This window comes from Salminus brasiliensis, chromosome 12, assembly GCF_030463535.1.
Source record: "Salminus brasiliensis chromosome 12, fSalBra1.hap2, whole genome shotgun sequence".
Lineage (NCBI taxonomy): Eukaryota > Metazoa > Chordata > Actinopteri > Characiformes > Bryconidae > Salminus > Salminus brasiliensis.
The window spans coordinates 22903723-23020124 of record NC_132889.1 but is presented as its reverse complement, the minus strand read 5'-3'; the positions used below and the strand labels follow the sequence as shown (position 1 = coordinate 23020124).

At 39.3% G+C, this 116402-nt stretch overlaps 6 protein-coding genes across 15 annotated transcripts; 3 read left to right on the top strand and 3 right to left on the bottom strand.

Annotated features, from left to right (window-relative positions):
* The first annotated feature begins 8652 nt into the window (after positions 1-8652).
* syce2 (synaptonemal complex central element protein 2) lies at positions 8653-11168 on the top strand. The gene is made up of 5 exons (XM_072694040.1): positions 8653-8717; positions 9062-9148; positions 9245-9333; positions 9471-9666; positions 10977-11168. Exons 2-5 carry the CDS (start codon positions 9065-9067, stop codon positions 11166-11168), a joined length of 561 nt encoding a protein of 186 aa, XP_072550141.1. The 5' UTR covers positions 8653-8717; positions 9062-9064.
* Positions 11169-12392: 1224 nt separating this feature from the next.
* LOC140574259 (glutaryl-CoA dehydrogenase, mitochondrial-like) lies at positions 12393-21080 on the bottom strand. The gene is made up of 12 exons (XM_072694039.1): positions 20999-21080; positions 20189-20313; positions 18605-18640; positions 18300-18440; positions 18101-18163; positions 17588-17758; positions 16661-16790; positions 15218-15434; positions 14628-14731; positions 14274-14399; positions 13408-13568; positions 12393-12983 (listed from the first exon to the last, which is right to left on the bottom strand). The coding sequence occupies exons 2-12, from the start codon at positions 20289-20291 to the stop codon at positions 12910-12912; spliced, it is 1326 nt and encodes a 441-aa protein (XP_072550140.1). The 5' UTR covers positions 20292-20313; positions 20999-21080; the 3' UTR covers positions 12393-12909.
* Positions 21081-21642: 562 nt separating this feature from the next.
* On the bottom strand, positions 21643-31047 carry LOC140574373 (serine/threonine-protein kinase/endoribonuclease ire-1-like). 5 transcript variants are annotated; one of them, XM_072694177.1, is made up of 9 exons: positions 30936-31047; positions 29792-29823; positions 28701-28970; positions 27537-28115; positions 27244-27419; positions 26249-26475; positions 24568-24697; positions 23848-23942; positions 21643-23751 (listed from the first exon to the last, which is right to left on the bottom strand). In XM_072694177.1, the coding sequence occupies exons 2-9, from the start codon at positions 29802-29804 to the stop codon at positions 23652-23654; spliced, it is 1590 nt and encodes a 529-aa protein (XP_072550278.1). In that variant the 5' UTR covers positions 29805-29823; positions 30936-31047; the 3' UTR covers positions 21643-23651. The 5 variants fall into 5 exon arrangements, 4 of the variants coding, with proteins under 4 accessions (XP_072550278.1, XP_072550279.1, XP_072550281.1 ...); XM_072694178.1 differs by having other exon boundaries at positions 29792-29820; XM_072694180.1 differs by lacking the exon at positions 30936-31047 and adding an exon at positions 29917-30866.
* Positions 31048-31835: 788 nt separating this feature from the next.
* Positions 31836-42819, bottom strand: LOC140574454 (apoptosis-associated speck-like protein containing a CARD). 2 transcript variants are annotated; one of them, XM_072694289.1, is made up of 5 exons: positions 42608-42819; positions 38857-39104; positions 35727-35752; positions 35332-35597; positions 31836-31973 (listed from the first exon to the last, which is right to left on the bottom strand). In XM_072694289.1, the coding sequence occupies exons 3-5, from the start codon at positions 35734-35736 to the stop codon at positions 31968-31970; spliced, it is 282 nt and encodes a 93-aa protein (XP_072550390.1). In that variant the 5' UTR covers positions 35737-35752; positions 38857-39104; positions 42608-42819; the 3' UTR covers positions 31836-31967. The 2 variants fall into 2 exon arrangements, with proteins under 2 accessions (XP_072550390.1, XP_072550391.1); XM_072694290.1 differs by lacking the exon at positions 42608-42819 and having other exon boundaries at positions 38857-39158.
* A 330-nt stretch (positions 42820-43149) lies between these two features.
* LOC140573523 (choline transporter-like protein 2) lies at positions 43150-89443 on the top strand. Of its 4 annotated transcripts, none has more exons than XM_072692925.1 (22): positions 43150-43289; positions 62268-62316; positions 62404-62477; positions 64472-64556; positions 65817-65901; positions 66666-66776; positions 66906-66966; positions 67144-67267; positions 68817-68900; positions 69094-69206; positions 69557-69688; positions 71950-72049; positions 72864-72956; positions 74492-74582; positions 75178-75440; positions 76883-76977; positions 78642-78745; positions 78856-78929; positions 79237-79307; positions 81802-81887; positions 82944-83028; positions 84638-86995. In XM_072692925.1, exons 1-22 carry the CDS (start codon positions 43259-43261, stop codon positions 84802-84804), a joined length of 2178 nt encoding a protein of 725 aa, XP_072549026.1. In that variant the 5' UTR covers positions 43150-43258; the 3' UTR covers positions 84805-86995. The 4 variants fall into 4 exon arrangements, with proteins under 4 accessions (XP_072549026.1, XP_072549027.1, XP_072549028.1 ...); XM_072692926.1 differs by lacking the exon at positions 43150-43289 and adding an exon at positions 49528-49605; XM_072692927.1 differs by lacking the exons at positions 43150-43289; positions 84638-86995 and adding exons at positions 53395-53520; positions 87936-89443.
* Positions 89444-93378: 3935 nt separating this feature from the next.
* On the top strand, positions 93379-114411 carry LOC140573930 (ral guanine nucleotide dissociation stimulator-like 1). 2 transcript variants are annotated; one of them, XM_072693560.1, is made up of 17 exons: positions 93379-93701; positions 100395-100684; positions 102141-102185; positions 103613-103782; positions 104374-104525; positions 104641-104871; positions 105348-105451; positions 105637-105721; positions 107465-107536; positions 108050-108136; positions 109143-109175; positions 109569-109690; positions 111079-111177; positions 111332-111455; positions 112619-112876; positions 113435-113549; positions 113779-114411. In XM_072693560.1, the coding sequence occupies exons 1-17, from the start codon at positions 93678-93680 to the stop codon at positions 113922-113924; spliced, it is 2157 nt and encodes a 718-aa protein (XP_072549661.1). In that variant the 5' UTR covers positions 93379-93677; the 3' UTR covers positions 113925-114411. The 2 variants fall into 2 exon arrangements, with proteins under 2 accessions (XP_072549661.1, XP_072549660.1); XM_072693559.1 differs by lacking the exon at positions 93379-93701 and adding an exon at positions 98863-99506.
* Positions 114412-116402: the final 1991 nt, after the last annotated feature.

Here is a 116402-nt window from a genome sequence, read left to right as displayed (position 1 = left end):
TCATAATGCCCCACTTCCAAAAGCGTTTGAGAAGAGGCTCCAGCTTTAGCACTTTGATTTAGCTGTGAAAAAAAAAGCCATTTTTAGACCATTCTATTTTCCTGATGGATTTTCCCTGTGTGGAGCTGGGGCAGGCCTAATCAGAAGCCCCCCTGGAGATTATCCTGTCAACTGGTAGAAAATACACCCTGGACGCAGACCCCTGCTCTCTGATTGTCTCAATGCATTAAAACCCCAGCCAGGTTGTGTATGTTGTCTCGATATCATTTACTTACATTTTGGAGAAATACTGTAAACCTCTTCCAAAAATACTGTATTTTTTGGAGGTTTGTATTTAGGAAATTTAGGACATGCTTTCATCTTACTAGTTCACCACTGAAGGAGAATCCCATTGATTTAAAAAAAATATATTGATGGATTATGGATTAAGATACCCTAATATTGTAAAAGATCTTATATAATATTTTATATATGGAAAACAGGAGTACATTATAGAATAAATATGACATGTTTTGTCAGATTAGTACATCAGGACATCAGGCTCTATTGTTTCTTTACTAAATGTGTCTCCTGTGTTTCCCCTAAATTCCCCCAAAATATATTGCTATTTAAAGCATTTATTTGCAGAAATGACAACTGCGCAAAAACAACTGCTCAAATAATGCAAAAAAAAAAAGATTATAATAATTATAATGCAAAGAAGTTATTATTTAGTTTTAAACAACACAGTACTGATATTTGAACTTTGAGAGCATTCAAAAATCACTATGGTGAAATAACCTTGACTGCCAATCACAGCTTTCATGTCTTGGCAGGCTCTCCACTAGTGTTTCACATTGCTTTCGGGTGACTTTATGCCATTTATAGTCTGCAAATTCGGGTAACTCTTTGAACTCTTTGTTCGGGTAACTGCTTTGTTAAGTGGTCTCTTAATTTTTTTCCATAGCGGTATATACATATATATATATATATATATATACCTAATTTAACAAGTATGGGAACATAAAACTCCACTGTTCCTTTAGTAAGCCAATAATAAACAGATGAATGTGTCTGGGTCTTGCTCTATGCGGATGGTATTGTATTGCTCAGTAAGAGACACTGAGACTGCAGACATACTGTACGTTACGGTTGTGTGGTTTTCATTTTTTTTTAAGACATTTGCCACTGACTTTGACATTGCTGCATTTCTCATTCCGTGAAATCACTTTCCAGTCTGGTCCATCTTTTGGACCAACCCTCTTTAAACTTTTTTAGAGTTTAACCCTCATGCCTAGCTCTAAGTTCTGTGAAAGCACCAAGAGTGCCAGCATTAAATTGACATACAATATGAAATGTAGTATAATCGGAAATGCAATGCTTTCATCTAAAATGATGCACTGTTATATATAGCGCATGCTTCGTACACAGCAGATGTTGTGGACATTGATGAAACTGCCATTCTGTCGGACTTTATGTGTGTCAGCAGTGAAGGGAATCTCAGGTTTTGTCTATTCGAACATTACCCGTCCCAACAGCATCCTGTCCTTCTCCCTTTCAGCTGTTTTCTATTTTGGATTTTGCGCTGAAACGTGGCCTCTAGCTTGACATTGAGTGCAATGCAGTTTAATGCAAATCTAATGGCCAGGTTGTCCGTGCTTGCAGCAGGCATCCAGTGAATGAACTGATTTACACAGGCGGGTAATAACTAGTCACATTTACCGAGGTTAGGTCAACCAAGTTGTCCAATGAAAAACATGTATCTCCAAAATGGTGACTTTACAGGAGAATGCAAAAATGCATTCTCTCTTAACTTTGAATGGAAGTCAATATAAAATAAAAGTCAGTGCATTTCTATTGGTCTATTCATCCAGAGTTACTTTGTTGCAGAGCAGCTACAACCATGGAGCCAGTAAAAAAAACAAAAAAACAAAAAAAAAACAAAAACGCACAAACAAATCTAAAAAAAATCTAATAAATGGAGATACATGGTTTTCATTGGACAACAGCGATATACCAATTCCAGTTTGGGTTTGCTGTTTAGGTTCATTCTGTCATGCTGTGCAGCATCTGTACTGCTTTGCTCTTCTTCTGACCTTAAAGGTTTATCTTTTTTTTTTAAGATCAAAAGGAGAGGAGAACGAGAACACGGCCAAACACATATCATGTACATAACGCACCACATAAATAATATTTTGTGTAGTTAAACTCATTAAAGCAGAACGTGCTTTACCTGTGAATTTTGACAGCAATCTTAAATATGTCTCCAGATTAATTCTAATGAAATATACGTTATTTTATATCACAGTAGTGTGAGTTGTGTGTATAAATGACGTCCAAATTACTTTCACTCTCACTGCCGTAATATAGTGTAGTCTTTTGGGCATGTAACCAACTCACAGTAAGAGCTAGCCTGGATAAAAACACCCTCCACAAGGTGGGGTTAGTTGTAAACGTTTTCCACATATTTCTCCCACATACATTCAAAAACATTCACAAGTATATATATATATATATATATATATATATATATATATATATACACACACACACACATACACACTGCTTTTACCATATGAAAAAATGTGTTTAGGGAAATGTGTTTAGGAAAATTAACATTTGTGTTGTATTACATTAACCATAAACAACATTTCCCCTAAATTCCCCCCAAAATATATTGCTATTTAGAGCATTTATTTGCAGAAATGACAACTGTGCAAAAACAACTGCTTAAATAATGCAAAAAAAAAAGATTATAATAATTATAATGCAAAGAAGTTATTATTTAATTTTAAACAACACAGTACTGATATTTGAACTTTGAGAGCATTCAGAAATCACTATGGTGAAATAACCTTGACTTTCTTGGCTTAACCTTGGCTTTCATGTCTTGGCAGGCTCTCCACTAGTGTTTCACATTGCTATATATATATAGTCTGCAAATTCAGGTAACTCAGCGTTGTTAAGTGGTTAATTTTTTTTCCATAGCGGTATATATATATATATATATACCTAATTTAAGAAGTATGGGGACATAGAACTCCACTGTTCCTTTAGTAAGCCAATAATAAACAGATGAATGTGTCTGTGTCTTGCTCTATGCAGATGGTATTGTATTGCTCAGTAAGAGACACTGAGACTGCAGACATACTGTATGTTACGGCTGTGTGGTTTTCATTTTTTTTGAAGACATTTGCCACAGACTTTGACATTGCTGCATTTCTCATTCCGTGAAATCATTTTCCTATCAGTCTATATATATATATATATATATATATATATATATATATATATACAGTGCATCCGGAAAGTATTCACAGCGCTTCACTTTTTCCACATTTTGTTAGGTTACAGCCTTATTCCAAATTGTATTAAATTAATCTCTTTCCTCAAAATTCTACACAAAATACCCCATTATGACCATGTGAAAAAAGTTTTCTTGAGAGTTCTGAAAATTTATTAAAATTAAAAAACAAAGAAATCATATTTACATAAGTATTCACAGCCTTTGCTTAATACTTTGTAGAACCACCCTTGGCAGCAACTACAGCCTCAAGTCTTTTTGAATATGATGCCACAAGCTTGGCACACCTCTCTTTAGGCAGTTTTGCCCATTCTTCTTTGCAGTACCTCTGAAGCTCCATCAGGTTGGATGGGAGACGTCTGTGCACAGCCATTTTCAGATCTCTCCAGAGATGTTCAATCGGATTCAAGTCTGGGCTCTGGCTGGGCCACTCCAGGACATTCACAGAGTGGTCCTGAAGCCACTCCTTTGAGATCTTGGCTGTGTGCTTCGGATCGTTGTCCTGCTGAAAAATGAACCGTCGCCCCAGTCTGAGGTCAAGAGCGCTATGGAGTAGGTTTTCATCCAGGATGTCTCTGTACATTGCTGCATTCATCTTTCCCTCTATCCTGACTAGTCTGGCAGTTCCTGCTGCTGCCACCACCATGCTTGACTGTAGGGATGGTATTGGCCTCGTGATGAGCAGTGCCTGGTTTCCTCCAAACATGACGCCTGGCATTCACACCAAAGAGTTCAATCTTTGTCTCATCAGACCAGAGAATTTTGTTTCTCATGGTCTGAGAGTCCTTCAGGTGCCTTTTGGCAAATTCCAGACGGGCTGCCTTGTGCCTTTTACTAAGGAGTGGCTTTCGCCTGGCCACTCTGCCATACAGGCCTGATTGGTGGATTGCTGCAGAGATGGTTGTCCTTCTGCAAGGTTCTCCTCTCTCCACGGAGGAACGCTGGAGCTCTGACAGAGTGACCATCGGGTTCTTGGTCACCTCCCTGACCAAGGCCCTTCTCCCCCGATCGCTCAATTTAGATGGCCGGCCAGCTCTAGGAAGAGTCCTGGTGGTTCCAAACTTCTTCCATTTACGGATGATGGAGGCCACTGTGCTCATTGGGACCTTCAAAGCAGCAGAAATTTTTCTGTATCCTTCCCCAGATTTGTGCCTCAAGACTATTTTGTCTCGGAGGTCTACAGACAATTCCTTTGACTTCATGCTTGGTGTTTGCGCTCTGACATGCAGTCAACTGTGGGACCTTATATAGACAGGTGTGTGCCTTTCCAAATCATGTCCAATCAACTGGATTTACCACAGGGGGACTCCATTTAAGCTGTAGAAACATCTCAAGGATGATCAGTGGAAACAGGATGCACCTGAGCTCAATTTTGAGCTTCATGGCGAAGGCTGTGAATACTTACGTAAATGTGATTTCTTAGTTTTTTATTTTTAATAAATTTTCAGAACTCTCAAGAAAACTTTTTTCACATGGTCATAATGGGGTATTTTGTGTAGAATTTTAAGGAAAGAGATTAATTTAATACAATTTGGAATAAGGCTGTAACCTAACAAAATGTGGAAAAAGTGAAGCGCTGTGAATACTTTCCGGATGCACTGTATATATATATATATACACTGTATATATATATATATACAGTCATGCCCGAAAGTAGTCATACCCTTGGCAAAGTTTGACTTAAATTTACTTTTATTTAACCAGAAGTTATATTTTTGCCTTGAAACAACACAGGCATCTCCCAGGAGATAACACGATGATGTACAAGAGGCATCATTGTGGGAAAAAGTATTTCTCAGCTTTTATACACATTTGAACAAAAAGTGGCATGTCCAAAATTATTCATACCCTTTGAAAACTGTCACAGTATATGGGAAAATCCAAAGTTCTATACCATTCCAAATAGTCCAAGCTGTTTTAAAGCATCCTAATTACCCTGATTCATTGGGAACAGCTGTTTTAATCAACTCAACAGGAGAAAAACAGCAGCTCTCTGCAGTTGGTTTGTGGACAGTCATGGCTAAGACAAAGGAGCTCAATAAGGACCTGCGGCTGTGCATTGTGGCCGCTCACAAGTCAGGAAAGGGCTATAAAGCCATATCAAAATGTTTTCAAGTTCCAGTGGCTACAGTGCAAAGTATTATTAAAAAATACAAGAAGTTCCGCACTGTGGAAAATCTCAGAAGATGTGGTCGGAAGCCAAAAGTGACACCTGTGCTGGCCAGGAGAATAGTGAGAGAGGTGAAGAAAAATCCAAGGATCACCACCAAGGCCATCCTGGTGAATCTGGACTCTGCTGGTGGCGACATCTCAAGGCAGACAGTTCAACGGACACTGCACACTGCTGGGTTCCACGGACGCAGGCCAAGGAGGACACCACTTCTCCAGAAAAGGCACACAAAAGCCCGCTTGACCTTTGCAAATGCTCATCTGGACAAAGAAGAAGACTTCTGGTGTTCTGTTTTATGGTCAGATGAAACAAAAATTTAATTGTTTGGCCACAATGATGTGTGCACCATTTGGCGTAAAAAAGGAGAAGCCTTCAACCCTAAGAACACCATCCCCACTGTCAAACATGGTGGTGGGAACCTAATGTTTTGGGGGTGTTTTTCAGCCAATGGACCAGGGAACTTGATCGCAGTAAATGGCACCATGAAAAAAGAGCAATACATCAAGATTCTCAACAACAACATCAGGCAGTCTGCAGAGAAACTTGGCCTTGGGAACCGGTGGACATTTCAGCACGACAACGACCCAAAACACACAGCCAAAGTGGTGAAGAAATGGTTAGCAGACAAAAACATTAATGTTTTGCAGTGGCCCAGCCAGAGTCCTGACTTGAATCCAATTGAGAATCTGTGGAGGGAGCTAAAGATCAGGGTGATGGCAAGGAGACCCTCGAACCTCAAAGAGTTGGAGCTCATCACTAAAGATGAATGGGCAAAAATACCAGTGGAGACATGCAAAAAGCTGGTCAGCAATTACAGGAAGCGTTTGATTGCTGTAATAGCCAATAAAGGCTTTTCTATTAATTATTGAGAAGGGTATGAATAATTTTGGACATGCCACTTTTTGTTCAAATGTGTATAAAAGCTGAGAAATACTTTTTCCCACAGTGATGCCTCTTGTACATCATCGTGTTATCTCCTGGGAGATGCCTGTGTCATTTCCAGGCAAAAATATAATTTCTGGTTAAATAAAAGTAAATTTAAGTCAAACTTTGACAGGGGTATGAATACTTTTGGGCATGACTGTATATATATATATATATATATATATATATATATATATATCTATGGTGCCATTGTTGGTGAGAGGTCAATGGACACTGGCCAGACTGGTCCTAGGTAAAAGAAAGGCTATGGTAATGTGATAACCACTCAGTTCAGTTGCGGTGTGCAGAAACTCATCTCAAAATGCAGAGAACACATAGAACCTTAAGGTAGATGGGCTACAACAGTAGAAGGTTGGTGGAACGTTTCAGGTTCCACTTCTGTTAGTCACCAGTCATCAGATCTGAACCCAGTAGACAGCTTTGGGATGTGGTAAAACAGGAGATGAGATGCATGAAAGTACTCCTGAAAATCTGCAGGAACTGCGAAATGGAACCGTCAACATGGATCCCAAAGGAATGATTCCAACATATTTTGGAACCCATGCTGTAAAAAACAAAGGCTGATATGAGAGCAACTATACCTACATATATCCCACCTAGTATTAGTATAGCATTCCTAATAAATTGGTGAGCACACTGTATCGATTTAACTGTGTTTAAAACAGATGATCAGCATTATGCAAGAATTGGCATTTCTTGCTCCAGTGCTCCTCCTACAGTTGGTGAGTGTAATTTGCATTTTGAGGACATGCTTTACACATGCATTTATGGACAAGCTTAGAAATACAGAACCGTCACTGAAAGAAAAAGAAGCATGTAGACTGATGCGGCAGATATACATAGTTCTCGCAAGCATGGTCATACTTGCTTCACCAAAGTTTCACCAAAGTGCAGAGACCAGCGTGGCAATGATAGAGAAGCTATTCTCTCCATCACAGGTCAGTACAGCATGACAATAATTTTGAAGCTGTTAGTTTAAGGTAAACGTGCCACATGCCGTTGCTTTAAGCAGTTAAGTAAATACAACAACACATATCTCAATATGGAATTACCCAAGTCTGGTCATTTATGGCTAGGAAACATAAATGAGGCTGGTTCACTAGTCTCAGTCAATCCATCTGTTAATAAACACCAGTATATTTTAATCTGTTAGAATTTTAAAGAGAGGAAAAGGGAGTAAAAAGAGCAGACACATATAAAAACATTTCCTCTTAAAATGTCATTTTCCTCCCCCTCACCCCTCAGGTGACTTTTTCTTTCATTGCTCTACAGTTTGCCCTAAACTGCCCGAACAGCAGAGAGGATAATCTGCGTGTCTCTTGCACAATCACTATCTCATTGTTATTACCTCTGTCCATTAATATGCCCACGGCCAAGTACAAGGCTTTATCCATTTAGGGATTACTGGGTGCTGTACTCCACAAATGCCCATCAGGGGCAGCAGTACATTTAATGTGGGGTCAACTTTCCCTCTGGGTATGTCCCTGTTTTGGGATGGGGGGGGGGGGGGGGGATGTGGTTTTTAAGTGTTTTTAAAATACCCAGGTAAGCATCTTACAGTGATTATGTAATACAATATGCATTGTAGTGATGCTGGTCAGTAACCTCATGTCCCCTTTAGGAATGAACCTGACAGCGCACTAGTTAGTTAACCTAGCTGTTAAAGTCAACCGGATATGAAAATGGGCCTTTTTCTTTTTACCTTGCGATGCTCCTGATCAATAAGCACAAGCCTTTTTGTCCACAATGACTGGTCTATATATACACCTGCATCTGACCAATGGTCAAACAGCTGATTGAGGGCAGACAATATTTTAGCTAGGTGACCAGGCCATGTTTGTGACTTGTCCTGTAACTAAATGCTAGAAATCACAGACAAAGGACGTACTAGTTAATTTATTAATTTTTTTAAAATAGCCACCTACATAAGTCACCAGTCATTGGCAAGCCAGGTGTACCAGGTGTGCTGTAAACTACTACTACTAGCTAAGCCTGCCAGGTTGTGCTGGGCACTCATCCAGGACAACCAGGCGTACACCAACATCTAACACTTGTGAATCAACTTTCACAGAGGCAACTTTAACCAAGATACAGTTTTATAAAATGACTCTATCATCCCCTTCCCCAAAAATGTCCGGCACGATGCACGATGGTTCACGACTAAATACGAATCACTTCCTCTAATTAAGAATGGGAGTCGATTCTTTTTAGTGATTCGGTCGCCCGACTCGATTCATTCTCGAACGTCGTTTGTACTGTTGTCCGTCGCGCGCGGATTTGGAGGCCGTTGGAAATGTTAGCCTAACTGGAACCGAGAAGGTTTGCGCTAGCTAGTGCTAGTTAGCTAAATAGCTACTGTACTAGAATTATGTCAAATTCAAGCTTAAACATGATATTATTTTTTTTATATAAATGAATGGCTGACTCGGTTAGGATTTGGGCCAGTTTTGTTGTGTAGAGTTAGCTAGCTAGCTAACGTTAACCGTTAACCGCTAACGCTAACTGGTTCGCTAGCTAAGGGTTGGTTAGCTAGCTAGCCAGATTTTAACGTAACCAAACCTGCCTAAAACACTGGTTTAGCTGCCTCTACTTCATTTAAAAGTTATAATAATAATAATAATAACAACAACATGGATTACATGATGTAGCTTATGGTCTTACAGGTCATGGCTCAGCACTTCTTTGGGCATCCTGGCTCCACTACCTTTCAGTCGACACCTAAAGCTGCTCCTCACCGTGTTCCCGTAAAGGTAGCACTAGCTAGCTGTGCAGTCTCAAGAAACATTTAAAAACTTCGAGAGAATTCAAATAAAACGCATGTTTAACGCACATGTTTCATGTTTTAGGCTGCAGAAGAGGGGCAGAGTATAGAATATGAATCGGCAGGTGAAACGCTGTCTTTTGTGACCCTGGATGATAGCCACGAGCAGCACAGGTGAGTGAAACTGTTGGAAAGCTGAGCCAGATCTTAAAGTGCTTTGGTACCCTGATTAAAGAGAAGGATAAAGTCAGTGATCATATCTAATATTCATGTCTCTCTCTTTCTCTCTCCATCTCTTCTGTTTGTTGAAGCGAGGATTCAGGCATCAACGTGTCAAGTAGAAGTTCACCTGTAAACCTTCCTGTGGATGATGGTGTCTCCAGCCCTGTTAACTCAAGAATAGATGAGATTGGGAAGAAAGCACAAGACCTTATTGAAAGGATCAACCAGAGCAGGGCCATGGACCAGACAATCTTGAACAGCTTTGAGGAAAAGCTCATGCAGAAGGTACTGTTCATAGTCTAAAACCACACATTTGAACACCATTTGCTCTGTAGTAATGCAACTTAATTTCATATGGACATCATTTTCTTGATCTCTTTCTTGCAACTGACATCAAGCTTTTAGGTAAGTGGGACTCACACACAAGCACTAATAGTAGTGAGTCTGCAGAACTCTGCTTTAGCCTCTCGCGAGAGCTTACAGTCAGTGAATGCTTTGTTAAGAAGTTTAGTTGGCCCTGAACCTGCTGCTTTTAATCACCTTTGTAATTAGTCTGTGGAAATAGAGGAAGCGGATGATTTGTTCTTAGAAGACAAATCCTAGAAAATCCAACTGTTCTAAAACAGTTGACTGTGCTGGGAGTCTGGTTGCAGCTTTGGCAGGGTCTCTGTGTCTTGTTACTGGATACTTTGCTGTCAGGCTTTGGCAGATATCCTAAAGAAGGACAAAACCATAATCAGGACAAGAGGAAAAAGTACTGGAAATTGGGTGTAGATGCAGAATGTATGCAAAACCATACTTTTGAGATGTTATGATACCTACTTTCTGTAAGTAGGATTGTCCATGTGCATGTTGTTCACTCTGAACCAGCAGCTGGTTAAATTGCATGCTGGAGGCAGTGACCTAGCACATGGATGGTTATCTTGACCATCCACATAATGCTTTATCATAGGGAAATAAGTATGTTTCTGCATTTGGAAATTTGGACCATCAAGATTGGAAAGGTATTCACTCAGGGCAGGGGTGAGAAACTCCAGTCAGGTTTTTAAATAGTTTTTAATTTTTTCTTCATAAACACACCTGATTTAACTCAGCAGTTAGTTAACAGGTTTAGCTTGAACTGTGCTGGACTCCAGCCCCTCAGTTCCCCACCCCTGACTCAGGGCCTGGCAGTTTTACTTTCCACGAAAAGAAAAATCATACTACGAAAAAATGGAAAGGAATACTTTGTAAAGGAGGGATGCAGAACATCCATTCACTTTTGATAAATGATATGAGATTGAATATTTCAGGAATAATTATTTAATTGATTTTATTTTATATAACATTCATATTCATATTGCTTTGGATTGACCAAGATTATTATTATAAGCAGGTACACTCAATTTAAGATGCAGTTGAAAATGCTCTTAAAGAAAAAAACAGATTGGGGGGGGGGGGGGGGGTAATCTTTAATCAGTTTCTGATAAATTAGACCCTGGGTGAGTTGCCGTGGGGTTGAATTAGGATTATATGTTGACAATCAAATTATAATCAACGTGACTTTTTGCCCATTGGTTTCTAACGTCATCTCTATATTGTGTGTGTTTGTGCAGGTGAGTGAGATGTGTCAGCAGATGAAAGAGCAAATGTTTGAGTATTATGACAAGCACAGTCGGGGGATGGAGGCTAGGCTCACTGAACTCTCAGAAGTGTTGGAGCGTAGCACTCAGCTTACCATGGAGCTGCATGGAGCCAGCCAGACACTGGCAGCCATTAACAAAGGTCTACAGCAAACTGGCCAATAGGTATATACAAAAATACAAAAAATACACAGTGCGTAAAACATCCACAGCACCACTGAAAGCCACAAGAGGCTAATCTATGCTGAAATAATATAGAAATTGCTTTAATTGTTACTAAGGTAGAACCACACTGTACTCATTTTATGTATCTAGCATATCTATCCAGTGATAAGTTGGCTTGCAAAAAAACACTGCAGCTTTGTATTTGTTTTTGTTAAAAAAACAAAAAGGTAGGCTTGCTAGCCCAGAAGACGAGGTGGTGTCAGAAAATATAATTAAAATGTTTAAAACTGAAAACTGACAGTGTGCCAGGCAGATTCTTCAGTAGAGTAACTGATTGATTCATTTAAAACATTGTTAACAAAGTACCAAGAGTCACAGAGGCCTGGGAGGATGTATTAATATACATTGAGTTTTATTTTTGATTTATTAAAGTTATCTATTTAAAGATCTATTCATTTTGTTTTGAGTACACTCTTAAAAAGGTTTAAGGGTTCTACGTAGAACCATGACAAAGTTCTTCGCCCAGTTAAATGGCTCTTTGCACTGGTGGAAAAGGTCTTTAGATGGTTCTACATAAAGGTTTTTTTAAGGTCATTGAGTAGTACTTTTAACCTAATTCTGTTCAGTTGGTGTCATAAATCCTACGACATAATAAGCTGTTTATTAACTAAAGACACACAGACCATCAGAAAACGAGGACAGGATAATATCGAAATGTTGAAAATATTGAAAAGCAGTGGTCCATGAGGTAATTGCAGCTTTTTCTTTTACTTTTCATGGTAACATGCACACAATCCTCTTCCCCCGCAACTAGGATAAGTGTTGAAAGACAATGGACCAATATGTCCATTATAGAAGAGCTTAGAGAAAGTTCAAACGTATTACTGTGCATTATTCTAATTGCTAACTATTTCAAAAGACTATTTTTACATGTATTCTATTAATTCTAAGAAATCTGTGATCACTTATTAGAACTGTTTTAACAACATAAAGTAGACATTGTGCCTTGACCTCAGTTGTGCACTAAACTCTGATTCTTTTAAGGCAGTAGAGTAGAAGCAGTTACATTAATTTCCTTCTTACCATGCGTGACGTAAAATACAACTGGTACATAGCAATGCTGCTCATGTAAAAAATATTAATTCAGAGATAAAATCAACTCTGTTTTACACTTAGCAACATATTACTGCACAAGAGTAAAAGTAATGACAGGTCTATAGCATGTCCAAAATAAACATTACACTCAGTTTATTTACCTGCAGTAAATTAGTCAGACACTAGCATAACATGCTTGTTTGAGCTGATTAGGCTTCACTTTGGCTCAACACACTCTTAGATTTTGACCTTTACTTTAATACTTTGCTACTTTTTATTGTGCCCCACAATGACACTGTTCTATCTCTCTCACTCTTCTTTTAATGTACATCACTCTATATACAAAAGCCAAAACTACAGTCCAAGGGATGTCCATGTTCAGAATAGAAAAATAATTCTCTGCTTTTAGGTAAAGGCCTACTTTACATGATTACATTTAATAAAGTGACAAACTGAATAAAGACTTGCAATAGCCAGAGATTTTCTCTTTAAACATAATGTAATATCTGCACTATTAAGATTTTAAACCATTGGGATCATAGGAACGCACAACAGCTACCACAGACCAGAGTAGGACCAAAGAAAAAGCCTGCAGCATTCAATGTAGTACAAGTTCTGTCCTGTTGAGTGCAGCAGTAGCACAGGCTTATTTCTCCACGGTAAAGGCCTGCAGTCCTGTGATGGCTCTGCCCAGGATTAGGGCATGGATATCATGGGTACCTGCAAGAGAAAAGAAAAACAATGTAGTATAAAAACTAAAGGATCATAAAAGGATGCCATATTTTAATTATATAGGATGTATAGCTTCTATAGTCTGGAAATCCAAAATAGAATAGTCACAAAATCACATCAAATGACTGCAAAATGCAAGTTTATAACACAGACTTATAAATTAAGTATTTAACATTAGTATAGTTCAGCATATATATTGTATGTTGTTTGTGCATAGCACCTCTTAAATGTTAATCACTGCAATGGACTGCCTCTCATAGCTCTTTGGCTTTGTTAGTTACATTTAATAGGAAATGCAAAATAAACATTGATTCACAAACCATAACTACAAGCTTTACTGACCCCTTGTGGTCATTAAGTAACTGATGTCCCACACATATATTTTTATGTTGTACATCAACATCATTCTCACCTTCGTAAGTGTTCACAGATTCCAGGTTCATAACGTGGCGGATTATGTGGTACTCATCGGCAATCCCATTGCCTCCGAGCATATCTCGGGCCTGCCTTGCAATGTCCAGGGCCTTCCCACAGCTATTTCTCTTAAGCAGGGAGATCATCTCTGGAGCTGCTCTGGAGGGAGCCAAGCAGGATACAAATAAATGCTTTTTTACAGGCCGAAAATACAAGCTCCAACATAAATCACAGACTAGAGGTACTGCTTTCTAACACAGACTGCTTTCTGATCTGTTCAAATCTGTTAACTCGAACGTCGAACCCTACAACCCTCGCTATTCTTTACAAATCCTTGCTGCATCTTACCTGTCATGCATTTTGCAGCACTAAGTTGAATCTAAGGATCCAGAAGAAAGAAAACAATATAAAATTCTATTTTATATAAAAATGAATGGCTATATATATATATATATATATATATATATATATATATATATATATAAACATGATTTTAATATAAAAAAACACAAAGCTAACCATTAGATTTATTATAATATTATTGTTATTTACTTACATTTGTGCTGTGTATGCTATTAATAAGTCAAAGTAATTAAACTAAACTAATTTACGGTTCCTTTCTCTCTCGTTCCACATTGTTTATCAAAAGCTTTTTGTTGTTGGTCTGGAACTGAACAATTCTAACTTGCTCACACTGAATATGGTAGGAAAAGCCCTGAAAAGAAGTACATCCAAGTACATTTTGTACAAAAAAATTGGTAGAAAAAGTGTTGAAGGTAATGCTTGATCAACCCTTTAAAAATTATTTTCGCGCTTAGGCGCTTTTGGAAAACCGAGCCCCGAATAGTCAGATAGGTGACATACTTCTTTTGATCGATAAGTCTGCCAAGCTGCAGGCAGGACTGAAGACCAAGGGTGATCTCGGTCAACATGTCAGCCATTTTCTTCTGCATTAGCTGATTCCTGGCCAGTGGCACCCCAAACTGGATCCTTGTGAAGACAAAAGACGAACAATGATGAACAACTGATGAATGAGACATACACACATGCTTCTATACATGTTTCTCCCCTTAGGGAAGGCTGTTTTACCTATTATGAAGCACTGTAGTATATATTTGTTTCACAGTTAATGTTTCCTAAACCAGACATTCATGCTTATGTTTGGTCATAAATGTTTTAGATTGGCTTACAATAGATAGACTGCAGTAGTGGTCTCACCTGTCCAGCGTGTACTGGCGAGCCGTGTGGAAGCAGAACTCTGCCGCTCCCAGCGCTCCCCAAGCTATACCATAGCGAGCATTATTTAGGCAGCCAAATGGACCCTGAAGATCAGAAACCAACAGGGATTTAAGTGACTTTACAAACTGTGTAGTGATTAACTATGAAACTGTATCCAGGATTTTTTAATACAGTAATATTTAGATGTGATTTGAGTTATGGAAATCGACCATATATAATTCAGAAGTTGTGTTGGAGTGCCATAGTCCTCTGCTCTCAGTTCCTGCAACTATATTTTTACACTACAAAATATTTAAAACCTTCGCTTTCTAATACAATTGCAGTGTAGTGTCCTCTCAAATAAAACAATGTTCTGCACAAAACACCAGATTTTAATTCATATGCCTGAGTTTTTAAAAACTATAAAACTGCACTTGTTTTTAAAAGTACAATCAAAGACATTTGGAAAATGTTTTCCCTGACATAGGTTAAGAGAACCCAGTTTCCCCATTGCTCTTGAACAAGTACCACATGGAAATCCTTAATATAAGATATGGCTTCGGTCAACAGCACTCCAAGCGCTTTCTTACCCCCAGGCCGGACACGTTGGGCAGCAGGTTCTCCTCTGGCACCTCCACGTCATCCATGACAATCATGCCAGTTGCAGAAGCCCTCAGGGAGAACTTTCCCTCGATCTTGGGAGTGCTGAGACCCTTCATGCCCCTCTCAAGAATGAAACCACGCACCTTGCCATCATCACACTTGGCCCAGACCACACAGATATCGGCCGCAGGGGAGTTTGTGATCCTGAGGAGGAAGAACAGTTTGCATAGTTTAGAAGGGAAAAAAAACAATGCAGTACCACTCATCATGACGGATGACTCACTGCCACTTGTGCCCAGAACACAAGAGAAACAATGACACCAGAAAGTTTGAGAATAGTGCCCTCATGTGGGCAAAAGCTCCAAATGACAGAATGTTTAACATGACTTCATTCACCTTCAGCAGTCGTAAATTGAGCAAACTGTTCCCCATAGCAAATGCCGTTCACCTCTTTTGTTTGTTACCTTTTAATTTTGGACCCAAATGTCTTGCCTGTGGCCATAATCGGCCATAACTTGTTGAAACTTGTGTAGGTAATACAAATTTCCACATTAAATTTTGGGAAAGTCAACTAATATAATAAATGGGTGGTTAGGGTAACACTGTTGTCTGTAATGTATCTGCAAAGTACTTGGCAGTCATATGAACCGTTGTCTATTTAAAAGCACCCTGAGTGAAGAAGAAATAAGAATCTACAGTCTTAACGGCTGCAGAGTCACAAAATCACCACTGCAGGTTACTGTAGGTTATTCTAAAGGGTTAGAAAGAGAGAGAATCCCCTGCACATAAGTGTGTTACAATACACATCAGCTAACTTTTTGTCTTTTGTGTTAACCAATAACTAGAGCTTTTAAAAACGAAAACAAAACTAAAAGTACCCATTAAAATTAAGGCAGCGTCAGCAGGATGGGAGGGGCGTGTTCTTTGGTTTGCAGCTATGCAGAAGTGCATCTTTTATTATTTTTAACTAAAAAATACTGTAACACAAAAATCCTGTATGGCCATTTTTCACTTTTTGACATAATGTGAATCTGGCACTTCACTGGATCTTCACTTTTTGTCAAAATTTCATGGCAAATGGACCAATAGAATACTTTTTACATTGGCGTCCATTGAAAGCTAAGAAGGGAGTTTTTTCTCTTGGAAAGTTGCAAAAAAGACGCCCTATCGCCTTTAATCCTATCGCCACTGCTGTGAACTCAGGAGTGTTTTCCTAGAACAGGCCATTTCACATCAAACCTCTCTGTTCAAATGACTCATTTTAGATTTCATTTTTTACCATTTAACAGTGCAGGAAAATCTGTGAAATTCCCCTGCTGTCAACAAAACTGTGTTATGTGTTATGCCACTGTATGACTGATGAAGCATGAACACACATTCCTGCTCTAGTTAATGGGCTTTTAAGTTTTCAGTGTTTACATCAAACTCACCATGTCTTTGAGCCAGTGATGGTGAAGGTGCGGCTGGACGGGTTGAACCTAGCTCTGGTCTCCATGCTGCCCGGGTCGCTGCCATGGTTGGGCTCGGTCAGGCCGAAACATCCCAGAATCTCTCCTCGTGCTGCCGGACACAGTCAGATCAAATACACCACAGGGGCAGAGCAAAACAAAACAACAACTCTTTTAGGCTAAGAATCCTATCAGCATGTGCCAATTATGTGCTTATTATGTTTAACCGATCATTTTACAGAAAAAACACCTATTTTAAAATGTATTAGTGTACACTAATAAAAGTGCAGTGCAGATGTTTTAAAAGCATTGATAAGATAAGATAATCCTTTATTAGTCCCACAGTGGGGAAATTCTCATGCATGCAGCTGTATTACATAGGACCATTTTATTCAATAAGGCCTCAGGTTATCACAGTATTTCTAGTAAAGAATGGACGTCTATGGGAGTTTATCCTGCTTTTGTTGGCGTAACTGTTTCTACTGTCCAGTGAAGGCTTTCCACTAGATTTTGGAGCATTGCTGTAAGGATTTGATTGCCTTCAGCGACAAGGTCATTAGTGAGGCCAGGATGTTGCATGATCACCACCCCAACTCATCCCAAAAGCATTGGTTTGATCACAATAACTCCAGAGAGCACAGTTCCACTAATGGTTGGCTCACGCCTGGTATTAGGCATATCTGCTCCAGAGGGTCCTATTCTATTGGCAATAATTCGCTACAGAGACTAGACAAGCTGTGTGTGTACATTTGCACATCTGTATCAGCAGTGGGTGCAACTTAAAGTGGCTGAATGCATTCATTAGAAGGGTTGGCCACACTCAGAGCCACCAGAGTGTGGTTAACTACGGTAAGGTAGGACGTCAGGGGGAATTATTCCAATCAGTATTTGGTGTATTTGCAGTGTTACCCAGTCTAGGGAGGTATTTCTCCTTCTGTTGCTCTGTTCCGTAAGCGTTGATGGGGTGCATGACGAGAGAGGACTGTACACTCATTACTGAACGATAACCACTGTCTACTCGTTCCACCTCGCGCGCTATTAGCCCGTATGCCACGTAACTCGTACCGGCACAGCCATAGCCTACAGCAGAGCGAGGGGAAAAAAGAAGCAAGAGGGGGAAAAAAGCAAGCAGAATAGTAAGGTAATACTACAAGAAGACAAAAGCCAATACAATGTAATAAAACTGTAATAACAGATTTCAACAACTGGCCAGGTTTTGCTATTTGTCCTGCACACTCTTTAGAGGTAACTGTCACTAAACAAGGAAGGTAAGGTTGCACATTGCGAAGAGTAAACCTCAGGCAGACCTTTAGTCCCACAAAAAGAGAACAGAGTCCACTTCTCATACCACTCAATCATCTGGGTCACTCATGCACATACTTTATTATTTGAAACCGTGCTTTTGTTTGACAGTTAAAATACCTTTAATGGTTGGGCCCAAAACACCCATCTCACCCATCTCGTTCACAATCTCTCTGTGGAAAACTGGAAAACATAAAGACAATTCATATTAAATAAATACAGCCGAAACCAGTACAACTGTAACTGCAATCAATACAGACCAGTGATATAATTATAATGAGGCACTTTCAATGGATCTCAAACAAAGCCCTGCAAGCACCTTCATTTCTGTTGGCCATCAGGATGCGAGGCATGAGTTTCTCCTGGCAGTACGTGCGGAAGGAGTCTCGGATCATGACCTCCTCTTCCGTTAGCAGGCCCTCCAGGTCAAGAGCATCACGCCAGTTAAACTGCACTTTAGCTGAAGGATTATATATAGAATTTTGGTCATAAACAAATGATGGTAATCAACCGAGTAATCAGTCACAGTGTAAGAAATTTACAATGTAGAATATCAGTAAAACTGCACCGGTCTTCTGTAATTGTATGCATATATAGAAAATACACTGTAAAATATTAACTCACGTGCTTTGACTTGCTTCTTCTCACCCTTCACTGCCTCTGAATGGCCCAAAATATAACATACAGCAAGCAAAAAAAATACTTAGCATTTGCGGTATTGTATGAAAGTAGAATGATACTTCATTACAGAAACATAATTTCACATGATTAAACTTACGCTCTTTTGTGAATAATACCCATGAATCATAGTGATGACATCAACATAGTTTTACTCATAATCATTTATTATAATTACAATAAAAGTGTGGTTCAACAAGAGTCTGTATATGTATCATAGTTAATATACAGAGCTTAACTTGAAACGAAAAAATTGTTCTTTACATTAAATTTAAATGTTCCAAAATGACCTGCAATTACATCTGTTTACATTCACTTCCACTGAAAGAAGAGTTTGACTTGACCACGATTATTTATAAATATCTATTTTAATACTTTTAATGAAAACAGAGCCCATGGAAAAAAAAAAAGATTCCTTCATTTGAATGATTTCATATTGCATCTTTTGCATTGGCCATTGCTTCCAATTATTTCATTAAACGGCACAATCATTGTTGGGAGAGTAAACAACTGATGAACACATCTTTTTAAAAGCTATAAAGAATAACCAAGGACGTTTCTAAAGGACACACCATTCATAATCCACCAAAAAGGGGAAGAACATCAGTTCAGAAATGTGTAACAGTGATTTTGGAACACATTTCCAAGCCGAAAGCAGGAATAATGTTGAACGATCAAATACTCATTCGCTATGTCCACTATGAAGGTGAAAATCTGTCCTTGGTGTAACGTCATAAGAGAAGAATGAGTTAACTTCCAAATGAAAGTGAAAATAATATATTACTTGTATGCAGTAACCTGTATGCAGGTTCATACTCAGATTCCTTGCCCTTAAACAACGTACATTAAAGTACAGCTGGGCAATATAATGATTTTTTATCGTATTGAGATAAATTAGGTAATTGCTTCATCACAAACAGTGTAATTAGACTGGTTTAATTAGATAAAGTGCAGCACATTCTGAATAAAATAACTGTACCCAGAACGGGAGAGTATCCGAATAGCAGTTTTAATAATCAGTCCCTATCGTAAAAAATGTCTTTCAATATCGTGATATGGTATTTGTACCATGTCGCCCTGCCCTACGTTAAAGTTTCATAGCAGTTAATGAATAGCTTATAGTTTATAGCAGCTATTGAATAATGAAGACAAGCCAAGAGATCAAGGGGTTTAAAGCATGTTTTAACTGAGGGTGCATTTAACCAATGGCCTGTATACTGATCACTATTGCTATAATCACAGATTGTAATGAAAGCTCAAAATTTGGAGGAACACGAGTCTGCTAATACTTGATTCATTACAGTAATGACATACGATAAATAATGAAAAGTCCCCACAGCTGTTTATACTTCATTATTGAAACCAATAACTATCATTCGGTGTTGAAAATGCAGATCAGTTCCATAAATAAGCATTTATTAGGAATATTAACACACATGATCCTAACATGACCATAACAAATGCATTTTCTATTCGTCAGATTTGTCTGATTTGAATGCGAATGTGAAATCAGGAAAATGGGAACCTCACCCTGCTGAGCAGGAGCCGCAGTGCCCTGAGCTCTGACAGCTGAAGTGACCACACATCTCTGAGGCTTCACGAGGAAACGAGACACGGCGCTTCTTAAAGCCATGCTGAGCAGATCACCTCTGAAACTGAAACACAAGTTACCTTAAAGGCACAAAAGAGGCCACAGACACTCTTAATTAGTATTAATAGAGACAGCTGATTAGGTTAGGTGCGACGGACGATCTGGAGCTGTCCTTAAAGGTGACACTTGTTGGGTAACCCTCACATGCTGTCAGCAGGCAAACCGGTCTTGCATAACACATAGGAACAGGACAGCAGTGAAACTCAGCGTTTTAACAGACTCTAGCTGGGGTCACTGACCCACACCGACACATTAAGCCACAGTTTGGTGTCTAGCTTTGCTAGCTCACACCCGTATGCTTTACAGACCAAAGCTTGACGAGTTCACGTCTTTTCTACCAGTAGACTAAACTGACACTCACTGCAGAACATCGGTATTTAACGTACACACAGTAAACAACGACATTTTTGGACAGTGGGCACATTTTTTAGACATTCTTGCAGACAAACTCGTAGAACTGTAGCTAGCTAGATATGCTAGCCAAGTTTCTCCAACATGCTCTAGTCAGCTACGTGCCTCCTACCGTCAGCTGCACAGGTCGCTCGTATGACACCTATGCTAGCTAGCTAGCCAGGCTAAGTCTAGCTAGCTAATTGTAGCTAACTAACTAGCTAACTCGACCGCGCAGCAGCAGCACCGACACGCTGATAATGCCCTGCACACACATCTAATAAGATCTGTAGACTCACTTCAGGGTAGTTCACCTCCAATAGAAGAGACAGCGCAGCAGTCCCAGCTCCCAGAAACTAGCCCGACGTCCACACTCTAGCGTCAGCACGTCGGTTACGTCAGACCGGGTTGTGTTGAGAGAGGAAGATTTTCAAAATAAAATTATATTATATTATAAGAGCGTATTTTATAGCCTTACATAATGTAAAATAGAGCAACTTACGTCTAATTTTATTCTTTAAATATATTATTAATATGTATTTCTGTTGTGTAGATATATTGGCCTGTCGTGGTGATGTAAGGTGTTGGTGGTGTTGTGCACAGTTGTGCTATTTGCGCTGCGGGAGGGGCGGGGTTTAGGGTGTGCCAGAGAGAGCCAATCCGGTAACACTGCACATGACGTCACGGCCGACTATTTTCGGTCCCTGTCACAGTCCAGCTAGTGTCCAATTTCACAATTTCTTCTATACCTTTACCCTCATGTTATGTTCAACTGATTAATTTTTAATTGTGAAATATTTTTTGAATTTTAATTAAAAAAAAAAGCCAAATAATTCGAGCTAAACGATATATGTGTACCCTTTGTAGCTTCTATTCAATGTTGTGTATGCCATATATAACAGTGTATGTGTAATACAGATTTTTACTATTGTATATTTGCACAATTATTCTTTATTTGCTTAATAAAAGATAAAAAAAAAAGTTGCATGTAAAAAGGTTACAGGATAATGTACATGAAATGTGTCATTTTCCTTCCATTCTTTTCCATTCAAATTCAATTTCAATAAGAAAAATGCCAGACTCAAGTTTGCTTACTGTATTGATGATGTATTAACATCATCAAACAAACAAACAAGCAAACAAAAGTATTTTGAATGCAAATGTCCAAAGATTAAACACCTATTTGAAATGCCCTTTGGATGAGACTAAGCAGATCCTGAATTAAATAATTCAGTGCTTCCAAAATTCAGACTGGAAGAGACTGGAAAAGAAACCATCCAATGTTATTTTCTAAACATTTGTATTGCAACATTCAAAAAGAATAAAAAACCCTCCACCCTGAATGACGTAGGAAGTACAGGCACACTGCTTCACAGGCATACTGTTCTGTGTGAGTGCTTTCATTTTACAGATGGCAAAACTGAACTGCATTGCACTGTTGGCCTAAAGCAGCCCATTTGGCCCAAACACTGAATTATCCTAACATCAATATACACACTGTATAGCATGATAGTCATAGCATTAGGCTATACAGACATATTTATCCCAGAACCCATAAAAAACCTAAATACTTGATCTGACTATTTTACTAATTTGACTATATAACAATGGTCCATGACACAAAGTGCAACATCTTACTGGTGCTTATGGTGCAAAAAGTCACTAGTGCTGCCAAAAGACTAGCTGCTATTTTCTTACATAAGCACATTTGAAAAGGGGTTGATGATGGTATGGTAATAAATTATGATTGTCCTAGCCAGGCAGATATTCGTCTTGTTGGCTACAGATCGATGATGATAAACAGATACTGGGTGTCTTAAAACATCTTCAAGATAGCAACACCTATCTCTGTGCAACCTCAGTAACATGGAGCTTATAACTGTTTGTGCCACCTCCTCCCCACTGCTCCTCTTACCCAGTGATTGCAAAAGGCAATAAATGCCTGAAACGTTATATCACTATGGCATAACGCTGCATGAAAGAACTAAGCAACAGTCTCTTCACATCCATGACAATAGTACCAGTAAGAAGAACAATTACAACATTAAAAAATATAAGAAATTCAATTTTAAAATATTCTCTTCTAGGCAACCTGCAAAAGTTTTTTTTTTTTTTTGCCATATATCCACTTAAAAGACAAAATTCTAATCCAGTGACACTAAATCTTTGTACAGTCTACAAATTCTGATATTGGGAACAAAACTACAATGTTGCCACATTATTATAAACATTACATTAGCTATCAATGTGACACAGTCTGACAATGTAATATGTAACTGAAAATGATCTAATTGCATAACTAATTGACAGCAGTTTTACAAGGACATTATCATAAGCATACTGCACTCAGAAGGCTATAACTGGCCAGTTGGTAGAACATGAAAAATAAATGTAAGTAAAAAAAAGGTAACCCACGTACTGTATGACACTCATTTTCATGCCGCCCAATAAAGGAAGACGCAATATGTTCTTAACAAAAATAAAGAAAAACATGAATAATCAACAAAATACAAATATATATAATGACTTTTTAACAATGATCAAAGACATGCTTAAAATGCCCTTAACAGACCCACCAGGATTGTTCTGGATTCAATTCTGGAGTAAAATGCTTGATTTTAACATTCCTCAAAAATGTTAATTGTGTTTTAATGTAGTAATTTATGAAAATGAAGAGTTTAACATTTCCGTACACTCATTTATATCTTGCAGCTAATCTACTTTGCATTAGTCAAATAATCTAAATCTCTAAAATAAGATCGAACAACCTCCTGAACCTTTGTGAAAGCAAAACTCGCTGTTTTCGTCCAGGAAGACCAGAGATTTGATGTCGGATGTCCCAAAAGGATTGCAAATTTAAGAGCTAAAATGTAGGCTTTTAACTGAATTTCATGGTGAATGTCAATAGTTTATAAAAACAAGAGAAGGGGGAGGGGGTATCTTTGGGTATCCTTAGGCTTCCCAACCCATCTCCTTTGTCAGCTTGAGGGCACTGATGAAAAAGTCTGGGAACAGATCTTTAAACATGTTCTTCTCATAAAAAAATTGTTTGCTGTGGAACAAAGTAACATGAATCACAAATGAGTCATGGTTGGTTATAAAACAAAACAAACAAGAATATTTATTTCCTAGAAATGTTAAAACTTACTTGTGCACCAGTGAGTTACGCAGATAACGTAGCAGGCCAAGTAAATTGTCTGGAAGGTTTTTGTCAATTGATGCCATCCGTGGATCTTTGGGCATCTGTCCAAAAAGAATGAGAGATGATCACAAATAATACAGGCTTTAAATCAGCACACACATTCACGCTAATGTGTGTTTCCATAAAAAAACAGATATTACACAAATGCTGCATCCCAAGAACCTCAATTGGCTCTTTTCTAGATGTCTCCTGTTCTGAGAATCACTTTATGTTATTATTTCTCTTTAAAGAATGATGAATATGATGGATGACCAAATAAATACGCCACTGGAAATTTATTTTTGGTAATTTATTATATAAAAAACATTTTTACATCTCCAAAACCACCACACAAACATAACAGCATTTAGTGCTAAACATGTGACGTTCGTTCCTGCTGCGTCATCAGTTACTCTAAAAATCTTACCATAAATGTTTTTTCACATTTTTCCATTAATAGAAAAAATGCCCAAATAAGAAGAATATCTGCAAATGACAATCTGAGAAATAAATAAATAATAAATAAATAATAGATCCAAGTTAACACAGATGGCAGCTCTGCGTATGCATCACACTAGGCCTGTAGTCAAGATCAAGTCAAGACTGAAACCTCTAAGAGATTAAGCCTATATAATTAAAATTGAGGTCAAGCTCCTTATATGATAGTGAAAATTGGTCTTAACTCACTTGGGATTGCCATCCAGAAAATGATCTTCCTTCAGTGTATTTAGCCACAGCCCGACAAAGGTTTTCATCTGCTTCCCTGAACTTCTGAACAGCTTTCTCATCCCCAGCTTTCCTTAGAAACATGTCTCTCCTATGAGGAAACAACCAACATTTTACTACAACATTCACTGCAAGTACAAAGTCTGCAAGCATGTATTTATAAATCTATACAGTGTCAACATCTATTTTAATAAGTTCCATAGACAAGACCAAATGCATTAACTGTTCATCTATACAGCAAATAGTGAAGGAGCTGTAGCGTACTGTATGCATCATGAGGTCTGACTGAAGCTCTCCCTTCGGCTGCTTCGAGCCTCTGTCCCCATGCAGAAAAGCAGTAAAGGTCACATGACAGACACAGAACCCCAGAGGATCTTGCAGAGAAAGCTGAAGATGAGAGTTAAAAGCAAAGGACAGATATAGATATAGAGGCTAGCATTAAAGTAACACAGGTTGTGTGTATCTGCCAGGTCAGAGAGTGTTACTGCAAGCCAGCATGCAAGTCTGTTTGAAACTGTAAAGCCTAATTTTACCAGGACCGATGAAGCCATATTGGTAAAGCAGGAAAGTTTAGTGCTCTTATAAAAGACATGAAATAATAAAGAAATGTCTCAGTCATTGCTCGGGCTGTCCCTGCCTCTGCCATCACTACTCATGGTAGCCTAGTAGAATGTGGGGGTAGATGTCTGGCTAATTGAGACATGGGTATTACATATTTGGATTTAAACAATGTGTCAGAAATATCCACACAGTAATGTCTATTTTATTGATCATTTATTATTTGTCATGCTTCCCAAGCACCCCAGATGTTTTGTTGCCCTTGTCCGTCACTGTTTAAAGTATTGAGGAACATTTGGAGGTTCTTCAATTTGAAACTGGGAGGAACCACTTTAGGTCCTTTGAGGAACCTTCAAGAAAAGTTTTTTTTTTAAGAAAACAAAGGTTCCTTTAAGGTCCCTAAAAGCACCTTAAGCGGGTCCTTCACAGTTTGAAACTGAAGAACCCCTAAATGTTCCTCAGGAAAATTAACTTACAATAATGCACAGGACACTCCAGATCATGAACAGGACATTCCAACTTACTTACTGTGGGTTTAGCTTAAACATGCATTTACTTTGCATGCTGTTCAATAATTTTTTTAGTAAATATTCCAACTTTAAGCCTGGATTTTCTGGAATAGCAGGCACACATATTAATGGCATTTTTGTAATTGACTCTTTGGGTCATGGTGAAGGTATTATTTGCACATATTGCATGTATTTAATTATATATTATCTCCATCTTTTATTACTGTATCAAATGTCCATATGTTTAAATTCATTAAAAAACAACTTGAAAAAGTCTTAACAGTAACCAGCCCTGTTTAAAATAAATTATGTCTCATTGGTAGTATCTAAAACTGATTCTTAAAATAAGATTAAAAGATTGATCAATTAAAAAATTGAAAAAATTATCAATCATCCACAGTCAGAAACAACCACAACAGTGTGATGACAAATATCAGACTTCATACAGCTTCTTGACACTACCAATTTTTGAGTATCTACTATTCTGAACAGTCAATTTCACAGTTCTGCATCTTTAATCATCAACTTTTCAATTTGACACTTTTGTCTTTTCGTAGTTCTGTTTTTGATCCTACCTTTTATCGTTCCAGAAATAAGGATGACTCAAGGCCTCTTCAATGGTCAGCCGCTGATTAGGTTCCCTCTGAATCATCCCCTCGATAAGATCCTTTGCTTCCACATCCTGTAGAACGTTCTGATGCAGAGAATACTTCCCCATCACAATATTTGCTAGTACAAGGGCACTCCTGCCAAAGGGATGAAACCCATCTGAGAGGATGTAATGTACCAACATTCCAGCCACCTGCAACCATAAGCACACATTTTCACCCAATAATTGCTGCACTTTCCCATCACATACCACTGCTACTGAACAAAGAATACAAATTATGTTCACTGGAGTCCCAACAAAACAATCTCTTATTAGAAGTCAGGGTGTTTGGTGTCATGATTAGAATGAAAACCTACAAGGGATGCCATTATTTTAACAGTAATCTGACTATCGGACTATACAGTCATTTACTTTCTTGTTATTATTAAACTATAGTCTTGTTATTCAGTGTCTTACAGTTTTTTCTTTATTGCTTTGGCAGTGATTCATGAACAGTGATATCTGACCATCATAGGCATGAAGCCGCATTGATGTAAATACCATAGAAACAGGACTAAGTATTTGAAGGAAATTTCAAGTGAAACGCACAACAAACAAGACTTTCAATTCGGAAAGTTCGGAGAGCCTCACCAATCTCGAGTTCACATCAACTGTAATAAAAGCAGTAGTATTCTATAGGTTACTAGGACTTCTATTTGTGTCTCATTAAATCAGTCCTACACACAGTACTGTCCAACATCTATCTGTGGGCATGTTTCAGTGGTGTTTGTATGTGCAAAATACAAATATACTGTATAATACAGTATAATATTGTTAACTGGAATCTCTAACAATGCTAACCTGGGACAATGTTAATAATGCTAACATGGGACACAAAAAATTGTTCTCATTACATAAAGGATGTTAAAAAAACCCTGACTTGCAAGTCACACCTGTATAAAGGAATATGAATGGACAAACCTGTATATCTGTGCTCTTTTTATATCTACACTTTCCATCATTCTCGTTTTCATCAGCTAAAATCTCTGCTGCCTCCCAGCCTGGAGTACCAGCTTTTGAGGTGTACTTGGTGCTGGCACCACTGTTTAGTCGGCGGCTTAAGCCGAAGTCCGCCAGTCGTGCATTTCCTTCCACATCTATCAAAAGTAAAGAATTAAAGACCAATTATGCTTATGTTTACCGATATCACATTCGCAGCACTCAGTGCTGTACATTTGAAAATAAAGGAATCTCACAAAGCAAAAAGATAATACCCAGCAGAACATTTCCGGGTTTTATATCTCTGTGGAGCACGTTGGCATTGTGGAGGACCTGCAATCCAAGAAGAACGTCCTTTGCCACTTTCCTTAAAGCCTTCGTTTTCACCTCTTCCCCTTTCTGACGAAGGCACTCCATATAGTTGTCCAAATCATATTCACAGAGTTGGAGAGCAAGGTAATTAAATTCTCCTTCCTCAACAAAATCGACATATTTGACTATGTAGCAGCTCGCAAGCTTCGGGTCTCGTAAAATGGACTTCTCATTTTTTAGTTCTTCATTGTCAGACTTGATCATTCGTTTAATGGCTACTTCAGTACCATCTGCTTTTATTCCAATGTATACTTTGGTACCTTCACATCCATCTCCTATTTTGTATTTCTCATTTGTGCACAGGAACAGTTTCCCATTCCCCACGCTCTGCAAAGCAGAATCTTTAAGCAGATCCTTTAATTGTTTCTCCCATCTCTGGCTGATTTTATGCCACTGTTGTTTAAGTGTCTCAACCTCCATGTTTTCTCCATCTCCTCCATCAAGAGTGTCAGAGTAAGAGTGCTGAGTTTCATGTGACATGTCTGCGAGTCATTCATAAAGAGGAACAATGAGAACATTGGCACACACTGAAACTGTAATATAGTATAGTATAGTAATATGTATTATAGTAGGGGAGAGTGCAGCAAAACGTAACACATTTATTTAACAGATTCAAGAACATTCTGATTAGGCTTGGGCGGCATAATGGTAAAACCGTATACTGCCATACTTAAACATGTTGGTGGTATTTCAAAATGAGGACAGTATTTGTATCATGTCTTAGTATAAGCTCTTCTTCACTAATCATATGTATTTTGATCCAGATATTTATATGTATTTAGGTTGGAAAACTCATCCAGTTCAAACAACACTGAATTATACTGAATTCATCCAGTTTGAGTTGATTCACAAGCCCCTTCCTTTGAAACTGCTAAGAGGTAAGTTGTAACTTTTGTGTTCTTGCCACTTTTTGAAGTGGAAATGTTGAATTGGTAGCAGAGATGTACAGGCTGCTTGTATTAGATTGTATTAAATTGTATTGTAATGTAATTGTATTAAAAAAGAAAAAAACGTGTTAGGTTGTGCCCTACTGTCCCCTAAGCTATATATTTTTTTTAACATCTGACCTTCATTTGTGAATCCGCTCTCCAGCTCATCAACAAGATATTTCTCATGTTTCTTTAGAACATGGTAAAAGGCAGATTTCACTGAATCTCCTCCACGGCTCAAAAACTTATAGAGCATTCTCATTTGGTTCTGGGAGGGCTTTTCTGCAAAAATTATTGAATATGCCTCTCGACTTATGATTCCCTGAGACAGCAGCTCATCAGCCAGAGGCATTACTAAAGAAACACGCTGTATGATCTCAGCACTTTTGGCATCCACAAAAGAAGCATCTGAGGAATTATAGGAAATATCAATAACAGATTAATATAAGACAACGAGAAAATATCACAAGACAGTGTTAACATGCCATTAAGAGTTACATCCTTTAAAACCTATGTTCTGTGTTGTTTACTTTCTAAAACATGCTGGCTTAATCTTCCAGTGCTGTTGGGTAGTTTTACTGGGTTATTTCCCTCTCAGTTACGCCGAGTTTGGGTTAGTAGCATTAACCAGCACTTGGGTTAGACTACCTAATGCTCATCCTCATCCTCATCCACTGTCACTACCCTGCTGAAAAATCCAGCTTGAGACCAGCTTTTGCTGGTAGATGGCTTCTGGCTTGGTGATGCTGCTCATGCAGGTTAACCAGTGTGGTCATGCTGGTCAACCAACATGGGCAAGCTTGCTCAAACCGGCTGTCTAGTTCTGCTAGACGGATCATTTGCTTGTAGAGCCATGAGCTGAGCCGGCCAGGCTGATTGTGTGTTCAGCAGGGTAGTTAGCTAGCTTTCTGTGCACACATAAATGTACATTTTTAAGGGCAGAGGATGACAAAGAGGAGTCACAGATTTAGAGTGAATGCTTTACATTAATTTGAATAAGTTACTGGTCATGAGGACCCTGAAATGATCGCTGCTGATTGTTGTTGCTTTGTTTAATTCCCTGTAGCTAACATGGCTAGGTAGCTAGCTATATAACAACACTGAAAATTGCATAAATTAATAAAACAACAATAAAAACAACAACATTCATAGCACTGGGCTGCCAAATAACAGTTCTTAGAGTGTAATAAAGCTTTATTCCCATCTGAATTTATGAATAGCGTACTTACAATAACGGTTCATCTTTTTTCTTCAGCTGCTGCTGTAAAAAAAGCAAAACAAAAGGTCAGGATCAGGATCAGCTAAATGATGCTTATTAGATATCATAACGTGGCACATCACTCAACACTGTCACCTGTGCAGGGGCAGTGGTGGCTCAGCGGTTAGAGCGCCGGGCTATCGATAACAGGGCTCGGCAAGCTGCCACTGTTGGGCCCTTGAGCAAGGCCCTTTACCCTCTCTGCTCCCCGGGCGCTGGAGTTGGCTGCCCACCGCTCTGGGTGTGTGTGTGTACTCACTGCCCCTAGTTCACTAGTGTGTGTGTGTGTGTGTGTGTGTGTTCACTACCACAGATGGGTCAAATGCAGAGGACACATTTCGCTGTACAGTGTCAAAAGGGTCCAATACGTGCACCTTTACCTTTTATCAGGAGGTGCCTGAGGTGCCAACACGCTGAGGACCTCGAAGTAGGCTGTGTGTTATTAATGTCCCTGAGGGTAAAAACTAAACACTAGCTAGCTAACTAACGCGTTTTTTTAATATTAAGCACAAGAAAGTAATTTAATAAGCTGGTAACTAGCTAGAGAGTGGTGAATATCGAGGTTAGCATCATTTCAGTGAAGGCTAATAGTAGTCGGACAGTTTGAGGGACTCGATAAAGCGGCTAGCTGAATCTGGGGTGAACTAGCCAGCACTAGATAGATAGATAGATAGCTAGCGCTAGCTTGTCAGTGATCACGTCCTTATCAACAGTTTATCCGGTAGCACAAAAACAGCACACGTTCAGATAGATAGCTAAATAGTTTTGCTACCATATCAATGACAGGCGACATAAAAAACCACAGTCAGCACATTCGCCAGCTATATTTGTAACGGGTTTAGAGGATCGGCCGAAAGAAACAGAAACGAAAGTGAAAGTCCAAAAGATTCGCCCTTCCTCAGATAATCCCCAAATCCCCAAACCACACAGACCCACGTGTAAAAAGCCCGGTAAAGTTAGCTAGCTAGTCAGGTAGCTAGAGCTAGATATATGTCTCTCCTCCTGCTCACAAACAAACCGCCAGCATGAGAGATCCCTCTGCTCACTGCAAAGACCTGTCCTGAAGACATCTTAAAAATAAAATCACATATACGGGAATAAAAGCGCACTTCTACCTCAAAACAAGATGCTCGAAGGGATTAGATAAGGTCTAGCAGGCAGAAACCGGAGTGGAGATGATGAATGGTCAGAATCAGAAGGAGCTGGATGTATAAGTGTGAGGAGTCGCATCTGTGGACCGGGGGTGTGGGTGTGACGGGAGGCTGCTGAGGCCAGTGGGTGTGGAAACGTTCCCATTCAAGTGTTCATATAATACATGTAATATTTGATCATGAAAACATGCACTACAAAAAAATGTAAATGAATGTAGTTATTTAGTTCGGAACACATTCTCTCTCACTCTCATTCATTAAATATCAGTGCAATTATGTATCAATAATGTCAATGTTTTACATTTCTTTTCAATGTTTTGGGTATGTTTCTTTAAACCGTCTGTCTAACTGTGAACGTGGTGTGAGAAACGTTCTAATAACGTTGTGATGCAAACCACTATTACTATCGCGACATCTCCTAGAGCGACGCAGCGGCCTGGGTTTGAGTCCCGGGTGGTTTATTTCTCGTTTACATTTTGCCTGTTCTAGGATTAGAGACTCTGCACTTGGGCCCGTTGGTCACGTGATCGTTGTAGCTCACTCAGTAGCGCGCCGGCCCTCCAACACGGCGGCCTGGGTTCAAACCCCGCTGCAAGTGAGCACCTCATTACACCGGCCCAGTGGGCTTACTGTGTTCACTGTGTGTTTGATCGCTAGCGCGTTTGAGATGGGTTGGACGCAGGTTGTGTTGTCTTAAATAAATAACAGGAAATGAGCTTCTTGAACATGCTTACATGTGTACTATATACACTATGTGTAGGTGAGGGAACAGCAGCATAAAGACAGGGCGTATTTGCAAGTTATATTTTGGGCTTTCAAAAAAGAAACAAAAAACACAGAAGAAAGAAGATGTTAATCGTTTAATTTGTGTCATTTCGCTTCTTTGGTTTAGCGTAAATTCAATTGAGGTTGTTCGTGGTTGTTGTTGTTGGTTGTCCTCTTCAGGCTCTGCTGTTTGTGCCTCTGTGTCACTGCCATCCTCTCTCTGCAGTTACTTCATTTCTGCAACGAAAGGATTCATTCATATCATATTTATGTGAAATGGACATTTGAATATCATTCCTTGAAAATGCACATGGATGACCAGTAGAATGAGTGAAAATGATCAACAACAGTGTACAGAAATTAAAATAGAAATGTATTCCATAATAATGGCCTAGTCTAGTAAATTAGTAGAAGTTTGTGCGGTTACTACATGAGTAAGTAAGTGCAATTTGTCAAATTCTTCAATTTGACCTTAATTAGCTAGCTAGTTCATTACACAACAACAAAAAAAATCGGTCGGTACGGCTATTTTTTCCCCGGGGGTTGGCTCTAGTTTGCAGGTTTTGCGTAGGCCTCAAACTGTTCAAACATGTTTCTTTTATCCCGACTAGTGGTGTATACTGGTGCGACACAGTCTGAACGGGTTCCGTCAATAGCCAATGAAAAAATGCAGTTTTCAGCCAGTTAATTGACAGCTAACTATTTTAGTATGTTCCACCTTAAATGATGCAGCAGCTAGCTACATTCTGCCCCTGCAGAATGCAGCATGTCAGGGCCTCGTTTTCAGCTCTTCGCCGGGGCAATCCCAGGGCTCTGTCCATGAGCCCTGTCAGGAGCCAAGCTTCTGGAGAGTGGCTGAGCATGCGCACTGCAGCCGCTTCCCCCCTCGTTAACCTCATGCACAACACCTGGGACGGTGGCTACAGGCCTTCAGGTACTGGTTGTCGTGAATTCCCTGAAACTTCCTAAATCCAGAGATTTCCACAGCCTGCTCAAGTAGTGTCCTTCTTTGCCACGTTTCTTGTTTGCTCTGTTTATCATGTTCATGTTTTTTTTGTTGTGCTCCTGTTTGTGTATGCCCAGGCCCGGCTTGTGGCTTTTTGTTGTTGTTAATATCTCGGCCCTGTTTAGCACGCAGGTCCTGCAGGTGGTTTTCTGTCCTCCTCATGCCCCTGACCCCTCCTGAGCTAGGCTCAGTGGTCTTTCGTTTATCCTGCCCCGTTTTGTTTTTGTTCATTTCTAGTATACCCAAGCTCCTTACTCTTCCCAGTCCCCTGTTTGTTGTTTTGTTAATGTCCAGCCTGATTTGTCAAGTTTGTATTGTTTGTTTTTGTCCCTTAGTTGCTGCCACCTTGGTTTATCCCATCTTGTTTGTAAACTCTGTTTTGTGTTGCCCTATCTGTGCTTATTGAAGTCTTGCATCGTCCTATCCCTGCAGGTGTTTCCTGGTTTGTCACTGCCACGCCTGACCAGGCATGACACAGCACCATTTAAGGTGGAATGGAAATTCGTATAAGAAGCCTTAGCACAACATCTGCCTCAAATGTAGGATATCTTTTAAACTATGCATCCGACTCCCTCTGTAGTCCGTGCGGTCCATGCTAACTCCGTCTTCCCGCCCATTCCCTCACCCATGGCATTTTCGCCTTTCTTTTGCTTTGGGTCAGCACGAATGGCGGTGCAAATCTGCATGTTTTGGGACATGTTTAGTTAAATTCAGCAACAGGTTGAAGTTGTTTAGTGGATAATCCCTAATCGTTTAGTGTAGGATGGACATTTTTTTCATTCGCCGCAAAAATCTGCAAAAATCTTTTAATAATTTGCAAAGTCTTAAAAAATCATGTAGTGAACCCAAGGCTTTAGACTGAAGTAAGATGAACTTGCAATGATTTTATAGGAGCCACAATAGGAAAACAAAAATATTTAAGCATATGATATGTATTTGACAAATTGGTGGCTGGAGAAATATTATTATGCTCCGCTAGGGGGCAGGTATGTGTATGGCTCCTCAGTTAATCAGTGCAAGAGATGGAGGCAACAGTTTTTTTTGTTGAGTTGTTGAGTTGAGTTCAGTAAATGTTTTTAAACTGATTCATACCTTCTGTCATGAATCAGTGAATCAGTACAAAAGTGGACTTCTTCAGCCCACCTCCCATCGCCCTAGCTAATTACAACTCTATCCTGTTGGCTTGTGGCCTCGAGCCTTGACCAGTCACCGCCTAGAAACCATTGCTATTAAAAATGACTTTGGTTACCTTCAGTAAACACCCAGAAGCCTGACAGACTGAAGGATGTAGTTTTTTGTTTTTTTTACCCTTTTCCAAGTATATAACGTCATGTTATGAAGCAAGCTTTGAGTTTGCCTGTGTTAAACTTCCCCTATTTAAATATATTTAGGTCTATATCTAGATTTCACAAGTTTCGTTGGTAATTTACGATACGAGTAATAAGCTGTGTGTACGATTAGTAGCTGGTGAGAAGTTGAAAATGCTTCAATACTGAACTTTGGAGATTTCTCTGTGTCTCCCAAAAAGAATGGAAGCTGTAATGAAGGTAAAGGATGGACACACTAAACACTGAAACGTCTGATATTTGATGCTCCCCAGGAAGTGTAATTTGTGCTTTGAGCCATACCTAATGCCATGTACATTTACATTAATGGCATTTGGCTGACACTCTTATCCAGAGCGACTTACAAGGTTACTCGTCTTACAGAGGAGGGCCAATGTAGTGTTAGGAGTCTTGCCCAAGGACTCTTATTGGTGTAGCGCAGCGTAGTCACCCAGACCGGGAATCGAACCCCAGTCTCCCACGTAGTGTGGCAGCTCACTGGTAGGTAGTGATGTTATCTGTTGCACCAGACCAACCACTGGTTTCGCCTCATCTTGTGTCTCATGCCCTCATTGGCTGTAGCTAGTCGCTGCACTAGCATCCAGTCACAGCACTTTTCACACCACTGGATTTAGTCTCTGACAGGTCCAGATTCTTAACCTGCTAGCTATCTGTCAGAGGCTTGCAAGGTATCGGTGATCACTCGACGAGGCGTTTTACGAGGCCACAAGAGCTCTCAGATCGAGTCTTTCAGTATTTCACATGGAGCAACTCGAAATGCGGATTTGCCTTTGACCTGAGGGTTTTGTGAGCAACCTCCAAGAACACCCAGTTTACACATGCATTTCAAGCTGAGACATTAAAACTGAAAGAATGTGGACAAATATGACTCGGGATACGCAGTGTTTTCCTGCCCGCTTATTCAAAGTTACATAGTGCAGTTAGCAGTGTGCTGAGCTGGGAGTGGCAACTACAGAGATGCTATTCTCCCTATTACATTTACATTTAAAGCATTTAGCAGACGCTCTTATCCAGAGCGACTAACAAAAGTGCTTTGCTAATTACCCAAGAAAAAACTCAGCTAGTTAGAATAGACTAATAGTTCAAAGATACCTCTAAGCTTTAGACATTACTAAGCACAAGTCAATAAGGTGACCATAGTACTCTGCTATTACAGGTCAGTGGGGCATTAAAATGATTTTGAAGGTGAAAATGCTACATAACGTTGCTCTAAACATATGTATAAGATATGTAACATATGTACCTTTGTTGCAGAATTCTCCAACTCTTGAACCAGGTAGGGGTGATAGTTCTTCAATATTGTGTAAAATGTAGATTTGACTTCACTTCCTCCATCGTCCAAAAACATGTAGAGCGTCCGCATTCGGTCCTGATGGGTCTTATTTGCTGCAATGCTGGAATACGCCTCTTCACTTAGCATGTTCTTTGACCGCAGCTCATCAGCCAGTTGCATTACCAGAGAAACACGCTGGATAAGCACAGCTCTTTCACTGTCCACAAACTTGGCATCTAAAGAGACGATGTTGACGTTGTCGACATATAGGCATCAGATGTTTGGAATTTCCATTCTTTGTGTCTTTATTAATTTCATTCATACATAATGATGTAGTTTAACCTACTAATGAAAACGATACTTACTCTGGTCCATCTTTCCTTTTCAGCTTCTGCAAAAAAGAAAAACATACTTCTAGTTATTCCTGTTTGCGGAATGCTTCAGGTGCCACTGTATGTTTTTGAATTATAAACAAGCCCACCCCAATGGGGAGTCTGTGAGATGTGCCATGTCCTAACATGTTCATGAGGTAACGACTGTGAATTGCACTAGGGCTTAGAAGTAGGGATCAGTTAGGTATTTGCTATCAATGACTCACATGCCATACGTTTCACTGCACATTAAAAGACAGTGCTCCAACAGATTCGCTCAGTCGTTAACTATATTAACTATATTAAGGCCACTGGAGAGTCCATGCGAGTAATTCATTTTCAGGGACGGTTCATTTGCATTTGCGCTCAGTATTCAAGATGCAGTCAGAAGGTTTACATGCCTTTTAATGAATTATACGACATGCTTTAGAATAACATTAAATGGCCCTGTAAAATCAGATTCAGTAATTATCAAACATACATAATAATTATATTCAATAGCTTATTAACTGTGGGACATACCATTTTAAAATGAATGCTTTATAGATTTTATTATTACAAACAATTCAGTAGAGTCTCTCATGGAGGGCCAAATTTGAAACCAAACACCAAAGTTTTTCTATTATTATAACATACTGTACCACAGCAAGACGAATGAGCAAATCTCAATAGAATGTGGTCGTCAAGAAGACCAGCACACACAGCATTTGCCTCCTTACTGTTGCAGCTACACAATTTTGCATATATCCTCCTTATAGCATTTGGATAAAACAAGTGATTTGTCTAATATAACCTTTTTATGCCAATAAACTGCACTTCTGCTGTTGCAAACATGGCTTATGTGACCTCAAATGGTTGAAAAGTCTGTTTTGTTGCACCTTAATGAGTGATGGAATAGAGGGGATTTTCCCCGTAGCGACCTTCAAAATGTAGACTTCCATTGGTAGCAGAGGTGACGTATGATGCAAAAAGAACCTCTCTGGTTGGCTGAAAGTGCATTTTTCCAAATGTGCTGAGAGGCAGGAGGCCCTCCTAATATTTATGGTGCATATCGCCGCTGTCCAGTAAAAAAAACATGCATCTCCATGTCCGTTTTTTGTTTTCCCAATAGTTTGAACCCTGTAGCTGCTCTGTGCACTGTGTAAACTATATTACTTTTGGATGAACTCTTTTTTCACATTGACTTCCATTCAAAGTAAGAAACATTTTGGCTTTTCCCTGAAAAGTCACCATTTTGGAGATACATGTTTTTCATGTAGTCTTCAAATATAAAAGTTACAAAAAGGAAGAAATGCCAGTCAGCAATGCCTGACTGCACTGTAGTGGACAGTCTCATCAGACAAAGGACCCACTTCTTCTAAGTACATTACATGCCAGTGGTATGTTGACTGAACAAGGCAGTGATACTTCATTATCTCTATTAGGCAGCGTTTATTTATTTTTATTACTATTAATATTTTAATTTTTAATGTGTGTATCCAAATGCATCTATGCATACCCCCCTACACACACAACTTTGCTAGTTAGTGTTGCAAGACATTGTTTTTCTGTAAGTCAAGTCAAGTCAAATTTATTTGTATAGCGCTTTTTACAACTGTTGTCGTCACAAAGCAGCTTTACATAATTAGTACTTAATAAAGAACAGAGACAGAGAAGAAAGAAGGAATAACATGAAGCGTCAAAGACCCCCGTGAGCAAGCCAACGGCGACAGTGGCAAGGAAAAACTCCCTCAGAGCTGGAGGAAGAAACCTTGGGAGGAACCAAGGCTCACAAGGGGGACCCATCCTCCTCTGGCCAGACTGTTTTAAACATTACACATAAAATATATTGTATTAAAACCAAGTACAGCTGAACTGTGTATAAAAGAAAGTAGATACCCACATCGATATTGACCACTTAGTCAAGCATTAGCTACAAAGCTGTGCCAAATCGACTTGTTTAGCATGTGTCCAGCCATGGTGGGGTGATAATGCAACCCCATTGCTCGCAATGTCTCCCTGCCATGGCTGAACCATGTTCAACTAGTGGATATGGCATAACTTTCTAGCTAAGGATCAAGCAGCTAATATGTTTTTAGTCACAGACTATGATTTTGCAAAGACTAAGACATGTTACATGGGCACTGTTTGAAAGACTGCAGCTAGATTCCCTCCGAGATCAAAAATTTACAAGAAGAGAAACTGTTGAACAATGGAGCAGAAACAGAAACTTGTGGCCACAGCTGCCCTTGTGTAAAAATTACATACAAAAAAAAAAAAGACACATGCAGCTGCTTCACTGCTTCCTGTTTGGTGCTGGAGAGAATTCACCTATTGGTTATGTGTGATGTCCATGTCACAATTTGCATGAGACAAGACAAACCCCCCCCCTAAACTGATCAAACGTAGTTGATTTTTTCAGAATGACAGGAGTGCGCTGCAAGTCTAGCAAGACCTTAATAATTTAATTCCGACACTGAATTCGTCTGTGACAGTGAAATCGCTTGTAAGGCCCACATTAGTCAAGCAAGTCTCAAGTCCATAAATTTGCACTTTCCCCCACCTTTGGTGCGCATGATGTGAACATACACCATTTGCCCATGAACTCTATAACTTGATAATCAGGCCTAACAAGAAGGTGCCTCTATATACAGTGTATATATATATATATATATATATATATATATATATATATATATATATATATATATATATGATGTTATTAGCTCACATGGCATGAAGCTAAAAACTATTATTTTAAAGAGTTAAAGAAAACTCAGAACATATGAGTGAGACTAGAAAGTGTAAACAATGCATCTATTCATTCATTCAATCAATCAGTAAACATATTACTCAGAAGCATGTTGAGGGTGACCCTCATTTTCAATGTAGTCGAGCATTTACAGTAAACAGGGACTGAAAGAAAAAATAAAAATATATAATCAGCTGAGGTAATTCGAGACCACCCTCGAGCTCACACTTTCGAGACTTTAGACTTCAATTGGGCTTTCATCTTTAGAAACCTGAGGCCTAAAAGACGCAGTTAAAACATTAACAAGGCTGATTAGCAAATTAGCAACATTTGCACTGAAATTATCTTGGAAAAAAAGCCTCCCATTTGATGATAAATTGGTAAAACACTCACTCAGGTTGTTGTCCTTCTCTTCTTCTGAGGGCACAGCTCAAGTCCTTTTTGTAGATCACCTGAAGTCCACCAGAGTATGTGTTCAGCCTCAGAGATCAAGTCCTGGTATGCAGTTCTCTCATTAACATAATGTACATTGCTCAAAGGTTATAAAGCTCCAAAAAAGGGCAGTCTCTTTTTATCCCCTCACTGGTTCCAGCCCCCTGTTCCTTATAGAGATTAGCTCAAGTCCAGGTATGATGGTGTCTCTTTGAAACAAACACACAGGTTAATGTTAAATGTTAATGTTAAACCTTTAGACAGCTTGTTCTTGATAGTGCACATGGGGGCAGCCGTGGCCTGAAGTTTAGAGAAGCGGCCCTGTGACTGGAAGGTCGTCGGCTTAGACCCCTGGACCGTAAGGTCGTCAGCTTAGACCCCTTAGACCAACAGTATACGACTGAAGTGCGCTTCAGCAAGTCATTAATCACATTCTTTAATACCTGTATGGAAAAACCTTATTGCTTATTGCTCTTTCATCCCTGCTGAAAAATCCATCTCAAGCCCAGCTTTTACTGGTTTCAAATGGTCTAAACTGGTCTGAATGGTCAAGGTGGATGAAGAGCTGGTCATACAGACATAAACAAACCCTATACAGGTAAGCTAGCTGGTTAAATGGTTCTCGACCAGCATAGTATATGTTTAATTTGATTTTGGTCAAGCTTGGTCAGGCTGGTCGACCAGCTTGGTCATGCTGATCATGCTGGCCAATCTGGCTTATGCTCATAGACCAGCTAAACCATCAAACCCAAATGAAAAAATAGCCTATGCTGGTCAGGAGATACCTGACAACCAGTTTCACCAGCCTGACCACGCTGTTTGTTTTCAGCAAGGCCTCCTGGCTTCCACTCCAGAGATTCGAGACCTCACTCGAGCCCACAATTTCACTTTCTAGACTTCAATTTATACTTCTATACTTTATTTAGACTCATAATTTGGACCCGAGACTTCATTCTGACTCACACCTTTAAGAATTGAGAATTCACCAAGACTAAACATCTGATTTAGACTTAAACCTTGAGATTTTACGGCCTACTTAGAGCAAGCTACTATTCCTTCAATCAAAATGATTCAAGCCCCATTAAAACCAAATTAGGTTTATTAAGAAAATGTATAGACCAATCAAACAAAAACAATTAAAATAGCTCAACACTACTAATATAACAAGTACTTTCTCCAAATTCAACATAAAATGACTTTAATGACGACTACAGTTTCAGAATTATTCAAACTCTTCATGACAAATGTTTTTCTAACTTAGTAGAGTAGCCTTTTGCAGTTATGACCTGCTGCAAATGTGATGCATAGCCAGACACCAGCTTTAAGCAGCATTCCTGAGGTATCTTGGCCCATTCCTTATGGGCAGTAGCCTGGGTTTTTGCGTGCTGCAACCACCTTCTTCAAGATATTCTATGAGGTTCAAATCAGGTGGCTCTCCAGAATCTTCCAGGACTTCTGCTGAAATCAAGTCTTGGTGGACTTTGAGGTATACTTTCTAGATCATTCTCCTGTTGGAAGGGCCAATTGCGGCCAAGCTTCAGCTTCCTCATAGAAGGCATGACGTTTTCTCCTAGGAACCATCTTACCTTCCACAGGCTGCAGCTTTCCAGTGCCAGAGGGAGCAAAGCAGCCCCAGAGCATCACTGAGACATCTTTGAGTACTTTTCTGCATATGCTTCATTGTTTATCAACATGTACCGTTGATCTGCACATTGATCCATAGACCTCAGTGGAGCGATGAAGCACTTTTATAGTATATTTGGAACTTTTAGAGTATATTTGGATAAGCAATATGTCCAGTGCCCATGAGGAATGAGAATTCCTCAGGAACGCTGCCAGAAGCTGGTGTCTGGCTATGCATCAAGTTTGCAGCAGGTCCCAACAGCAAAAGGATGCTTTGCTAAGTACTAAAGATGCTTGTCATGAAGGGGCTGAATAATTCTGAGACTGAGATGTTATTAAAGTTGCATTTTTGGTTGAATCTGGAGAAAACAATGACTATGAGTATGAAAATAAACCTAATTTGCAACAGTGGGTGCTCTACTTGATCATTCATTTAATCGAACAATTTACCCCATAATCCAACTTTGTTTATCTGAACAAAAATATCTTCGCCACCAGCACAATGCTGTCTGCAGCATTTCACAACCATGCATTGCTGGGTACATTTAGATCAAGGCCTTTTAAAAGACAGCCCCAGTTTTCATGTTAACATTAGACAAGAGTCTAATCTAATAATCTGCTACTGTGATAACATCTACTCAGATGCCAATTTGGTGGATGGTGAAAAAGCAGTGCAGTGCAGTGTGTTTCTTTAGTAAAGCTACTGGCTGATGAGCTGCTGTTACAGGAAATGAAAAGTAAAGAGACGTTTTCAGAGATTAAAAACAAGACCCATCAGGAGAAAATAAGCAAAAACCCTACAAACAAAGAGAAACCTGAAGAAACATCAGCCTTACCTCATGCAAGACCTGCAGGCGAGTAGTGATACTGGGAAATATCAATGATACCACTGTTGAATTTCAGTTTTCAAAGGAAGACAATTAAAAGTCCAGTGCAAATAAAGGTATATTTTAAACAGGTTATTTTATGTTAGGCAGAGGCCTAAACAGCAGAACCTTTAGAATAGGACCAGCAATGCGAGAGACACATAGCTACAGTCACACAATGTTTCTAATACTGTAATAAAACAAAGAGCACATATTGGGACAAATAAAACACTGAGTAATTGAGTGGACTGTGTGTGATAGATTGATCACAATGTCCACCTTTTTCAACATCCCATCTCCAGCAGGTGCCACACAACCCTGTGCATTAAGACGACCAGATGCAGGAGCAGTATCCTTCCTCGTGCCATTTCCCTCATACATAGCTGACCACTAATATCATCTGCTAGACCATAGCATAGTTAATACACCCTGCTTCACATCCATAACATTGTTCAGTTTATGAGAGTGTATAACTCTGAGAGGTTTAAGGCAGTGGAGAAAGATGGAGATACTAACCAAATACTAACCAAAAGACTCGCAGGTAAGCACACAAGTCTAGACCGACCGCAAGGTCATAGAACTCCCCTCTCTATCCCCTGTCGCATGAAGTGGGTAACCCAGAGCTAATCCCCCTTGCTCCTCTTTTCCCTCCCTCTTACAAGTCTAGCCTCACCCCTTTGCACATGATGGAGTCATCTTGCTCTAACAGAGGTGTGCTGACTCATAAGGGTAAGCTTAAAAATCACAGTCATCCCAGGCCTAGTCCATTAGTGACCGGTAAGCATTTTGTTACAGTGTACACATTTACTCCTTCATGTCTCTGTCCTTTAGGTTCCTGGTTACGACCTCACCACTCACATGAGATAACTGTGGGCCCTACAGCTTACTCAAGAGTGTGTGTACAGCTTACTCAAGTATGATAGGTAGGTATAACTGTGTAGGCTTAATGGTGATGGGCAGTTATACTGTATACTGTGTTGTGATCTGTAATATAAGTAATATGTACATTGTTTGCATATGATTGTCCCTATATAGTCTGCTTATTGTAGTATACTGTACTGTGTATAGTGTGCATTATCTGTAAAGTATACATGCATTGTCTGCATATGTATATGATTGCTTGAGTGAAAGACTACAGGACAGATGAAAAATCCTGCCTATAATACTTAAGAGTTAAACGTAGGGCCCAGTCCATTCCCTTCACCAATATTTTAGTCACTCACCATGTTGCAAGCTCTTCACATGGGTCATCAGGAAGGCACCTCCCTTCGTCAGTGTTTCCCTAAATTAAGCCCACGACGTCCCGGACCCATTTCCCTCCGAGCTCATGTCACAGACCTACCACAACGAACCTCCTAACTAACTATTACATGCTATATTACAAATATTAACCTAATAACCTATGTGTAACGTTATTTCTCAAATGCTTTTTTAATTTAATTTTATTATTATTATTTATTTATTTTATTTTTTTTTTACTTTTTTTAAAGCTAAAAACAGGATGTGTTATGTTGTACCTTACTCTCCCTCAACAGCAAAAAGCCATGATAGCGGCTTTAAAAAGCCAAATATCCGCATAGTTGAGCTCAGGCTACGTTTATTATTCATGTTTTCCAGCGGTTCTAGGGAGCTGAATGGGCGGGATGAGTAGGCGCTCAACGATTGGCTGAGGTGGTTGTCAATAAAGAAACCTCGCTCTGTAATTGGACAGGCGAGGCTGCCTTACAACAATGTTGAAGTAGCGTTCACTCGAGCCAGATACACAGACTAGTAGGCGGGTGCCGTCGAGCTACCGTTTTGAGTACTTTCACAAATCTTCAGCGCCCAACGGACTTCGACAGTTGCCGTGTCCAGTTTTGAGAACTTGCTTTCAAATGAATATCGAGGACGAAGGACCGAAATATGGTGAGTTAGCCTGTTTGACCAAAGGCTGTGTATTATGTTCTGGCACGGAGGCACTGTTTACTTTCTGGCTGTGTGTTAGATACCGTTACTCTAATTGACGTTAACTATCTAACTCACTGAGCTGATGTTAACGCCGAGCACCCATTACTTTGGTGCGTTTCCTTTAGTGTACATTTTAAACCAAGACGATCTTGCTAGAGATTTAAAAAAAAAAAAAAAAATTTCCACATCTCTAAAGACCTAAGACGAGACGACATGTATTGGAGTGTGTGGCAGATCGATTCGGGACACCGTCTGAGTTGGTTCAGTTATAAATATGTAAATATCGCCGGCTCTGCTCGGCTCGGCTCGGCTCGGCTCGGCTCGGCTCCACACCCACACCCAGGCAGCAAAAGGCCACGGCCGCTTAAATCTTGCTACCTCGAAACGTCTTGGCTTCCCTCTGTGGAGTGAAAGATGTAGTTAGCTGCAGCTAGCGTTGCTGTAGTATCCTGTTATCTTGGGTTGGGCTAGTTTTCTTCAGAAAGTGTTCAGAGCTTTTAACAGTCTCGTCGTATTGGAGCCAGCCACTGTGAAAAAGTGAGGGCTGTTATTTTTAAACCCGTTGTGCCCTTCCCTTTTTTTTGCGTGGTGTATTTTCTCCCCCTGTGTATTTTCTCCCTCCTAGTCTAAAAGACTGCTACTTGGGCTGTAGGAGAGTCCATCTAGCAGCAAACAGAGGCTCATGTTGAATGCAGTTTGTAGCAAGTATTTGCCACAGGAGATGTCCTTGGCTTTATTATCGCTATCTTGGCTTGAACGCTTGAATTGACTCTTTTGACTCTTTCTGCTTCGGTTCTTCAGTCCACAGAGAATCATTAGTCAAGCAGAAGAGCACTGTCTGTCTTCCAGAGCATATTAGCTTCTAATTATTATTATTATTATTATTATTATTATTATTATTATTATTATTATTACTGTAGCTATACTTTCTGGGATTTTTTGGGGACACAGATTAAACATAAGCACCATTTGGACTCCATGAAGAGAAATAACTCTTACTTCTGGACAGCAACAACATGACCACAGGGCAAGCAGCGAGTTTCAATCAAGCAAGGTGTTTCCATCATGATCACGTGATTTATTATGGATTATGGATACCTTATCATATTGTGATCATCATCATCAGTCATCGTCTCTTCTTTCATTTGATGATTTTTAGTTCTTTTTCTTCTGCTTCTTACCACCCAGATCAAACTAATGACTCAGAGAGTCTTCTGAAACCTCTGCCGTTGCACAATTTAGGAAGTGTGTAAAATGGAAAATGGTGTGTAAAAAAAGTGTGTGTGCTAAGAGGCTAAATACTTTAAGCAGGAGCTGGAGATGTTCAAGTCACAGCATGTGAGTCTGAGTTGAATCTCGGATCTCTAGTGCACAAGTCCTAGAGCAAACAAAATAACCCCCTTCCAAAAGCCTGGTCAGTTTGCCAGAATCTTCGAGTAATCAGCCTTTCGTTCTAGTAAATGTTCAGTCTGCAGGACAGGATTGAAGTTCTACACACAGTCAGTAAATATAAGGTTTATGATAAAAGGATTAAAACTGTCTGAAACGATTGCTTCATAAGGGCGGTTTCAAATGAAGCCTTTGACGGTTTGTGTTTCATGTAGGTTTTCCTTCCTAGTTTCATCTTCCTGCTCCAAGAAAACTGGAACATGATGATTATTTTATCTTAATATAGTAACACATTCGGGACATGACGTCCACAGTTAATTTTTTACAGACTTTACAGCATAAAGGAAGAAGTGCCTCTAAATGAATCCAGATCGTATCGGCATGGGTGACTATGGTTCAGTTTATTTCATGGACCACAAAAACAGCTGAACTAAGGGCTTATGGCAAGATTTGCCATTTGCTTCCTCAGTCAGTTTCGTTCCCTGATTTGCTCCCATGTTTGTCTGTCATGTGCTGTATGTTTGTCAGTAAGCCTCGACGGCTAGTCATCCAGAAGTTAAGTCCACACCTCAAGTTCAAACTAATAATTGGTGCAAATGTGGGACAAAGTGTTGAATACCACAGTCCAGCAGGTTTTTAAAGCTGTGATCAAGACGTCGGGTGGTTAATAGGTCTTTGTCCCTGAGCAGCCATCAGCAATGTCTATCGCTCTCCATTCAATATTAACAGAGCAGTGAACTGTTAAAACAACAACAGTTCAAATGTAAGGGTACGTTAACAGCCAATGAGGCTGATGTTTTCATATATAAGCACTATAAAAATTGATAAAAGTATTGGGACACCCGCTCGTTCTGAAATGAAGGGTATTAAATAAGAATTTATTCTGCTTTTGTTGGAGTAACTGTCTCTACTGTCCAGGGAAGGCCTTTAACTAGATGTTGGAGCACTGCTGTGAGGATTTGATCGTATTCAGCAAGAAGAGCATTAGTGAGGTCATGGTGTTGGATGATCACCACACTACCTCATCCCCAACTCATCCCAAATGTCCTGGATGGAGCACCATCATTCCAGAGAGCACAGTTCCACTGCTCCACAGCTCATGTCTCACCACATGTCTCTTGTCCACATTATTATTAGGTATGGTGCCAATAGGTTCATGGTTACCTGCTCCTGAGATTCCTATTTTCTAGGGAAGGGCATTACTGTGAGGATTTGATTGTATTCAGTTGTAAGAGTGTCAGTGAGGTCAGGGTGTTTGATGATCACCATCCTAATCTCATCCCCAGCTTATTCCACAAATATTGGATGGGATTTTTGACACAATATAAGGGCAGCTGCTCAAATGATGTAAAAATAAATTAAATATGGCAAATGTGGAGATACACAGGGGAGGGGAAACATTGTATTTGAGTGAGCACTTAAAAACAATCAGGAAACCAGTTCACCATTATGTATTTACTCGTTGCTATGATCTGTTGAATTAAGCCAATTGTGTTTATTATTTATTATTATATGTTAAACTTACACCATTAAAATGAACATATTTCCATAAACAGAAATGGCCATAAAAGTATAGTCATCAGTTTTTATTTAAATGAACTGAAAGTTTATAAAATTATGACCGCCACAATCTGTAAGCATTAGACTTTAAAAAAGTACCATTTTAAGGTGTGATGAGGGGAAAAAAAACTATATTTATATATAGAGATGTAGCGATACCTATTTGTCTACTCACCTGATAGGTGCCTATAAATTCTGATAATTATATAATGATACCATTTTATATGTTTAATTCTGGTAAAAGCAGTGCTTGAAAAAGTGATATTTACTGGTTAAATAACTTAATATTTTGATGGTTCCCAGGCCAGGAAAAATGTCATAGTGTAGAAACAAGTACAAGTTTTTAGGTTTGTCTCTGGTAGCCAACTGCAGTTTTCTGCCTCTGTGTTTTTACCCTTCCCAGTTTGACTGTATGCATAGTCATACTAAGATGGCATTGGGAGTGCCTGGCCTATATACAGCAGTCTAAATCACAGGGGAGCAGTAAAGTGAGAGATGTGTAATTAAAGGGTTGAATAGACCAATAGAGTCTTTGGAAGTAAATCTGGGCTCTGTTTCATTCATGTTGCCAGAACTGTAGTTTGGTTCTATTTTCTGCCACTAAGTGCTTGTGCAGCTGTTTTACATTAGCAATGGCAGCCTTTTCAAGTCCTTCCCCCACATGTGTACCCAAAACAAGCTTACTCTGCAGCATAAAGCAGACATGCCATTTTAATAGCACATTGTGAGCAATATTGAGCATTTGATCTGTTGATATTGCCATTCTCTCTGAAAAATGATAAAGTTCTGATTGGAAAGATGACTGATTTGTCACACATGATGTTTTGCTTTTGGAGTAGAACCAAATGCTGCTGCCAGTCCTTCAGACCATCTCCACTATCTTGGAGCCATCTAAATGTGCCATTCACCCTCTGGCTGAATCAGAGAACCCCACCGTCGTGCGTCACACTATATGTCCATGTTCACAGCAATTCTCACAGCAATCCTCACAGCACACCTATTATTTGGTTAAATCTCCCTAAGCAAGTTTCACTAGATGATTTTGGTAACCAACAACAAGCTTATTGCCGAATTCAAGTTGCCACGCTTCTTGGGAGAATTGGCAGAGCAAAACAGCCCCAGAGCATGATGCTACCACCACCATGCTTAACAGTTGGTAAAGTGTTCTTTGAGTTAAATTACAGGCAACTTGCTGAGCAATGGTAAAGGTGCATGATGTACATTTAGCAAGAAATCTGATTATTGAGTGTTTTATGTGAGACACTGTCTCTTCTATGTTCAGCCATGTAACTCCTGTGCTGCGTTCTCTTCACTGGCTTCCTGTAGCTGCTTCCCGCATCAGATTCCAAACCCTGACGCTGGCCTACAAAGCCATGAATGGACCAGCCAGCCCCTCCGTACTTGATGGCAGTGGTCAAAAGCTTATCAGTACCAAGAGCCCTTCGAGCTTCAAGTATGGCTTAGCTCGCCATCCCTTAAGATCCACGGAAGACAAGCATTCAGGCTTTTTATTGTCCTGGCATGCTGGAACAAACTTCCACTGTGTGTCCGAATAGCAGAATCTCTGTTCTAGATATCCCCTATACAACCATAATAATATATCCAAAAGTCATCCAAAACAGGGAAGCCACATGGTCATGAGCATTCAGGCTACAAATCATGCAAATCATGCTTTAGAGCACAGTCTTCATCTCTCATTTCCTCTTTTTGTGTACTACAAACTCTTGAAGCAACCCAAAAGGAAACAACTAACTGCTGGGTGAAAGTATTAGCAGATCACTAGATGGCAGCAAACATACAAAATAACTCAGACAAGACTAAAGAATAATCTGCTTTAAATTTAACTTGGCTTGGTTCAAGCACAACCCTGTTTCTTACTAAACAAAGGCCTCAAATCAATGCAAGCAAAATTAATGAATTCCTATTAAATACCGTTTTCTGTTCAGGTGTTAATGTTTCCTTAAAAAAAATCCAAAGATATAGTCAATACACTTATTACTTGGTACCAAACATTTACAGCATGTACCACTAGAGTTCAGAAGCTCGTTTAGAAAACATTACAGGCTCTTTCTCATGGGACAGCTCCATGGAACCATCAAATTATCTATAAACCATAAGTTACAATCCCAGGTTCTGGAGTACGTCTATTCCTTTCCTGTTTTTTTGTGCTGCAACATAAACATTTTACCTCCGGAAGGGCTTGTAATTGAGCTGGATGTCGGTTCTTGAATGTAATCAGTCTTGGCAAATGACAAACAAGTGTAAAAAGTCAGTTCTGTCAGGCTCTGAGTAACTCTGCATACTCAGACACTGAGACTATGGCCTAAGGATCATACGTTTGAATCCTGGGCCAAGCTACTTCGCCATCAGCAGCCGGAGCCAGAGAGAGCACAATTGGCCTGTACTCTCTCTGGGTGGATAGATGATGCGCCCATTGGGATCTCTTGTATGTTGCTGATGTATCCTGGTTTATTGGCTGATCAGCTGATTCCTAAAACAGCAGGATCAGTCAAACCCTCTAACAGCGATTCAGCTTAGTCCGACATGCATGTCTTCATTATTTAAACTTATACAAATGTTTAAATGTGTTTAAATACTGATTCTGATTTAAATCTTATGAGCTGAGAAATGTTTCCAGTTTTTCACAAATTCTAAAAAAAAAAAATAAAAAAAAAACCCAACTCTGGTCACATGGCACATTTTGTTGATTTTATGTGTGGAAATAAGTGAAGAAATCATAACTTAACTTAACTTAAAATCTAAAAAAAAACATATTTATTTTCCCTATTTGTTGCTCGTATCGCCCTCTGACACATTAACTAACACAGTCTTTTAACTGCTGCTCTGTGTGTCGTTTTGTTTTGCTCACCGACATTGTCACAAATAACTCACTTTTTTCCCCTCTAAAGCCCTGGCAGTTTCCTGCTTACCCTTGTACCAATTGAGGTACCGTTTCAGGCTATTAACAGGACTTGAAGTGCTTAAATGTCAAAAAGAACTGGAAAAAATGGTGGTGTTCTAAAACTTTTGACCAGTAATATATGTTAAATGAAAGCAATAAACAGTAATGATGCTCATTATGATTTAAAAGGTAGGCTCTCTCTAGAGAACTGTGTTCTCTGGAAACTAATGTGCAATGTGTTGTCCTCCACATCAACCAGTCTTGAGAGGAAGCTGTGGGTTTTAAGGCAGTCGCTGAGGCTCTAAAACTGTGTCTCTCCGACACAAGCAGCAAAACACCTCCTTGCCCTGCAGCACACAAACACTGTGTTCCTCTTGTGTATTTCATATTTCCAGCATTTACCAAGTACATTTGGTAAAATGGGTGAGTACATTGGTATTTTTCCCATCTCAGTGTGTTCTGTGCTAAGTGAGAAAGTTTATAGCCATGCTAGAATGTCTTTAACGTGTGTCTTTAACAGTCAGCAGTCTTCTTCTTTTAAATCTTGTACTGGATGTCTTCTAACCCAAGCAAAAAAGGTTCCATCAGTTGATCAAGCAAAGGCTTGAAAATTGCTTCTTAAATGACTGCAAAAATATGTACACATATAGTCACATTTTGTGTTTTTTTTGTTGCGTGTGTGTGTGTTTTTATTTATTTATTTTATTTGATTTTTTTTTTAAACATGGTAAAAGTAGGGCTGGGTGATATGGTAAAATGCAATATCACTATATTCAAAAATATGTTCACAGTACACAATATTTATCACAATACATGTGGTCACAGACTAAATGCATCAGTAGCAACAGCTTCTTAAAAACTACTATTCAGATACTCTCCCAGCAAAGGTGTCAAAAGTATTCACACTCATTACTCAGGTAGCAGTGAAGATACTAGAGTTTAAAAATACTTGTACAGATACTTTTTTCTCAAGTAAAAGTGTAAAAGTACTGTCTTATCATCATCTTTAATCATCTTATTGCTCAGAAATGAAGCTGTTCATTTGAGCTTGGTACCGTCATGCTTTATTTTACTTATACTTGTTGCTATACTGTGGCAATTTCTATTCTTTATGGTCTGGACCATTCAATTGTGAATTTATTCAACCAGGTAACAACATACTTTTAAGCTCATTAAGTTTCAGTCATGACACAGGGCACTGGAACAGTGCAGTCACCAAAATAAAATCTAGAAGGAGTGGATCGTTATCACTCTCAGCATTTAGAGCAGTCTATTGAGTAGTTAGGTTAGCTAGAGTTAGTGTCTATTGGTATTATTGGCAGATGTGTTTAAATCTGTGTCCAAATGTTTGTGGACACCCCTTCTAATGAATGCATTCAGCTACTTTAAGTTGTACCCATTGCTGGAATAGCTTGTCTAGTCCCTGTAGAGAAATATTGCCAATAAAATAGAGCTCCCAGGAGCAGATAACTATGAGCCTATTGGGCTACAGGGGTATAAAGCCACCCAGCATTGAGCTGTGGAGCAGTGAAACTGTGTTCTCTGGAATGATGGTGGTGATCATCCAACATCCTGACCTCACTAACGCTCTTGTTGCTAAATACAATCAAATCCTCAGAGCATTGCTCCAAAATCTAGTAAAAGGCCTTCCCTGGACAGTAGAGACGGTCACTCCAGCCAAAGCAGGATCAACAGGATGAAGTACCTGATTGATTTCAGAAGTAATCATGAACAAGCAGCTGTCCCAATACTTTTGTCTGTATAATGTACATTAGGAACAACTCCTGTTCTTTGAAATGAGCTATTTTTAATGGAGTCATGTCACCTGCGGAATTTGCTATCGCACGAACTACTCACACCCTACTGTGGTTAGGACACCACTTTTGATGCCTCCTCCATGAAGGTCGGATTTGCGTGTGTCGCTGTTCAGTAGAACAGTGCACCACCACTCTAGAATCTGCTACACCCGGTTGTTTAACTGCATTTCTATTTTTGATCACCTGGCCTTTCCCAAGTATGATTGTAAACAAGACATAGCTCTAATAAGCTATTTAAGGTCAAAAGTTGTTATTTGGGGTGGCTAAATATTTCCACTGTGTGTCTTTCCATTTTTCCACTGTAAAATTGTACTAAACTTCCCACTTAACTTGACTGGGGTGCATAGATTTTTTTGCCTGCCCTATTATACAGTCACACACAAAACCACAAAGTATCGTTTGTGTTGATTATTTCACAAACCAATGCTGATAGTTTGACATTTTTGTTTCTCACATTGCCCGATACTTTTGCACAAAACTGTTTTTACATGTTAACTCGTTGATCTTCACTTTCCAAAGAAGGCCATGGGTCATCTCAAAACCGCTTCTCACACAGTGAAATTGCATCATCTCTGAATGTTTTGCTTTGTTCAACTTAACTCTGCTCCTATCGCCTCTCACATCTTTTCCCTACGTTGCAGACTTGGAAAGTGGGTGGAAAGACTATTTCATTTGAACAAACAGGCCAGGAAATCTTTTCTGGTTTCACCTCTGTCTTTTTGGCTCATAAGCACAGATTTAGTTTTCCTGGGGAAAATCTCAGTCTGTACTAACAACTAACACAAATGTTAGTTGTTTATTTCTCATTGTCACAGCAACTCTGCAACCAGTCAGTTAGACACAGTAGAGTAGGTGTACGTCAGTAGAGTAAATGTCAGTAGAGTAGGTGTCACAGTGCGGTAGATGTTAGCTAGCGCGGTAGATGTTAGCCAGCGCAGTAGATGTCACAGCCAGTGCAGATGTTAGCCACTACAGTACATGTCACAGTCAGTGCAGTAGATGTCACAGTCAGTGCAGTAGATGTCACAGTCAGTGCAGTAGATGTCACAGTCAGTGCAGTACATGTCACAGTCAGCGCAGTAGAGGGTGCAGTACATGTCACAGTCAGCGCAGTAGATGTCACAGCCAGTGCAGATGTTAGCCACTACAGTAGATGTCGCAGTCAGCGCAGTAGATGTCACAGTCAGCGCAGTAGATGTCACAGTCAGTGCAGTAGATGTCACAGTCTGCGCAGATGTTAGCCACTGCAGTAGATGTCGCAGTCAGCGCAGTAGATGTCGCAGTCAGCGCAGATGTTAGCCACTGCAGTAGATGTCGCAGTCAGCGTAGTAGAGGTTGCAGTCAGCGCAGATGTTAGCCACTGCAGTAGAGGTCGCAGTCAGCGCAGTAGAGGTCGCAGTCAGCGCAGTAGAGGTTGCAGTCAGCGCAGATGTTAGCCACTGCAGTAGATGTCGCAGTCAGCGCAGATGTTAGCCACTGCAGTAGATGTCGCAGTCAGTGCAGTAGATGTCACAGTCTGCGCAGATGTTAGCCACTGCAGTAGATGTCGCAGTCAGCGCAGTAGATGTCGCAGTCTGCGCAGATGTTAGCCACTGCAGTAGATGTCGCAGTCAGCGCAGTAGAGGTTGCAGTCAGCGCAGATGTTAGCCACTGCAGTAGAGGTCGCAGTCAGCGCAGTAGAGGTCGCAGTCAGCGCAGTAGAGGTCGCAGTCAGCGCAGTAGATGTCGCAGTCAGCGCAGTAGAGGTTGCAGTCAGCGCAGATGTTAGCCACTGCAGTAGATGTCGCAGTCAGCGCAGTAGAGGTTGCAGTCAGCGCAGATGTTAGCCACTGCAGTAGAGGTCGCAGTCAGCGCAGTAGATGTCGCAGTCAGCGCAGTAGATGTCGCAGTCAGCGCAGATGTTAGCCACTGCAGTAGATGTCACAGCCAGCGCAGTAGAGGGCGCTCTTTGACGTGACCCCACTCCAGAAACCAGAACTGTATGAGAACCTAATTTCTGATTCCTCAACAGTTGCAGGACTTTATTACTTTATTATTATTGGAATGAAAATGTTACATTTCTTAAATACTGTGTCTATTCTCCAAAATGTAATCCCTTTTCTTCCAGTTTTTTGCCCTAATTGAAAAGATGTACAAGTTTAGTATTGTTATCCTTTATTTTGTGATTATTTTAATGTGTTTAGTTCTTTCTAAGTGCATCCAAAAAAAAAGAAGTCGATAGATACTAGACGACATAAACACGATGAAGCCGTGAAAATCGTGCTGTTAACTGACTCGAACTCGGATTGACTGGCAGGGAAGTGGGTCGAATGAAATTCTGGAGGAGCTGGAGGAGCTGGAGGAGCTGGGAGTGGAGGAATTAAGGGTGGGGGCGAGGTTTAGTGTTTGGGCTTGTTTGGGCTGAGGCGGAAGCGAAACTAGCCGGGGAAGACAGGCTGGACGGCGGAGGCTCGATCCCACGGTGGACAGATTAACCCAGAAGGGAAAATGGCAGAAGAGGCAGATCATTACGGAAAACATGGTAATGACATGTGTGTGTTTTTCTCGTTTTCCTGTGTTTCGAAACAGAAGCGGGGCCAAAACCGAAAGTCAGTGTGGCTCAGTTGTGTCACGCAGCCTCTGTTTACTACGCGGGTAAAGCAGGGTTACGGATCCAGCAGCGGGTGGATACACGTTATGAAACGCACTTTTGTTGGATTTCTACCACCTATTTTATTCCTTATATTCCTTTATTTATTCCTGTAGTTTGAGTTTTAGAAGCACCACAACTTGCCATTCTGCAAAGTTACCTTTTTTTTTTTACCTAGACGTGGTGCACATGTTATCAAGCTCGATGAAGTGCGCTCAGTTGTTTCCCTCGGGCGATGTCCGAATACTTTAGCCTATTTACTTTTCCATTTACTTTCTGTGAGTTTCCCTGATCTCCACATGCCCGGTAGCTCTGCCTGTATGTTTACAGAGGCCGTGAGCACAACAGATCAGGCAAACCCAAGGCCAGATGGTTTCAGGAACACTGGGCTTTGGTCACCAGCTGTACTAATGAGCTCTACCTCCAACCCAAATGTACCCCCCCCCAGCTGATTTAGTACTTCTGAAGGCACTACTTGTGGACCATGTGGGCTTGAGTAGGGTTGGAACTGAAGTCTGCATGAGGTATGTGTGTGTGTGTGTGTGTGTGTGTGTGTGTGTGTGTGTGTGTGTGTGTGTGTATATATACACACACACACAGGCATTATCTGTTGCTAATGATATATCCTGATTTATATATATATATATATATATATATGTGTGTGTGTGTGTGTGTATATAAAATACACACACACATACATTTATATATACATATATATGTGTATATATGAGAGTTGGGCAGTATGAGGATATTTTAGCATATCGTGATAAATGTTATTGTGATACACTATATGCTTTTGTAAGCATATCGAGAATATTGTTAGTGCTTATTAGAATCTGTTGCTACTGATGATTTTTGTCTGTAGTTACATGTATCGTGAGAAATGTCATACATATATACATGTATCATGAGAAATGTCACACACTATATATATATATATATATAGTGTGTGTGTGTGTGTGTGTGCATAATATTCCCACATTAGCTAATCGTGATGCGTTTTTACAGGACTATACTGATAACCATCTCAACTTTAAGTACATGGTCATTTGCTTCCTAATAGATTGCATGCATTATTAATGCCACATGGCATCTGGCTGAGTGTTGGAAGCCTCTGTGTACTTTTAAGCTGAAGAAGAGATTGAAACGTCCCAGTGATTACGCATGCAGTACACATTGTATAAGCCATTAGCTGTTAGTGTGCTGTGTTAGGAGTGGGAAGCCAGTTCAGATTTTAGATCTGTGTTTAATAAAAAACAAATATATACCCATCTCACTTGTTTATTTTCACCAGATAAACCAATATACCAACACAAAATGAAGAAATAAACATTTCTGACATTCAAAAACAAAACCAAAAACAAATCAGTGACCAATATAGCCACCTTTCTTTACGATGACACTCAAAAGCTTTCCATCCATAGATTCTGTCAGTTGCTTGATCTGTTTACGATCAACATTGCGTGCAGCAGACACCACAGCCTCCCAGACACTGTTCAGATAGGTGTACCGTTTTCCCTCCCTGTAGAGCTCACATTTCATGAGGGACCACAGGTTCTCTATGGGGTTCAGATCAGGTGAACAAGGGGGCCATGTCATCACTTTTTCTTCTTTTAGACCCTTACTGGCCAGCCACGCTGTGGAGTATTTGGATGCATGTGATTGAGCGTTGTCCTGCATGAAATTCATGTTTTTCTTGAACGATACCGGCTTCTTTCTGTACCACTGCTTGAAGAAGGTGTCTTCCAGAAACTGGCAGTAGGTCTGGGAGTTGAGCTTCACTCCATCCTCAACCTGAAAAGGTCCCACAAGTTCATCTTTGATGACACCAGCCCATACCAGTACCCAACCTCCACCTTGCTCTGAGTCGGAGTGGAGCTCTCTGCCCTTTACTGATCCAGCCTCGGGCCCATCCATCTGGCCCATCAAGAGTCATTCGCATTTCATCAGTCCATAAAACCTTAGAAAAATCAGTCTTAAGATATTTCTTGGCCCTGTCTTGACGTTTTATCTTATGTTTCTTCTTCAAAGGTGGTCGTTTTTCAGCCTTCCTTACCTTGGCCATGTCCCTGAGTATCACACACCTTGTGCTTTTTGATACTCCAGTAACGTTGCAGCTCTGAAATATGGCAAAACTGGTGACAAATGGCATCTTGGCAGCTTCACGCTTGATTTTCCTCAATTCATGGGCAGTTATTTTGCGCCTTTTTTTTTTCAACACGTTTCTTGTGACCCTGTTGGCTATTTGCCATGAAACGCTTGATTGTTTGGTGATCACGCTTCAGAAGTTTGGCAATTTCAAGACTGCTGCATCCCTCTGCAAGACATCTCACAATTTTTGACTTTTCAGAGTCAAATCTCTCTTCTGACCCATTTTGCCAAAGGAAAGGAAGTTGCCTAATAATTAAGCACACCTTATATAGGGTGTTGATGTCATTAGACCACACCCCTTCTCATTACAGAGATGCACGTCACCTGATTTATCACCTGATTGGTAGTTGGCTTTCAAGCCTATAGAGCTTGGAGTAGGACAACATGTATAAAAAGGATGATGTGATCAAAATACTCATTTCCCTAATAATTCTGCACACAGTGTACACACAGACAGGTGGCCAAGTATCAAAAACTGAAGAAGTATGAATTATTAATCTACTTAATCTCATCTAATTAATCTCATATTTGCCACTGGGGAAAAAAGGGTGGATGGGGGAACAACATAACAGCTCATATAAAACATCTAAAACAAGAACCAGGTTCCAAATCTGATCTGTAAGGCCAAATAAAATCTAAAGAAAAAAAAGTCTTAATAATATAAGAATAAATAAAACAAATGTGTTGAATATCTAGTTTTTGCCAATGTACAGTGTGTGTGTGTGCATGTGCGTGTGTGGGGGTGGTGGATTATTATAGATAAACCATGACTTGTAAGGGCAGTGGTGGCAAACTGTTGAGCAAGGCCCTTGAGCAAGGCCCTTTACCCTCTCTGCTCCCCGGGCGCTGGAGTTGGCTGCCCACCGCTCTGGGTGTGTGTGTGTACTCACTGCCCCTAGCTCACTAGTGTGTGTGTGAGTGTGTGTTCACTACCACAGATGGGTTAAATGCGGAGGACCCATTTGGCTGTACAGTGCACACTATACAGTGACAAATACGTGCACCTTTACCTTAAAATGTTTGATTTAACTAGATATTAATTAAATTAATGTTAATTATCTTAACCTCAGTGTTTGCATGGAAATATGAATAGAATATTATAATATTAACTACTTTAAACTTGGTTAAAAATGCACCAGGTCAGTTTGATCCGAGAACAATATTGTTGTTCTTTACAGTTGAAAAAACAGGAAAGTCAAGCTCCATCTAGTTCAGTTTCTTTGTTTTGCCACTGCCCTACTGTGTTTTAACACCCCGTCCTCTGACGTCCTCTATGTGACACAAATAGACATTTTTCACTGGCCACGGCAGTGAGGAGTGTTCTCAGAATGCAGCAGAAGTAGCACTTGACTGTGGTTCAGACATGAACATGTAAACATGTTAGTATATGCAAAATACGAGGCTGTTTTGGCTACACCACCAGAGCGATGTGAGAACTACACACCCACCTTCATTCTTGAATTATGGCTGAAAATGAAGGTAAAAAAAACAACACATGAATGCTTCATTTTAGTTTTGCGTGCCTTTAAACTGGCATTAAATATTTCATTCGAAATAGAGACAGAGGAGCAGGCCAATGTGTACACTTTAGAGAAAGAAGTGTAAAAGAGTTGTTTCATATCAGACCAAAATAAAAAAGTTCTGTTTAGTGTTTAAGTAACTGGTAGCTGATTTGTGAGGTCAATTAAAATATCAGTCCAGATTGTCACATTGTATAAATTGTCTACTAAAAAGTGTGTCTACTGTATTATCAATGAAAACGCAAAGATTCAATCGGTATCTACTGATGCTCAGCATTAAGGTACTATCTTCTTCCTCTTAAAGCGTCTGGCAGGATGAGTGCAGTGTTGTAGGTTTAAGAGCAATGAAATCTAATATAATTTGAAATCATTTGAGTCCTGTATTTTTCTAGACATGTATTTGACCTGTCCTCTTGTGTACTACTGATTACAAAGACCTACAGCCCCTTTCCTCACTGTACATGTGCTGTGTTATGGGGCTTTAGGCGGACTGGCTAGACCATGTGGTTATATTGGAGCATACTCTGGTGTTGATTTTCGTTTCAGAGTCTAGTCTAGAGAGTGAGACGGTCTCATTTGTTGTGGCCTGGACATTCAAGCAAAGATTTATATGTAGAATTGAAAGCTTCACACCTTAGAAATTAATTAAATTAGTCAGACATTAATGCACACACTACGCATAGACGGAAGGCTATTGTGGCTAAGTGCTCTATTCTCTGAGGTTAATGTGCCTGACAATTAGAGCTGGGCAATATGACTATTTTATCGTATCGAGATGCATTTGTTTTCATGAGTGTGCACGAGTGTAATAAGTCTTATTTAAGTTAATGGAGCGCAGCATATTTTGAGTAGAAATTACAGTATGCAGTATGGGAGAGAATTTGGATAGCAGTTTTTAAAAAGTTTACGTTGTTGGTGCATTTTGTCTACATGACAAATTATCGCAATAAATATTGTATATTGTAAAATGTGTCTTTAAATACCCATATCGCCCAGCTCTACTGACAATATCCAAATATATTTAACATGCAGTAATTTAAGGTACACTGTATGTAGTAATTATATTTTATAGACCAGGGGTTCTCAAACTTGTTGCGGCCAGGGCCCACTTCCTGTGTGGGGTAGGGCCTTCGCTGATTATATAATACTTTTCTTTCTGATGGTTCTTTCTGCACTTAGCTGAAGAGTAGGGTGGGCTTGTATACAGCTTTTGATTTCACATACTGTTACAGTTTTCTTCTGTAGGAATAAATGGTGGAACTTGGGGGAAGGTAAAGGTTTGCCTTTGGCTCATGTCGAAACGTCTCACTAAACATTATGAATAAAATAGACCAATAGAAAAGCTTAAAGTGACTATATATACACACACACACACTTGTTTGTGTGTGTGTGTGTGTGTATATATATATATATATATATATATATATATATATATATATATATTCTCAAGCACACTGTATAGAAATGTCTTCGTATAGTCTATGTATACGGTGTATACTATTACTACAGCTACAGAGATACGTTTTTTATTGGACCGCAGCGATATACCATATATTCTCTTGACAATTCGAAACACATTAGTTCAATCTAAATGGTTAGTAAACACCTAGCAAATATGGGTATACCAACAAAGCAGCAGGTTTTGCATGAGATTAAGGGCCACTACAAAGGTTCAGTGGACCAGGTCAAACCTTGACATAAAGAAGTCTCACTATATAGCCAAGTATGTTGCCACTGATGCAAATAAACGTATACCTCTGGTCATTTTACAGGACACGTTCTGTTTTGAGCATTTGTTAATGTACGATGGTTTTATTCCGAGCAATATTTAACTGCTTCTCTTGGTCCATTTGACATCAAATTTTTACATACAAGGACAGCCGGCTTTTCAGATTGTGGAGTAGAAAACAAATGAAGAATAAAAAGGTTTGAGAATGACGATACTAGCATATTGCTTATGAAACTATGTACAAACCTTCAAGCTTTGTTTCTTTATCGAGTGTCTCAAGACAAATGCTGATCAGAGATCAGTGCTCATATGCTTACAGTGTTCTGTTTTAGCGTTATATAAAAGCCATGGACTGTTTCCAGATCAGCATTTATACTTTGAGAAATCTGATGAATGATGGGCACCGCAGATTGTTATAAAACTTTCCTAGGTCTTCTCCATATTAGCAACCCCGCTCTGTGTGTCATTCTAGTGAGTGTACTTGACTGTGGCCTATACATGTGGGTTTTTTTGTGGGAGGCATCTGTGGTGGTAGCTGTGAACCAATCTCATTGCAGAAGGCTTGTTGGTTGGAATGTTGGTCGCCAGGCGTGTCCAGGCTGCTAAAAGCGTGAAAGCTGACTCCCATTAACATCTTCACTGTGGTTTTCCCATGCGGCATGCTCCAGATTCTTTTGAGTCCTCAGTTTAAAGCAGTATTTACCTTTTGCTACTCAGCAGAGAGCAAGCAAGTCCGCGGCCTCTCATTGGATGGGGGGGTTGGACTTAGTAATCATCCTGAATCGCAAACTCGCTAGTCCTGCGGTTTTATCATTGAGGATAAAATCTTTTTACCGACGTCCTCCTGCTAGACTGATCCAGTTTCAATAGGGCTGTTGTCCTTGACTTGTTGACAGACAGCAGCTGCAGCCAACCAGTTGACAGGACTGTATAAACCCCTTTGACAGCCTTGTTATTGTACAACTGGGTTTAAGCCTTTTTTTCTTTTTTTTTCTCAAAAATAAAGTACTCAATACATGATCAAAATAATCATTAGATTAATCTGCTACTGAATAGCAGAGGAGGAAACAAGTCTATGAGTTGCAAGTGCCAAGTATTGACAGTTACATCCCATGTCACTACAAGCAAGTCTCAAAACAAGTCCTGAGTCCTAAACTCAGGAGTCCTAAACAACAGGGCTGGGTGGTATAACGGTAATATAGTATATGGCTAGGGCTGGGCGATATGGTAAAAATACTATATCATGATGTTTAAAGATTTTTTTTCATGATACACGATATTTATCACGATACATGTCATCACAGGCTAAAAACATCAGTAGCAACAGATTCTTATTAACTACTTTTCAGATACTCTCCCTTACTGAATACAGTGATTTTTATTCAACATCTGCATATTCTCGATATGCGTAGAAAAGCATGGTTATCGCGATAACAAAACTCATCACGATACAATAAAATATCGTCAGATTGCCCAGCTCTATATATCGCAATATATGAAATATTGGGAGCTTACTGAAAACAGGTGGGAAAAATAATATCAAGCAAACCTGCATATCAAATGTGCCTGCAAACAGCCTCTGGTAATACTGTATACTGCGTTAATACTTTGAGATGGTTTGACAATATGGAGAAAAAAAAGTGGATACCACCCAACCCTACTAAACAAGTCTGTATACATTCTTCAGCAAATATGCTGGATGGATAATGCCTAAGCATCCAGCATAATAATAATAATGCCTGGATGGACGCCAAACACGATGGCATTTGCACTAATAACTTTACTACCTCACTGGACTCAATATTTATTACACACTGCAGAATTTGCACACTACCGGCAATTATTTATTATTCTCTGTCTGTACTGTGTTGTGTTATCTGTCCGCAATTGTTTGTGTTGCACTTGTGTTTTGTATGCACTGTCTATGTTGCACCATGGTCCTGGAGGAACGTTGTTTCGTTTCACTGTGTACTCTGTATGTAGTTGAAATGACAATAAAACCCACTTGACTTGACTTGACTTGACTTGTCATATCATTGCAACTGGGAATCTGGCAGTTGTGTTTTTACATTGTGGTAAAGGTTTATGATGAATGGACCAATTGAAATTTACGTTAAAAGGTCAGAAGGTTGTCCTGTAAAGTTATTATTTTGGAAATCTGAGTTTTTTTTTTTTTGTGGGACATCTTAGATTTTTCTGAATGATTCTGGTATACCATTGTGAAGTGGCAGTGTTTTTTTCTTTTTTATATATTTAAACTTTAAAATAATCAGAATGTCAGGTATACTTCATGTTTACTGCAGGTGACAGTGACCCTAACCAGCTGGTATACATTCAAAAATGGCCTTAAATTTGGACCCCACTAAGCAGTTAATGGTGAATTTCTAAAATCCTTTTTTCCGCTCGTCACGATTGTCCTCTCAAAATAAGCTAGCTAAACAAAGCCATAGTTACTGCTGAAGTTGCTATTAGGGGTCTATCCAATATACCTTTGGTGCAATTCTGCATCTTATGCCTGAAAACAAATAGTTGTATATAAAAAGTAAGCAACTGTGTCGCGTGCCATCTACAAACCAGTTCATGATGAACAAGTCAGGTGATCTTTTTTGATTTTGTTATTTTGTCAAATTTTTGCCCCGTGCCATTCCCCTAGTTAAAGACCTTGTTGGGTGGGGTTGTGATTTTATCAGTGTATCTTTGTTTTTAATGTATGCACTTTTATTATATGGCTCCTTCATTGTGCTCATTTTGTGTGTTTGTCTGTTTGTTTTTGCTGATGCGTTGTATCGCAAAGATGTGCTTGTTTATGTATCCTACTGTAAACATAATTTAAATAAAAGTGCTTTGAAACACTAATACAAGTCATGTGACTTGGGTCCACACCAAAATAGCATATATAGAGAAAGGCTGTGACTGAAATGGCTCCCTGTTTACGTTTCAGGGCACTAATGAGTAGGAGTATCCAAATTGTAAAGAGTTTTAGAATGATGTTTCTAAGCAACGTGATCCTAAGCAATGATAATATGATGATGATGATGATGATGATGATGAGTGTCCCAATTTCCTTGTGTTTTAGTGCAACTGAGTAAACTAAATAGGCTCTCCATATATAGTGCAAGACTAGGGCTGTATCCATTTCGGTCACAGCCTGTGTCTCTTGTTCTGCCTTGCCATTGTTATGCACCTCCCTTCACTACTGTATAGAATTGCTACATTTCTATTCTCTTTTGCTTGCACAGGTGAGCCCAGGAAATATGACCCAAACTTCAAAGGACCCATTCACAACAGGTAAGCAAGGTTGCAATACTGAATATTTTGCTCCCTTTCCGTATAGCAGTTGTCTTTCTGATCTTTTTTGTTTTCTTTCTATTACAGAGGCTGCACAGACATCCTGTGCTGTATTCTATTCATTGTGGCCATACTGGGCTATGTCGCTGTGGGAATATTAGGTGAGTCAACTCTTAAGCGTTTATGTTGGGTACAAACAAAAGCAAGAGAAAAGGAGGAAGAAGACAGAGAGTAGATTCGGGCTTTACACCGAGCTTAGGCCTACTTTAACACAGTGGTTTTAAGGTTGTCAGCATAGGTTCACAAAACATGGGCCAGATCCACTCGTTCACCAGATACACTGATTGAGGATGTAACTGTGGTTTGAGCAGTTGCAGATAGAGATTGCAGAATCTTTTACCAGTCTCCGTCACTGTCTGTGTTCTGGGGAAGCAAACATGTTTGTACCCTCGAGCGGAACAAGGCTGACAATTCAGGCTTAGCGCAGACCACAGTAAATTGTGTCAGTGTGTCTCCAGATGAGTCACACAATGGGTCACGATGTCTGTAGGCTGTGCATTTATATGGTAGCATAGCGCTGGACGATATGACCCACAATCTATGTTGTATTCTTTTTTTCTTTTTTTAAGATTCGGGTGGTTTCACAGCATATTACTTTTTTTTTTATTATTTATTGATTTTCTATGTATTTTTTGTATGACTGGGACTTTTTAGTGGGCTTAAGAATATAAAAATCATATATAAGAACATCATGTATAACATTTAACATCATGTATAAAATGAAGGCTTTGAGTATCTTTGAGCTTTGCTCCCATAAAGTGACAATATATGAAAGGCTCAGTGTGTGTCAGACAGCTGCAGAATGTCAACAAACTGCATTTCCAACTAATCCCATTTTCACAGGTGTATAAAATTAAGCACCTAGCCATGCAGTCTGCCTTTACACACATTAGGTAAAGAATAGGCCCTTCTAAAGAGCTCACTGAATTCCAGCGTGATGCTGTAATAGGATGCCACCGTTGCAACACATCACTAATAGGAACATTTTGCCCTCCTAGATACTTCAAACATGAGTAGTATTATTGAAAAATGGAAGCCTGTAAGACCGCATACGCGACTCAGCCACAAAGTGGTAGACCATGTAAAGTTTCAGAGCAGGGTCTCCGAGCGCTGAGAGTTCCAAACTTGCTGCTGTTAGAGCTGCAAAGGGGGACCAACTCCATATTAACGCCTATGGATTTAATATTGGATGTCATTAATGCTTTTGTGGGAGTTTGAGTACTTTTGTCCAAATATTTTAGATCTGTAAACTAAATTAAAATACTTTAAGTATTGAAAGAGAGAGATTTCTCAGAATTCGCAATATGTGATCTTTCAAGCAAAGGTATTCTATATATTAAAATGGCTGCTATTCAGTAACTATTCCCTTGGTTCTCTTAGCAGTGGAGGATATGGGCAAAAGTTACATCACAGTAAATTTACCCTACATTTGAAAATTATTATTGTATTTAAATGTAGGTTTTGTTTAAATTGCTGCTTATATTACAGTGTATTACATTTGACATTCTGTTGACATTTGTGTGCTACCACGGAAGTGACCCTGCTTTACCCAGTACTTTTCACGCGCTGAATCCATTCACATGCTGAAAGCGCACAGCACCTTTATTTGAGACTCCGATAAGATACGAACGTGTTTGGGCTAGGCCTTCCTCAGCGCTGACACTACCATGTAGACAAATATAGGTGTGAATAGTAGGAATAGTGTAACCTGTACTGAGATTTAGAGTCATATAGTGTCCTCTTTGCATTAGCCAGGTCCATATCAGTCATTTAACTTCAGAGAATTTGGTTTTTAATTGTATTCCGCTCCGAATCCAGTGGGTCACTGTAGTGTTCCTTCAAGATCAGGTCCTCATATGACCTGAACAGTGTTTAACCCCTTAACGCAGAAAGGCTTATTCCACACTAAGGTATATTATTCACTAACTACATGGGCTTCTCTACAAAGTGGTGGGGCTATTCTTTGGTAACAGAAGTTTGTTATAACACTTAAAACATCCTAATGTGATTGTGGCAGATTGTTGTGTGTGTGTGTGTGTGTTTTTGAGACTACTTTGTTAAGAGACTACTCCTGTTTCTCTTTGCTCATCCTCAGCATGGTCTCAGGGAGATCCCAGGAAGGTGATCTATCCCACTGACAGCAGAGGGCAGTTCTGTGGGCAGGTTGGAACTGATCTAGAGTGAGTACCAACACCAAACACCAGATTATCTCCACATCTGATCCTGACTATAATAGCAGTGTGCTAGGGGTGTAATGCTACACAAAAGTCACAGTTTGGTACATCACCAAGGTTCAGATTGCACAACACTCGATGCACTTCTTATATGTGACCATCCGCACAGGTCAGGAGTGCTTTGGAAGTGCGACAAACTGGTTACCTTGGAACTCTTGTGAACTTTGGGTTCACGTTATATTCATCAGTCTTCACACAGACCTATAAGCAACGCGTACTGGGACTTTTCGCACCGATCCAGACCCCTGTACCGTGAGCCATGAATGCACATGTCGTTACGCCTCTACAGCACATGAGACTCTAGCTGCCACTCATTAGTGATAAAATTGTAGGATTCTGTGGCAGTGGACGTGCACGCATTACACGTTACAGCTGTCCTACCTGTTTTCTTCACTAATTCCATGACCTTTGGTCAATGTTTTGGTCTCGATGTAGAGTGTGGGGATCGCTGTTTGAGTAAAATATCTTCGAGACTGATCGCTCCTGTATCCTGGCTCAAAAGTGTGCAAAGTGCTTCTCATCGACTGGATACAGTCTAAAAATCCCTAGTTGCTGAAAACTAGATGACAACTAAGCAAGATCAGAGCTTCCATCCAATTTGGAAATAACAAAGCGAATATCACAAACTCACACAGCACACAGTACCGACCTTATAACATGGAATCTCTGAGTTCAGGAGGCAAATGCTTGATGAGTGGCTTGCACATTTTCATAAATTAGAAGTTGCTGCCCCTGAGAACTTTAGCAAGTCATTCATGACCACTTGCTACTTTTAACCAGTAGTACTACAGTATCCTATAGTAAGTAATACCAATACCAATGGCTGACAGCATTCAGTGGTATTCTCTACAAAACCAATAAATCCTGAACCCCCCCAACGTCATACGACACACTCATAGCTTAACCTCCACCTTGACATGCAGTGTCATAAAACACACTACTAGCTCTTCTCTCATTAGTAAGTTGTGCACCTTGCAGCATCCATAGTTATTGTTCAAAAGAAAGAATATTAAATCATCAGCCCGGTATCATAAATCAGATCTAATTATAAGCTGTTTATAACATCCATCCTTCCATCCATTGATCCTTGTGCCACTAATACCAGTGTCTCTCAGCCATTGTTTTTGCCCTTTACCCTGTGAAGCTGATGCTTGTATCAATGCATTTAGAGGTGATGACTTCTGAGCTGCTGTGTTTTAATTACAGGAACAAACCATTCCTGTTCTACTTCAACATCCTGAAGTGTGCCAGTCCTGTGGTCCTTGTGGAGTTTCAATGTCCAACCACTCAGGTATGCAACCACTACCAGCCCCCTTTCCCCCACTGATGTTCTCCTCATGAGCTCGGAGAAAACCTACCAGCTCATCCTTCAGTAAATTCCTTAGGGGTGCACAAGGAGAGTCAGACAGTATTTGCTCCTAACAAGCAACCAGCAGTTGCTTTATTTTGGATAATGTTGGACCAATATTGTGAGCTAGGGAAGTATACATACACACACTGCAGTTGAAATTGAAATGCAACCATTCAAAGGTTTGGAATAAATGTATTAAATATGCATCTTTAATATTACATTTTGTTAAGTACTTTGATTCATGTTTAAAATAAAGGATATTTTATATGTTATTGTAGATGTAGTAGTTTTTTTGTAAAATGCCAATGCCAAAATAATAATATGATCAACCAAGAGGTACTGTTAGATGTTTCACTGCACATTTCCAGTATTTTGGGAGCAAACCAGAACTGTAACTTCTTTGTATCTACATTTTTTTTGTGTGTGGGGGGGGGGAGGCACGGGCACACACGTTTGAAGGCACAAAGATCACATCGGACTCTCTATCAGCTCTCTATCCGTATTAAAGGACTTGTAGTTGAGGGGAAGAAAAGGAATCTGTACAATCTTGATTTTGATTCAGTTATATGCCTGAATATCAGGATAAAAAGAGTCTGGGTGGAGCCTTGTGGTCAGAAGCTCCCCACTGATGGGTAGAGGATAGAGCTGATATCAATAAAAAGAGGGTCAACTTTTCCTGCTTGTTTTTCTCTGTTCATTCTTAGCTGTGTGTGGAGCAATGTCCTGATCGCTCCATGACCTTGTTGAATGCCAGGACTAATGCCAACGACTGGAACTACTACAAGAAGTTCTGTAAAGAGGATGTGGGCAGCATGGTAAGTGGACGATGAAGCGTTGAAAACCTTTTTATGTGCGTCATAGCATTTTTTTTTTTTTTTTTTTTTTTTTTTTTTTTTGTATTTCTGCAGTTTTGCCATGTTGATTTCTACTGTGTTGCTTCATAGGAACCTACAAACATCTTGAAGCAGCAGCTGTGTCCTGCAGTGCTTATCGCCAGCAAACCTTGTAGGAACCCCCTTTCTGTCATTTTTCTTTTGAAAATCTGTGATGTGATTTAGATACTTCTACCACTGACACTGAGCACTGTTTGTGCTTTTCAGTATCAAAGTTCTTTATTATTAGTTCTACTATTATTGTCTCTCTCTCTCTCTCTCTCTCTCACTCCCTCGCTCTTTATTTCAGTCACCCGTAGGTGTTTCCCAGCGCTGGGTCTGAAGGGCAATGAGATCACTGTAGGAAATAAAACCACATTTAATGATGGAAATGACCAAAATAGAAAGGCCAGTGACCTCCTGCCTGCAGTGAAGTAAGTTCAACACGCGCACGCACACACACACACAGACACACACACCTAAAAGTCCAATAGAGAATTCTATTGGCAATACGTCTCTACAGGGCACTACACAAGACAAGCCGGTGGTATGCATTTGCACACCTGGCTCAGCAATGGGTGCAACTTAAAGTAGCTAAAAATACATACATTAACAACAAACGATGTGTGACAGTGTTACCAACAATTGTTACCAGGACCAGTGAAGGTTAAATGTGGTAGGTTAAGTAGGTTAAACCTTATATTGGTTTAAGGTCACACAGATGGAATTATTAAGGGTTCACAATAACCTGAATCAAATCAAATCACTCTTTTATTGTCACCACATTACACAGGTGTAAAGGTGAGTGAAAACCTTGGGTGCATCATCCCTCATAGTACTACAAAAGAATACAAATTTACAAATAGAAATACTGAATATTTACACATGAACTTATACTATACTATATGTAAACATTAACTTATACTACACATATAGTAAAGTGTAGTGTAGTATAGTATAAGTTAATATTTACACATTAACTTATACTATACATATATACACACACAAACTTACTCTGTCTACAATATTACACTGGTTTAAAGCAGTTAAATGTACAGATTTGATCTAATCTGCATGTTTACATTATTTACAAAAGGTGTAGTGTGGGTGTAGTCTTTAAGATAAGATAAGATAAGATAGTCCTTTATTAGTCCCGCAGTGGGAAATTCACAGTGTAACAGCAGAAAGGGATAGCAGGACACTCAGTTACAAAAGTTTAGATAAATAATTTACACTATATACACAATATAAATAAGAAATTAAAAAAGCATTGTGGGTGCAGTGTGACCTCACCCTGCACCTACTACTGGACACCCTATGCACAGAGTGTGTTTGTATGGGGAGGAGGTGTGATGATTGCTTGAGGATAGAAGCTGTCTCTGAATCGACTGGTTCTGGTCTTCAAGCTTTTGTACCTCCTGCCGCTGAACAAGCAGTGGCTTGGGTGGGTGGAGTGGGTGGATAATCCTCTGTGACTTCCTCAGACTGCGGCTAGTGTATAAATCTAGAATCACATCATACAGTTAAAGAATGGATAAAGTAATGTGGCTATAACACAGATAAAACTACCTGTAGAGTATAAAAGGAATATATTGAAAGAGAGAGAGAGAGAGAGAGAGCGCAGGGAGAGCCCTCACACTTAAATGCTGTAGAACCCTTATGAGGTGAGGGGTTAGACAGCGCAGGAAGGCAGAATGCAAAGCTTATATAATTTCTCTTACTCCACCAACCCTGGCTTCAGCTTCAGAAAAGAGACCATACCCCTAGAGAGTGTAACTGGTTGGAGTTATGGTGTCTCATTAGCAAGAGTGCTGGGCTTTTGATCACATGGTTGCTTGTTTGATAACCACACCCAATAAGCTGCCACTGTTTAGCCTTTTAGCAAGGCTCTTAACCCTTTCGTCTCCAGGAGTGCTGTAGCGTGTCTTATTATTAAGAACTTGGGAACAGTTCAAATTCACTGTTTGTGTCTTTTTAATACAGGAATGCCACAATAGTCATTGAGACTCGTATGGTGGTAATGAAGATCTTTGAGGATTTTACACAGTCATGGTATTGGATCGTCCTGTAAGTGAATCTTAGCCTCTCTAAGAACATACTTTTGCTCCTATGTTGTATGAGCAAATGTATAATTGCTCTTCTGTAATCCGATCATGCCATTTCTTGAACTGGACATTTTGCCATAGATGTGTGAAGCTCATATTTGCTTCAAGCTGTGGCAGATTTTCTTAGTCTTGGCTGTGTTTTTTTTTTTTTTCAGCGGGCTGGTGATAGCAACTGTCCTGAGTCTGATCTTCATCGTGCTGCTGAGGTTCCTGGCTGGCGTCATGGTCTGGGTCATGATTATCATGGTGATCCTCGTCATCGGATACGGTACAGACCTTCTTTCCAAAATGCCAAAAGTAATCTAGTGTTAATGTAAACACGTGTAATGAAGGGCCTCAGAGTGAAGCTGAAGACGATCCCTAGTCAATCCCTAGTTGTAGATGCATTCGATGGACAGCTTTTAAGCATGACTTTGTATGTAGTGGCCATAGTAGTCTGTAGTAGTGTAAGGGTTCATGGATAATCTGTGATGTGTACGGATCTGAAAAATTAATAAAATGATTTGATCCGTAACTCAAAAGAGTTTTGTTACCCGTCACACCACTAGTAGTCTGTATCAGACGCCCTGCTGCTTCATTTTTCTCAATTTTCCTATTCTTCTGCCTCCTGTATCACAGGTATCTTCCACTGCAGTATGGAATATGTTCATCTGAAGAATGCGCCCGGTGCAAACATCACCCTCCAGGAACTGGGCTTCCAAATGGACTTGAGCGTGTACCTTCACATCAGACAGACCTGGCTGGCTTTCAGTGAGTATCTTGGAGCTCTCTTTCGTAATCTGCATGGGTGCTCCTGCATTACCTGGTGCAAAAATGGCTGGGGAGATATATGGACATTTCAGTTGTGTAGAAATATTAATAACACTGGGGCAATGGGAGGTATTGTTTATTCATTTATATGAGTGTCTTTGTCTTCCCAATGTGAAAGTTTTTTAGCCTAAAGAGTGTCTGGGTATTTGAATAGGCAGTTTTTTTTTTATCCAACATAGGGCCATATTTTGCCAAAAAAATAAATACAGAGATGCAGTAAAAAAAATAACTACAAGAATTTTATGTTTTAAAAAAAGTAGTTAATTCCTTATAGGGTTTGGCTGAAGTTTGATTCCAGATTTTCAGGAATCGTCAATATCCATTATCAGCACACCTGATTTTACATATCACTGACTGGCCAAATCAGGTGTTGAATGAGAACAAAGAAAAGCACCTGATACCTTCTGTCAAATATGGTGATTGATCACTAGCTATGTTTCCATCTAAAGAATTTATTTTATATTAAAACGTTATAAGCCAATTTGGGCAACGGACATAAAGACAGACTGTAATATTTGGTGAGGTTCAACTAAACAGAAATGTTGCTGTGATTATATCAGCTAACCTGATTCATCCTCAGGTCATTTACAGCCTTCCTAAAAACCTAACAAAGGCATTTTGGCTTATTTACATTTAGTAATTTAGCTATTGTAAGTTTTAGTCTAGTAATATTTGAAACTAAATACATTTTAGTCAGTTTAATTCCGATGGGTCGGTGGGTCGATGGGTTGGTGGGTCTTAGTTAAGTTAAGTACACACACCTGTGACATCCTCTACAATTGTTATAGGACTATAGACTGTCATTACATATTTAATTGATGTGGACACCATTTTAGGCCTACCTGTATTACCTGTGCCTAGGATGGTGTAGTCCAGTGGGAGGGGCTTATAATACATTTGGGGAGGGGATAGGTCATTTCTCTGGTAGGCAAAAAACTGACAGGTGTTTTGTCCAGAGGTTTTGCAGTCCTGACACACTGCTTAATACCTGCTGTTATCAGTGAGACCAGCTAAGATGATTGAGGTCGAGCCATCATGGTTGTGTTATCAAATGAAATTTATTATAGCGCTTTCTACAACTGGTGTCACAAATCAGCTTTACTGAATCAGTAAAAAGACAAGAAATCAACAACATAAGAAGACATGAAATCATTTACTTCAGTATAGCATGTAAATTAGAGTGCTGTATGGGAACTTTATTTATTTTTTTATAATGGAAGAATAGTTAATTTACTCATCAATTCAATGCCATGTGACAGTTTTTCCTTCATGTACCTACATTTACATTTACGACATTTAGCAGACACTCTTATCCAGAGCGACTTACAAAAGTGCTTTACTGTTTACTCAAGCACAAACCTCTTACAGCAAGCACAAAGGTTGCATCCCAAACCACACATAAGTGCACTAAATAGTCCATGAAAAAGGGTGCACAGTCACTTTGTTTTGTGCATTGTCATGTATTGCTTGTAAGTACTGCAGAATGTCAATAAAAGCATAGCCACTGAGGGGGATTTGGTGCTGTTTTGCTGCTAGTGGTCCAGGGGTGACGGTAAACCCATGAATGATCTAAGCCCTTTGGTTGTTGATTGCACAGGGAGTCAGCCACGATTATACTGAACTGAGCGCAAGGCTAATTGTGATTGTGCTGAATCAGCTTTGTGTCCATGTGAACTAAGATGTGTTAACCATGTGCACTCCCATATTAGGTGACGCAAGCAGAACATCATCCGTGTACTGTACTAAGGGGGACTCTTTAACAGGACATTCTGGTTCTGCCAAATGCCACCTTAAAGCTTTGTGTTAGAAGGTCGAACTTTTGTGCATTGTGTATATGTTTCACCATCAGATGCCCATCCAAATCCACATGGAAATGGTTATGGGAACACAGTCTTAAGTTTTGCAACAGGCTTCACAGTCTCTGAAATACACTTGGGTATTGATATACCTGCACACACTTTTAAAATGTAGCCTATGTATGGTATGGTTTTTGCTGTTTCGCGTCCATACATTCCTGATCCAGGTTGTCAGGGTGTGTAGAATATGTATTTCTGGGCTTAGATATGACAGGACTCAGAATTGCGGCCCCCAAAGCCGTAACATTAAAGTGAACTTCTCCTGTTACAGAGTGATTTTACATACGTGTGATTTCACCTCAGTATTTGCATTTAAATCCAAGATGTCTGCTTTTATCTTTACAGTAATCATTCTGGCCATAGTGGAGGTTGTGATCATCCTGCTCCTCATCTTCCTCAGAAACAGGATCAGAATCGCCATTGCTCTGATCAAGGAGGCCAGCAAGTATGTGGTGTGCACCGTCCACACTGTCCAATTCAGTCCTGCACAGGCTACTACTGTATCTACTTAGTAAACCAAGCATTGAATAACTCAGGCCAGTAGTGGAATATTTAAGGCTGGATTATTGAACTTGGGTGTTGTCATTTCTCTCTGAAAGGTTTATCCGTGCTACCTTAGCACAGCAGTAGACTAGGCTCAGCTAGGTTGTACGGTTTACTTTGAAGTTGCGCCCATTGCTGACACAGATGTGCAAATGCGCACACACACAAATTGTCTAGTCCCTGTCGAAATGTATTGCCAATAAAATCTGACTCTCTGGAGCAGATAAATATGAACCTATTGACACCATGTCTAATGCCAGAGGGATATAAAGCCCCCCAGTACTAAGTGTCCTTTGGGAATAATGGTGCTCTATCTAATCCTTTTGGGATGAGTTGGGAAGTTGGGGGTGAGGTGGGGTGGTGATCATCCAGCATCTTGACCTCACTAATGCTCTTGTTGCTGAATGCAATCAGATCCTCACAGTAATGATATCTATTAAAAATCTAGCCGAAGGCAGAAATGGGGATAACGGTGGAGAATTTAATCAGAATCTTGAGGGTGTAACTCCAGATTGACTACTGTCATTTCTCTCTAAAATATTTATCAGTGCTACATTAGCATAAGCGCAGACTAGGCTTAGCTAGGTTGTATGTTCTACAGTATTTAACAAGGCACATGCAGACCATTGTTAATACACTGAAGGGTGTCAAATCTGTGATTGACCTTTTGACAATTTTGAATAACTTGCCAAACTGTCTGATTTACTCTCTTTCAGGGCCATTGGTCACGTGATGTCATCCCTGTTTTATCCCCTGTTCACCTTTGCCCTGCTGGCCGTCGTCATTGCGTACTGGGCCATCACTGCTGTGTATCCTTGCATTGCTTGTCACAAATTGAACACACTTCTGGGTTTCAATTTTTCATTTTTTTGCTAATGAAAGCACAATGACTGCATACCCATATTTACACATAAGGTGACTTCAACCGTAGGCTTCCACACTTTCTCCGGTTGGCCCTTGTCTAGTCACCATTTGCTTTGCGGTTAGCCTTTTTACCCTTCATAGACACATCCTTGGCTTCCCTGTGACGCAGCTTCTGGGCTATCTCAAGTCATTCATTTCCCTTCTCCAGCGGGCTGAGCATTAGCTCTTAGACTTTTTGCACTTACTTTAATATTCTTCCAAAAATAACCATTGCTTTTAGTTCTCATTAGGCTACAGGTTTTTACATTTTGGGTTTGTTAATGTAACAAGTTAAGACCACCAGTTTTGGGTGGGGTTTTGGAATTGGCCCATTCTACAGCTCTGTTTTGGTTATGCCAGATGTTCTTTTCAGTGAAGAGACAACAGTGTTTTTGGTTCACAGTATGTACCAAATTATTTATATAGTGTTTGAGGTTCACAGTATGTCACTTCCATGTACCAAACTTACTATTAAATTATTGAAGCAGTGCCAGCGGTTAATTCTAGGGCAAATTAAAATATAACGGACAGAATAAAAATGTTTAAAAAAAAAAAACAAAACCAAAAACCCTATGTAAAACAAATGTTGCTGAAGTTCACTTGATCCCTTTTCCTCCAAAGCTATCTAGCTTATCTAACAGCCTTCACTTAAGATGGTGGGGACTGGGGATATGATGAGTTAATGAGGGAATGATTAATCATGTAATAATAATAAGGGTGACATTTCTATGAATATTTTTGGTGAACACTTGAAGGGTGAATCTGTAAATTTTCGCTTTCATTGCATCTTATTGTGTATGTGACTCCCATCTGGAGTTACGAGGCTATGCGGACGTGTCAAGAGACCCATCTTCGGCCTTTTACTGTGTCTCATTAGTGGATTTGTGTGTCCCTCATCCGCCTCTCATCTGTAATAAGTGGATTCGTGTGTCAGTCTATGGGTTTGTGTGAAACTGACCAATGGACACTCAGAAACTCTTCTTCTGCCTCTCACCATTTATATACTATTTTATTCATACCTTCCACTACTTTTGTTAACCTCAGACTCTGGTAAACTCGTTTCAAACACCAAAGCAGTTTGTCCACATGAGTAAAGGTATGCCTTCACAAGAAATATGAAGAATTTCTAAAATCAGACTTTAATTGTTCAGGTTTCGAGTCTTTTCTTTCGAGATTATCTCTTCACACAGTGCCCATGGTCACATGGGGTCTCATTATAGAGAGAGCTGATATTGTTTGTAAACATTTTGTTATGTGGTATTATCCTATATTACTCACTTATGCAAGTGTCTTCAAAGGTGAATTTAGGAAGATTGAAAAATCTAAAAAAAACGCTGTTAGACTCAAAAGGGGTTAAAAGAAGACGGAGGGCAGGAATGGGAAACACTAATGCTATGCATGTTGATTACAATTGATGTTGGCCCTTGACGGCCTTGTTCAGATTCCTCTCCACATCTAATGAACCCATCTACAAAGTATTCAATCTGGGTAGCGGTGTGTGTGATCATTTAAACAGCACCTGCAGCCCTGAGGTAAGTGTTCAGGCACACTGACACACCTTTAAGAGGAGCAGCACCAACATAAGTGCTGGTGCTGCTCCCCTGCCTCAGATATGAGATGTTATGTTGTTATAAACCAGAAGCATTAGAGGAACATTACTCAGAAAGTAGACCTGAAGCACAATGACCATATGCTAATTGTTGCATACCAATGTTTACATAAAAGGTGGCCAGTTCAACCATAGCCGAGACACCAGGATTTCAGTTCCTATTTTAGGTGTTAAAACACTTGTTTTTGTCTGTTGTACGTCTCTACTAAAAGTAAAGTAAATGGAGCGGATTCAGAAGTGCACTAGGTTTAATATGGCTGGTACCCAATCTACCTGATCAGGACAACCCAAGTAAACTGTGAACTTAGTGTTTAACCCTGACTAACATTTGTATGTATATAAATGTTTATGTATTTTCCCCAATTGTACTTGCACTCTGCACAGGCTTTTCCTTAAGAATGATTTAATGTATTCAAAGAAAGAGTCCAAACTATTGGAACCTTCACCTCTTAGTGACTGAGCTCCATTGTGCTTGACTGTATGGGCAACAATCTTGTTCTTTTATGAATTCTACACAGAACTACACAGACTCCATCATGAAGAAAGATTGCCCAGAGTCCCAGTGCCTTTTCGCTTTCTACGGCGGAGAATCCCACTACCACAAGTACCTCATCTTCCTCCAGTTCTACAATGTCTTCCTCTTCTTCTGGTGTGCCAACTTCGTGACTGCCTTGGGCCAGATGACCCTGGCGGGGGCCTTTGCTTCATACTACTGGGCATTTAACAAGCCTCATGATATGCCTGCCTGCCCTGTGTTTGCCTCTCTTGGCAGAGCTCTCAGGTATGCTACATTCCTCACCATTAATTTAAGTAATCTGTGGAAAGTTCTGTGTACAATATATATCCATAAAGGACAAAGTCTGAGCTCTGGGAGAGAGTGAGGTGGTTTCCAGCAAACTGCAGCCATTTTCTTAGCTGTGAGCAATGTGAGTTTGCGAGTTCTGTGTATGTAATTCAGATGAGTCAACTGATGATCTGGTATCGGCTTTTAAGGTTTCACATCCACTTCCGATCCTTCCGTTTGCTGGAACAGAGTGCCATTAATAGACCTGATCCTCAGCTGCTGCAGACAAACTTCTCATTTAAAAAAAGAAATTCCTAGAGTTTATTTATGATGTCATTTTGGTGAACAAAAAAAAAACACGCTTTAATTTTTTATTTTCACTGATAAGCTCTTCTAATTCTAACTCTCCATTCCACAACCGCAGCTACATTGTGTACATTTCAACAGCAGGACATTACTGCGGCATTACTTAAGGTGGATTGCAAAATTTGAGGTAGAACCAAATTTTAGCTTAAGAGTTGCTGTGACCGTTTACTAGTTAATGTGTTTTAAACTCTTCACTCTTCCATAAACTGTTTGTACATCTTCAGAAGTTTTTGTCCATGCTACCAAAAAAAACCCACCCAGTTTGGTTGTAGATGTGCATCGACAAAGGTATTATATTCCATTATATCCATTTGGGGAGATATAACGTTAGTCCTATACCGTCTTTAGTCTTAAATTACGCCTGGTTAGAAACCAAACTAGGCTGGAAATGTTTTGTTATACAAGCAAGAGAGCCACACTCCTTTCTTTGTTTTTTAACCAGCTCTGAATGATGCATTCAGAACTGAGGAGGAGGTTAATGCACATACACACTAAGTGATTTGACTGAAGAGTTGTAAAGGAGCTGGGAGCTGAAAGGTGGGGTAGGGCAATCAGACTGGACTGTAATATATGAAACAATGTAGATCAGTGTAAAAAGTCTGATTATACTAACTAAAAAGAAATGTGATTTTACTGATGTTCACTATTGTTTATTAGCACATCTTCCCTAAGGTGTGTGCCTGTATTATTTATAGAATCTCAAAGATCAGATCAGATTGGTATCTGCAGATAAGAGACTCTGATAGGAACAGGGGTAAAAACCTTGGGACATCCCATCCCAAGTGTCAGTAAGCTGACCTGTTTTATCACAGACCACTTCTCTAACCTTCAGACCACAATTACCCCCAATAACAGCAATGTCTTGATTTTAAAAACATGACATAAACCTGAAAAAGAACAGTGATCAGTGATTCCCCGACTTTGAAAATGATCAGGAATCCACAAGAGTGATCTAGAACCCTGTTGAGGTCTAAAGGGTTAACGAGTTCTCTTTGACACTACTTTCTATACATTCGCTTTTTGAATATATGCACATGGCGGGTGTGTGTGTGTGTTTGTTTGTGTGTATGTAGGTATCACACAGGTACTCTTGCGTTCGGCTCCCTCATCTTGGCCATCGTCCAGGTGATCAGGGTTCTGCTGGAGTACCTGGACCACAAACTCAAAGGTAAAGAAAATATATACAGAACACATACAGATCCTTTAGATCTTTTCAAGGCATTTCCTCTTACCCTGAAAGTAACTGATCAGCTAAGACGTCTGGTGTTTTGTGTTTCTTAGTTTTGCACTGGAGCTACAAGGCTATAAAAATTGACAAGCGTCTACCACATGTCTGAACACGGCAGCAGCAACCTAGAATTTTGTCTATACTTTATATAGAGGATAGTTTGCCATAGTGTCATAAACCACAGTAAAGATGTGTGTCAAAGGGAGTGTGAAAATTTTGAGGGCAGTTTTCATGACGCTAACCGCATGTCTCATAGTGCCAGTGGAAAAAAAAGGCAAATTCGGCCATGTTTCAGATAGTCCATCTTTCTTGCATGCCATTCTTGTAATGCCGCACAAAAAATACGTTTAGCATTGCATAATTTAGACACATCACCATCATTCTGAACGCTTGGCACTAATGTGTTGCTAGTGACAGTAGGCTAGTCCCAGAGAGCACAACCATGCTCACTGCACAAGGACCTGCCTGATTTAAACAGACACATATAAAGTACTAGAGACCCAGACTTGAGTAAAAGTACAAGTGCTCTTTAAGCTCCATACTGAAGTGGAAGTACTAAAGTATTCAACTTTTTTCGTACTTCAGTATTGCAAGTAGTTAAATGTAGTCTAAATGTACTACTTAAGTACTGAAAGTAAAGGTATGAGTATTGTGTTATGTAGGTATTACAGAAAGCAGTCAAAAGTCAAAATATATAATTGTTTATATTCTTTCCAATGCTTAGACTTAAGGACTGTCACAATTCCTTTGGCTGCAGTCTAAGGATAGAGTAGATGTACACAGAGCCTTCAATTAACTCTCTAAACAAACTCGCCCAAAAGAAAGCTCTAGCGTTAGTGTCCTCACTGCAGCAGCGGAGTGAAAGCAAGAACGGCAGCATGCGCGCTCACGGCTTGATCACTCACTGCTCAGTGTTTAGGCGGCTTCATCAAACCCAGTGACAGCGCCATCTAGTGCTCTGGTGATGATAATGTAGGTTTGAAATGATTCATACAATTTTTACAATGGTAACGAGTAACAATGCAGCACACAAACAATGTAACAGAGTAAAAGTATTAAACTCATCCAGAATATGTAGTGAAGTAAAAGTGGAAGTAGGAAAAAAAGTAATACTCCAATAGATACAGATACAGCATTTTAGTATTTAAGTACCATAGTGAAGTAGTTCTACCTCCTTACTATACATCTCTGGATTTAAAATGAACCCACCGCTACTGTCCACTAACTCGATTAAGATCACGAGATTACAGGTGAGGTCGTTAAACAGTGAAGAGAGCTGTGTTCAATTACACAGAACTTAAACTGAGCTATTCTAACAACTCTCTCTAGCTCTGCTCAATCTTTCTCTCTCTCGACACAAAAATAAGCAGCAAACCTATAGAACGTCCCAGTCATGGAATAACAAATATGCTAAACTGTAAAGCGTTAACATCAGAATTATTAAAAATACCATGATACCGCCCTAGTGTCAAGGCTTGATTGACTACTTTCAGGGTAAGCAAACAATTAAATAAACTGGATTTTTGACCAAACTGTTAGTTTGAGTTCAAACGCTCTCTCCTTTCATGAAATTGACACTGTCTGGTTACATTTTCTCTCAACAGGAGCACAGAACAAATTTGCCAAGTTCTTGCTCTGCTGCCTCAAATGCTGCTTCTGGTGCCTGGAGAAGTTCATCAAGTTCATCAACAGGAACGCATACATCATGGTGTGTTTGGACAATAGATTGTAATTTGTACAAAAGGCATCATTAAAAAAAAAGAAGCATGGCAAAGCCTTGAGAAACAAACACTCATACTAAGCTATGTGCTCCCCCAGGTGGCCATATACGGTAAGAACTTCTGCACTTCAGCCAGAGATGCCTTCTTCCTGTTGATGAGAAATGTGATCAGGTGGGTAAAGCCGATAATAACAAATAAAACAAAAGGAAACCTTCACTAGTTTGGAGGTTCTTCATTTTAAGACTGTGGAGGAACCTCTGAAGATGCTTTGAGGAACCTTCCAGGAAATTTCTTTCTTCTAAAAACCTTTTCTTGAAGGTTTGTCAAAGCACCTTCAGAGAACCCTTCACAGTTTCGAATTGAAGAACCTCCAAAAATTCCTCAAGTAACTTTACCAGTGTGATTAGAAAACCATGTGTCAGTGCAATGTTGTATTTGTTTTAATGACTTAATGTCTTCATTGTTTGCCTCTTTCTAGGGTGGCTGTCCTTGATAAGGTCACAGACTTCCTGTTGTTCCTGGGAAAACTCCTTATTGTGGGAATTGTGGGTAAGTGAAATGTACTGTAGTTTATTATGTAGCATTATTCCCATTCCCATTCACACTGCAGTTATTTTTAAATGAGACATAATACAGGACAGCCAATCAGAACAGAGCACATTTATTATATATACTATATACCACATTATTATTATTATTATTATTATTATTATATTTTTTATTGACTTTTCACATTTTACAATATACAATGACCAACCAACCAAATCAATATTAAATTTAAAAATTCAATATTCAATAGTAAACAAAATTAATACATTTCCTTTAATTTATACTAGGGGTGGGCGATTTGTTAAAAAATATTGTATCATGATATTTAAAGACATTTTCACAATATACAATATCTACAAAAATCTGTAGCCCCAAATTTCTAAACATTTGTTTTCGAGTACTGTCCCATTCTTAGTACAGTGAATTATATTCAAAATGTGCTGCACTTCATACAATTAAACCAGACTAATTACTGTGCAGTTGCAGGTGTTTCTTAGGCACTGACGATATCCTGGATACGCTTAGAAAAGCATATTGTGTATTACGGTAAAAACATTGATCGATAAAGATACGATACGATATAAGTATCCTCATATTGCCCAGCCCTACTTCCTACTAGAGATGAAAAGATTGATTGCTTTTACACGTTCCACAAACATAGCCAGAGTGCCTTGTGGCGGAAGCAGGGTAAAGACTTTTAGCAACTAACCGGATACTCCTCTCGAAGGTATATTACTGGGCTCAATACAGCCAGCATCAGTGAGTAACGACACTCCAAGCACAGTGCAGTTCTGCACAGGAATTCACAGGCTCTCAAAGTTGGTGCTTAGAGTTCAACAGTGTTTTAAATGTGGTTGATTCCAAAAAGTAAAGTATATTTTACCTTAAGAGAGACGATGCACGAAGCATTGCACCATGATGCATTACCAAGTAATGCCAGGCCCCAAAAACACTGATAAGCCCATCTGTACTTCCTACCAATTTTCAGATTTAAAAGTAGGCAGCAATAATAACAATTTTCAGTTACTTCTTAGAGCAACACCTGTACTGTTACAAAACTAGTCAATCCAGCTCTTAGCAGAATGCAAATAAAATGGTTACAGTACAGCTGCAAACTTGAGGTTTTTTTGTTTGTTTTGTTTGTTCAAACTGTAAGGGTGCTCTCAAAAAATCTGTTTATGTATGCAAAATACATAAGAAACAGAATAAGTTACTTAATTTCCTCTGTGTTTAAATCCCTGTACTACTAGTAAATAAATACTAAACTTATCAAGAACCTGTTCAGATTCTTGATAGATGAAGCTATGATTTCTGACTAACAAAACAGATTAATAAGCTTCAGTCTTATGCAAAAGTCTGGACACCTCTGCTTAAATGGCACACATTTGTCATGGTGTGTGAGGCCAGACCTGAAGGGATGAACACTCGCAGAGATGGAAATCAAAGCAAGATTCACAAGATATTCACAAAATCTAAACACAAAACAAAGGGATAAGAAACATGAAGTGCAGCAACGTGGGTAAAACCGTGAACAGAACCAAAACGTGACAACCCAAAATGGTGAACACAACAAACCTGGGACTGGGAGGAGCAGGGAGCTGAACCAGAGTGAAACAAAACTATGGACAGAGCCGTGCTCTGTGTATAAAAGGGGGGAGGCCAGGGAACCAGTTGCTAGACCACAAGGCAAGGCCGACCTAACCTGACTTTGCAGCGTACTGCCTTGAACATCTTCGAGCGTCTCAGAGATCCCAACGGAGTCCATTCACGGCAGTGAACAAATGGGGTAAAGCTTCTTAAGGACTCCCAGTCCCAGGTTAAACACATGAACAGACAATGAATCATGAATCCACACTTTGAAACATGAATCAACAGAAACAAACAGGAAGTACTTATATGGGCCTGTGGGCCTCCCAGGGGAGGGTGCGATAACGAGGGCCTGACAACATTATAGATTTTTTGCTAAATTAACCAATCCTCAACAGGAAATAAACTTACCCACAATTTAGTTTTCTTTTCTGAAAATAATATAATATTCCATATTACATGATAAATAAACCATATGGTACATGTAATAACTTGTGTTTCACATTTGATTTTTGTTTTTTCTTCAGATATGTTAAATTCAGTAAATAAACAGTGCACATTATGAGTTAAAATATGCAGAGGGATATTCTCTGTAGAGGATGTGAATTTGTTTTAACCTGGTAATAAAAATGTAGGTGTCATTTGTCAAAACCTTTGCATATGTATGTATTTTATTGAACTATTTTTTTTTTTTTTACAAAATATTCTGTATTTATTCAGCAAGTAATTTGTTTACCCATACTTCCATTGGTTTCAGTTGGTTTCGCTTGTCGTGTATTCTGACACCTCTTCTGTGGTGTCAGAGTAGGACCTGTGACCCTTTCTCATTACAGCCCTATAAGGCCTGTTCTACCAACTCTCTGCCATGCTCTGTTTTTAATATCTGTTTTTTCTCCTTTCATTTCAGGAATTATTTCATTCTTCTTCTTCTCTGGAAGAACAAAAGGACTGGATGTTGCACCCAATCTGCACTACTACTGGGTGCCCATTCTCGTGAGTAAAATTATCCTAATTTGCACAGTACAAATGTTTTTTTCATGTTAACAAAAACACCAAAATATTCCACATAAAATATCACAAAACAGAACTAGTACAGTTGCACTATACACTGATCAGCCATAACATTGCAGGTGAAGTAAAAAAAAAAAAAAAAAAAAAAAAAAAAAAAAAGCATTCTCGTCATTAATTACCTACGATGGCATCTGTCAAGGAGTGGGATATATTAGGCAGCAATAGAACAGTCACTTCTTTAAGGTGATATGTTCAAGCAAATGGGCAAGCATAAGAATCGGAGACAGTTTGACTAGGGTCAAAATGTGATTTGCTAGACGACTGGGTCAGAACATCTCCAAAAAATCAGGCAGGTTTGTGGGGTTCTAGTATGCAGTGGTCAGTAACTACTAAAAGTGGTCCAAGAAAGGATAAATGGTGATCCGGCGACAGGGTCAACTAGGGCTCATTGATGCGTTCCCTGGAGGTTCATCCTCAGACCATGCAGGACTTAAAGGATCTGCTGCTAGATTGGTGCTCAAATACCACAGGATGCCTTTAAAGGTCTTGTGGAATCCACGCCCCGAATGCTCAGATCTGTTGTTGCGGCACAAGAGGAAAATACTCAGTCTTAGGCAGGTGGTGCTAATGTTCAATGTTCCGCTGATCAGTGTATAAATGTGTACACACAGAATGTTTGTGTTAGACGTTTTGTAGTATGTGTTCTACATATTTTATAGGATTTGCATTGAATAGATTGTGCAAGATGGAATGGAAGTTACCTGAGTAGTACTAAGAAACACACGAAACATAATTACATACCTGTTATGTAAAACCCTTGCATCTCCAAAATGGGATCTTCTACACATTCTTATCACATATTGTACAAAAAATAATAAATGTCAATTTGTGGCACATACAATTTTTCAAAAATTATTTTCAGATTAAATTTCAGTGTGTGTGTTATGTTTCAGTTTTTTCCAATTCAGCTATTCAACTATTTAATTGTGTGTGTGTGTGTGTGTGTGTGTGTGTGTGTGTGTGTGTTTCCCCTTTCAGACTATTGTGTTGGGCTCTTATCTAATAGCTCATGGCTTCTTCAGCGTGTACGCTATGTGTGTGGACACACTTTTCCTCTGCTTCTGTAAGTACTGAATAACCTATACTCCTGTTGTTATGAACATAGTATCAATAGCTAAAGAGCAAAGGGAAATAGTTTAATGAGCGGCATATAATAACATAACCACTTTTATAGACCTATTTTAAATGCAGTTTAACCAATAATATCAGCCGATGTTTGTGACCTGAGGTTTTATTGACAAAAACATTGCCTTTAATGCTCCAGTAACTAGTGACGTTTTGCTGACTGTATTGCTGTGATTAAAACTTGCGATGTCCTGTTGAGGCCTTTAAACTTTAGATGGTTATGCCACAGGGGATCTCTATATAACACACTTCCTATTTGACCTCCTCACCGCAGCAATACAGGTGGGGCTGATGAATCACAATACAAATAGTAGTGATACCGTCATGCTTCTATGGAAACCTATACAATATACGGTAAACATGAGCATTGAGAATACATAATAAATAGAAGTATAACACAAAAATGAATACAAAAGAACTTAAATAAAGTTATAAAATAATACTGTACACAATAAAATACATTTAAAAGGAAATGGAAGTTTTATTTATAAATATAAAGTTCTTCTAATTATTATTGGATATCAGATGTTTTAGTCCCTTTAAATGAACAAAATGTTCATAGGGCTTAGTCCCATGGCTTGGTTCATATGGTTTAGAGACAATCAAGATGTAAGATACTAGTAAAAGAAGTTAAATTATGGATTATCGTCTTGCAAATTGTAATGCTAACCAGTGAACACTGATTCATTGTGAAGGTACATATTAATAACGCATGATTTTTCTGTGATTAAATATTTCTTGGGTTTTGTGTGCATATACAAGCAACCAGCTAGTGGTGAATGATGATATAGGAGAGGAAAGGGGACACAAAAATAAAAAAGGGGAAAGAGAATGGGAAATAATTAACATAATAAAAGGTACCCCCTTTTAATTATGTAATAATATTTAATTAAATTATCATTAATAATATATTATTTAATTAATACATACATACAAAAATACCAGTCCGCTGAGATCTTATGACGTTTGCTTTTATGATCAAAGTTCTTTTGAGTAATAATGACACCTTTCCACTTTTAAAACTTTGAATGGTGCAGTGTATTGTGCAACTGCTGGGTGGTCTTCTGTGTTCCTGTGTCATGCATGCCAGTGCATGCAGGCATTTATGGGCATTAACAGACTGAGGGCACTCAACACGTAATGTAACTAAATGGAAGCCTCTGGATAATGGTTTCTTTACTCTCTTCTCTCTCTTGTCTTGCCTGCTAAGTCTTGATGACACTAAAATGATGTGCTGCTGGCTGTTGGCATGGTTTGACTTTATTCTGTCACTCATTTTCTTTCTCTGTCTCTCTCTCCCTTTTCCTTGTTTGTCTCTCCCTTTTTCCCTTCCCCTTCACACTGCCCTGTCCCCCTACCTGCTTTCTCTGGCCACTCCTCATCTAACGTTGTTTCTTGCTTTCACTCTCACTGTACATACACTGTCTCACCTCAACTCCCACACACTGCAATACACATGTTTGAACACATCAATTCGGCCACCCGCACACTTACACCATCCCTATTTGCCCCCCCTTCCTACGCACACACAAACACCTATGCAAAAGGTGAAGACCTGGAGCGTAACGATGGCTCCGCGGCCCAGCCGTATTACATGTCCGGCACGCTGCATGACATTCTCTCGAAGAGCGTGGATGAGCCTGTGACCCGTTCTCCATCTTCACCTCAGGACGAGGAGGTCCCGCTGAAAACGCGGAAGGACTCCAGGGAATAAGACTAATGCATGTTAGCGCTAAGCTGCCAGACGTTGTTCACTCTGAAAAGTTTTCAGAGGAATTGTTTATAGCCTATTTAATGCAAGGGATTGATGTTTAAATATCACTGTCAAGGGCAAGCATTAAATTACTGAATTATTATTATTATTATTATTATTAGCAAATGGAATAAACCAAATCCATTTCATGGTACTTAAAGGAGTCGTTTGCTGAAAAAACTTGTTGATTATTGATTAATTACTTTATTAAATGAGTAATTATTTACCACAGATTCATTCAATCAGACAAGACATCCTTGCTGGAAAATCTAGCTCAAGACCAGCTTGCTGGTTTTGGGTGGTCTAAGCTGGTCTTTGATGGTCAGGATGGCTGAAAAGCTGCATAGTATATGTTGCGTTTGATTTTGGTGATGCTGGTCAGGCTGGTCCACCAGCTCTGTCTTGCTGGTCATGCCGGTCCACCAGCATGGTCAGTCTTGGTCATCAAAACATGAAAACATTCTGATCAGCTTAACCAGCTTGAGCTGGTCGGGGTGTTTTTTGTAGCAGAGATATTTCATATCTGATGTGTGATTTTGTAGTGTTTTTGGTAGATTATTTTGAAAGGAAGATGCTAGGCTAACATTGCTAACAAATGCTGGACTCATCACCATGTCTGTAAATGATGTCTGTAAATACATGCCCAAATCTGATTGATCAGGCATATTAATTCGATTTTTCACCAAGCTGTTCCTTTAAGGTAGCTCTCAAACCAAATTATGAAAATCAAGTTCATTCAATCGTATTATCCATCCAATAGGTTATCTTTAATATTCCTACTGGTAACATCAGAATCCTTTATTTTGTACTGTTAGCACTGCCTGCTTCACAGTTTTGAAACTGACAATTTGATCAAATTTTCCTAAGCTTTTTTTTTTTTTTTTTTACCCCCCCTCATAGATTGTCATTGTAGCCTAAAAGAGGTTTGTTGGCCCTGTTTCAATACTTTTTACATTTCCCTTGCCACTGTGTGCCAGTTAGCTGGCCATACAAACTTCTTTCTGGGATGTCCAATGTACCTAAATAAGCCAACAATTTCTGCCATTCAGCAGACACTCAAAAATGCCTAGTTGTCGACTCTGAAAACATAGGAAGAAATAGACTAAGTACAAAGGTCAGTGCTGATATCTAGAAACAAGCCTAGATCAATTTTCTGCAAAAATAAGGCATTTCTTTAGAACAAGCCCAGATAATAAGCCCAAAATAAGTGCAATATTCGATCTCTGTTAGTTGGTTCCACCCCTTCGGTGCCAGAAAAGAGCATAGACAGTGTAGGATGCTTTTTGTCAATGTCTCTTGAGTGATGGTGGGTCAAGCCACACCGTACTTTAAGCTCTGTGGGCTCTTGGTACAGAACAGGTTTTGACCATTGCCATCAAATATGGAGGGGCTATTTCGGGCTTTGTAGGCCAGCATCAGGGTGTTAAATCTGGTGTTAATGTGGGGTCACAAGGTCCAACTGATAAACTTCACATGAGCTGATACAGTAACAGAACAACCCTTGCCTTCAGAGCAGAATGGGGAGGCCACGTTAAAAAGGGCAGGTTAGGTGCAGAACCGATGCAAAGCAAAGCACATTTTCAAACTGACCAAATCTGTGGAAAAACATAATTCCAGTAACACTACCCAGTAAAAGCACTGGTTTGAAATCCCAGTTGTACCATTTGGTGTCTGTAAGTGTATCTGGATGGTCATTTGACTGAGGAAAGATAAATGTTTATGCATTGATAGTGAAGTTAAGATAGCTTAACTGTCTCTCTGATAGGAATAGCAATATGCTGATACTCAGGCTAGTTTTTGCAGGATCTTAAACTTTATTTTTTGCCACTGGCAAAGTATGTGCCTCATTCATTTATACTACATTTAATTATGAACTAGCTGCTGGTTTATGTTGTTTTGTAAATAAAATCAGGCAAACCTCACTTTACTTTTGACATGTACTTCCAGTAGAATCTTGATGCCTGCACTTGACTATAAGCCTTATCTCTGTGCCTGAGCCCAGTGAACACACCTCTTTGCCTTGAAATGCATTGACTATCTGCATCACACATCACAGTGAATTTGTCTTTTACATGATTTCCTCTTTCTCTTTTTTCTGCCTGTTTGGATCGGTGCCTTTTCAAACTGTGTATTAAAAAAACTTTGTCACTTATTCTGTTGTTCTTCAAAATTCTGCATGTGACGTCTCCCTTTTGTTATAGCTTTTGATATATATTGCAATATAACTAATATATATATATATATATATATATATATATTTTTTTTTTTTTTTTTTTAACTTTATATATATATATATATATATATATATATATATATATATATATAATTAAAGTTATAATATTGTATATATTATAAAGACTAGGGTGTAGGTCATAGATTTACCTGGAGTGTATAGTACAGCTTATAAAATTACTTTCAATTGAATGTAAGTGCTTTAAATTTCTCTTATTTAATGGATATTAAAAGGAAACTCCACCAATTTTCCACCACGTTTTGTGTAATCCCATTGGTTGGATGCAAACAGAGTCAGGATTTTTTCAGGAAAAGGATTTTTTATTTATTTATTTCATTTATTCCCCCAATTAACCAGTGAATCCCCTGCATGTGTATATGTAATGTTAGTGTTGGTAAAATATTTGCTAATTCCTCACAAAAAAAAAAAAAAAAAAACTTTTCTATTGGGACTATCCTGTCCTAAAACACCCTACAGGTACTACTTCACCATGACTAGATTACAAAAAATGTTCTTAAATCAGTTGTAAAACATTACCTCAAGCATCAGGCAGTGTACACACAATTCTGTCATATATTAGAACTTTCTTAGAGGGAACTTTTATAGACATTAAACCTATGGTACATGTTTAAGATGTCTGGTCTCACCACCACTGTGAACCATTCTGTATGTAAACTTCTCAAGAATGGCAGATTTTCCATCAGTCCACGCTAAGTGACTCTGTTTACATCATAGCCTCAAAATTACACAGATATTTAGGAAAATTGCTAGAATTCCCATTAGGAAACGAGTATTTGGAGAGAACCTGAATGTATGTGATGCATGTTCCTTATCTCCTCATGTTCTGTGACCCTGCCAGGTGAAGACCTGGAGCGGAATGATGGCAGTGCAGAGAGGCCTTACCTAATGCCCGAGTCCCTGCTCCGAATCCTGAACAAGAACAATCAGGCCAAATAGAAGCAGAGCGGGTGAGATAGAGGCCTCCAGGTGGTCAGAAGGTGCAAGTGCAGCACAGAGCTCAAGTCAAAACGGTCATTCCCAAGCCAAAGTGAATGTATACAGTTAAGTGCCTTAAACAGAAATGACCGGGAGCTGGAGGCGCAGTTCATTTTAAAAAACTATCGTCGCTGTCACACAAAAACCTTGTATCTCAATTTTTTATGTGTTTCACTTTTTGTTATCATTTATACAGTTGCATAATGAATGGACCAATGGTAATGCTCCAAATTCTTTTTGAGTTGACTTCCATAGAAAGTTTCTTTCATCTCCTGTAGAGTTACTATTTTGGATGGAGATTTTTGTGTGACAGCAACAATATTTAGGTGCCATAAAAAAAAGACATGCATCGACATGAACATATTGTTTAAGCAGAAGATTTTGCATCTGTATTAACAGATAAAACAGCCAAGAAGGAATTGATCTGTCTATGCTCCGCCCACAAATGTTTACAGAACTGTAGCTACTGCAGCAACAGTACTGTACAGTACTGTAGCTATTATGGCAAGGTTAAGGAAAAGCTTAACAGAATGTTGGCAAAACTCACATTGAACCTTTTTATTTAGTGTATTTACTTCACATGGTTTGTATGACTGTGCTAAAATTACATATATATATATATATATATATATATATATATATATATATATATATATATATATATATATATTAATTTTTTGGGTATCATTTTAAACTGGAAACTCAAAATGAACTAAACTATCCAAACCAAATGGGAATTAGCTCTGCCAGTGTTCTGTAAAGCTTCTCCAAAAGAACCTTTTTGTGGGTGGAGCATGGGTTGATCACTTGGACTTGCTATAAGCACTACATTTTGTCACTGTAGTGAAAACCTGTTTTGTTGCTTTGAAGCGTTTGCTGTTACACATTGTCGTATGAGAAATTCCAGATACTTCCTAAAGTCCTGACATGGCCTGGTTTCACACAGATTGACGTTAACATGGCTTTCTATGCAAACCGTATTGTAAATAGTTAAACATGGAGGGGTGTATGTGAATGCTCCCAAGAGGACCTAGTGTGTCATGATCGGTTTTATTTCGTTTGATATGTGGTCATTAATCGTATTGGTGTTTTTTTAATGAAGTGCCTTATAATAAAAAGGGTAATGTTTGTGTACCATTAAACATAAGTTTGTTAAAAAAGAAAAAGACAAGTATATTTTGTTTTCTATCAAATGTGTTGAAGCTTTAACCGACTCAAGCTTGAATAACATACTAAATGTGGCAAAGTTCTTCAGCCAGCCAAAAGAATTGCTGTTGTGTTGAGGTCAACTTTTATTTAACTTACTCCTGCAAACTGACTTTGATTTTCTACCATTCTTATATATAATAAAGATGGCATGTGGTTTTCTCATTCTCTCTAATATTGTTTTTATTTTATAGTGAAAGCAGTAATAACATCACTCAGACTACAGATACACATGCAGGTAGATTTCTGAGATATTTGGACTTCCTGAAGCTACACTTATGGGAAGGTTTGTTCGCCCCCCCAATAGGAAATCAGAACCCAGTTTCCTAATAGCTCTGTAGTATTGACTGTAAGCTTGACTGCTAAGTGGTGTGGTAGCATGATGCTTATTCTTGTAATGGGCTAAGAGCTTTTTTAAAAGCCAGCCCAGAGAACTACACTCTTAGAAGAAACTGTCACTGGGATGGGAGCCTTAAGGTTAGGCCATCAGTATGTTTAGTTAGATAACATAGTTGTACCTTATTCTTATACAGTTGTGTTTTGTTTTTGTTTGTTTTTTTGCTTTTGCAATGCCCCCATACACTCCATCTTGCTTTTTATTTTATTTGTGTATATACAACTGTTCACATATCCATACCACCTTCATACAATAGGGAAATTAAGTGTTTTGGCTTTGAATATTGTTTAAAATATTTTGAAACAGATCCATTACTTTGACCTCCAGTCATGTGAAATAAAGTGGACACCCTATGAAAACCTTTGTCCTTAAGATACTTAAACATATGGCTATTTGATCTTTTTTCCCCCCAATATTAATAAATGAGCAACATACTTTTTCAAAAGATTACTACAAAGCCAGACAATTCTATTGAAATTACTTTGAGATATCTGTAATGATAATTCAACAATTAATTAAATTTTACAGGCTGCAACAAGTAAATGTAAAATACAATGCTGTGAAAAAGTGTTTGCCCCCTGTCAGTACTGATTTTAGAATGGTTTTCAATAGTATTGTAAAATCTGTCCAGACAGTTGACACAAGGTTAATACTTCTTTCATGTTGTTAATTTTCATATGCATATTCATAATGCATAAGGGTAAGTGCTTCAATTAACAAAATCTTTATTTAAGCAAGTCATGTCCGATCTAAAGCTAACTTTGATGATTAAAACCTGGACAGCCTACGGTTTGTCCAGTCAAGCACATCATACAACAAAGAAGAAATGCTCCTGAAAAACTTGTGAAAAGTTTGCGGACGCCTGTTAGTCTGGACAAGGTTTCAAAGCCATTTCTAAAGCCGTAGGGCTTCACCAATCTACAACCAGAGCCATATTGTCCAAATGGAGAAAGTTCAGAACAGTAGTCTTCTGAGCAATGACCCCCTCCCAAAATTACGATATAAAAATTAAGATATAAATTATCCAGGAAGTGACAAAAAACCCAAGATCAATGTCTAAAGAACAGCAGGCCTCCTTTGTCTCAGATTAGGTCACTGTTCAAGACTGAACAGTCACAAATGGATTCAATCACTGAATAGCATGACAAAAACCATGGCTAACTAAGGAGAATTTAAATACTTGGTACTAGTCATTTAACTCTGGCGAAGCTGAAGCTGAAGCACAGTTGGGTCAGGCCACAAGACAGTTATCCAAAGCACGCAAGTGACTCTACCTCACAGTGGTTATAATCCTTTGGAATAGCTTAGTCAAAGTCTTGACCCAACCCCTATTGAAATGTTGTGGGAAGACCTGAAATGTGCAGTTTATGCTCGAAGGCCTACAAAGGTCACTGAGCTGAAGCAGTTCTGCAAGGAGTTGGGCAACATTCCTCCACGACCTTATAAGACACTAATTAATACCTACAGAAAGTAGGGCTGCACTACATTGAAAAACACTGACATTGCAATATGTATATCAATACAAATACAGGAATTCTTCATCATTAATCAGAAGTCAGTGGTTTAACATATCATGATATTAATAATGCACTCTGTGTATCCAGGAATGGAGTAAAATAAATAATATTTAGCTATAGATTATATTAGATATAACTTGATTCTGGTAGACATGTCACAATATGATATGAACAATGACAACAGTGCAGATTTTCCTTTTGTATACGCATCAGAAAGGTTGTAGCATGACATGGTTGATGTAAATTGACATTGCACGTCATGCGATATGACAATTGCATGTGTACCCAGTGCGATGGTAATGCTGAAACATCTGATCACAGTTATTGCAGCTAAGGGCTTGTAACCAGCTATTTAAATAAAGGAGGCAATCATCTTTTTTTCCACACAGAGGTTTTGGGTGTTTGTTGTTTTTTCTTATTAAAATCACATTGTGCTGTTTTTTATTTCCTCTGGGTCCCTTTTATGCATTACTAGGCTTTGGATTAGGAGGTGATGTCATTCAGTTTTTGAAATGTGCACAAATTCAGGACCTCGGATGGGGAAACACTTTTTGAGCACTGTTCTTTTAGGATGAGCACTTTGAGTTCAGTGCGTCAGAATGTGACAGAATGCAGGTGAAGGCTGAACACTGTGATGTGAATTCCGTCCGTTCTCCAGTCAATGTCAGCTGCTTCATTCTCAAGGTTTTTTTCTGCTGTAGAGACACACCCCTTGGATGCCTGTCACATCACTGTGTACGTGTATGTGTGCAGGTGGTTTTGGATGCATGCAGTCATACATGGATGTCAACTAGATACATTTACTTAACACTTACATGGTTCTTTATTACTAACATTCATATGTCAATAAAAGATTATTGTTAATTGTAGAATTAAGGAGAATTGTACAACAACTGATTAACATGCTGGTGTGTTAGTTTGTTTCCGGTCCAACATTCAACATGGTAACGTTCTGATTGGTTTCCTGTCAGCCAATTTTTAGCTATCTAAAATGATCTGATGTTCCTGGTCTTGTAATAAAGCATTATTTTTCCCTGTCTATCCCAATATCATACAGTAATTTAGACACTCTTGCTGAAAAGAAGAGGATGTGGTGGTTATTTTCACTTAGAAAACTAACAAAACATCCATTAAGCAGGGGACTTTTGTGAATGGCTGTATTTAGGGGTGGGATATGGGAAATTGATACTTGTTTTTAGTAGTAAATGATTTTTTTAATTCACATAGCAGCATACATACAGATATCTATGCGCACAGGCCTACTGTTTTTTACTTTAGTTATTTTAGCACCTGTAAGTTCTTGAGACGTCTGTTGAGAAATTCTGTAATAATTAATAGGTTTAGATTAAATTGTTTAGTTAAGACTTTATGCAAAGACTTTCAGGTTGTTTTTTTAATGACTCTTTGCTGACTTTTACTGAAGATATCACAATTTCAGCTATTTAATGTGCAAAATAGGACTTTAAAAAATGAATGGTATTTCAATTCAGATATTATCCTACAGATCAAAAGGAAATCAGTGGTATTGGTGGTTTCTTTTTTAGTGTGTCTGTGTGTGTGTGTGTGCTGCACAGCTCCAGGGGCCTGGTCTCCGGTTTCCTCCCACCTCACACATGTTAGGTAAATTGGCTATGCTAAATTACTCTATAGGTGTAAGTATGTGTGTGGTACACAGTGATACACTGGCATCCTTTCCAGGTGTTTTTTCGGCCTTGTGCTCAATAATTCCGGGTTGGCTCTGGACCCACTGTATCTCTGACCAGGAAGAAGTGCGTAAAAAGATGGATGGATGCCTATTTATCCAGTTCTTTTTTTTTTCATTAAAATGTAATACTTAAGTACATTAATACTTAATACTTTCATTTTACAGTAATTGTTTTGCTGTGATTGCAAACAATAATAAAGAGTCAATCAATTATACTTTAACATCACTTTTCTGTGAAGCACTTTTGGCTGCCTGTACAAAAACTGCTCTATAAAATACAATTATTATTAATATTATTATATATTATTTTTATTATAAAGGCGTTATTATAGACTTACACGCGTTACCGTGGCGACCGAAACGCCTCCTCCTCGGTCTTCTCCTATCAGGAGGCCGCTGTCATTCTTTGCTCCGCCCACTTGGCGCCTGGCGCTCAGACCTCTCGAGGGGGACGGAGGCGGGAGATGACTGTGGCAACAGGAGCGCGCGGCGACCGGAGCTGTGGAGCTGAGGATCCCTCATAAAGACCGGGAGACGCATTTCACAGGAACTCTCAGACCTGACTCCCACCAGCGGGTCAAGACGAAGCTTTAAACCAGCCGAGCAGTTTTTATCCAGACGTAAAGCCAGTTAAAACCTCCTCCACAGTCGGTTTTTATGAAGTAAATTAGACGTTTTGCCGTTTTCCAGCGACACCTGTGAGACCCGGTTAGCATTCGGCGACATCTCAGCATGGAAGATATCACCCCATAGGAGTCACCTCGGAAAGCTGCCTGAGACATGGGGAAATGGGAGTTAACCATGGTAAAGTTGCTCTGCGGTTTGAGTGTGAACGGTGTGATGTGTTTTCTTTAAAAGGTAAAAAAAAAAAAAAACTAAAAAACACATTAAAAGAGTTTTGTTTACAGTGTGTTCAAACCGCCCGCTGTCTGATTATAGGAAAGGTAGCTAGCTAGATAGCTAGCTAGCTGAGAGTCTCAGTGAACTGAGGGGTAACATTAAGGTGGGCTATCTGAGGGGAAATCCTCTCCCTCCCAAACACCTGCTGTTCGTATATCACTGCTGAGTGTGTGGACAGACGGACGGATTCGGACACTGGATGAGGGTCGAGGGCGAGGGGCGTTTTTGTGTCAAGGCCAAGTTTCTATTTAACTGCCATCTGGCTCTGAGTGCTGGCTGCAGCTTAGTTGACTGTGCTTTAATGTGCATATTTTGGTTTTAACTGAGACTGGGGTTATTTATTCACACGTCTGGGCTTTCTCTTTCTCATCTGTGTTCTCTCGGTTCCTTAATCAGTAATCACTCTTAACTTCCCCTAGTTTCTTGTACTAATTCACCAGGATCTGAGAAGTATTACAGGTTTTCAACATGTGTATAATAGATGTAGGGTTTCCATATAGTGGGATTAAGGTTTCCATATTCATATAGATACATGACTAAGGATTTTACCACATCAGAACTAGTCATCGACACATCCCTCGGTTTCCTTTGGACTGTCAGTGATCAGTTTATGGGTCAGGTAATTTAGGTGTATATCTTTAGAAAAAGGTTATACTTACATTGATCGTTATAATGAATGTTTATAGTCAGTATCAGCAGATAATTTGCGACATGTTGACGTTGATACCATTGCATGCTGTTAATAAGGGTTAATAAGGGTCATTCAGGTTCTTCTGTTTATAGCCCAAATTTTTATGCTACTTTGCTGTTGTCTTTTGCTTTGAAATATAATCTATAGGGATGCACTCAATTCTGGCCTGAATCCACTAGCCTGTATAGTCCATGTACATGTCTGTACTAGAATTCCAGATAAATATGACATTTACTTATATGGTACTTATACCAGGGTTTCAGATGTGGCAAAAGAAAGTTAGGGTGCACTGATCTTGATTCTCTATGGTACCTTTCTATTCTGAGTTATTTACTACTAAATGTTTGGAACATTTTTTAAGACCAAAACTTAATCTGTGTGGGGTACATTAACATGCGAAACACACTAGCCCATTTCCTGTGCTTTCGATTGGGCAGAATTGCAGCGTGAATGATATTGTGAAAGAGGATCTTTCATTTACATTACATTCATGACTTTTAGCTGATGTTCTCATTCAGAGCGAACTGCGTTTCAGTCACGTTATACAGGTACGACAGTACAGGTAGATTCAGGAGTCTTGGCTATGGATTCTTACTGCCGTAGCTCACTGGACTTACATTGCCATGGAAATCGAACCTCCAATTTGCCACGGGGAGGGCAGTGTTTGTCCGATGCTGATCTCAATATCCTTTTTCCATCCCTAGAAAACTGTGTACTAGAGCTCTGTAGAATTCAATTAACTTTTTAACATCTAAAATGTAGCAAAACAAGTTGAGTATTGACCTCGGAAGGACTTCAGAATATATGTGTCGTCACACCACTAATGAACAGGCGTCTTTAAACAGGTAACATGCTGAATGAATAGAGAGAGAACATGTTTCTATAGTCCCTTTCTTTCACTGGGTCTCATTGTCAGGCGTTGTGTAATTGTGACGCAGAGGCAATGCAAAACTCCTCCACAGCTGATTTGGCTGTGGGTATGGGCATCATGTGCCACTGGTTGACCCCTGTGTGCTTTCTGGCGTCCTGACATGGGCACTGGGACAGATGAAAGCAGTGTGTTCTGTAGCTTGCATGGCTGCCATTGTGTCTCTGTAACCTGGCTTAAGGACAGGATGACTTAATTTGATTTGAACACGAGTACCCATGATGCATCTTGGGTTATGTTGTGGATTTTTGAAACTGTGTTATACAACTATCCGAATCACTCTGATCACGTAACTCTTCGATCCTTGTTTTTTATGACTGCACTGAACATTTATGGCCATTTATTTGTGTATGCATCAATAAACCACTTTATTGCGATGCACCAGTGCAACAGTCCAGAGCAGCTGCTGCTGTGTTTCCTAGTGTATGTCCTGTGTATGTCATGTGAAAGAATGGAGATTTGTAAAACGATAGAAGAACATCGTCTCGTATCGAACTAGTTGGCCATTCTTCTCATGCCTGCACACTGCTGACACGAAACACGACACTCGTGACCTGATTGTATCAAGCCCAAATGCTGGTACAGTGTACTTGACTCAGCCTAACTGCACTACAGAGGACAGTTGTGATGTGAAGTGAAGACTGAGAGAAATGCATATATAGTGCTTGTGGCTTTGGGAGGTGTTTATATTCCATTTATTAAAATATCAAAGCCAGATACACTGTATGGACAAATGTATTGGGACACCTGCTCATTCATTGTTTCTTCTTGAAATCGAGAGTATTAAAAGAGTTTACCTGCTTTTGTTGGAGTAACTGTCTAGAAAAGGCTACTGTCTAGAAAAGGCTACTTCTACTAGATTTTGGAGTGTTTCTTGCATTTGGCTATAAGAGCATTATTGAGGTCAGGATGTTGGATGATCATCACCCCACCCCACCATTTCCCCAACTCAGCGCAAATGTATTGGATGGAGCACCATCTTTCCACAGTTCCACTGCTCCACAGGTTAATTATGTTTCTTTACAGGGACTAGACAAGCTGTGTGTGTGCATTTGCACATCTTTCTCAGCAGCTGGTGCCACTTAAAGTAGCTGAATGACATTCATTAGAAGGGGTGTCCACAAACATTTGAGCATATAGTGTATGTCAGATTTAGTGATGCACCAGTATAGAATTTGCAAGCTCATAGCCGTTTTAGCAGTTTGTGCTACATTAGCTGTTTTGTGGGATTGGACGGGCCACGTTAATGAGCGTTGGGCACCCATAACCCTGTTGCCAGTTCACTGGTTGACTTTCCTTGGGCCATGGAAACACTCCACAAGTTTTGGAGATGCTCTCAGTCGTCTAGCTACCACAATTCGGGCTTTTTCAGAGTGTCAGATTCTAACACTTTCTTACCTACTCTTACCTATTTTTCTTGCTTCTAACACATTAACATCAAGAACTGACTGTTCACTTGCTGGACAATATATTCACCCCTTGACATATGCCACTATAACCAGATAATCAATGTTATTCACTTTTTTTAATGTTCTGGCTGATTGGTGTGTGTAAATATATATGCTTTATATAAAATTGTTTAAAACTGTAAAGATGGGTCATTGAAATATTGTACACAGTACCAGCAGTATGTAAACGTCTGGGAATAGCTGGGAGGTATTTCTGAAAGGCAGAATTATCTGTTAGCCTGCTTACGTAAGCCCAAAGATGTGGACTGGCCAATAGCAATGTTAATCCTTCTCTTCAGTGGTATTAATTGAAAATAATAATAAAAAAACAACGATTACACAACACAGGTATACATGAAAGCTTCATCGTCATAAACAGTAGGAACAACTAGGAATCAGTTCGTACTAATAATACAGGTTTATAGTCAATGTTCCTCTCTGTTTGTCCCTGTGAAGTGTTATGTCACGATGTTCCAGATGCTCTTCCTTTGAACTGTTTCTCGGTTGATGGTTCTTTTTACTCACCGGCTTCGTGCATTTACATTAAACAAAGGGCACCTCTAATGCTTATTCATCAGAAACCATAATGAACTCATGTTCGCTTGGGAGCTCGAGATGAATAGTTGCACCTGAGGCAGCTAATAACCATAAATACAGGAAAGTTCAGACAGCATGTTCTTAGTAGCTTGTGAACACAAAAGGAAAAAGGCACTGCTCATAGATTATTGATACAAGCTTATTTGAGGGACACAAAAATGGGCGTCCACATTCACAAACAGGAACACATCTGGAGATCTTTTCCTTTCTTACGAAAATATCAGACAACGCTGTGGTTTATCCACTCTAGGGTTGATAAGAGTACTGGACTAAAGTCTAAAATTGAACATGGATGAATTAATATATATGAATGTTTAAATCATTTGTTTGTCAGTTTGTTCCCCAATTTGCTACTGACACTTAACCCACCTCTTCGTTGCCCACCTAGCACTAGCAATGCTCCCGACAATAGAAGGGACTTACCATGACTTACCATGTGTTTTCTCCAATACATGCAAAGCCAGCCACCGCTTCTTTTTTCAAACTGAAGCCAATGTGGCATTGCCAGGCAGCCGACGTCCACAGCTACACCACACCAGCTAACGCCAGTGCCGGCAAACAGTGCTTTTAGAGTGATGAGAGGAGAGAGAGCCATTTACCCACCTGGAAAGAGCATGGCCAATTGTGCTCTCCCTGATGGCAAAGTGGCATGGCTCGGGATTTGACCCCCGTGCCATAGTGGTAACGCATCAGACCACTGAGCCATTCAGAGCACATTTGTGTGTATTCTTGCCACGTTTCTGTTTTTACAATGTTTTTGAATCTGTCACCCCACAGAAAGAACAGCACAGCTCCCATTGCATCAAACAGTGTGAGCGTGGGCTAGTTCAAGATAGATCAGTCTCTGACATGCAAAAATCTTACATTTTCCAAATGGCACCTTTACTGTAGAAGGAGAAAAACCTTACTTTAACTTCCAATGAAAGTCATTTTGGAACATTTCTATTGGTCCATTTATAATGATTTTTTTTTAATGTAAAGAACAACTACCAGGCTATGTCGACAGGTTCAGATGATATCGCTCAAATAACCACATCCAGTGATATCACTACATTTACAGCATTAAGCTCCTGTTCTTATCCAAAGCGACTTACATTTGAATCATGTTAGACAGGTAAGAGAATGTAGTATTGGGAGTCTTGCTCAAGGACTTTTATTGGTGTAGTGTGGTGTGGTGTGCTTGCCCAGCTGCGAAATCAAACCCTAGCCTTCCACAAGGAAGACAGTGTTGTTATCCACTACACCACACCAACCATCTCTAATACACCATCTCTAAAATTGAACTTTTTTTTTTTTTTTTTTTTTTTTTTTTTTTTACTGGCGCTGAAGTCATCCCTCATAGGTGGCTCACCTGTGGAATCGCATGCTTGGCTTGCAGTTGATGCCCTAATGGCCCGTAAATAGCAGTCTGAAAGCCACACAGCCGCTCATTATGAGATTTTGTGGTGGTCTGTACTTAGGTTACTCAGCGAGGCATTAGCCAGTGAGAGGCTCACCTGTGTTTCCAATCACATGCTTGATTCTTGTGTTGACTTGTACTGTACTGTCTCTTTTGCTGACATCACTCGTTGGCCCAGTTCTTTGCGAGAGTGTGCGTGTGTTGACTGTCTCAGTGAGTGTTTGCTGTGGGTTACACTGCTCTGCTTTTAGCTGACTGCTCAGGCCTCATTGTTGTTTCTCCAAACACTAAGCCTGAGGGCTGCAGGTAACTAAACAAAAGAGGTAGAAATGGCAAAATGTTCCTATGAGAAAATGTGTTTGCCTTGAATGTCATTCAGGTGTTACTGTGTGTCTGTTAGGGTGTAGCAAAAGCTTAAAGCTAAAATGTTCGCTTTACAGTTAATGAGCATGTTAAGCAACATTTCATTAAGCCTGTATGGTTTAGGAATGATGAAGACAGATAAGAAATGTTAGGAACATTCAAAGTTTTCCTTGTGTTTTAAATGAATTTATTAATTTATTTATTTATTGGAGACCCTGTGCTCAGCGGCAAGTCGGCTTGGAAGCTGGGAGCTCCAGAGAGAGACTTGGGGACATTTAAAAAAGTAAATATGTGAATGACAAATCCTGTCCTAGATTTTGCCTGATCTTGTTTCCATGTGGATCCATAGGCTAGTCAGTTCTGCCAGTATATTTACCCTGAGCCGTGAGCGACAGATCAGGCAGAATCAGGGAAAGCAGATAAGGTAAGGAAGCTGGTGTGGAGTGAGTTTAAAACACAAGCATCTAGATTTAGATTATTATAAATAATAGCGTTCGTTAAATTCCTGTTAACTGTACATCATATAAATCCCCACTGTACCACAGACTATGGGCTATGCTGTATAACTATAATTTGGCATGTTTCTCTACACTTAATAGCACATTTATAATAGGAGCAGGGTGACAGGTGCTAAAGCTACAAGCAGTTGGAGATTAATTGTTCATTTAACGTGAAGCTGATAATAGCAGAGTTGTGTGAGCACCTTTGACCAAATGAAATTTTGTTGATTTTCTAAGTGAAAAAAAGTGTCTTTTTGTGTTTTGTAATTTTTCGTAAAATTTGGCACATATGTAGAAATTGTGCTTTACTGTAGAAGGTATAGTTAAGCTTATAGAGGATTAGTTTACTTTAATTTTACTTAGAAAATCAACAAATTGACCAGAGGTGTTGCATAGAACATTTGCTTACGACTTTATCTGCCAGTTCATGACGTTTTGTAAATATGAACATTTATTCTTTAGCAGGGCTGGACCTTGGGTTGATTATTCTACAGGCTTTTAAAATAATTAACAATAGTAATGAAAATAATTATAATTTATCTTAATGTTTCTTCAATCATCTTTTTTAAAAAGGTTGTATTTCATAATTAATTAATTCATCTTGAAATAGTTACATTATTCAGGTCTAAATGAAACAAATTGATGTTTGTGTTTTTGTGTTGCTGTTCCAGGATCCAGTTCAGGAGTGGGGTGAAGAGTTTGAAGATGGTGCTGTGTTTGGGGTTACCTTACGCAGAGAGCCTGTCCCGCAGTCCAGCGAGGGCACAGAGTCCTGTCCCTGTTCTGGGTTTGTGCAGTACCGCACATGTAAGGTACGGAGGCTGAAAGCAGCCACTCTGGAGCGGCTGGTGGCTCACCTGTTCGATCCCTGCTGCCAGGAACAAGACTATGGGAGAATACTGCTGTCCACCTACCGCACATTTACCAGCTCCAATGAACTCATCGAGATGCTTTTCCAGAGGTGTGTGTTTATGATAGGGGTGTAATAATAAAATACATTATACCCATGATATTAATTAGCTCAAAATATTAACTGATAATGTTTTATTATATTACATTAAATTCTTATGAATATTTAAACTGGAAACAAAACTTTCACAGCTCCTGAGGGGCTGAGCTGTGTAAGTGTTGGTCCTTTTGTCAGGAGCTTGTAAGTTGTGAGTCCCATAGCCATCCATGGCCTTGCTTTGTCTGGGTGGTCCTTCCTCTGCTAGAAGATGTCTGGGGCCTCACTCTCTCTGGGAAGCTAGAATAGATATATAGACTATAAAAATGTATGTGGCCCATCGGCTTAGCAGAACACCATAATATCTTCTGCATTCATTGTAAATGACAACAAACATTGTGTGCGGTATTGACTGTCCATTTAAAATAGCTTAAATTCTGCTACTTTTATTTTTCAAAAAAGCTTATTTTTCAGCTTCAACTTTAGTCACCACTCACTAGACATCTCTGGATTTCAGACTGCTTGTATGTGTCAGAGCATGACTGCATGCCTTTAGTGTAGTTGTGTGTATTTGTGGCTGGGAAAAAAAGATGCTGCATGTGCATGTATGTGTGTGTCTGGGGTTTTGTTCTGTTTCATTCTGTCCCACCTGCAGTTTCCTGCTTTCATGACTGTTATTAATTGCTGTGTTATTTCACCGTCTGCCTGTTGCCTTGAACTCACATCCCATGACTGGCCTGCACGGGTTGCTGGAAATCACTCCCTTTCTGTTGTGAACGAAATGTTTCCTGGAGAAGTCGTAGGCCTAGAGTGATTTCTCCTGAAATGTTGACACCATGGACCATAGCCAGGGCTGTAGGTTTCAAAGGGTCTGCAGTCTTACTCATTCATTGAACTGATTTTCTCTGTATTTGGATGCCACAAGCCTCTCTTTTTTAGTCTGTTCTTTACCCAAAGCAGACACATTCCAGACAATCACTGCATAGCACCACGGAGGCTAGCCTACATAGCCTGCTCAAGGTTGCCTTGAGCGAAGGTTGACTGTCTCCCTTGTAAAGGACATGTTTTTTTTAAACAAATACCACTTGGAAAGACAATAAACAAAGGCAGCTTCCATTTAAACATGTTGTGTCATCCCTCGCAGACAACATGACTGTGTCTCAGCATGTTTGGAGTGAGGACAATTGGCGCTTTTGGCCAAATGCTCATTGGTAGGTGTAGTGGGCTTCTGTTTTAGTGCTGCCACCAGAACTTTGTGCAGCATAGTCTGATTTACAAGACAAATATTGTAGTGCTTTTGTAAAGACTTTAATAATGGGTCTTAGCAATAGTTAGCATCTAGCTCTTCTCTCAGACACAGAGTAAGCATGTCTCAAGGCTAAAAGTAACTCAGGGGTGAATTGTCATCAGTTTTTGGTTCATCCCTTCCAATTTAAATGTGATTGTGTTGTCTTGGTTTTCTTTCAAACAGGGACAGTCTTGCCTCTGAGTTGGACAACAGCAAGTGTCATAAGAGGTAAGAGACATAATATTGCACTAGAAACGTTTCTTATGTACCCTAAGTAACCCTGTGTCCATATTCAATATTCAGTAATAGCATATGCCATGATAACAGGATACATGTATTTAGATATGTAGAGCAGCTCTGGCTTTTCAACGCTGTCACATTGTGATGCTTTAGCTGATGTTTGTGCAGCTGTTGTACTGTATTATTGGTCTGAGTACCTTCTCAGCTCACAGAAAAGGTCGCAGTGCTGTCCTTTCATACTCAGTGTACCAAAGGTCTATCTATTGCCTTGAAAAAAATAATAAAGAAATGTAAGAAAACAAAAGACTAGATGTTCATTAAGACACACCAGAGGACAGGATTACAGAAAAAATGAAGATGGAGGAGTCATTATACAAATAGCGATGAGAGAAATGTTTTTCAAAGACTGAAATCCGCTAACACATTATTGCTATTTAAAAAAAGCAAAAAAAACAAAACAAAACAAAACGATACTGTGCCTATTAAATAGGTGGACTGGGTATGTCAGTTCCAAAGAAATTTCATCAGTGATCAAGAGGCAGATGAACCCACATACTGTTCATGCAGGCAAAACAGTACCTTGCCAAAAAAATGCAGACCATAACAATGTAGATAAATATTACATAACACCAAAGGTGATCAGAAATGTGCAGAATGTACAACCAAGAAAACAGCAAATGTTCCAGTTTCATTAGATGATTGACAGTGCTTTGAACAACGACTTGCAGTTTTGCTTAACTTAAAAAGGTGGCCAAGAGCCTAATAATTAACTGACAAACAAGACCCAGACCCAGCTGAAGCTGCTGGAGGTTGGGTGTGGTAATGGTAGAGGCCATTCTGTGTACCATTCTATATACACTCCCCTAGAGGTAAAAATGGCTACATTAAAAAGTAGCCATAAAACATATTTTTGTATATAATGATTAATTTCAAATGACATAAACATGTATGTGGCTATAATGTGTTTTCTTCTCTTTTCGTATACAATGTATGTGGGCAGCTAAATGTTAGTTTAATGGTAGATATATATATATATATTGTGAAATGTAGTTTTTCATTTTGGCACATGCCTAAAACTAATCTTGTTTCAGCTTTTATTTTCTCTGTACATCTGAAAAAGAATGTAGTTGTATCAGTAAAATGGTCTCAGTCTAATACTATCAGTCTATCAGTCTAATACTTGCTGGTGCTTGCTTCAAAACTTGTTTTCCGGGCACAGATTAAACCTGAAATTGGAGTGAATCACTCTGTCAATGAGTATCTCCATGGAAAGTCCTTAAGGCACTTAGAACTAGGGTTAATCTATGAGTGGGGAAAAAATGCCTCATTGAGTGTTTGAAAAGTCTGGAAATTGTGCAGTTTGTGAGAAGGATGATAACTTAAAATTGTGGTTCTGATTAATCTTTTTGTTTTAGCTCTCTGTGGACTTTGCTCCAGATCTGGTTGGATGAGTTTGCAGAGGATTTCAGGGACTCTCCAATGCACTCGTCGTTGCGCTTGATGTGCCTTCAGCTGAGACGGCATCCCTCTCTTTCTCTTTTGGCTAAGCGCTATGAGGCTCTTCTCAAAAGATTCCAATCAGAAGGTCAGGCATTTGATCCTTGCTGAAACCAAGATGGTTTGTTGGATGCCCTGAGGCAGTGCATGTTTATTTTACAGTTAATGTGAAATACAATGTATAAATATGTGACCTTGTCAGAATTAACAGCAGCCATGGGCCCCTTTTTGCTGCTGGCTAGCACTATGAAAATTATAATAACTGATGCTAGGGTCTAGCAAGGTCAAGAGGTCAAGTGGAAGACTGGAAGACACTTTAACTCTTTTCGAAAGAATGGCTTGTAGAATTGCTAGAAAGGCAAATCTAATCCCTTGTTTGACTGAAAAAAAAACTTTCAGGAGCATTTATTAGACTTTGGAGTGGTGGTGCACTCTTCTACTGTGCAGGGAGTCCTGCACAAATATGACCACCAGATGAATGGTCATCCAAAGAAACTCTTTTCTGCATCCTTACCACAGAATTGTGCTGTATTTTATATAAGAATGTTTATTTGTCTCTGTCAAATAAATAAATAAAAAGAGTATTACCTTATTGTGGCCCCGTACATCATGATGGCAACATCTTGTCTGTTATGCGTCTGTGCTCACTAGCAATGTAAACTTTATTTTCTCCTCTCAGATGTTGTGAATAATGAGCAGGCAAGTCTGGAAGATGAACCAGTAGTGGATCAGGAAGAAAATGACTTGGAGTCAGATGATCCAGCCGATCAGACGGACTTCATGGCTTTCTCCATTACAGGTCTTGCAGAACAGCTCACCAGGCTGGACGCTGTGAGTCTCAATACTACACTCACTACTACTCCTCCTGATTGGTTCGTCACTGTTTTGATACATGCCTGTGTCCATTAACCCTTAAATCTGAATAATCTTCTGTATGGACTTTTAGGAGTTGTTTGTGAAGGTGGTGCCCTTCCAGTGCCTGGGCTGTGTATGGTCTCAGAGAGATAAGAAGGAGAATCTATCACCCACCATCCGCGCTACCATTGCCCAGTTCAATGCCATCACTAACCGCGTTATCACTTCACTGCTTTGCCCCTCCACCTGTCCTTCTTCCAGTCCACAGTCCACTATTTCTCAGAGAGCCAGAATCATTGAGAAGTGGATACGAGTTGCACAGGTTAGATACTTTACTAAGCATTTGCCTGCCAATAAACCATTCCCTCTTTTGTGGTCTCACTGTTGACTATTTTAGATTACAAAAAAATCTGATTGATCACATTAATAGTTTCACTAAAAGACCAAACAATGTATATATATAATATTTGTATAATATGTCTAATATTTGTCGAGTCTACTTGAATCTAACCAAGTATTTTGACAGCCCACAACCATTTAAAGTATGTTGTTGAAGCATCCTTTTTTACAAAGTGAGAATTTCAAACTAAAAATACTGTTACTCTTTTGGGTCTCACACTGGATGCTTTGCCTTAATGGTCATGCAATATTTTAAACTCTTCATATAAGGGTAAAAAAGTTACTGCCACAATTATACAAACTACATAAGGTATACCCGTTACAAATCAACCTCTTTCACAAGCGCACATCTAATAATGTTTTTGTCAGATGGTGCAATGATTTGTTTTTAACCCACAGGAGTGCAGGCAGCTGAAGAACTTCTCCTCCCTGAGGGCCATCCTGTCTGCACTGCAATCCAACCCTATCTACAGACTGAGGAAGACTTGGGCTGCAGTGAGCAGGTACACCCTAAACTGACACACATTCAAAGAGGAAATGATCACCAATTATACTATTTTAACTTTCATTTAACCTCTTTCCTGGAGTTGGGTCTTGTAGGTCCTGTACAGTGTTATGGAAAATTAGCTTTTCTAATGGAGTTACAGTGTGTTCCGGTTTGTTTATGCTGTACTCTGTACTTTTCCAGGGAGAGCATGAGTATCTTTGAGAACCTGTCTGAAACTTTCCCTGATGAGAACTGTGTACTGACCAGCAGAGAAATCTTTGTGGAGGTAAGATAAGACACACCGCATACACACAGATTACTGAATGTGTGTTTGTTTTTGGCTTATTGCTTGTAAAATATCTAATTTCTAAGATTTTCTTATTTACAAAAACACTTTGCATGTGTGTAAAGATGGATACATTAAGTATTAACCTTGACTTTGCTTAGTGTATTTGAGCAAAGACCTTGTTTTGAAGTGATTGCCAATGTAGATTTAGACTCAAATGATCTTACTTGGTATATATTTGCCCAGTGTTGTTCTTCTGCACCCAGAAGTCATTTTAGTATTTGCTCATGATCTCAGTGCTTCAATCAGTAGGCCCAGGTTCCAATTTTAACCACTAACCTGATGATGATAACCAATCTTCAAGGGAGATTTATGAGGTTGCAATGCTTGTGTCTTCCCTCACTTAATTTGTTCTACTTGAGAATTAGATTCAGGTGTTCTTCGTTTAAAAGGAATTTTCAGGAAAACAAAGACATTTTAAAAAATGTTCTTTCTCAGTGTTCACTTTGCAGTAATGCTTGCATGCTTGTTAACATGTTTTAGGAAAGCCATGTAGTTTAATCAGATTTCCTAGCTCATTATAGAGGACTTAGCCTTACCTGAACTGCTGCTTTCACTCAGTGTTCTTCAATTTGCCATGGGTAACTTATGCACATACTAACATGTGCCTCCCATTGAATAAGTAACTAGATTCTTGCTTCCGGAGTCTGCCATTGTTTTTTAGTAGTTTTACAGTACTTGATTTCAGTGTTGGAATTGAGACATGGTGTTCTCTAGGTCTGAACACTATTTAACATTAATCTCAGGGTAAGGAGGTACTGGAGGTACTTGCTGTACTGTAAGATTTTTTGCTATATAACAATATACTGTTCATATATCAAGTTCATATATCAATGGTTTAAATTGGTATACATGCGTCACTGCACCACTTGCAGCAGCACTATCAACAGCAACACCAAAACAGCACAAAATAAAATCTTGGTGTTTAAAATATCTGTACTGTGGTTGGTTAACGAAAGAAAATTAGGTATGCTTAATCAGTGTCTGACCATTAAACTGGATTGATTGTATACAAGCTGACATTTAGATAGTACTTAAAGTACATACATGTCTTTAACCTTACCATTTACAACTATGTTGTTTATGTTGATTTAATTTTAATTTGTTACTATGGTATCTGTCATGTTGATATGTCCTGATCTCAGTCTTATGCAAGCTAATGGTCTTGGCTACAAAACTAATGTTAATACTTTCCATGAACACTCTTTCTGTTATTGAACTTGCACTCTTTAAAAGATGCACAAAGCGATACCATAGAATAAACAACTTTGGTTCTCTAAAGAATGATTTAGTGCTTCTTTAAATGGTTCTTCAAAGGAATACTCCAGCCTTTTCCAGCTTAATCTCTATCAGTTTCATCTGTAGCTTAAGGCTACTTCCCACAGACAGTAATTTTCCCTGCTTTTTGTTGTACGTAATAGAGACCTGAAACACTGTTGAGACTTAGATCAGAAGCCAATAGGAAGTGAGTGTTAAGTCAGTGGGTCTTCAGCTACTGTTCAGTTTACAGGGAAAAGCATTTGAATAATTCATTATGACTGTATAATAATGTTTGTTCAGTGTGATTGAAAAAAGTGTGTGTGTATATATATATATATATATATATATATATATGCTCCTTTGTTCAAGAATTCACTTCACTGACACGGATTCATCTGATAACATTCTCTCAAAATGTTGTAGGACGGAGGCCAGGCAGCTGTGGATAACATTTCGCCCAGGACGTCCAAACGATGCCCTGTATCCAGACAGATGGTAAAACCTTTATTTTAATGTGTGCAGAGTCTATAAATAATCACTTCTTTTATTTTACTAAACAAAACCGTGCTGCTTCCTCTAATCATAAAATATAATTGAGAAGGAAACTCCAAGGTCAGCAGATGTGTAAGCAATTTGGCCCCCTGTCCGAAAAAGGAAGTAAGCATGAAGTGGGCTAAATTATGTCTACTCAGTGCTTTTTCAGGACACAGATTCTGTGCCTTATAAGAAATCACATGCGGGGAATTTTCTCACTTTGTTTATTTATTCTTCGCTGTATCAGTTTCTTTTCTCCCACTCAGAACTCTAAACAACATAAATTGTTGTGGAGATTAATTGCATTGAAAGTCACTATACTTAATGAGCAGTCTTGTTCCTACAGACCTAATTCAATATTTTACCTTAAACATTGCTGTCCTGTGTTTTGAGGTCTCTTTGTATTCTGAAAGACTGTTGGCCTAACTGATCTCAGTTAATAACAGTTCTGCTAATGCCTGCGCTTTTCCACAGAGCACCACCAGCGGAGCCGTGCCTTACTTGGGAACTTACCTGACTGTGCTCACAATGCTGGATACAGCACTGCCTGACTCTGTGGAGGTAAAGTTCAACATGAGTTTATGCACATACACTGAGATACTGAAAACAGGCCAGGAGTTTAGGTGTGCTGTCCTTTTTTCTTTTGAGTAATTGGAAATTTTGAGTGAGTTACATTTCAATTTAGGCCCCTAAGTTGTAAAATTACCTCTCAATCAAAGCTTTTAAAACATTCTGAAAAATGGGTTATGTGGGAATTGCAGATTGTTAAGCTTACAGTTGTTGCTGTCACATAAAAATCTTTAAAATGGAACTTTACAGGCAGAAGTAAAAACCTTCTAAACTTTCAGTGACAGTCATGTTGGAGCATTTTTATCTGTCTGTTAATCTTATATATACATTTAGACTTCTTTATACATATGTCTTATTCTAAAGATCCAGAACATGTAAAAAATGTAGATACATTGTTTTTATATGACAGCGATGATTTTTTGCTACAATACCCATATCCATGGCCCTTATCCAGAACAACTTAAGGTTATTACTCTTATGGCTATTGCTCTTTTTCAGAGCAACTTATGTTAAAATCATGTTTCACAATTATATGAATGTAGAGTTAGGAATCTAGGGCATTAAACACTAGTCTGCTAAGGCAAAGTTTTGATTCCAAGTCATTTTGGAATTTACATTTACATTTATCTGACGCTCTTATCCAAAGCGACTTACAAGGTTACTGGTATTACAGAGGAGGGCCAATGTAGTGTTAGGAGTCTTGCCCAAGGACTCTTATTGGTGTAGCGCAGCACAGCCACCCAGACCAGGAATCAAACCCCAGTCTCCCACATGGTGTGGTAACTCACTGGCAGGTAGTGGTGTTATCTGTTGCGGTTCTATTCATCGTACAACTGTGAGACAATGTAAGGAACAACCACCAGATTTAGATTATTTTATAACAGCAGGAGATACAAGGTTTTTGCATGACGGTGGCGGTATGTTGCAAACTGTCTTTAATCAGCATATGCACAACATAAGAAACTAATGATTAACATGAGTTTCTTTTTCTCAACAGTGTGGCCTCATCAACTTTGAAAAACGGAGGAGGGTAAGTTTCTCACTTTCTCTCACAGTTAAATTGGCACGCACATGGCTGGCAGGCTGCGTGGGTGGCCACATTGCGTGCTTTATCGATACACATTGGTGTGGCCTCAGAGATAAGGCTGCTCTGAGCCCAGGGGATATCCTCAAATATCCTTTATTAAGGAGTGTTGACACTGTAGGGATGGGTTTCTGGCTGTGTATAACACTCGGTTTGCTGAGGAACTTGCCCTCTGTAGCTCAATGAGTGCAATCTAATCTAATGACTGCTCAGTTGTACCATGTGGAAGCAGGGTGTTTCATAATTGTATTGGTGGCTGCCCAGCCTCCACCCAGCCATTCCCTCACTAACTCACCCTTTTCACCATCTTTATTTTCTCCAAACTCTGATTGCCTGTAGGAATACGAGATTCTGTGGCAGATCCGTCAGCTGCAGACATCTTGCTCCCAGTATATGTTGCCTCACCACCCTCAGATTGCAGCCTGGCTACAGCGTCAGAGGCTGCTCACAGACCAGGAAAGGTGAGGCTCAAGAAGGCTTTTAGGAAATAACACTTGATTAACACCTTATTGTGGTCGATGTTGATAGCTGATCAATTTGTGCATTTTGAAACAAGTTCACAATAAGTTTACACATTCGCATATGAAGTAAGCATGCCCATGTACTCGATATGTTTGGGGTTATGGATCTACTGACTATGCTGTTCTCTTAAGCGAGTTCAAAAATAGTACTACCATTAAGAGTCCTATTCATTAAATAACTGCTGGTGCTCAGCATGCCATTCTGTGCTTTACCAAGGAACCACTCATCAGAATTGACATGTTAATGAGCTAATAGAGCAAAATACAGCAACAATTTTGTGCATAACGCATTGTCTATAAATGTATCCTGCATTCTAAAGCTCTAGCTGTAGTCCAGGAATTTGCAAGAGTTTGGTGATTTCCCTGCTCAAAACCACCTAATTCAGCTCAGGGCACAGTTACCTGGTTTGGTTGTGTTAGTGCTGGAACATAGAACTGGAATCCTTTCCTCTGTGGACAGAATTGTATACCCTTTGAGGATATCTAGTGTACAACTCGAGCTGGATTGTTTATCAGGGGAGATTCTGTAACATAATTTGTGATTGGCCAGTTCTTACATCATCTGTAACTTCCCCAAATTATCTCAGATAGCCTGCATAACCAGTCACTAACAGTAACATGCTGCATGGCTGGGTTTATTAGCAGGTTGTGTTATTACACGACAGTTTATTCAGACAAAACTACTATTATTTAGAGAGTACTATTACAACAGGGAAATCTAATGTCATGATCTCCCTATCAGGCCCCGCCCTTTTTTGTATCCACCTCATCTTGTTGCCCTAGTTTTACCCCCTCGTGTCCCACTCACCTGCTGTGTATTTTTCTCCTTGTAATTAGTCTCCCCAACTGTTCCTCATTCCCTGTATATATATATATATGTGGGTGTGGGTGTGTATACACAGTTTATCTCACATATTTCCTGGCTTGCATTATCAGTAGTTACATGGCTAGTGACATGGATTTGCCTATTTTCTGTTACCTTGTCTTTCCAAAATTTTGGGCAGCCAGTTCTGTAATCTAGTGTTTTGCATTTGTTTTGTTTATGTTCTGTGCATTGTCCATTTGACAACTTAAACAAGCAAAAGCCTCATTTGCATTGTGCTTGTTTGTCTACTGCTGCCCTTTTACAACTACAGCCTGTGGACATTGCAGATATATACTGAATTGAAATCTTTTTCTTGGAAATTGCTTAAATGACAGGACCTCCCTAGCTTGGACACACCAAGATAGACCTCCTAACCAAGTTTTAGTTGGTTAAACAGAATCAAATTTGTCTGCATTTGTGCACTTTATTGCAAACCTCATTGTCCCTCTATATATACTATCAGCTATGAGTTGTCCAGAGAGCTGGAGCCACCCCTGGACACCAGTCCACCATCCAGCGGTGGAGCCTGGAGTCATCGTGTACTGACCAAGAAGCTTTCCTCGTGAGTGTGAACTTTTACAGTACATTACATGACATGGTATATGTTCTGATTATAGTGTAATGGTTATATCATGTTAGGAAATAGCATGGCATACTACAATGTGAAATGCTATAACTTATACCATCGCCATGTGTGTGTGGGTACATGCATGCAGCTTATTGAGTGTCAGCGAGGGCTCAAAAAAGAATGCTGACCAGATTAGTGTGTCCTCATCTGGATCCAGCAGCTCTGAAATGGAGGATCTCTCCACCAATCAGTCATCTCTTCTCGGAGCACAGGTACTGCAAATGTACACACACTCGTACTACATTCTCATATAGTCACGAAACAAACATCCACTTGCAACACAGTACTCAACTCTCAGTAGATTATCAACTTCAGAGAGTCACACATTCACTCCCTACACTGTAAAGAAAGGAACATGAATCTACATGAATGAATTATGTTACATCAACACAGTTACTATCTGCTTGATGTGGAAATGTGTTAGTGATATACACATTGCAGTGTTCTCCAGACTTCTCCAGTGTAGAAAACATTCACTGTAACATGATCAGCGGTGGCTTATTCCCTGATGTTTTACATAATGTCTCATTACATTGAGGCTCTTCTGTCCTTGAATGTTCTCCATTGTATATTAACCTGGATCTTGAGACTTGACTGGAGAGCTGTTTGCATAGCTGACGGCACTTCAGCAAAGCATGGCAGAGTTATTACGTCAGCCGTCACACTCCCTTTCACACTCTTCACCTCCCAAAGCACGCAGCAGCGATACTTAAGAAACCTTGTGAGACACACTTCTCAGCTTAAATTCTTGAAATTCCCCTCATCTCAGAGCCGTTTTCTTCCTCCACATTGTGTTTACAGCCTTGTCATGCAGAAGGAAAGAATAACCCATGTTTTTCTTTCAGTGTCACTGTGGTATCTTTTTGACATCAGAATGAATGAAAAATGTCAGAAATGTGGATTAAAACCTGTCAGAATGTCAATTTATTACTTTAAATAAAAATCTGAAAATATTATTACCAAATGTATTGAAAACAACAGTGACTCTAGATCTCTAAGGGCTAAGCAAAACTAAAAGAACATCACGTTGTAAAGAATGGCATTTTGATTGTGTTGCAACAGTAGAATACTTGGTGTGTACATTCCTTTAGCATTCACTCAGAAGTGCGAGGATCCTAGCCCAGTAAACAACTATCAAGGCTTTTAGTTATGTGAAATCTCTGTTTGTGCGACAAGATTAAACCAGTGTCAGTGTCCATGTCCACATGTGTGGTTAGAGTTGTTTAATATGGTTTGAAGTTGCTTAGAATATCCACAAGGTTGCCAGTATCTTGAATGTACTGCATTCCCATGGCTTATTGCATTAACAGATCTACGTTACGTTGTGGCACATACATACAACACATCCAAACGTCTTCTCTGTTTCTCCCTCTAGTCCCTCTCCAGCTCCTGCCAAAACATGGCCGATGCTCCTCACTCCTCTTCTCCCGACTCCTCCAGTTCCTCGTCCAGCTCCAAAGCCGACCTCATCCTTCCTCAAACGTCCTCTTCCTCCTCTCCATCCAAGCCCGGCCATAAACGCTCAGTCTCCATGACCTCCCTGCCCCTCTACAACAGACAGGTGGCTGACTCCTGCATCATCAGGGTCACCGTGGAGCGTGGCAACAACGGAAACATGTACAAGAGCATCCTGGTGAGTACTGACCAGTCAGCCAAGGTTTGGTTCTATTTGGTTTCTTTTAAAAACATAGACTAAGGGGGAGAAAATGTAATAATAGGAATGGGGAAAAACATGTTATATTTTGGGATGTGAATGATTTTTTAATGTGAAGTAAGATGACGAAAGTAAAAAGTTTAACTAAGTTAAACAAGCTAACCAAGTAACAAAGCACATTATATAAAACACTGCAAACATTTCAACTGCTTTGTTTACCACTGAAAATGTGCCTTGTTTCTGCACCTTATGCCTAATGTTTATTTATGGTATCTTTACAGTTGAATAAAAAGAGCACAAAAAAAACAAAAAAATTGCCTGGATCAATTTATGACATCAGTAATTACAGTATATTTCTGTACTTGGCATGTTTAACTTAAATTACATGACGATCACAAAATAAGATTAATAGTGCTTGGTCATTATTTCTGAGATTCACAGATGAAAACTAGTTTGCCAGGTTGAAAAAAAAGACAAAAGTGCCCTGTTATGTAAAGTTTAAATGGTTTCAGTGACCATGACATGTTTCCTTCTCAGCTAACGAGTCAGGATAAGACAGCTCAAGTGATCGAGAGGGCTCTGCAGAAGCACAACCTGGAGAATGCCAGTGTGCAGGACTTTACACTTATCCAGATGTTGCCACAAGACAAAGGTAAGGGTGCTACACTACACTTACTGCTACAGTTTATTTTATTGTATTTAGTTTTTTGTAACTTCTTTGTGTAATAGTTAATCAAAATCATTTTTGAAGGACCACTTTCTAAATCATCTTTCTAAACTTATAGATAGAAGGGGAAAAAATGATAATGGAAGTTAGTGTAAAAAAAATTGTATTTACCTTGTGACAAAACTTACGTTAAATGTTCTTATTTCATTTTCAGAACTAGTCATTCCAGACAAAGCCAACGTCTACTATGCTATGTCAACTTCGGCCAACTATGACTTTGTTTTACGCCAGTATACAAAAGGCCAGCGGAAACAGCTCGCACGCTCCGCGTCACTATCTGCAGGTCGATGCTCGAAATAACATTGGCCCCTGTAGCTCCGGAGAAACTCTGCTTGGAAAGCTGCACAAGACTTTGCATCTCATCCAACTGGTTTCACAGCGTTTTGTTTATAATGTAAATATTTGTAAAAATATATTTATTTAATATGCTTTATGAAGGACTATTTTTATATATAATCAATTTGACCAACATGCCTTGAACTGTTCAGTGTGGGTTGGGGCAGAACTTTGAACTGTCTCTAAACTCCTAGCAGAAGACATCACGCCCAATATGACCTCATAACAGAAGAGTATTGTGTGCAGTGGGGTTTTTCAATTCTTTGAGGCTTCTTTTTCTTTTTATGAACATCACATGGCAGAGCAGCAGGGGCAGCCAGGCCAGAAGCCAAATGACTGTTGAATCAAATGCCATGCTGTATGACTTAAGTGTGCACACCCAAGGTGTATGTGCACACAGCCAGAAACACATCATATTCTGCTAAACTGATTGATTTTGGTGGTTAGTATACACCATCTAAATGGACTTGTGGAGGATATTAAGCTTAAAAAAAACTTCTTCACACATTTCACTCTTTAAAGAAGCTTCCATTAAAAGGTTTTTTAATGGAAGAGTGTATCTTCTCACTATCTCTCAGCATGTGAATGAGCTGTGAGGCTGTAATGAAGACAAGCTTTTGATCAGAATGTTCCCTTCACGCTGTGCCGTGCTGGTGCAGAACGGATGTGTGTGTGTTTCAGATAGAGGTGGCTGCACTAACAGGTGCAGTAGCATTCTTCAGCCACAGTGACAGGAGCTCAGTTTCTGTTCAAAACAGTAGTGATGTAAAGGAGAATTCCACCAATGAAAAAAAAATCACTTCATAATTCAGTGGTTGGGATATAAACAGCAGATGTCATTCAGAGTGGTTTGGTGTGAAGTAGTTCATTATAGAGAAACATTTAGACTCACAGATTTACTTACTGGGGTTGTGATATCAACAGTATGTGACACTCTTAAAAATAAAGTTGCTACAAATAGCTCCTTGAGCTCCTTGAACCACGTTTGGTCCCCCTAAAGAACTGTGTTTGTAACAGAGATGCCGGAGTGTAAAGACCTTTACCTAAATGTTCATTACTAATTTAAAAGGTTCCTCACTTACACATCTATATTATAACCATTGTTCTATAAACCATTTATAGGCCTTAGTTTCTTGGAGTGTATGGCCATTTTCTTTTACTATCCAAAGCAACCAGTGAACTTTACAGGCGTCTTCTGTTTTTTTTTTTAATACGTTATGCTGATAATGGCAAATCTGGAAAATAGGACACTTACTTTAGAAGGCCCTTTTAACGCCTTGCATGTCTCTACTACTACCACTATTTGTGAACACTTAGGAGTCTGTACGTTTCTCTACAACAGTGCATTTCACACCAAACTCTTCTAAATGATGTGACGATGTGGAATTCTGGAATTGCTGCCGTGTTCAGAACACTGTAATAACGTGTCTGCTGTAATTCTTTAGCTATCCCCTAAAATGACGTGTTCCTGATGGACATTTGGGCATGTTTTGTTGATTTACTAGGTTAGGTTAGTTTAGAAATCCTCGACCTGAGAACCTCTGTGCATTTTAATACTCAATTACTGTTTGTTTTGCTGAATTTTACAGGTGGCACCTAGAAAACGTATGGCACATTTTGTATGTGGTGTTTTATGTTTTTGACAGTATGTATAAATTCAGCAATTCGTGCTGTAAAACATGCAAAGAAAAGAAATATTTTAAGCGTTTTTCCTGTACAGGATTTGTTCACATATGTCGAAAATCTGCATGCCATTTGAATACAGATGTCCAGACCTTTGCATATGACTGTACATTTGTGGCAGTTGGCAGAGGCCCTTATTCAGACGGCTTACGGCAGAACTGTGTTACAGAGTTAGGTGCTTGTGTGCGCAAGTATGAGTATTTTTCTCAATATTGTACTTTATTTATGGTATTAGGCTATCCCAGAAGCCCTTGAGCTCTTACATGAACTTGGAGAAGCTTGTAATTGTTTGGACATTTGGTGTATCTTCTCTTCTGTGCACTCTGCAATCCACTGCATTTCAATGTCACACTGTACAACGCTGCTTATGCATGATTCTGTTCATGTAGCATCTTTCTGTAAAGATTAAAAAATGAAGCTAATTCGGTTCACAGACTCACGCGTCACTTTCTGCATCGCTTCTGTAAAGCTTCTTTCATAGTTAACCTGAATGTTTTTCAACATCTGCTAGAACTTTATTACTACTTTATTATGTCCAAATGTTTGTGGACACTCTTTGTAATAAATGTATGTTACCCTTTGTATGTTCAGCTACTGTAAGTTGCACCTATTGCTGACACAGATCTGCAAATGCACACAGACACAGCTTGTCTAGTCTCTGAAGAGAAGTACTGCCAGAAGAATAGGACTCTCTGGAGCAGATGAAACATGAACCTGTTGGGACAATGACTAATGCAAAGCATTAGCTTAGAGGGGTGT

Bases quoted from the DNA above. Each gene is read 5' to 3' on its own strand.
- LOC140574373 (XM_072694177.1), bottom strand. The intron at 24,698-26,248 runs GTAGGATCAAAA...GTTTCCTCATAG, and splicing joins TATTTCTGGAACGATAAAAG to GAGAGACATGTTTCTAAGGA. The intron at 23,943-24,567 runs GTGAGTTAAGAC...CTTTTTGGACAG, and splicing joins TTTCTGGATGGCAATCCCAA to ATGCCCAAAGATCCACGGAT.
- LOC140573930 (XM_072693559.1), top strand. From the start codon at position 99,405: ATGAATTTATTAATTTATTTATTTATTGGAGACCCTGTGCTCAGCGGC. The intron at 107,537-108,049 runs GTAAAACCTTTA...GCTTTTCCACAG, and splicing joins GCCCTGTATCCAGACAGATG to AGCACCACCAGCGGAGCCGT. The intron at 109,691-111,078 runs GTGAGGCTCAAG...ATATACTATCAG, and splicing joins CTGCTCACAGACCAGGAAAG to CTATGAGTTGTCCAGAGAGC.
- syce2 (XM_072694040.1), top strand. From the start codon at position 9,065: ATGGCTCAGCACTTCTTTGGGCATCCTGGCTCCACTACCTTTCAGTCG. The intron at 9,149-9,244 runs GTAGCACTAGCT...TTCATGTTTTAG, and splicing joins CTCACCGTGTTCCCGTAAAG to GCTGCAGAAGAGGGGCAGAG. The intron at 9,334-9,470 runs GTGAGTGAAACT...TGTTTGTTGAAG, and splicing joins GATAGCCACGAGCAGCACAG to CGAGGATTCAGGCATCAACG.
- LOC140573523 (XM_072692924.1), top strand. From the start codon at position 53,487: ATGGCAGAAGAGGCAGATCATTACGGAAAACATG. The intron at 66,777-66,905 runs GTAAGTGGACGA...GTTGCTTCATAG, and splicing joins AAGAGGATGTGGGCAGCATG to GAACCTACAAACATCTTGAA. The intron at 69,689-71,949 runs GTGAGTATCTTG...TTATCTTTACAG, and splicing joins ACAGACCTGGCTGGCTTTCA to TAATCATTCTGGCCATAGTG.
- LOC140574259 (XM_072694039.1), bottom strand. From the start codon at position 20,291: ATGGCTTTAAGAAGCGCCGTGTCTCGTTTCCTCGTGAAGCCTCAGAGA. The intron at 18,641-20,188 runs GTGAGGTTCCCA...TGGGCCATTCAG, and splicing joins TGCGGCTCCTGCTCAGCAGG to AGGCAGTGAAGGGTGAGAAG. The intron at 17,759-18,100 runs GTATTTTAACTG...GCTCTGCTGTAG, and splicing joins TTTGGGCCCAACCATTAAAG to GCTATGGCTGTGCCGGTACG.